A 144,179-nucleotide genomic window follows, 5' to 3' on the forward strand; every position below is an offset into this window, starting at 1 on the left:
ACAGAATCTAAAAAACAAAACAAATGAACAAACAAAGCTAAACTAAATTCATTGATATAGAGAACAGACTATGGTGGTCAGAGGGAAGGGGGGTTGGAAGATGAGAGAAATGGGAGAAAGGGATCTACAGGTACAAATGCCCAGTTATAAAATAAGTAAGTCTTGGGGAGGTAATGTACATTATGGTGACTATAGTTAACAATATCATACTGCACATTTTAAAAGTTGCTAAGACAGTAAATCTTAAAAATTCTTATCACAAGAAAAAATTTTTTTTTGTAACTTTGTATGGGGACAGACGGTAACTAGGCTTATGGTGATGATAGTTCCATAGTGTGTATAAACATTGAGTCCTGTTGTACACTGAAACTAATATAACGTTACATGTCAGTTACACCTTCATTAAAATATTGTTTTAAATGCAGATTTCCACCCCTTACCACCTCTGTGAAAGCAAATGCATTGAGATGAGTGCTAGAAATCTTCGTCTGTAATAAGAAAAGGGCTGAGATAGAAATACACTGTTAAAAGCATATTTCCTGGTTAATTCTGATGCACTTTTCAATAGGAGAACCACTGCTGTAGGGCCTCATAGAGAGTCCAGCATATTGTTTATAATCAATAAACCTTGCAGACATGGAAGACCAGGTGCGTCTGAAGGAGGGGAATGTGTGAGAGACAGGGCAGGGCAGAGGAATGGAAAGGCCCTCCGCAGGACCACGGGCAGCTGCTTCCACTCAAAAGAGGACTGAGGTCCTATGGTGGGGAGGGACAGGGGTACATGGGCCATTGTGAGTCTTCTCTCCAATGCAGACTAGGTGGAACCCTTGACTCAGAGACCTCTTCTGCTGCTTGTCCCCACCTCCCTTCCCTGTTCTTGCTTTCCACAACAGAGCTTTTCCTCAGGGAAGGCTAACCATCCCTTCACCTTTGTGGCTCCTAAGAGCACATGGCCCCCGTGGCTGTAGGCTCAAGCTCTCTTGTCGTCAGCTACACCCTGCTTCCCCAGGCTCCCCCCTGCTCTTTGAAAAAAAGAAAAAATTTATTTCTTCAGACCTCCCCAGACCAGCGGATAAATCAGCCAAAATTTTTAATAGGCGACAGATGAATATATCACAAATTCCAGGTGACAGACTAGTAAGCACGGACCTTCCAAAGCCATGGTTTTCAACCTTGGCTGCATCTTGGAATCGCCTGGGGAGCTTTTTAAAAGAACTGCCTGGTCTCACAGCCAGAGATCCTGAGGTATTGGTCTGGAGTACATCATGAATTTGGGGGATTTAGAGAAGCTTCTCAGGGGATTCTGATGTGCATCAGAGTTAAGAACAACTGCTCCAGCAACATCATCATTTGAGAAATTCTAGAGTCTTCAAGCATTCTGCCAAGTCAGTCCATTAAAGTGTAGTTAGAAGCAAGGGGTCATCAAACCATATCACCCTGGCCCTGGGCCGAATTAAAGGAAGCTCAACAAAACACATGCTCAAGACCCTGCTAAATTGTCTCTAGAAACAGAAGGAGCTAGAGAAAACTGCACTTACTAGGACACGTGCAGGGACAGAATTGCGACAGGTTGGAAGGAATTCTCTGACAGTATAATGATTCAAACCCCAAAAGGCATGCTCTGAAGGGCAAACAACAGTTACCCCACTGTCTTCTAGGAAGAATGGGCTCAGTTGATGATAGGAGGTTTCGTTTCGCTGGTTGGGAATTAAAACTTTGGGGCCAGAAGAAAAAAGGAAAAAAAGAGAAATTGGGGACCAGAGCCAAACCGTTGACACCAGCAGCTGGTGTTCCCAAACCTTCCCACCTGAAGCCCTAAGGCTTTTTCGACATATTGAATAAAATTGTAAAGAAGATCCGTGTGAATGAGGTCCAAGTTATGAAGTCCTCTTGTCTCACTCTTGTACCTGCCTCCCCGTAGAAAACCTCTGGTCCAGGTCCTCGATCTGCAAAGACAGGGTCGTCCAGCCCCGTCTGCCATTTGGTAATGAAGGGGGAAGGTCAAAAGCACTGCTTTATTTGGGGACAACATTTTATTACAGCTACTGTAAAACCTCTAGCCAGTTTAGATTTTTTAAACTGTGCAGTTATAACATATTTTTGCCATGTTTCGTTTTTTTTAAATCTTACTGATGCTGATACTTAAGCATTTTTTAAATTTTAGTTCTTTTTTTTTTTTTTTAGTTAATTCTTAAACTTTCTTAACAGATACAAAATGAAAGCACGGGTTACCTAAGAAGGAGTCTTGAGTGGAAAGAAGCATCTTTTTGGCAAGTAGTCCAATGACAAGGCAGTAAAGAACTAAATTCCCCGGTGGAGGGGCATCAGAGAACTTGTAACTAACTGCCATCTGAAGTCAGACTGGTACCTGGATGCAACCACACAGCTAATGCATTTTCAATTTCATGACCCATGTGTTTGGGCGGCTGCCAAAGGGGTGTCTTATCCTCACATATCATAAACTATTAAGTAACTGAATTTAACAGGCACTTTAAACCAAGCCCTGGAGTAGGTCTTTGGCAGGTGTGGTCTCACGCCTCCAGGAACTTATAATCCTCATGGGGAGAGAAGACATTTTCCTACAGTAAGCAGTTAGGTACAAAACTGTATCTCAACATAGATATTAGAACAGGTACCTGTATTTTAACTCAGTCAGTTCACCTGCAAAATGGAATAATAATACTTACCCACAGGGCTGTTGCTGAGTGAAATAACTCTATGCCATTTGAATAAAATATTTAAGCCCGAGCATACAGTAACAGCTCAAGAAATGTTATTTCTTTTCCATCTATTCATCAAGGGAGGAGAGAACTTAAAGACCACCGAGACTCGTAGCTTCATTTTTTTTTTTTTTTTTAAAGATTTATCTACTTATTGCGGGGGGAGGCAGAGGGAGAGAGAGTTTTAAGCAGACTCGGTGCTAAGCGCTGAGCATGGACCTCAACGCTGGGCTCCATCTCATGACCCTGAGACCAAGACCTGAGCCAAAACCAAGAACTGGGCACTCAATTGACTGAGCCACCCAGGTGCCCCAGTATCTTCGTTTTAAAAGTAAAACTCAGAAAGGTAAAATGAACTGCCCAAAGTCACACAGTTAAAAAGAAGAGGGCTAATAACCAAGGAAACAAAATGTATTTCTCTTCGAATTTCTCAGAAAGCGATTGCCAGGGTTCTTCAAAATTCCACATTGCCCCCTAAAAGGAGTGCCCCAGAGCAATAACCTGGGGTCGTTTAAATGACAAAATACAAGTCCCCCACCTAGGTTTAAAGCCACAGTCATCTGTTTTCAGTTGAGAAAGCTGCTAATGGCTCTTACCATGCCTTTCCCAGTTGAAGCACAGAACCAAAACATTTGCAGCCTGAGGATTCCCTCCCACTGCTTGTAGATCAAACACAAACAGAAGCAGTGGGAGGCCGGGCCATCTCTGACTGAGAGAATCAATATCAATGAAACAGACAAAATCCCAAAATCTCAAAATAATGAAAACAAAGATATCCAAGTAATAAAATCTGCTAGAATCACAAAGACAACACAACTCCGATCTCAGCTGGCTCAAAGAAAGTGTCCATTAACAAGGGATTAACACAAGGGAAGTACACAACCAGTCAATAGGAAATGAAAACATTTCACACAGTCTAGTCGCATTTGAGCCCACCCTAGGATTATGGATGAGGGTGTGTTGAGATGGTGTGGTCCAGACTATAGAAAGACAGTCTCCAGAAACCATCAGCCAGATGCCAACTTAAACACCCCAAACTGGACTGAAAATTTGGGCTGACAAACCAGCAGATAAGGCAAAACACTGATTAACTGCCCTTAATTAGTCTTGTCCATTGCAATTTTCAAACGAAAATTTGAAAGAAAGCCTCCATTAAAAAAAGGGGGGGAGGGCAAAAAAAAAACCCTCAAAAAACCCCCCAAAAACTGTGGAATAAAATTTTATTAGCTTATTATAAAATAAGTAAAATGGCATTCATTCCCATGCCCAGTATGAGGACAACATGGGCCCTTTTCAAAATAAAATATTACAGTTTGGATGAAATAGAAGGCAAATATCAAAATTAAATATAGCTGACCAGTGCGCATAAATTAGTATAATAATTATATTTCTCTAATGGCTGTAACATTCTTAGTTAGCAGCCACGCAGTCCACAGAATGGAATCAAAAGTATGTTATTTGTATTATAAAATTCAAACATTTCTGCAAGGGTTAACATTTAAAATAAAATGAATATTATTTTTTTTTTGCTCATTTTATTTGAGGAAAATGCTCTAACTACATTCACTTGATTAGCATATCTATAACCAGTATATTGATTTCAGATAAAACGGATCTCATGTATTTGTGAATCATTAGCAATTCCAAGAAGGTTGTCAATTTAAAAAACTACCTGGCCCCATGAGCATGCTAAACACTGTAGTCTGAACCTAAAAATGTGAGTTGGACCCCTGGAAACTTGTTACAAAGAAAAGCAACAGAAAGGAACAGAGAAGAGGGAATGGCCAAAGTTTGAATCTTTCATAGATGCTCAACTATAGCAGTTCAAACTATTTTAATAGAAAATGAGCCCAATAATCATCAGTCTCTCATGGCTAAAGGGCCAGAGTTCACACATGACAGATCGGGACATGCCATCGCACATTCATTCTGCAATGGGATAGATTATTTGAAAGTGGGACTGCCTCAAAAAGTCTGACTTGCCCCAAGAGGTTCCCTATGATGGACTCCAGGGTCACTATTCCAGAAGAAAGTCGTAATTACGATGGATTCTCCCATTCCATCCAGAGCTCAACCATCCAGGGTCAGTCTCAGCAGCTGCTATCTGAAAAATCTTTCCTCCACATGTTTTATGTCTACACGTGTAGATATAAGCTCACGGAAATCACTCATCTGTTTCCCAGTTACTAACATATTCCTCATTTCGTCTACTAAGCATCACATGTCTCCCAAGGAGAAAACATTTTTAGCAAAAACGTGAAGTTTAGTCCTCAAAGCTTATTCCTTAAATTCAAAGGATTTTGAGGCAGGTCTTTGGGGCTATTAGAAAAGGCTTAGATAGAAGAGACAAGAGAAGTTTGAAATTGTTTTCTCTATCTAACTGTTGGGAACATCTTTTCATGTAGATGCTCTCTGAACCATTAACACACACACACACACACACACACACACACACACACACATCACTTAGCCAAGTGGCAAGGGTTTTGAAACTGGGTCACCCTAGAATCCAGTCTCGAAGTGACAGACAATATAGTTACTTGCCTAATTATTCTCTCCTAATCCTTGCTTAAAGAATCCCACTTTGGGGGCACCTGGGTGGCTCAGTGGATTAAGCTGCTGCCTTCGGCTCGGGTCATGATCTCAGGGTCCTGGGATTGAGCCCCATATCGGGCTCTCTGCTCGGCAGGGAGCCTGCTTCCTCCTCTCTCTCTGCCTGCCTCTCTGCCTACTTGTGATCTCTGTCTATCAAATAAATAAATAAAATCTTTAAAAAAAAAAAAAAAAGAATCCCACTTTGGGATCTTTATTCAGATAAAAATGCAGTTTCCTGGACTTTGTGCAGATTGAGTAGCTGTGAAACACGTCCCGGCCATGAGATGACTGGATGCGGGTATGAATTCTGGGGAAACTTTTAATTGGGAAAGGTAGCCTCAGCTGGCAGGGTTCTTGTCTCCCTGTCCTTCTTCCTTCTTCCTGCTAGAGTGCCAGCAGCCACATGGCAATGATGAATCCAAGGACAAAAGTCAACACACTGAATGGCAGAGTGGAAATACAAAGAACCTGGGTCCCTGGGAATTTCAGGCCAAGGCAGTGACCCTAGACTGTCTCCCCATGACATCTTGTTGCATGAGCCAAATGAACTCCAACTTGCTCAAGCCACCAGCTGTCAGATACTCTACTATTTGCAGCCAGGGCACCTCTAAATGAGAAACTGGTGTCTCTGGCTTCATCTCCTTACCTGCAAAACAGGGGTGGAACCTTCACCAAGTGTCAAGATTTGCTGTAAAGCCTGGTTGGTAGCTATATAATTCCTAGCCCAATGCTCACAGTAATAATTGGATGCTATCATTATTATTTTTTATTAATAAGATTGAAGTGAGTATTTCTTTTTCTTGGGGAAAACTTAGAGGAGCAGAGTCAAGCTTTCCCTGAGATGAGGACTATCTTCTGGGCAAGGTGCTGAGGTCACGCTGGGTAGAATCCGTTGACTGCACTCAGCTTTATAAGGACCCTTACCTTACTTAATAGGCAGCCTATAAGCAGTCAATATCCAAAGATTGGTCCCTCTGTCCTTAGTTTAGGAGATTTTTCTGGCTTATTGCTAATGCATACTAGCTATTTTTAACACTTGGAGAGCAAACTGTTGCTTGCTTTATAATGAAACCAAATCCCTTGGCTGCATTTCATTCCTAAGCAACAATCACACCAGCAAACTGTAAAATTAGCATCTAATAGCTCATTTCAATGAAAAACCAGAAAAATGTTCTTTGGGCACCACGGGTTTTTGCCTCCAAAGATAGCACTTCTTTTTTATTTCCTGAGTATGTGAAATTGCCCTAATTCTGATTTATTTAGTGTGATATGCATTTGGCTTCCTGTTTCAATTTTGTGGCCAGAATGATCATTGTTGCTCTTTTTTTAAGCCTGTATAAATTAGTTTTATTTGAAGCCTGTTGGTATGTTAGTCCAGCACAATCAATACAAGGGGCTTAAACATAAATCCTGTGTAATGATTTAGAGCATCCTCTGTGATGTACATCCCAGCATCAAGACACTGGACTGCAGCCCTTTCCCAGGCCCTTCCATTGCTTTGCTTCAATTTGGCCTAATAATATCAGCTAAGCAAATTTAGAATGCTGGTCAGTGGTGGTTGAGATTTGGTTAGGGCCAAACCAAACCAAACCCAAACCAAAACACCTGTTTGCTAAGAGGCCCATTTGAGGAGTAATAACCAAAATAAATGGCCAAAATGAGTCTTATGGTCTGTTAAGTAGGAGTTTTTCCATACCACAGAGATTTCAGTCCATTATTCCTAGGTATTTCAAATTTCTCAATTGTCTGGAGGAAGCTCTGTACCAGCTCTCTCCAACAGTAGCATAATGTGAACCACTAATATGAAACATACATGTAATTTAAGTTTTTTATTAGTCACGTTGAAATAAAAGTAAAAAGACCAAAGTAAAATGAATTGCAGTAGTATATTTTACTTAACCCCCATATATATCCAAAGTACTATCATTCCAACATACAATCAATAATAAAAATTAATAAGATATTTTTACATTCTTTCTTTGTATGAAATTCTTAAAAATCTGTGGTGTGTTTTACACTTACAACACATCTCAGTTCAGAACAGCCGCATTTCAGGTATTCAATAGGCACGCGTGGCCAGGGGCTAACATATTCGATAGCTTAATTTTATATTTATCTCACATTTTATATACTGCCTTGACATCCTTGAACCTCATGGGGGCCCCCAAGTCCTAACTGTGAGTTCCCCTGCTTTTGCCACCCACTGGGAAAGGCTCCCTACCCAGCTGGTTTCCCTAGCAGCCAGACCAGCTGTGTTCCACCTGGTCCTCAACCTAATGAGCTTCACGTCTCTGCAAGCCTATGGAATCATTCAAACAAGCCAATCACATCCTCCGCTGGGAAGCGGAAGTCACCTCACCCTCTTGTTACTACAAAGCTAGCCTCCCACTGTCCCTGCTGCTACGAGGATCTGCAAGGCACGTGGTGTCCTCCTCCCCCAGGCTGTGAGTATATGGGACTAATACACTGCGGCCGATCTCCAGTTCTGTCCAGTGTCACGTATTCAGCTCTCCCTGGAACCGTAGGCCAGGGCTTTCTCTCCCACCCATGAGGCGGAGAAGAGGTGAGCAAAAACTACAGCCGGCGTCTATACTTTTTAAGAGAGGTTTCAAGTCAATTTTTCAAAAATATCTGGAGGAATCTGGACTCCTCTCTCAGCTTTTTGACATTTACATTGTCGGAAAAACCTTAGTTGTAACTTTGTAATATGTTTCCTCACTTTTTGGTATTCCACGGTGCTAACGTTTTAGCTCAGCTTTGTAGCTGGTTATGCTTGGTTCTGTATTATTTTGTTGTTTAGCACTTACGCTGAAGGGACCGATGAAATCATCATCATCATTAGACAAGAACATGAATTTCCTTCAGAGATAAACGCCTACTCTGTGGCAAGTAGTTTAGTCTGAAAAGGATGATGAATTCCTGGCAAGCACACTGTCCAGCTCTTCCCCGGCCTGTGGCAAGATCACTAAACCAGCTCTCCAGCTCAGAATCCTCTTGACATTGGAGATGAAATCTTATCGTCACCTCTGGTCTAGAAAGCCTGAGCTATCCTTGAGCATTCAGGATCCCCTGTCTATAAACAGCAATCAATAGGCTGCTTCCCCTTCCCCCAACATACTACTTCCAAAGCATCTTTTGGATATATATCCCTCTTCACGCACATCAGACGCCCTTTCATCCAGGTTTCCAGTGTGTCTAAGGGGAGCCATTAGGTTTGTGTTCCAATGGGGCTCCCTGTCTCCAGGCCTCTACCTTCCCTCCATCCTCCACTGTGCAGCCCAGGTGGTCCAAAACTCAGAGTTCACTCATGACTTTTTGTCTTAAATACCTCCAACTTCTCTTCTTCTACCAGGTAACCCCCAAATCCCTTAACCTGATAATCAAGACTGTTAACAATCAGGACCCAGTCTATCTTTTCATTTTGTTTTTTTAAAGATTCTATTTATTAGAGAGCTAGAGAGAGAGTGAGCATGAGCAGGGGAGGGGCAGAGGAAGAGGGGCAAGCAGGCTCCCTGCTGAGCGGGGAGCCTCACAACGACGACGACGCAAGTGTGGATCCCAGGACCCTGAGATCATGACCTGAGCCGAAGTCAGATGCTTAATCGGCTGAGTCACCCAGGTGCCCCTACCTTTTCTTTTTAACCTTCTGCCACCTTTTCTTAGTTATCCCTATGCCAGATTATTTCCAGAAAAACCCAGGACCTTCATGCTATGAAATCTTTTTTTTTTTTAAGATTTTATTTGTTTATTTGACAGAGAGAGATCACAAGTAGATGGAGAGGCAGGCAGAGAGAGAGGAGGAAGCAGACTCCCTGCTGAGCAGAGAGTCCTATGCGGGTGGGGCTCTATCCCAGGACCCTGAGATCATGACCCGAGCTGAAGGCAGAGGCTCAACCCACTGAGCCACCCAGGTGCCCCCATGCTATGAAATCTTTATGGAAGCTGCTCTCCACTGGGCTTGGACCGTCCCTAATTCCTACCCATTTAAAAAAAAAAAAAAAAAAAAAAGGTAGAGAGAGATTGGATTGAACGTACTAAAGGAAAACCACTCCTTGGAGTGTGGGACACTGCCTCATAGAACACAAGTTCTCCCTCATAAGCCAAGCACAGACTACTCTGTCAGCCATGTTGGACATGAAAGATAGCCCTGAGTCGCCGGCTGCTGCCGACCGATTTATTCTTGTGATTAGCATTATCAGGATAAGTAGCTGTAAAGAAAAAGTGTATCTATAAACACATCATAAAATAAAAATTATATTTCACTTCATTATAGCTCATCAAGGCTCAGCTTTGTGAGGACGGATCCAAGAGCGGAAGAGGGTGGAGAACACTGTCACTGTGTTCATTTGGAAGGAGCCATAAATCCTGGCTCTAGCAAATAGTTCAGGTGGTTAGCCTCCCCGGCCTGTTTTCTCATTTATAGAATGCAGGTAATAAGTTATTCACCTCCTAGAATTTTCAAAGGTTGAGGGGAGAAAAATCTGTATCATGTCCTTACACAAGACATACAAATAGCCCCAGTAGTGGGAATATCACATGCTTATTTTAAATTCTTACATTTATCATAGTAATTAATCTTAGAGGAAAAAAAAGGTCTCTGATTGGAAACACTTCAGTAAAAGCCTGCTGTAGAATAGGGGACCCCCAAGGTTTTTGTTTGTTTGTTTGGAGGGGTTGCTTGGTTTTTGTTTTGTTTTGTTTTTTGTTTTTTTAGATATCACAAGAATATGCTGTTTATACCAACCCTGCTGGTGGTAAGAGCCAGAGGCGAGTGGTATCTTGGTATCTCCAGTTCTTGGCACTGAAGGAAAGCAGCAGGTTCCCCTAGCCTCGGGCAGGTGACTAAACTTTTCTTAGAGTTTCATCCCCCTTATCAGTTATTTACCCACATTTTTCAGCTTGGAGAAATTTCAGATTTTTTCCCCCCAGAATAACTGGTGTTTTAAACAAAAGATGCCGGAGTGTAGGAAGAGGACGCTTGCCAGGGAGGAACGGGGACGCACGGGAGAGAATGTGCCCAAACTAGATTTCTCCCATTCACCACACCTGAGGCCAGTGCCGAGAAATTATCATCTTAACTGACAAAGACGAAGGAACTGAAAATCTATTGAGTATCTACCTCACACAGGTGCTTTGCTGGGTGAATGACAGAATAATAAAAACAACATTAGCTATCTTTTGCCATGCACTATACTAATTGTCTTACATTTTTTTCAGTTTACTCGCATGATGATGTTGTCAGCATTTAGGTAGGTATCTCCATTTTACAGAGGAGGAAATAGAAGCTCAGAGAGGCTAAGTAATTTGTCCAAGGTCACACAGCAAGTTATTTTAATTCCAGCTAGAACTAGACACTGGATCTGCCTGACTCCAGTATATCTGTATGCTCAAGTCCATGTACTAACAGCAGCTCTCAAAAGGCAAAGATCTCCAAGGGAAAGACTACCATTTTCTACTAACGCCCGGCACTAGTAGAACCCCTCACTCATCGTGGGTGCTCAGGTAATGTTTACAGAATAAATAAAAGCAGAGAAAAGACTGGAGCAAAGTAACCATGGAGTGTTTCTATACTGCAAAGAAGCAAGCGCAGGAAATAAGAGAAGGGACACAAGGGTGTCCTTCATAATTCAGAGTGACACCCTGTAACACGGGTGTGCTATTGTTGGTCAGCTACATTTAATGATGCCCATAGTCAGAAAGAAAGTCCGCTGCCGCCACCATCGTTTTGCAAGCCTGGTTGGACTCTTTATACCTGCTGATTTCCATTAGATGCTGTTTAGAAAAATAATTGTGTGACCCTGCCCTGTTGTCATTAAATAGAAATCATTGGTTTGGCTGCTAAAATGGAACACTCGAGGACTGCAGAGAGATCAGCAATTTTTTTTTTTTTTAAAGATGCTTTCAATGGAAGGCAGAAGATACTAGATGGCTTCCCATTGCAATCGTCCACACGTGCAAGGCTCACTCTGCTGGAGGCCCTGGGCAGCCGGAGTCACAGAGCCATCAGTCATGGATTACAGCTGTGAGGGGTGCCTGTGCTTAATCTCATTTTTGAATGAATTAATATTATTAGTTTTGACAAATTAATGGTATTAAATGTGCAAGGTGAGTATGAATTATGTCCATATCCACCTACAACTAAATGTGCCTCGCTCTTGAGTAAGAAAGCTTATTGAATCCATTCAGTGGAATCCCCTCTCCTTTCTGTGTTTGAAAATGCCTTCTTAGAAGACATAAAGAGATGGGCTTATGCACCTATGGACACATGTTTAATGATACAAATCTGGACTTCAGCAGGCTGAAAGGGGCTACATAATTGAGTCAGTCAACAGAGGAAGACAACTTTGTGGTGACTTACTGTACATCCTTCTGAAGGTAATTCTAAGTACACTCCATCTGAGAAAATACTATCTTTTAGAAAAACTCTGAGCCTCCCTGCCCGTCCTTCCACCTTCCAATAAGTCAATCCATGCTAAGGTATACCCATTTCCTTGGTATTAAAAAAGAAAAGGAAAAAAACAGCCATATGTTTCTGCGTATCTTTTTCAGTTTGAAACCATTTTTTCCCCTAACTTAAGTCTAGATGAAATGCTTGCTATTAAGAGTCCTAGGTCAGCAAAACTAAACACGATGTCTGTGGCTGTAGATGCTGATCAATGAGTCCAAATGATTTTCTTAATTGATGCTTTTCATAATTAATTTAAGGAGTCTATAATGTCAGATACTGTGAGCCTGCTCATTTTCTTGACCTGGACATTGTCACAGCAAATGTCACATGTATTCCCGGTATTAAAAACTCAGACTTTGTTCAGATAATAGGCAGAGATTCCTTGATTTCAGGAAAGGTTGATTCCCCCCCACACACACACACACACCAACTATGGTAATCCCATTATCCTTTGTAGTGATTAGTGACCCAGTTCTGGCCATAGAGATGTAAGCAGAATAAAGCTTTTGAACCCCAGTGTCAGACATAATACCTGGTACTCAATAACTAATTATTGCACTAATGAGATATATTCAATCTATATGTTCTCAATGGGTATTTAACAAAAATATTCTTTTTTTTCTTAAAGATTTTATCTATTCATTTGAGAGAACACAAGCAGGAGGTAGAGGCAGAAGCAGAGGGAGAGGGAGAAGCAGCATTCCACTGAGCAGGGAGCCTGACATAGGGCTGGATCCCAGGACCCTGAGATCATGACCTGAGCCGAAGGCAGATGCTTAACCATCTGAGCCACCCAGGTACCCAACAAAGATATTCTGTATACCCATACCTTTAGTTAGTCTTACAGACTTTCTCAGAAAATGTACATATATGTACTCAAGTGACCGTACCATTCCCACCCTGGATTCCTCCTGCATCTTCTCACTTAAAATTTCCACAATTTTCCATTTATTAAAGCCTTTTGCCAACATTCTACAGAAGGGCTGTCCCATAGAAATATAATGCAAACCACACACATAGTTTTAAATTCACTGGTAGCTACATTCGAAAAGTCAAAAGAAACAGATGAAATTAATGTTAATGACTTGTTTAACCCCAAATGTCCAGTATTATTTCAACACAAAATAAGTATAAAAATTATGGAGATATTTTACCTGCTTGTTTTCATTTTAAGCCTTTGTCTCAGTATGTATTTTATACTGTAGCTCATCTCAATTCAGAATGGCTTTCTCTTTCTCAATCTAACTTCTCATCCTACTGACCTGGTTCATTCCACATCATGCTCAATGGATTGAAATGTCCTCTACTCCAATTTATCAAATTTTCATTCATTTTATATCTTTCAATTTGGTAAGTATGTGTTATTTAGTGCCTGCTATAAAGAACAAAATATTTCCTGCCTTTGAGCTGCTTTCATGTCTGGTGAAGGGAGCTCTGCTCCAAGCTCAGGACTCCTTCTTTGCTGTTCCCACTGTATTTTATATGCATCTCCCTTACAGCAATTGTTAGACTTCCTGCACCTAGGGAAGGGCTAAGGAGACAGAAAACAGTGTCTGCTTACAGAAGTGGTTTTGCCTATGTATTAATGATAAGTAGGATTGTATGTCATAGGAGTTTGAATTGGAAGACTTCAGAAAGTGCAATGCTTAACTTTATGTGACAACTTGACTGGGTCAAAGAGTACCCAAATACTTGGTCAGACATTATTGTGGGTGTTCCTGTGAGGGAGTTTTAGATAAGATTAACATTTAAATTGGGAGGTTGAATGAACCAGACTGCTCGCCATAATGTGGGTGGGCCTTGTCTAATCAGTTGAAGGCCTGGATGGAATAAAAGGTGGACCCCTCCTCTGAATAAAGGAATTCATCCTGCCTGAACACTTTTGATGGAGACATCAGCTTTTTTTCTGCTCTCAGACTGAACTAAAACATTAGCTCTTTTTGGGTCTCAAGCCTGAGGACCTTCAGAATGGAGCCACACCATCTGCTCTCTAACTTGCTGACTCACCCTGCAGATGGTGGGACTTGCCAGCCTCCATAATCATGTAAGCCAGCCCTTTATAATAAATTTATGTGTACACACACACACACCCTTCCTTGGTACTTTTCCTCTGGGGAAACATAATACAGAAAGCTTTTTTTTTTTTTTAAAGATTTTATTTAATTTGACAGAGATCACAGGTAGGCAGAGAGAGAGGAAGGGAAGCAGGCTCACGGCTGGGCAGAGAGCCCGATGTGGAACTCGATCCCAGGACCCTGGGATCATGACCTGAGCCGAAGGCAGAGGCTTTAATCCACTGAGCCACCCAGGTGCCCTACAGAAAGCTTTTTATCCAGCCTCTTCATTTTAGAGTTGAATCAACTAAGGACCAGGGAGGTTACTGATGGCTCAAGGTTACACAGGAAGTTGGGAATGGATCAGGACCAGAAATAAGTCCTTGAATTCTTATGTTAGTGCTCTTGCACACTATACAACACTGCACGCGTGTGTGGGTGCACACACATACACACACACACACACCTTTTTAAAAATGAAAATGACCTACTTAAATGATAATTTCGTTTTTGTACCCAACAGGAAAGGATATTTGGAACTCAAGTAAATCATGGTGAGAAGTTCATCAGGGTTACACGGATAGAATTCATTATCAGGGGGTACAAATAAGGTTGGTGGTAAGGAGTTTGAAGAGATGATAGCGATAGCTTTTCAGTAAGGGTGGAAAAGGCTGCCAAGGGTTTTGGCCCTGCCAGCAGATCTGGGTTGATGATTTCATGAATAAGAAAATGTGAGATTTGAGGTTTCTGTTTGGCACATTTTCTTGCTTCAGTGCATTCCAGCCCAGCAGTACCAGAACCTTGAGGAGCTGGGGGTCAAGCTCAGCTGGAGTGAGCTGGAGGTCCCAGAACACAGCTGCTGAGGCAGGCTCTCATTGCCAAGATGCAGTGAGAACAGCAATAACCAATATTTATGGAGTGCAATGGGCTGGGCATTCTCCTAAATCTTCTCTGGAGTTAGCTCATATAATCCAACAGGAACTCTATGAGGAGCCGCTGTCATTATCCCCTTTCTGCACTTGGTGAAACTGAGGTAGGGGGAGGTTGATAAGTGGCGCGTCCGGATCCAGCTCAGGTGTCCAGCTCCAGAGCCTGCACCCTTAACACCACCCTACCCCTCCCATGGAGATGCCTGAGCATTTCCTCTGGAAACTCAAGCAGTCATAAGTTCTATTCAAGTATCTGGGCCGAGAAATCTTCTGACCTCCTAACGCTGCGTCCTGAATGAGGGTGAAGAGATCTGCATTAGTCCTAGCTCTGTCACTAATTAGCCACCTGCCTTTGACAAGTCACACAACCACTTCTAGGCCTCCATTTCCTCATATACAAATTATGTTGCTGGGTGAATTCTGACCATCACATCTAGCTACGAAGTTCTAGGATCCTAACTGCTTTGAGATTATACTTTGAGACAATCATTATACAGATTCTTATTGCAATTTTTTTGGATATACTCAGGAAATACCTGTAATAATATATAGATGACTTGCTAATTTGAGAGTAAAAATCTTCAGAGGGCATATTTCTTATCCTTTGGATGTTATTTTTTTTTAAAGATTTTATTTATTTATTTGACAGACAGAGACCACAAGTAGGCAGAGAGGCAGAGAGAGAGGGGGAAGCAGGCTCCCTGCTGAGCAGAGAGCCTGATGCAGGGCTCAATCCCAGGACCCTGAGATCATGACCTGAGCCGAAGGCAGAGGCTTAACCCACTGAGCCACCCTGGCGCCCTTGGATGTTATTTTAACACCATGCATCTTCTAGTATTTTCAAATGGGATCAGGAAAGAAAAAGGGTTTCTGAAGGAATTTTTTTTTTTTTTAAGGAGACAAGGCTGAGATGTGCATTAAGGTAAATGTTCTAAATATACATGGACATGTCATGAATGGGGAAAAGCACAGCGGTTTCATTCATAGAGTCCCTTGTACGCAGTTTGCATTAGCCATTGTCCAGTGAAAGAGCATGGTCTAGGCAGACTTGAGACAGGGATTCCGGCTCTAGGTCTGGCACCACCAACACCTGTGACTTTGGTTGTCTCCTTGCTTCCCCGACCTCAGAATTCAAAGGGAGCTGTTTCTGTTTAGTTCAACTAATTTCCTTGCGGGTCCAATGGTGAAGACATGGGCAGGGCCTCCCCAGAGGACTCGGTTCTGGGGCCACGCCCCTAGAGCCGACAACCGAAGGCAACTGCACCTAAAAGGAAGTCTCACTCTTGGCATTTCTCACAGGCTCCATCAGATATGGGGTTAAAGCTGGGAATTTCAAAGTTCTATCAAAATAATGCTGAGAAAAGAACAGAAGGATGAGTGCCCGTTTCCTTCTCCCTGGCTCAGAGGATAGGATCCAGTACCTGCCCCATGTATCATACCCAGGAGATAGACGCCAAAGCTCATGTTTTCCTCAGAGTGTAATGCAAGGCTACTGTCTCTGTGACTAGTTACCTTAGAAGCAGGGCTCTCAGAAATAATTCTCAGTTTTCGCTAAATCCTAGCATCGTCCCTATTACACGTGTATTTTGATTCACTTGGCCCTTCGGCGAGGAGGCCACATTAGATTCCATCTGGTTCTTTCCCAGAAGTTCACTTTAATTCAGTTCTGTTCAGTTCCACATAACCCGCCTCTGGATATGCCTCCTGAGGGAGGAGAGGTCTGGCCCCAGCTCTCTCACTCTGTTCTAGACCTGTGATCTTGGACAAACCCCATTCCCTGTGATCTGTTCTAGGCCCTTCCCAGGAATGCTCTATCCCAATTCCTAAGCTAATCTTACCATGTTTTGCTGGCTGGAGAACTAGTCCATTAACTGCTTTATGAAACGACTGGACTGGTGAAGAGACAACCGTTCCTGTCTGTGGCCTCTGTGTGTGTGTGTGTGTGTGTGTGTTTCCCAAAACTTCTTCCAAATTTGAGTTCTGTTATCCTTAAACACCTTTTTGGTTCTTCCCTGGAGACCCCTGAGTGTTATTTTTGTACCAGTATATTTGGTACCATACTTACCAACCCTCAAGCAGGCACTAATCCCCCACAGTGATTAGCCCTAACCAATATTTAAGTGCTTAATTTTTTTCTGGTTCTGTTTGTTTTGCCCATGACTCTAATTCATGGGTAGGTTATTACAATGGCGACCATTTAGATTGCTAGAGACCTTATTTTGGGGAGAGGAAAAACAACAACAACAAAAAACAAACCTAAAGGGTTGTTTATGTTGTCATTATTTTTGTTTTAAAATTCTGCCAGGATTTTCTCCCCACACCTTCCTTCATTCTAGGTATTTTAGGAATAACTAACAGTGAACTTGTCAGTGTAAAACTGCCCTGAGCTATTCTTTAAGTTAATTATCACTTCTTTTGGTTCTGTGAATGGCTGTTCAATGACACTGTCAGCAAGTGGAATGAACCAAATTACTTTAATTATGGAGTAATTGCACAGAGTGATGGTAATTAAATCTTGATCAGTTTAAGTGAGTGAATTAATTGCTTTAACTTGGAATGCACACCACAGCAAGAGGAGTTGTTTTGTAGTTTAATTAACACCATCCACTAAAGTCTTATCGAATCTAAAATGTAGACAATTAATGAGTTTGATATTATTCTCACCTTCACAAGAACTAGGACAGAATACATGCTGAGAAAGGTAGCGTATTAGGGGAATGAAAGAAAACTTAATATCCTTGTCCCTGTATAGATGTATTGGTTGCAATCTCTACTTTGCCTTCTGGAGAAATGTGCAAATAGAAGTATTTCCATATAATTAGCTTCTGGCCCCATTTCATTTCAATATTCCCTGATCTGTGCAACAGTATACATTTCCAAATTTGTTAATGTTTTTCATTTCCACAGCCTGAATTTATCCATCACTTGCTTCCTTTTCGTTTAGGGGAGTCGTGGCCTCGTGAAGGTGTGCTTGGGGTCTTCATAGAATTTGATCATTTATCAGTCATCACTTAGTGGTTTTCTATTTCCATGCTTTCTATTCCCCGGTGCTGGGAAAGGCTTTATGCCCAGATCTACATCAGCGATACTCAGCCTAGACTCTGAATCTGACCTGCAGAACTTTAAAAAATTGCCAACACCCAGACCCCCTCCGGAATTTTGAGGGGGTGGGACCTAGGCATAAGTATGTTTTAAAAGCTCTTCTGGTGAGTCTAATGTGCATCACAGGTTGAGAACTGCTGCTTTAAAAAGTCTACGCATCCCACCCCATTAAGCCCAAGAGAAAGATGGTATTGTCATATATTTCCCTACAGAGACCTTCTGGCTTGTTGGAGTGGTCAGGACCTGGATCCAATCCTCAGACTCTCTCCTTCCATGTCTTAAGAGACAATTCCTCATAAATCTATTACAACCGTACTCTAGAATAAATCAAGCTGATAAGTCCTAGTTTGCAAACTAGAGAAGCAAAGAAGCAAAGATTTATTTGGCAGTCTTGGACATTGTCTTATTAAGCTCCAAATAAGGGAAAGATGTATTGTTCTAAGCCCTAGGACTGTTAATATGTGCACAGTTGGTTTCAGGGTCATTTCTTAAGTGTCAAAGTGTCCTGATGGTTAAATAGAATTAGTTGGGGGGACGGCATTTGTCAGCTCAGCCCTGATTTGAGTTATAAGTATGTTGCCAGAACTTGAATCTGGTCTTCTCTCATTTCAGTGTTCACAGATGTGAGCCTCTACTTTATAGGATCTGGCTCAGAGTTAATCCAAGACAATGGCAACTTGACCCAAGAAAATGTATAGGTTTTTTGGAAGTGTTCACACATGAGTTGACAGGTGAGCTGGATTCTGAAAGTAAGATAGTTTTCTATGGGCAGAAGGAGAAAAGGTCCTAAAAGCCAAGGTGCTAAAAGATACGTGTGTGGGAAACTGCATGTGGTCTTGTTCTGGCTACAGACACACTGTGGAGGGTGGAAGTATGTTAAAGTCAATGGCCCCAAACCATCAATAACTCCTCCTTGGCCAGAAAAGCAACTTTATTTAACTTGTTGTAGCAAGAGAGAACCATCAGCAGAAAGTCCATGGAGCCTCTCAGTAATAGAGATTTGGGAGGGGCTCATGACAGGATGCAGGATCTTGCTTCTAAGGAGCGTCTGAGAAAAGTGCAGTGTTCTGAGAAAGTGTTCCATATGGAGGGCTATTAAGAGCAGGGGCGAGGGGCGCCTGGGTGGCTCAGTGGGTTAAAGCCTCTGCCTTCGGCTCAGGTCATGATCCCAGGGTCCTAGGATCGAGCCCCGCTTCGGGCTCTCTGCTCAGCAGGGAGCCTGCTTCTCCCTCTCTCTCTGCCTGCCTCTCTGCCTGCTTGTGATCTCTGTCTGTCAAATAAATAAGTAAAATCTTAAAAAAAAAAAAAAAAAAGAGCAGGGGCGATCTGGTAATTGGGCGTTTAATCGTTTTATCCAGGGGACAGAAGCATCGCACTGGGACTAGAATCATCCATGGTGAGATCTTCTGTATGAGCTGGGAAAGGGGGATGGTCAGCCATTCTGTGGTCTGTGAGCTCTGTGAGCCAGTTTGTGTTGCGTTGGGCACGTCACGGGCTAGCTGCCAGGGATGCTTTTTCCCTTTCAAGGGTCCAGGCCCTTGACTGTCATTTAAGGAGCTAGGACTAAAATGATGAAGAGTTTTGCAAAGTGGAATGACATAACACAGTTTCTCTTTGGGGGAGACCAAAGGTGGCAAGACTGGATTCAGATGGCCAATAGCAGCAGAGGCAAGAAAATGCCCCAGGAATGGAAATGCAGAGGAAGGGACACTAAGAGATGCCACAGGGCAGAAAGGGGATACTCGTGTGACATAACAATTCAAAAAGAAGTGATGATACCAAGCTACGTGGACAAATCAAGCATGCCTCTTTATCTTCAGTGTTTCACTGGGGAAAACCATGACATTTTAAAGAGTTTCCTTTTCTTTGAAAACAAAAGTCAGTGTTTACTATGTTCTTGCTGGGCGAATACAAATTCTTTGGCATGTGAAACTTGTTACAGCTCTGGTAATGTCACCATAGTAGGCTTTTCTTAGTCAGGATGCTAAGTTCACAATATATTTGTCCTGGTAAAAGTCAGAGCAAATACACCAAACAAAGAGACTGCTGGTCCCAAGGTTTTTTTGGGGTGGGGGGTGGGGGAATGGGAGATGGACTCTATATGTTGGTCTAAGGCCATGAGTCCTGAATCAGCTGCCAAGAGACTGAGCAGCAAAGAGGAAGGACAGGTGGGGAAAACAGGGTCAGATCACCTGGCTCAGACAGTCTCCACCCTCTCCTCATCCTATTCTACCCCAATGGGCAAAAAAGAGTAAACGGACTATTCTGGGAAAACAAGAAATCAGTAGAATGTAGTAGAACTCTGGAGATTAGGAGAACAAGAACAACAAAAAAGAAAATTTTCTTTAGGGTAAGGCAGAAGATTGGCAGCCACTGAACATAAAGGAGAGGAGACCATCTTATTTTTTAGAAACAGAGTGCTAATCGTATTGTTGACCTGCTTTTTTTTAATCCATGAAATCGTCATTTACTGATAAAAAAAAAATAGATGTACAGAGAACACTCAAGTGATAGAATGGAAAATGAACCAAAGGATGAAATCCATCACCGTAAATCATAGAGCATTACAGCTATTAAGGGCCATAAGTTAAAGTGGGAGAAAGGATAGGAAGAGACCCAAAAGTCTTTCCTTTTAGTCTTTTTGTTTGTTTTTTGGGAGAGTGCCACAAGTCACTTAATTTTAATCTGTGACAGAACATTTATATAAATAGCTTTGCACAGAGTGCTTCTTAACATTTACTTCTACTCCATTTAACATAAATGTTTTGAGGAGCAGACATTAGTTTGAAAGCAACATTTCATAAAACTCAGATGTCTTATTTCCCTAGTACTTTTACAAGCCTATCCTGTGGATTAATCTTTTCTAAAACTGGTTTGTTTGTTTGTTTAAAGCCAAATGAAACCCTCAGAAAGTGAGGATTCTATTAGTTCGTGACCTTATGTTTTAGTGGAGAAAAAGTGGCTTTGCAACCCATAAAATGCATTAATGTGGGATAGAAATCTTTATCCTTCTACTTATACTAGGTCCAGTCAACAGGATGGATTAGGCCTTACCTAATCTGTCATTAGTATTAAAACAAACATTTAAAAACATATGTATCCATTACTGGAACATTAGGTATGGGGCTTTATTTCTTGGTATTAAGATATATCCTGACCCCAAAAATATTTAGCAGAAGTCGTGACTGTATGTGAGGTTGGGTTGGGAATACAGATTATGACTTACTTACATCACTTTTTCAAGTAAAGATTGATGGTCACTGAAGAACTGATCAGTGAGGCAGCAGGTTAAGAAGATGGTAACTTGGAGCACCTGGATGGCTCAGTCCATTGAGCACCTGGCTCTTGGTCTCAGCTCAGGTCATGGTCTCATAGGTCTGAGATGGAGCCTATGATGGGCTCTGTGCTCAGTTGGGGGAGTCTTCTTGAAGATTCTCTCCCTCTGCCCCTCCCCCCTCTCTAAAATAAATCTTTAAAAAATAAATCAAAAAATAAAAAGAAGATACCTCATCACATATTTTGTTTCTCTGCCATTGACGGTCCCCCTGCGGTGTTGAAGGACGTCTGCCATGAGCAAACAGCACATCAGTGTTCAGCTCACACAATGAAACTGTGCTGTTGTTAGCAAAAAAGGCAAGTGAAAGTCTTCAAAAACCATAAACAGTTCAATTATCAACAAATTGGAAGTGGCATTACATACCGCTACAGATGTGGTTAATTTAAATTATTTTCTGAAAATATAATTGTACATATTACAAAATGCTATCCAATTGCCCAGGTTTTTCCAACACCTAATTATCACTCGTTTCATTAATGCATTTTATTTTGAGCTCCTGCTATTTGTTTTCATTCTAACAAAACCCATGGGGTATGGAGATGCATAGTATATTGTTCCTGATCTCATGGAACTTAAAATCTACAGGAAGACTCATTAAAGGTTAAATGGTGGCATATTAAAATAACACAAAATCAGTGATCGAAGCCACAATATATTCTCTGCTTGTGACTGGCGGGAATCATTGTAGGCCTGAAGTAGTCAGTTGAAGCTTTATGAGGAAATGGGTATTAACCTGGCTTGTTGAAAGATGGATAAGGGCTACAGAGTGCTAAAAACTCCCAGTTCTTGGGCTAGGGGAGCCTGATTTGTAGTTCTTGCGATTTCCAAAAATACTTCCACTGTGTCTGATTTAAAGCTACTCAGCTAACATCATGGATCATGAAATGGGAGAGAGATGCTCACAACTGGGTCTTGTGAACCTGTGTAATCTGAGTCCAGCACACTGAGCGGGAGAGTTTTAAGTGGTGAAGATTCATTCAGTTCAACAAGTGCTTTGAAGGCAAAGAGAGGACAGTGTGGTTTTAGGTCCTCCTAGAGACAAAAATAGCATTTTGTCTTATCTCTTCCCCCTGTCAATCCCAAATTCAAGCTCAGTCCTAATTATAAATCCATTACCTTTGAAAACTGCATTCAGGACCTTTCCTATTAAAGGTGACAATAGTGATCTGGCACCAGCAGGGCCTTGGAGGTGCTGTCCCCAGGGATGGTGATAGTCTCACCCTGATCTATGTACCCCTTCTTTCTCAGCATCTCTTATGAGCAGGACGCACATTTCCAAGATGATGGGCCCACATAAGAGGCCCAGATTAGAAGCACAGGCTGTGTTTCCAGAACAGATCAAAGTTACATAAAAGCACAGAATTATGAGATTTAAAAATTGGTAGAACTTGGCCGATTTGCTCTCTCTCAGCTATACGTTTGAGGTGTTCAGTAGGGACACCAAGTCCTGATCTCACCGCTCAAGAAATGTTAAAACACCTCTGGTGATTCTGACTTTAATTCACCATGACTGCTAAAACAGGAGCTTTGGAAAAGAAAACAGTAGCAAATCTCCTGTGTGAGATCAGAGCTCTTAGGGGGACATTTTGTGGCAGCTTCCTCGGATATATGCATGTGTCCAAAAAAAATTAACATGACTTAAGTATTTCTAGCACTTTTCAAACTGCGGATGTATGACTAGGAGGAGGGGGAGAAAATGTAATTTGCCCATTCATTCATTCACTCATTCAACTATAAAGAGACAAAAATAGACCTCATTCTCCTTGCTTCAATCCTCGCCTCCTTTCTCTTTCTTTTTCCCTTTTATTTTCTCTCCCCACCTGCTTTTTCTTCCTACCTCCCCTCCCATGAACTTTGATTAATGCACAACCTCCAAGCTTACAAAAACAGCTTTTGGAAGAACTGTTCTGCCAGTTCCTGGGACGAGACTGATCCAGGGATCTCCCGCAAGAGTCATCGAAACCCAGAGCAGTCTCCAGCTATTGACCACACAGCAAATATTGCAGCAATTAGAGATAAAGAAATTGTAACCTGGGCCGGACCACAAGGTCCCACATCCCTCCTTTCTCAGATGGTAAGATGGTAAGATCCCAGACTCCATCGTCTTGGTGAGTTAATGTGTCTTCAGATCCAGATTTGCATCAGCTGAATAAAGCCTTTAACCTCTGTTAGAAAGACTTGAACTATTTCTTTTTCCCTGACACAAGAAATGCTTATGGAGCATTTCCTCTGGCCCCCACACTTACCTCGTTGCTTTAGGAACATCTGTGAAAAGACCCCTGAGCTCATGGGGTCCACATTCCAACTATCCACCAAACCACAGGCTGACTGATTTTGGACATGGGACAGTGGGCTTATGTAGGGGAGTCATAAATATAAAGGCTGAGGGCAGAAGTCTAGGATTCTAGACCCGCTGTCCATTCCTCAAATATTGTTTATGTCCATAATCCCCTCTCTGTTGTCCCATTTTCATTCTAAATTGGATAATGACCTTTTATCGAACATTGCACTTTCCAGAAAAGACCCCCAAAGTACCAGACTCTTAGTATGGTATGAAGTGGGAGACTTAAAATACAAATCTTAATTTATTTGACAGAAGAAATGGAAGTTCAAACGCTTAAGACAAAAAGACTATTGATTTCTCTGAAAGTACATAAGAAGCACCCAGCTCAGTGTTTTGTAAGAATTACTAAGGCAATAAAGGACCACTACCAGGATAGTCTTTTATTGTCTAGAATTCCTCATGTACTGTGATAATAAAAAGTGGACTCACTTTTAGTTGATTTTATTGTTTTTAGACTCTCTTCAGATAGTGCACTGCCATTTTGCCCATACCCTGGGCTGAACCACCCTGATCAGCTCCTACCCTTGGGGACACCACTGTTCTTCCTTCAAACATTTTCTTAGATTCATCTCATCTGGAGAGTCTTTTTTAAAAAATATTTTTATTTTATTTATTTGACAGATAGAGATCACAAGCAGGCAGAGGCAAGCGGCGGGGTGGGGGTGGGAGGAGCAGGTTCCCTGCTGAGCAGAGAGCCCAATGCGGGGCTCGATCCCAGGACCCTGAGACCATGACCTGAGCTGAAGGCAGAGGCTTAACCCACTGAGCCACCCAGGTGCCCCTAGAGAGTCTTTTTGACCCACCTATGTCAAGCTGACTCCTACTATCTGTTTCTTCCCTGACCTCTAGCTGTTACAATCCGTTTCTCTTAATTGGCCCTTATTTAAATGCAGCCTGGAGCGTGTGAATTACTCCTTCCTGCATATCCTGTATCTTCTCAGACTTAACATAATGAGGGCCTGACTGGGTCTGGCACCCATCACCCACCAAATGATAGGTACGCAGTAACATTTTATCAGTTGGTAGCAAAGAGGAGGTGGATGGCTTTGGGCAAACCACCGTCCCCCTAAAGGCCTGGTTCTTCTCATGGTAGGGGAGCACATCAGTGTCCCCACTGGGCCCAGACTGTGCTTCCCCGGGAGACTCAGCTTCGTCTCATGACGCAGTGCAGCCAGCCTACTGGGGACAGAGCTATCAAGCAAGGCTACTGCCCTAGCAGTGACATTCCAGGAAGAAAGGGCAGAAGGCTGCTGAAGGGCAGCTTATGCAGGAGTCAGAAAGAGAAAAGGAAGGTCAGGCAAATCTTCGTGAGACCTTGAGGCCCAAGCAATACTGCCTGGAACCTGGGTAACAGAATGTGTCTCCCGCAGGGCAGGACTCTGCCCAAGTTTGCCATCAGTCCCCGTGAGGTCTCCAGACAATGGCAGGAGCTCTGTGAGAGAGGAACGGGATGGGGAAAGAACGGCAGCGTCGGGGAAAGAGCCGTGGTGACTGGCAAGGGTGCCATCTACTCATTATAAAAACCCTAACTTTCAGGGGCGCCTGGGTGGCTCAATCTGTCAAGCATCTGCCTTTGCCTCAGGTCATGATCCCAGGATTCTGGGATCAAGTCCTGAGCCAGGCTCTCTGCTCCGTGAGGAATCTGCCTCTCCCTCTCCCTCTCCCTCTCTTGCTGTTCTCTCTCAGATAAATAAATGTTTTAAAAAGCCCTAATATTTATTGAAAACCCACCTTTTTGCAAACACTAGGCTAAAGTGCTTTATGTATATTGTTTATTTACTCTTCATAATCCTTTGAGGTCGTTTGATCTCATGGATATGATGTAACAGAACCAGGATTTTGATCAAGAACACACGTGAGGCACCTCCCAGGAAACATCAGACACGCTCGTGGGGTGAGCTCCCCAGGGGCTGAATATTGGGGTGAATTTTTCTGGTGGCTGTTTTATTTATGTGACCCCATTTGATGTCACTGTTGGTGAACCCCCAGAAAATGTAGGCGATGATAATAAAATAATCATACCGGCTGAAGGAGAAGAGAAAGTAGATAACCCCGAATTACAGATAAACAAAGTAGTCTGTGCTCCAATATCTGGAGGGCTGGGCTGGGCTGGGAAGGAGGGCACTGCACTGCCCTGATGTCCCCAGGGCAGATCACTAACTAGGAAAAAACCCATTAGCACTGAAGGCTGCCAGATTGCTGTCCCCACAGGAACTTGGAGAGGAACAAGTCTTGGGGGTACACATGGGAAGGATGTGGGAAGTCTTCCCCTTCCCTCCCCACCACCCTTGGGGGAGGCTAATTAGCCCCTGTCAGTTCCTAGGCCAGAAAGAAGTTACTGCTCCTTACACTGAGACCTGTTTCTCAACCTATGCTGAATGCTGGACCCACCTGGGGGTTTTAAAAATGGCCCCGCTTACTGGCTCAGAGATTATCATCCCCTGGGCTGAGGTGTGGCCTGGATGGGGCAGATCAGGGTTTCCAAAGCTCCCCCAGGTGATTTTTTTTTTTAAGATTTTATTTATCAGATAGAGATCACAAGTAGGCAGAGAGGCAGGCAGAGAGAGAGAGAGGAAGGGAAGCAGGCTCCCTGCTGAGCAGAGAGCCCGACGCGGGGCTTGATCCCAGGACCCTGAGATCATGACCCGAGCCGAAGGCAGAGGCTTTAACCCACTGAGCCACCCAGGCGCCCCTCCCCCAGGTGATTTTAATGTGCAGCTGTCTCAGTTGAAAACCCTCGGGTTAGGGCAAGCCCAGATGAAGCACCTAGTATTTATTGAGCCGCTACTATTCCCGGGCACTGTGCTGGAGGCTTATGTGGGTCCTTTCTGATCCTTAAAATCAGCTTGCAGGTAGATATATGCTCCTCTCATTTTGAGAGGCAGGTAATCTAAGCCTCACAGCTAAATCGAGGTCCCAGAGGCTCTATCCCATCTGCCCTCCCCCAAACCCAATCTTTTCCGGATTGGGTTGTCCTGGCAGGACAGCACCACCATTGCAGACTCTGAGATGTGGAAAGAGACCAGAGATTATCTTCTCAAACACTCTTCACGAGAGATTATAAAGACACGAAGAGAGACCTCGGACACCTCCTCCTCCTGCATCCCATGACTGCCTTTGAGCCTGTGTCCCTTCTCACAGCGGAGCTGCCATCTCCTCTGAAAAACATTTGCCTCTGTTCCGGGTAGTACTTCACCTTTCTTGTTCTGATAGTGGTGCACGCCAGGTGCTAGGGGGGTATCAGAGAGACAGAAGACGCAGTGCCTATCTTCGGGAAATCTTTTGTTGAGTTGAGCAACAACTATTAAATGAAACCAGTGTGGAACAGTAATCTGCGGTAAGGGGGATTATTTGAAAGGCAGAGAACTGCTCTAGCAATGGGTGGTCCTCTGGGGCGCCCGGGGGGCTCAGTCAGGTAAGCAGCTGACTCTTGGTTTCGGCTCAGGTCATGATCTCAGGGGCGAGAATCGAGCCCCAAGTTGGACTCCACCCTGGGCGTGGAGCCTGCTTAAGATCCTCTCTCTCCCTCTCCTTCTGCCCCTACTCCCCAAATAAACAAATAAGTCTTTTAAAAAAAAAAGAAAAGAAAAAGGAAAGGTGTTCCTCAGACCAACAGCACAAACAGCCTACTGGAGCATTTCAGACAGAAATGCAGAGTCTCAGGCCCCCAACCCAGACCTAGTGATTCAGAATCTGCATCTTAAAGAGCCCCCAAGCGACACATTTATATAGTAATGTTTGGAAGCAGTGGCCATGAGCAATATTAGCATTACCTGGGTCCCATGTTGCTGCTTTAGGAACATCTGTTTTATTCCCTTTCTCCTATGAATTTCCCCCCATCACACACACTTTTTTTTTTAAGTGCATGGTTGCAATCTCCCTGCCCTTCTTAAAATACATGAAACCGAGATGAACAGGGAACAGGGATCCTGTTCATAACGAAGTCTTTTGTCAGGTTTCCCTCCATGGCCCCAGGTGCCCTGGCACAGCTGCTCATATTTAGTGATGTTCTGCACCAGCAATTCTAGCATTTGGGAAGTGAAATTCATTTTTTTTCTCTCTCTGGCTTATGAAAGCCTGGGGCAAAGGAGGTAGGGAAAGGAGAGCTCGGAGGAAATCAGTATTGCAAGTATCAGGTGTAGCATCGAGGTCAGCCCATTTTTATCTTAGGGTCCTGGCGTTTTATTGAGGCCTGGCCAATCTATCCCTTTAAATGCAGATGGGAGAATTTCTTTAATAAGGCCACAGACAAAGGTTTGTAGTTCTAAGGGGCTCGACATCTGACTCACACAAGTCCTTATATTGAGTTACACCCTCGACAGGGATTGTGTTCTGCTCTCTGTTTAATTACTCTCGGAAATGATCAGTGAGGTCCTCTCAAGCATGGTCTTTAGGCACTTGTAATATTAATTGTTCTATTTAATAAGCAAACCACAGGCCCATTTAACCTTTCATGGATGTATGATTTTCATCTAGTCAAGTAATAAAGCCAATCACTTTCTTAGGTCCTAGATCTCCTCTTTTACAAACAAACCTGTTCTCCTTGTTTTAGCATTAAGAATAAAGACCTCCCTTTGCTACTGAACGGATTCAAAAACAAAATCTACCCAAAGAGAGGAATGAATTTACGGATATTGGGAAACTTTGGAGTTTCCGGATTACGGGTGACTTTGAAACAAATTGTATTATTCCTGCAAAGTTGCAGAAAGATGCTATATAATGTTTGCATTTGGGAAAATTAATCATGATCTGAAGTCATGGGTCAGAAATATAATTAAACTGATTAGTGTCATAGGATAAAAATAAAAAGCAAGGCCTGTGACAGCTTCCTGCAAAACCCCCCTACCCAGCTCCCCAGAAAGGCTCTTAAAGGAACATTTAAAACACAAGCCTTTGTTCCCTCAATCTATGGTGCTCAGGTCAGGTGGACCCTGCAGCGTGGCTGAAATATTTCAAACAGTCACTCACAAATGTGTCATTTGACCTGCTGTTCTTCCAAAGAGGTATGAAAAATGTGTTTCTTGCTGAGATAACTTGAAATCAAATAAACATAATCTCTTTAATTCTTTCTAAATAGTTCCATATTTTAAGTCTAAGCACAATAGAACACAAAGCTTCTAGCTTTAAAAAAAGTTTATTTTTTTTACGTGTGTGTTGTTGGATATTTTTTTTCCTTCTGGTTTGTGTTAGTTAGATTTTAAGAGTATAATTTACACTTCAAACCAAGCGAATATATTTCCTTCGGTTTGGAGATACATACACAAAAGATGGCAACATTTTTACTTGATTAAATGTATACGTGTGTTTTCACAAGAGTGCTATCTTCAAGCAAAAACAGACATTCTTAGTTATATTAACCATCACTTGTTAAACCAGAGGAAAGTCTAAACCGAGGCTTGCAACAAAACTGAATGATATTTCCTTATGCAAAATTGGTTCTGGTCCATTGTTTTTATTTATATGCAATAATGGCACTCACTCGAGTTTGTAATAATACTGTCATGGCTGAAGGGAGTTTGTTTTAGGTATTATATCTATTATCTGCTTCCTCTCCCTTCTTTAAACAGAATCTCCAAGGCAAAAGTCTGTATGTGGCATGGATTTAAGAAGAAACGAAAAATCAAAAGCTTTCCTAAAACCTTACTGGGTAGGATGCTATTTTAGATTGTTTTAAGATTTTTAATAATTCTTGTTTGTTTGCCCTTGGCATTGAACATTGAATAACACAGAACGTGTCTTATTCTTAGTGGAGAATTATAAGGCTTGGAGTCCTCATATAATGTTCTATTCATTTCCTTTCCTGCCTCCAGGCAAGCCTACCTAACCTTTTGCCCAAACAAGGAGTATTTATCTAGAGCTCCCCGTCCACAGATAAATTGAGCGGTTGGAAGTGTCTACTTTGCGTCACCACCACTAGAGTGTGCTCTAGTGCCATAAGATCCGGAAGGTTTGCTTCAGCTGGTTGGCAAGGTACATGGTCGAAAGGCCTAGAAAAATTCTTTCCATCTAATTGCATAAGTGTCCCTTGAAGTGTCTTGGTAAGACTGGATTATGTTCATGGATTTGATTAAGGTAGAACTGAAGACTTTACCTTCAATATGAACACATGACAGTATTAGGCAGAGTGCATTTTTGGATTTGAATTAGCTCCACTTAGCTCCAGTGGGGTGGCAAGAAATAGTAATTCCCCCTCCAGCCACATGCTCTATCTTCAGGCAATAACACTGTCAATTTACTTATAAAATAGTGTCACTGTGGCCTCAGGGCCTGGATGTACGGTGGGGTGACCTGGGAAGAATGGACTCCTGTGTGTCCCTGTTGCAAGTCCCCGGCAGAAGCCCCTGGCAGCACCTTGGCCGCAGGGGCATGACGAGAGCACAGTCTCCTCGGGTGTCCGCGCTGGAGGCTGCAGGTGCTCCTCCGTGTGCTTCTAGCCCCTGTTAGCAGCAGCTCCTCGGCCTTCAGCACTGTCTTTTGCTTTACTTCTCTCCCCGCCCTGCCACTGGGAAAACCAGATCAGTGAGACTCTCTTCAGGCACTGTGGGCCCTCAGTTCCCAGTGACCCACAGTCCTTCTGCTCTTGGTCCTTTCAGGAACTTCAGACCCAATGTCACCTCCTTCTCCTGGGGTCAGCCACCGTTGCTCCCCCACGGTCTGCAAGGTCCTCGTAGCTGGGGCCGCTTGTCTCCCTGAGACATCTAAGTCTCTCTGCTCAGGCTTCAGGGACCACCAGCTCTGACCAGAAGTAGCCTAAGACCATTCTCGCAGATGTCCCCGGGTCTGCCTGGACAGATGGAGGTTCAGCCCAGGTCCAGCCAGAGGCCACCCTCTAGGGACCACAGCCCAGGGAGCCATGTGAGGGGGCCCAGTGTGCCTGGCTTCCTTTGCCCCCGGATGGGCCTGGATGGATCCCCAGCGCCTGTATGGGACTTCGTGCTTCCCTCTCCGTATGAACCCAGGTTAGGTCAGGAACAGACAGTATCCCAGTGCCCTTTTCAGCATGGCAGTGGTGGCACCTCTCTTCAGCTGAAGGTTTCTCTTGTACAACAGGAACACGAGGGGATAGCTTGGGACGTTTCAGGGACACCTCTTCCCCCTGTGCACAGTAATGTCCACCTAGCTCCTTTCAAAAGCCACTCCAAATAAAAGTGGAATCTAAATAAAAATAGCATCCTTGCTATGTAAGTACAACTTTAAGCCAAGTCACGCGATGGGAGGCCTCTCCAGCTTTCAACCAGAGCCCCATCCATATGGACGTCCAGGAGCCATCTTTCCTCTGATGTGGTTCCTGGGCCGTCAGTCCTGGAAACGCAGGGCAGCCAGTCCCTCCTGGACTCAGCTTCCTGTGGCAAATGAGCATCCTCTGTCCTGCTGCTGACCCCAAGATTCTATCAGGACCAGGAGCCCCCCCAAGAAGCCCCTTTTGGATACTCCACAGGCTTCTAAGAACATTCATGGAGAATTTGCATGTGATACCAAAGCCTCCAAGCCAACCCTGACTCTTCCCTTGCTCGCTTGAAATTCCTTCAGCCTCCGTGTTTGTATGACTTGCAGACAATCTTTGATCAGAAAAAAAACAGCAGAAACCCAGCCACCAACTTCTTGCTTGGGCAGTGGCACAATCTTGTGTATGGGAAGAGCCTGTGCCCTTTCCCCGAAATCTTCAGTGTGTCAGTTGAGTGATCAAGGGAGTTTGCTCCAACTTCCTAGACCTCATTTTCCTTTTTTATAAAGGAGAGGTGCTATGGGAACAAGGCTTAGTGCGGTATACTTCTAACCCCAAAGTGAAAGTCGGCGCTGCAGCCTCAGGCAGAGAATGGGGCAAGCTGAGTGTGTAATTGATCAGCTCATGGGTGCGGCGTTCCTGGATCACATTTGCCAAACTGCCTTTCAGAAGGAAGTCATCTGTTCTTCCTTCTTGGGTTTCTCTTACTTACCGAACAAGCTGTCATTTCAAAGCAATGAAGGTTTGCCAGACTTGAAAAGAGAAAGAGAATTCTGAGAGTGGCACAAAAATAAATATTTTCCTACCACAACATGGCGTTTGCACCACCGATCATGCCATAATATGTTGGCTTTTAAAAACCACTTTGATTATTTAACTGCAATTTATTCAATGTGCCATGGGAGAAGTTGGAGATATAAAAGCAAAAAACCTAAACCAAAACCACAGGGGTTCCAGCTTCTGAGCTTCTCTCATGCCATGTGGGGACAGACCCACACAACTAGGAACTGTAGAAAGACACTGTTAAATACAATCCATTGTGCATAATTATAGTTGCAGCCTATGATGACGAACACCAGCTGATAATCTCAGACCAATACACGTACACTCATATTTGAGAGTGTTTCCCCCTAAAGCATTTTATCCTTGCAGCATCATGGCAGGAATAGAATATTGCAGAAGGGTGTTGGACTATAAAGCCAAGTTCCAGTTCTGCCATCAACCAGCTGCGTGGCTCAGGTGAGACCCTTAACCTTCCAGGTGTCTGCTTCTCTATGAGTCAAATGAGGAGCTGTAACTTTCCATCAGGGAGCCCCAGAGCACGCCGATCAACGGAATCATCTGCGGAGCTCTGAAACGTGCGGCTATCCTGGCTCTACCTGAAACTGTTAATTAGAATCTTTGGGGGTGGGCTCAGGAATCCACACTTTTTTGAAAGTTCTGTCACATGTTTCTGATGATCCACGGGTTTAAGGAATGCCTCGTTAGGATGCTGGCCACATCTGGCCTTTCTTTAACCCGCCTCTTTTCTCACCCTTCTTAAAAAGGTGTCTCTCAGTCTCACCTGGTTTCTGTGAAAAACCTCCCTGCTCTGGGATTTCATGACATACCCCTTTGCATCTGTGGCCTTATTAAGCACACCTCTGCTCCTTCTGTGTCCTCTGTTCCCTCCTCCCCTGGGAGCCCCACACTGCCCTTACTGCTTGGGTTCCTGTCCCCCACAGCTGACTGATCCCCATGGGTGAGGTCACCTATCAGGATGAACCCAGCCCCTCTCTCACCCCCACCCCCACCCCCCACACATCCACACACCCAAGCTCCAGGGCCAACCCTAGCCCAAGACAAAGACACTCCAAATATTAACTCAAGGATTCAGTGTCCAATCAAGGGGTACAGACAAGATCATTTCCCACTGTGGTTAAAGTGGGGGCCCTGCGATGAAATATGGGGGTCTGAACACTTGTTCCACCACTTACTGGTTGTGTGACGTGGGCAAGTTACCTAACCTCTCCATAACCCCCTTTCCTCACCTGTAAAATGGGAATACGAATGGCTTCTAGCTCACAGGTTGCTGGGAACGTAAAATGAGATCATGGATCACAGCTAACGTTTTTTGAGTGTTATGGAGCAGGCAGTGCTGTAAGCATTGTATGTGCATTAGTACATTTCGCTGGTGAAAGGCAGTCTCAAACCTGGGCAGGGAAGCTCAAAATCCACAGTCTCAGCCACTGCTCTATAATTTATGTAATATACTTGCTGAAATGCCTAGCACACGGTAAGAGTTGAATAAATATTTAAAGAAAATCCAGGATCTGGGCTCTTGTTTTGTACACTGTGACTATTCCTTTATCTTATAGTTCAACTTCAGCCAGACTCTGCATTATTTTTTTATCCCAGACGCCATCTTCCCACTTTGTCTACTTACCCAGTGCCCCCAGGACTCGGCCACCTCCTAAGAGCTTCCTTTTTTAAGGAAGCTTGTGTCTTTAACCCCACGTGGTTTCTCTGCTCTTCTGCCATTACTATGAGAAGGACATGACTGTGCTAGCCCAATGGAAGGTGGGAGACCCACAGAAGGGACTTATGTCACATGGGTCCTCCGGGCCAAGGCCATCTTAGACCAGTTAGCAGCCAGCGGGTCCTCAGACCTGTGAGCAAATTCAGCCAAGATCAGCAGTCACCATGCTGACTTGCCCACGGGCTAATATAACCCCTTATTGTTGTATGCCGCTGAGGTTTTGTAGTGTTTTCTTACACAGCCTTACTGAAGCAATAGAGGACTGGTGCATAGTTGTTAAGTGATATCACATGGATGCAGTAATACAGGTAGAATGTGGGGAATCCTACAGGATAAATTATCCAGTTTTTTCTCTTGTCCTGTAGAATTCCCCACATTCTGAAGGGAGAAATGTTATAGATTAAAGGAGACTTAAGAAAGAGATGAGCCAAATGCAATATCTGGATCTTAGATGAACCTCATTCAAATAAATCTGCTATTATAAAATATTTATGAGACAACCAGGGAAATTTAACACTAATAGGATAGTTGATAATATTAAGAAATTATTGTTAAATTTTAGGTGTTACAATGGTAATACAGTTATTTTTTTAAAAGATTTTATTTATTTGACAGAGAGACAGCAAGAGAGGGAACACAAGCAGAGGGAGTGGGAGAGGGAGAAGCAGGCTTCCCACTGAGTGGGGTACCTGATGCGGGGCTCAATCCCAGGACCCTGGGATCATGACCTGAGCCGAAGGCAGACACTTAACAACTGAGCCACCCAGGCGCCCCTATAGTTTTCTTTTTTTTAAAAAAGAAACCATATCTCTGAGAGACACATACTGCAACATTTATGGATGAAATTATGTAATGTCTGGAATTTTCTTTAAAATAATCCAGTGAGGCAAAAAGTAGGGGAGAGTTATTGGTGAAATAAGATTAGCCATATATCGGTAAGTGCTAAAGCTGGGTGAGGGGTACTAGAGATTCATTATACTATTCTCCATAGCTCTGTGCATGTTTGAAAATTTCCATTATAGGGGCACCTGGGTGGCACAATGGTTAGTTGTCTGATTCTTGGTTTTCGCTTGGGTCTTGATCTAGGGTCATGGGATTGAGCCCCATGTCAGGTTCCACACACAGCGTGGAGTCTGTTTGAGATTTGCTCCATCCCTCTCCTGCTGCCCCTCCCACTCATGCTCTTTCTCTCAAATAAATAAGTCAATCTTTAAAAAAAGAAAAAAGAAAATTTCCATTACAAAAAGTAAGGAAAAAAGGAAAGAAAGAAGGGAAGGAGGGAGAGAGAAAGGAAGAGAAGAAAATGAACAAACTGTTAAGGATGAGTGATGAGTCACAAAATAAGATCAGAACTAAAGACCTGTCACCAGTGTCACTTATGGTAGAACCCCAAGCTGAGCTATTAAGACCTAATTCAAAGCTGTGGATCCTTCCATGTTAAAGGGGAAGCAACTATGATACAGTCTTAGATATATATGAGAAAAAACTCACAATAGAATATGCATGCAAACAATAATCTCAAGGTCAATGAGGGTCTAATAGCATCAACAGAGCTAAGAAGTGTCAGAATCTATATCCAAGGACATAAATACAATAGAGAAAGTCTCAGGACATTAAGAAAAAAATAGCAAGCATAAAACAAAAACTGGAAGTTATGAGAAAAAAATCTTATGAAATAGGAGTAGGACAATAAAGAATAAGAATTAGAAATCATGAAGTGAAAAATACAGTTGATTATATGTACTGTTAAAAAATTCATTAGATGAGCTTGCTAGTATAACTGAAGAAATATTTAGTAAATTGGAAGATGGAATTAAGTAAATCTCTCAAAATGTAGCTCAGAGAGATATGAAATGGAGAATATAAAATAGATGTAGAAATAAGGAGAAATCCAATTGGAGTTCCAGAAGAAAAGGAAAGATTTTATAATGAAGAGGCAATCTTTGAAAATATAATTGCTAATAATTTTTCAAAACCTAAAAAAACAAGGGAGTACCAAGAAGAATAAGAAGGCGCTATGTAGAAAGTTCTATGTCCAGCTATATCACAGAAAATTTAAAAATAATAAAGGTGAAGAAAACAAAATCCTAAAACCTGCCAAGGGGGAAAAAAAAGGCAAAACAGGTAAAAGAATGACAATTACATTGATGGATTTCTTGGCAGTAGATGAGACAGGGAAAAAAATAGACTAATAAAAGTGCTGAGGGGAAAACGATAAATCTAAAATTCAATACCCAGCTAAATCATCATTCAAAATCAGGGTGAAACAAAAAAGACAAGCATAGATCTACAGAAATTCAGAAACTACTAAAAGATACATAAAAAAAAAAAGATGAACCCCAAAGGAAATTGCATAATGAAAGAAGAAATAATATCAAAAAAGTGTTGGCAAATCTAAGTATTGCCTGAGAAAGAACTTTATTTTTTTTTTTTTGTGAAAGCACTTTATTTTTTTACAAAGATTTTATTTACTTGTCAGAGAGGGAGAAAGAGAGAGAGAGAGCCAATGCACAAGCAAGGAGCTGATATGGGACTTTATCCAAGGGCTCTGGGATCATGACCTGAGTCACACAGGCATCCTGAAAGCACTTTATTTAAACATAAGTACTATAATGTGTTTGATTACATTTTTCCCTGTCTCCACTACCATTACTCCTTAGGACCGAAGTCAGCTCTCACCTAGATTACAGTTTGGTTACTGATAACCACTTTCCCTGCCTCTAGTCTTACTTGTCTTTCTTCTCCATTCTGTAGCCAAAGTGAACTCTCTATAGTGTAAATCATAAAGCCCTTTGACAATTTCCTAAGAGTTTTAGGAAAGAGGTCTTGGAATTACATGTGTGAGCAGAAAAAATACAACACCAGCTCGAGTTTTGTTTTTGCTGCTCTAGATACTTTTTCCTTCTCCATCCCAGAAAAGAAGTTAGATCTCCGTGTTCACTTGGCTCTGTGTTGGAGAACTGAAAAGAGAGGTTACCAGTAAGAAGACAACTCCAGGTTCAGATTTCAAACTTGTGACATTTGGGCTCATGAGTGTCGGCTTGTCCCAGAGAGGGAGAGGAAGGGCAGAAGAGCTGAGGATTTAAGACACAGAAATAGCCAAATTAGAGGGGTGAGAGAGATTACCAGAGAGAATAGATCAGATTCTCGAAGGTTTCCAAGCAGGTAGAGACCCAGGTTCACTTATTAGCAACACTTGAGACTAAGCACTGATGGAGAATGCCGAAGTCAGGTAAAGGGAACAAGGATGAGGCTACATACACACAGAGATATCTCTTTCATATCCAAGGGGAATATTTCTGCAGACCCAAACTGGGCACTGGTGTTGATGACATCTGCCTTTAAGGGTGAATATGGCCTTGGACAATGGGCACACCAGTAGAGGCCACCATACAGACTAAGCCCAGAGTGTCGTGGCTGTATAAGCCTCAAGACTCTCATATGACCTGGATAAAGTGGAAAGGAGCCTCAATAAGGACTGACAACCAAGTGGGATAGAGACTCAAAATAAATTAAGTTTGATTTATTGAAATAAAGTCAATGTGCCCTTATGGTGTACATTAAAATTCCTCTGCATTCCACTTGGGTTACCATCTCTGCATGACATAGCTCCCATCCCCCACCTCTAACCTATCTAGCCTCCCTCTTCACAGCCTACTTTGTACTCTGCACCCTAGGCCCCTAGATCTGTTTGCCTGAGTACACCATGTCCTCTTCAACTCCAGGTGTTTGCACATGCCCCATTCACTCCTTCCCCCAGGCAGCCCTTACGTGGCAAACTCCAAACTTTTTCTCCACTTCAGGTCTCAGCTTCTTTAAAGCTGCCCATGTGATCCTATAATGTCCTGCATGTCCCCTGTATAGCCCTCATCATACAGGGTTGTAATGGCCAGATTATTTATTGTCTTTCACAATAAGGTCTGTAAACTCTGGGAAGACAGAAATAATGCCTACCATATGTCTAATTGTTTACCAATGCACAAAGCCTGGCACACAGTAGTTAGAATCCCAGTTGATATTTTGGAGGTGAATAATAATAATGATGTTAGTAATATATAATTACTATCAATATAATAAAAATGTTGTTAGAAACATTTGTTGAAGTCTTTACTCTGTGCCAGCCTGGCTGCTGAGCACTTACCCTAGATTATTATTATTTTTTTTTATTCTCATAATACTCCCATTTTATAAATGGGAAAAATAAGGTACAAGAAATTAAGCAACTTGCCCAGCCAGTAAGTGATCATGGTGGGACTGACCTCAGGCAGTCTAACACCAAGCCGGTGGAGTTAACCACTGCCTTCTAGTCCTGAAAGGAGCATGGACCCTGGTAGGCCAGATACCACATGCTCCCAGCCTCCAGCAAGACTACCATTCTGCTGAGAGGCCCATCTCACCGTTCATGACCACTTCTGACAACCCATGCATGCTGCCTGCTCACTCCCTGCCCCCACCTCTACTACTCTTGCAACCTTCCCTCATCTCTACAAACATGTATGCTTGTGTACTACCCTTGTGTCTAGGATGTCGCCTTCTAAGGTGAAAACCTACCGAACCCATCTTCTTTCATGCGCACGGACAAATGAGGAAGTTCTCATTTGTCCCTCAGCACATTTGAATCCAAATGATAATATGTGATGAACGGTGCCTCGACTGACTCCACTCATTTAATCAGCTTATTGCAAATCCTGAGCCCAATCTCGTGATTTGGTCAAATGATGCACTCGACAAGGTGTATTCCTACAAGAAAACAAAGCCCTTTTACCGGGTTTGTGGAAAAAACAAAAAACAAAAAACAAAAACCCACACTAGGAATGGCATTAACTGCCAGGTCTGCCATATTCCTTCTCCTGATGCCTGATTAGAAGTCTCTTGTGTTCTTCATCTTGGCTTATCGTTGGCTTCCCTTGGACTCGCTGTTACTATCCTTCCAAGGTGGGATGCAACTCTCAGCATCCTCACCTTTCCCATCTCGGAGAGACAGGCAGTAGAGACAGGTCTTGGCCGTCATCTAGCAGGATGTAAAGCCAGCCCCAGAATCCATGGGGCTCAGACTCCACAGCCGCCCCCTCCCCCTACTGTACTTAAGTTCTCATCTTTATTGCAGCTCCCATCCTTCAGAGAAAAGCCAGTTTCCTATTGGGCTCCGTTAACTGAGAAGTAAAGGGCTTCTCCCTCACTTGTCCTTTCATTCCTAAGGTCCAAACAGAAGAAAGATGATCCATCTTATCTTACTTAGGCAGACAAATGTAACAAGACACTCTTCCCATGGGTCGTGAAACACTAAGCTGTCTTTTGACTCTCCAAACACCTTGAGCCAATGTTTGCCTTCTTCTAAACACCAGCTACTACTGTACTGCTATTTATCTAATAGGAAAGAAAAGTATCAGCCTCAGAAAATCATTAAAATACTGTCTGACACCTATTTTACACTTTTTTCTCCCTAACTTCCAAGGTTAGATCATCATAAGGAAACTGACAATTTTAAAGGCAACATTCCCACTTCCACTTCCCCACTTTAACATACAGTGTTAACATACAGTGTAATATTAGTTTCAGATGTACAATTTGGCAATTCAACACTTACATACAATACTGTGAGTTCATCACAACAAGCACATGTCCCAATCCCCATTCCCTATTTAACCCAACCCCCACCCCCCACCTCCTCTCTGGTCTCCATCAGTTTGTTCTCTATAGCTCAGAGTCTGATTTACATTTGTCTCTCTCTTTTTTCCCCTATGATCATTTGTTTTGTTTCTTAAATTCCTCGTATGAGTGAAACCATATGGTACTTGTCTTTCTCTGACTGACTTGTTTCACTTAGCATAATACTCTCTAGTTCCATCCACGTCGTTGCAAATGGCAAGATTTCACTCCTTTTTGTGGTTGAGTAATATTCCATTGTTTATATGTACCACCTCTTCTTTATCCAGTCATTAGTTGATGGACATTTGGGGTCTTTCCATCATTTGGCTATTGTAGACAATGTTGCTATAAATGTTGGGGTGCGTGTATCCCTTCAAATTAGTATTTTTGTATCCTTTGGGTCAATACCTAGTAGTGCAATTGCTGGGTTGTAGAGTGCACCAGTTTGCATTCCCACCCACAGTGCAAGAGGGTGCCCCTTTCTCCACAGCCCCACCAAGACCTGTGCTGTTAATTTTCACTGTTCTGACAGGGGTGAAGTGATATCGCATTGCAGTTTCAATTGTATGCGAAATCATGACTTGTATGCATATAAATGAAAATATTTGATTCATTTTATCAACTCTGTTGAATTCATCAACATGTTTCATATCTTTACTTCAGTAATTTTTCTTTAGATGTTGAAAGCCTCAGTGCTGGAACCCGGAAATAAGAAAATATACTAAGCTGAGAGTCAGGTGCTAGATCATTACTCCTGTGATTAGGAGCTTGCAAACCCCGTCACATGGAAGCTCCTTTATCATACTAACTAAATGCCTCTGATGACTTTGGGTATGCTAGTTTGGGCAACCTGACATGCTGTAGAGAAAAAGGGGGAAGAACTTGGAGTTTGCAGAAGCATCTTTGGGAGAGAGGAGGATGAGGAGGAGAGCAAGTAGGAAGCTGAGGTGATGGCTGTTGGTGAAATACTTCTTTCCATTCTACTAGAACCAACTCATTTGGCACAAGTGGATTTCCATGGAAACTGGAGAAAGGGCTGAGTTTGGGCTGATGCAGCATGACAGAAGAGCTAGAGGCAGAGGAGAACATGGTGGCAAGATTTTCCACCCTGAAATATTAGGAAGGGGTTTGGACTTCCACTGACCATGGAATTGGGTGTTTATCCAAGTTAGACAGAGTTCCCAGGGAACAAGGATCTTCCCAGATCACATCTAGGCTGCAAATGAATGCTTTGTTTCTTTCACATATTTTCATTTCTTATATATTAACTTCGAAATGGAAGTAGAAAGGTATAAGTTTTACTTGCCCTATTTTAAAATCACATCCTTGAGTGTTTCTTCCAAATGTTAGATAATAGTAATGATAGCAAATATTTATTGTGGCTCACAATGAGTCAGGTTTTGTTCTTTCTATTATTTTATTTATTATCCAGGCCAAACTTATGAGGATGGCACTATTGTCTTTCTCATTTTTTATTTATTATTTTATTTGTCATTCTCATTTTTTAATCTGAGAACCATAAAAGTTGAGAAACTTGTTGAAATTCACAAGGATAACTACTAGAGCCAGGACTATTCACAAGGATAACTACTAGAGCCATCCTTGCCTCTCGCAAGCTGCTCCCTGAACTATTATGAAAATGTTTAATGTCACATATGTGCTATAATTTCTTTCTAAATTAGCTATGTATTTATACGTCTCTTAAATTTGTTTTGTCATTTAATTCATATCTCCTTAAGTCTGGTTTAGGGAAGGATCTTCCTTAGAGTGGGTGGTTTAGATATAATCTCTTCTGAAAACAATTGGTAAAGTTAGATATCCTCTCTATGACATTTCTACTGCCAATCATCGAATACTATTTGAGTACTTATTATGTAGGTACTATGACAGGCACTGGGATAAATCCACAGTTTTAGTAGTTAATATCCATATTCAATCTGATAGGTACATTTTAATATCATCTTTACGTAAATCTTTTACATCTGAATGTAAAAAACTTCATTATTTGACTCTGAATTAGATCAAAGATTTAAACAACTCTAGTCGTATTATTCAGGTATAAGTCCCCTGGATTTTAGTACCATAATATCTGTTATGAGACTCTTCCATGTGGGGGCCAGATATTTTTCTTAAATGCGTATTGTGTTAATGGTTTGACTTTTCCAGCCATCCTGTGTCAAATGCGTTTTCTTTGGTCAGGAGAAGAACAAAATAATATTTGCCCTGTATATCTTCTTAGTTTTTGTATCAAGGGTCTTATTGGAGGGAATATTAAAGATGGCTATAATTTCTTTCCTATTCTCTCTCTTTTGTTTTTAAGATTTTATTTATTTATTTGACAGGCAAAGATCACAAGTAGGCAGAGAGGCAGGCAGGGGCGGTGGGAAGCAGGATCCCTGCTGAGCAGAGAGCCTGATGTGGGACTCAATCCCAGGACCCTAGGATCATGACCTGAGCTGAAGGCAGAGGTTTTGACCCACTGAGCCACCCAGGCACCCCTCCTATTCTCTTTTATAGGTAGAGCCTAACTTCCCTTTCCTTGAATCTGAGCTTGTCTTAGTAACTTCTCTGACCAATGGAATACAGCAAAAGCAACATTCTGGGTCTTCTAAAGCCAAGACATTAAACTAAACAGAATAAAACAAATACACCTGCAGCTTCCATCCTTGCCTCTCATAATTCTTTAGGGAACTTGGGCAGCAATAAGGTCAAGTATCTCGAGAATGCGATGCTGGAGAAGCCCTATGTGACCACTCAAAGCAAGAGTTTCAGCTAAGCCCAGTATTCCAGCCATCCCCACCCAGGCATCAGACATGTAACGAAGGCAGCTTGGACCTTGCGGACCATCAACCTGCTGAATACCACCCAGTCACACCACACAGAAGAGGAGAAACTTAGAGCTGAGCCCTGTCCATGTTTCTGATTCATGAGATTGTGAAATATAATAAATGGTTTTGTTATATGTCACTAAGTTTTAGGGTAGTTTTCTTTTTGCTTTACTTTTTATTTTTTGTAAAGATTTTATTTATTTATTTGACAGAGACAGACACAGTGAGAGAGGGAACACAAGCAGGGGGAGTGGGAGAGGGAGAACAGGTTTCCCGCTGAGCGGGGAGCCTGATGTGGGGCTTGATCCCAGGACCCTGGGATCATAACCTGAGCCAAAGGCAGATGCTTAATGACTGAGCCACCCAGGCACTCCTACTTTGTTGTCGTTGTTGTTTTTTTAAGATTTATTTATTTATTTGAGAGAGAGAGAGACTGCTTGTACATGGGGGAGAGGGAGAGGATCTCAAGCAGACTCCCTACCACATGTGGAGGCCAGAGGGGAGAAGGGGTTACGATCAATGACCCTGAGATCATGACCTGAGCAGAAACCAAGAGTCAGACGCTGAACCGACTGAGCCACTCAGGTGTCCCTACGGTCATCTTTAACACAAAAGCAAATAACTGGAACGAAGATTTTCAAAATACTTCATAAACAAGTAATTTCTCTAATATGGTTACAATTATATTTGCAAATCAAAGCAGAATGAGTAAATGAGAAAATTTTCAAAATGTAATTCGAACAGGAACAGCACGAGGGCAGGCATGTGTAGGTCTCCTATATTTCAGGCTCTTCATACACATATAAGCTGCAACTCAAAGCAGCTGTGGTTTTGGCCTTTTTTCATTCTCATTTGTTCCCTTACAAATGTTTTCTTACTCTTTATCAAAGTAATACAATGCACATGGCAAAATGTTTAATAGTACATGACAACTTATAATGAAAGCAGTACCCTCAATCCTGCTTCTCCCCTTCCACTAGTCTCCTTTTTCAGAGTCAACCACTTTCAACCTTTTCTGGTTTGGGTCCTTCCCGTGACTACTCCCTCAATAACAGGCCTCCCAAGCTACCTGTTGATTTATCGGTTTAAGACATTATCTCCTGATGAATGAGGAGGATAGACAGACAGACAACATGAGGATGGGGTTCATCACTACGATCCTCCCCTCCGCTTCTAATTTTGAGAGTCGTTAGGGTTCCTTGTCTAATTGTTGCTTTTGTGCCTTTAAATAGTATTCCTTTTTTATGTACTATCTTAGAGTTTTGTTTAAAGAAATTGGTTTATTGAAACTTTGAAGACTGCTGATAGACATCACACTATAAAACCAAGTATTTGTTTTTGCCAAAGGTCTAGAGAAATTTATGTTCAAAAGTAAATTGGTTTCAGGAGTGAGTTTAGTATGCCATTACAGTAGATCACCAGAAGGGATTCCGAAAGGAAATTTACTTTCATGCTGAAATCTATTTTCCTTGAGTATAAAACACTTCCCTATAATCCCTTTTATTACACCGAACTAAAAGATGCAGGGACAATCATGAGTTATCACATGCCAACTCAGGGTAATATTCTGCTTAGCATTCATTACAAAACTGTCCACTAGATAACTGAGCCACAATCTCCCTTCCTTTCCATTTTTTTCATGGTGAGACATATCACATATAGATAGGAGAAGGCGTAAAACATTTATAAATAGTTTAAAGGATAATTATAAAGAAAATACCCAAGTAATCACTGCCCAGGTCAAATACAGAAGCACAGACAGCACAGTAAAGCCCACAGGTACCCCTCCCCATCACAGCCCCCCACCAACCCCCAAGGTAACTACCATTATCCCGACATTGGTGACAATTTTTTGTTTTCTTTATAGCTTAAAACTTTATGGATACATCTCCAAGCCATTTAGCTTAGTGAAACTTGAACTTTAAATAACTAGAATCATTCTATCTCTACTATTTTACAATTGTTTCTTTTGCTTGGTATTTTTTACGAGAGGCATCCATACTTTCCCAAAGTGGTTAACTGCAGTTGGTTCAATTCTTTTTGTTGCATAGCATGTTATTGTATAAATATACTGGGATTTATTCCTCTGGTCCACTATTGAGGGGTGCTTGGGGTTGTTCTTTTTTGAGGCTCTTATGAACAACACTCCTATGAACATTTTTTTGTAACTGTCTCTGGCTTCTCTAAGAATTGCTAGGATCCAGCCTCCACATATCTTTGTCTTTCCTAGAAAAACATGTGCTTTCCAAAGTGGTTGTACCAATTTACACTCCTGCTAGCATTTCCATTGTTCTACACACTTGCTGACATTAAACATGGTTGGACTTTTATTTTTGCTAAGTTGGTAGGTGCATAGTATCCCACAGGGGCTTTATTTTGCATTTCTCTGATGACTAATGAAGTTGAACACATTTTCATATTTTCACTGAAAACTCTAGGTCAAATTATATAGATATCTTATAGATTTTTGATACATGTAGCTAACCTACCCTCTAAAATGTTATACTAAATTACTTCATCACTAACATGTTATAGATTTTAAGTATCTTCAACAATTGGAAAGATCAAAAATGACGTTTGGTATTTATTTCAAATTCTTTTGGTTACTAGTACATTTGAGTGTTTAAAATTATTTTTCTAAGGCCCTGTACAGGGACATTTATGTCTTCTTGTACCGTCCTATTGTAGATGGATTATTGGGTGGTATTCCAGGTATCTGATTTCTAATCTAAAGTCCTGAATCTAAAATTTCACAGGTATTAGTAAGATTAAGACACATCCGACTATTTTACGTGGGGCTTAGTTATAACAATGACTTCTAAATGACAATTTTTAAGGCATATTTTAGTGCATTAATGTCTGTGAAGATGCTGCAAATGTTCAGAAAGAATAAAATAAAGGGGAGAGACTCCTGCTTCCACAAAGGTAGAGTAGACACACTTTTCTCTATTCCTCTTGCTAAGTACAAGTAAACATTATATGTAAGATAAGGATAAGACGACTAAAGGTGGAGAGAAGAAGCCAGACCAGATAGGAGCCTCAGAAGTTGAAGAACAACATGCTAGTGAGTTCCCTGGGTTTTCTTTTTGCCTCATAGATCCTAGATTGGATGCTAGAGAAGCTGACAAGCCAGAGATGCTGATGGGCACAGACCAAAAAAAGCCCCAACGAAAACATGCTCTTTCTGGTCAAAGAACAGGGAAAATGTCAAGACAGATACGTTAAGAAAATAACATCTCGGGCACCTGGGTGGCTCAGTGGGTTAAGCCTCTGCCTTCGGCTCAGGTCATGATCTCAGGGTCCTGGGATCTGAGCCCCGCCCTCTCTGCTCAGCAGGGAGCCTGCTTCCTCCTCTCTCTCTGCCTGCCTCTCTGCCTACTTGTGATCTCTGTCTGTCAAATAAATAAATAAATAAAATAACATCTCTACTAGAGCCAAAAAGCAAAGAAAAAACTGTGGCCCCAGCCCCTACCCAGCAAAGGCTCAGTAGGGACCTAAGCTTCCGTCCTCTCCAGTGTCCCCAATTACCCACCAGGGTGATGTTGGAGAAGGCAGAGGAAGGAGCCAGAACTTTCATCCTGGCTGGGTCGTAGTGGGGCCCCTCATCTCCACGGTATCAGTGGAGACCATGTGGGGAGCCCAGACTTCCACCCCCACCCAGCAGTAATGAGCTGTCCCCCTCTCTCTCTGATAGGATGGTATCAGATGGAGCCTAAAGGAGAGTCAGGATTTTCACCAGAAGCCCCCAAAAAAGGAGGTCACTTCTCTGCCCTGCTTCCTCCTCACTGTGGTGTCAGCAGAAGCCACAGGGGAACAATAATAAGATGCTCCTACTTGCCCCACCCCTACTTCCTCCTCCCCCAACTAAGGGGTATCAGTGGAAGCCTAGTGGAGAGCTGGAATGTCCATGTCTGCCCAGCTGTACCGAACCATTCCTTTAGGTGTCTACAGAGGCTAGGTGCTGGCCAAAGGTGCCAGGAGACTTGGATTTCCTTGGGGACCTAAGAGGGTAATGATCTTTTTTTTCCTTTTGTTTTGCTTTCAAGAGTCCCAGAGTCAAATCTGGTATACCATAGGCCTACACATTCAAGTATTTTCCCTCAATCTGATATTCTATTTCTGATGTTCTTTGGATGAGTCACCTTGGCTTGGCTACATTCTTCAGTTTTTCAATCAAACACTAATCTAGGTGTTTTTTGTGAAGGTATTTTGTAGATGTGATTAAAGTCTGTGACCAGTTGACTTTACGACAGGGAGATTATCCTAAATAATCTGGGTAGACATGATTCAATCAGTTGAAAGGCCTTCAGAGCAGAGCTGAGGATTCCCTGATGAATGAGAAATTCCACCTGTGGATAGCAGCTTCACCGCCCCCCACCCATGCCCAAGACTTCCAGCCTGCCCTTCCTGACAACCTGCCCTAGGGATTTCATACTTGCCTAGCCACAAACACAAGAGACAATTTCTTGCAATAAATTTCATAGCACCCATATATCTCCTTTTGTTCCTCTGGCTGAATCCTAAGTGGTGCTCATATTTTTCTAATTTATAGTATGTATTACAGTAGCTGTCTCCAACCCACTGTGGAATGAACCAGAGCATGTATAATAGGTATATGTTCCTTATATATTTCATTAGTCTCCTCAAGGGTCAAGTTCAATTGTTATGCATTCCATTAATTTCCCACCTAAACTCTAATATTTTTATCCTTCCTCTTGTTTCTTCCTTGGTTCCATCCCCTCAAGCCTCCCGTACATCTTTACTTCATTACTATCTCTCTCCAAATATTCTCTTAGATTACAAAGAACTCATTTCACACTTCAATCCCTATGAACTCCCATACTACTTCTCTCTCTCCCTTCGCCTCCATACTTCCATTTCCTCATTTCCTAGCCACTACTGTCTGGTTTCCATATCTACAACTCTACTGAAACTTACCCCCTGAAATTTCAAGGTTCAAATACTTCCAACTCACCAAATCTAACTACAGCAGCACCTGCTAGTTGCATTCCGATATTCATTCTCCCCTTCCTCCTTGGTAATAGAATCCTGAAAAACCATCTAGCCTCAAAGGTACATTTCTCAACTGCCTTTTCCCCTAGGAGTGGCCTGTTACTCAACTGTAACCAATGAGATGTAGCATTATTATGGAATGGCATTTCCATAACCCTCTTTAAAAGGATGGGACACTCCCATTGCTTCCCATCCTTTCTCTTTCTTTCTCAAATACAGATGAAATGTCTGGAGCATTAGCATCCATCATGGGTCAAGAGATGACCTTCAGGACATAAGTTGAGAAGGATGGGGCAGAGAGATAATAAGGAGCTCAGTTTCTTCCTTAAGGACATGAGAGAGTTGCCAAATCAATGTTGGACTGACTGCTTTCAGACCCACATAAGAAAATAAATGCCTGCATGTTGAAGACACTGTAACGGAGTCTCTGTTACCAGCTGCTAAATGCAATTTCCTAATGGATACACCAGTGGTCTCTCATTGTGCATGTATCCATCCATTACACCAACATTTGTTAAGAACTATTTTGTGCCAGTCGCCATTTTAGGCATGGCATACAGTGCAAATAAGACAGGCAAAGTTGGCCAGGTTTGAAATGTTGTTTAGATATATAAATAGGGAAATTGCAGTGCAGTTATTTTCTTTTAAAAGCAGTTGCTTAAAGGAAAGGATGGCAGTGTGTAGTTTTGGGGATTTATTAGACTACATTTGCTACTTAAAATTTCAATAAAATTATTTTGGGAAAGGATGCAGAAAAAGAAAAGTTAGTCTACAAGTGAGCCCTGGCACACTCCAGTGTTTGGAGGTCTGACAGAAGCAAGGCCGGGGCAGAGAGGTCAGTGGTAGAAAGAGCCAAAGCAGTGTCGTCTCAGGGAAGCCTGGAGGAGATGGTGCTCCAGGTGGGAGCAAAGCATCAGCGCACATCCTGAAAGACAGAGCCAGGCATAGACCGAGAACTGGCCCAACTTCACCCTCAAAGGAGATCAACTTTGAGGCTAACAAAACTTCAGTTTCATGGCCTGTCACTAGCAGGGGCTCCTTCCAATGCCTGTACCTAATTTTGTATCTGCAGTTTCGTATTTTTTTGCTCAGATGATTCTTCAAATTGTATAAACTCAAGCCCCACAAAACCTTGATCTGGCCCTCTTCACGTGCTTCACCCCTCTGTGACAACCTGACCACATAGCCTTCATCGACATCTTTTCTTCCTGAGCTTCTTGGGACACGTTACCCTCTGCCACTGTTCTCTCCTCCACGCCTGCCATTCTGGAAATGAAGATAGGGGCTAATACTTGACCTTAACCTTGTTCTCGATACACTGTGCCTCGGTGAACTTATTCATCCTTCTCATCCCTACAGGAGAACTCCCAAATTCCTACTTCCAACACTGATCTCTCCTACCCATACATGGGCAAAGAATTATGCCCTTTCGAAAATAATTTGCCATGATAAAAATGTATCTTTTTATAAAGCTCAGGAGCAAAAGATGAAATGGACATGCTTGGCTCAGTCAGCATGAATCACTGGCATGCTCTTTCAGGAAAGAAATAGAAAGCAGCCTGTGTTAACACGATGGAAGTCAGTTTTTTATAACCCTAATCTGCAAAGTGACATCCATCACTCGTGCCTTAGGCTCCTGAGCGCTCTGGCCCCCACACAGGGAGAGGATCGCACACATCAACCAATACCCGCAGTCTGGGGATCATTGGGCGCTAATTTAAAAGCTGCCTACCACACGGCCCCTGACCTCCAGGAATCCCTAGTATGGCCGAGAAAGTATTATGTTAAGTACCTGAGAAAGACTAAGATCTTGCCGGTGCAACCGCCTATCTCGGCAGGTGTATGTTATTCTACGGTTGAGACATTGCGTTCCCATCAGAGTACTTGCGACATGTTCTAGATTGTCACTAATCTTCGGTGTATTTGGAGAAGCATTCCGCAGAGGATGCCCTCCTCCTCTCCCACTTCAGAATAATTACTATAATAATGGAAAACGTAAGCTTAAAAATCTTACTAAGTGCCGTGCTGTGTGGTTACTCAACAGTCCCCGTTCTTTCTCGCGTTGCAGCTGTGTACAGAGGATAGTGTCTCCGTTTCACTTGTCATGCTGTGTCAAGGCTCCACCGCAACAGCCCTGTTCATTAAAGCAGGAGACAACTTGAGCAGGATATGAATTACGGGCATTGACCCAGACACTCAAGTTTCTCAACTCATCGGTTGAGTTTTCCTCGTGGCATAAGGAAAAAAATAGACCAACGAGCGTACTTTCATCTCTGTGGAAGCAACTCAGCGATTTAATAATTTGCACATGGGCTCGTCATAAATGGTAGTAAACAGGCGATGGGTGCGACGTACCGGCCTGCTTCGCGTACCGGCCTGCGCGACTCTGGCGCGGTGCGGGCTCGGGCTCCGGACCGCAGCCCCCCTCGTGTAGTTCCACCCCACACCAGAGGGGGCAGAGGCGGGCTCGGCGCACCCCGGTTTGCGACCCCGCTCTGTCTCTGGCAGACCCGACCAAGTCAGTGTGAGGTGGGGGGAGGCCGTACAGTCGGCAGCCCCGGGCCCGGGCTTCCTTTCTTAAAAGAAGGCTCTTGCTCCTGGTGGGCGACTGTAAAACACATTAGAACCCCGTGGGTCCCACCGCGTGGCGCGCTACCCGCGAATCCCCGGCCGGCTCGTGCCACGCGGGCCGTGCCCTCTCCCCGCGCCCGGCGGAGGAAGTGCGGTCCGGGGAGGGAGCCGACGCCCGACCCGGAAGCCGCCGTGCGGGCTGCGCTCGCCTCGCGCTCGGGAAGCCCGGGGCTGGCTGAGTCCTTGGGCCCGCCGCGGCCTCCTTCCCCGGGCCTCACGGGCCCATGGGGCTCCATGGCGACGTCAGGGGCCCGGCCCGGGGGCGGGCAGCCCGGGTGGGGCCGCGGCGCTCTGGGGGCCTCCGCGGCGGCGTGGCTGTGTTCGCCGCGGTGGCCGCAGTGTTTACCCTCACGCTGCCCCCCTCGGTGCCGGGGGGAGACTCGGGTAAAGTATCTCAGGGCCGCCCTCCCGCCCCTCTCCCTGGTGGGTCAGCTCGCGCCCCCCCGCTCCGCCCGCCCGTGCTCCGTGCCGGGTTCTGCGTGCTAGGACCATCTTGTTTTCCATTCCCGTAACTGGTGTCTCTAGTTCTCCGACTTTGAAGAAGGGACTGGCTGGTTTCGCTTGGTGGGACTTAGCGACCTCTGCACCTGGCCAGGTCATTTTTCGGGACCCGAGTTTTTGCCTTCCATTCCCTTTTAGCCCACTGATGTTACTTACTGAGTCCTCATTGCGTTCCAGACAAAAGGGGTCACAGTGGTGGGGACCGAGTATCGTGGGGAGTGTTCTAGGGCGGGTAGAGACAGTACACACACTACTGACCAAACAGCGACGCACCGTCGGAGGGAAGGTGGGATAGACGGGGGCGTGGGGCCGAGTGCCTCCTCCAGAGTGGCCAGTCGGGAAAGGCCTCCCAACGCGGTATTTTAGTGGAAACCTGCATGTTGAAAAGGAACCGGCCACGCCGAGTATTTGAGGGAGAACGCTTAAAAGAGTGGAAGCCGGTTGTGGCTTAAGGCAAGCTGCTTCTGTTAAAAAGAAAAGTGCGGACCACTTAGATCACATCAGCAATTGTTACCTATTTGTTACAGGGTTGGTATACGTTTGGGATGAGGAGCAAGAGCCGGGGTTCGGTTTTGGTTTTGTCTTGCTGGCAGGTTAAGTGCCCATCCGATAATGCCAGTAGTGCTGTAACTTCTCGAGGTGAATCTATAGATTGAAAGAATGGAGTGTACTAGTTATGTCTTGCTTCATAACAAGAGGACCCCAAAGTTAGTGGCTTAAAACAGCAGATGTTTGTTATCTCACCTTTCCTGTGCATCAGGAATCTCGGCGCAGGTTAGCTGGGTGCCTTTCCTCAGGACAGGGTCGTTGTCATGGGTGGGCGGGAGCTGCGGTCTTCCCAGGGCTCATCTTGGGGGAAGATTCAAGCTTCTCACCTCAATCCCGTTCTTTGCCACGTGGGTCCCTTGGGAAGCCGACTGTTGTGAAGAGAAAGAGATGGCACCTTCATCTCACACGTCTGTCATTTCCTGAACTGAGTCGTGGAAGTGATTGATAGACCACTGCCCGGTTTTATTCTTGGCAGTTCATTTGTAAATCCAGCCCACGCTCACGGGGGAGAGGATTATATAGAGAACACCAGGAGTTGGGGGTCACTGGGGGCCATCTTCCCGGGCTGACTTCTAACTGAGGCTTCTTGATGTCCCTTTTATAAATCATTGCCTTTATTCTTTCTTTCAAATCGTACTAAACAAATAGGAAATGTGTTTCATTAGTATAGTTGGGAATGGAGTTACCATGTTTCCAAGACTTACATTAAATAATAGAAATACCTATAGCTGTGAGAGTTCTGACAGTGGAGAGCATTACTTAAAGATTGAGTAGTTCTGTACCTTGAGAGAAAGAAAGAAAAAGAGAGGAAGGAAGAAAACATTGACAGTTGCTTACCGTGGCTCTTCGAGCCTGAAGTTTTGGGTGAGGTGAATAAAAATAATTAACACTTACTGAGCACTTACTATAGGCCAGGCACTATTCCAGGTGCTTTACATGTATTGTTTTAATCCAGTTCTTAACCCTGTGAGGTAGGTATTATCAGTATCTTCCATCCAAAACTGAGGCTAAGTTGTGTCCAGAATCACACAGCTAGAAAGCAGGGGGCAGTCGAGGAAAGAACTCAAGTAGATTGACTTTAGAATATACACTCTCTTAACCTCTGCTCTAAGTTCTTTGTTAAATCTGTCATCCCATATATAGTGTTATTTAAAATCTATGATTGGTGTCTTTATTAATACTGTTATTTTTTCCCAGTAGAATAAAGTTATTTATTTACATTAAGTTACGAGACTCTTTAGGTATTCTGATTTGTTTAGTTTGATGCTAAATAGTGGTTACATCTAATATTTTGGTGTTCTTTGTTGGGAATGATAAACTTTTCCAAGTATTGCCAGTAAAATGTGTATAATGGTATCTTTGATAATCTTGTTTATATGTTGAAGGTACGGTCCTCCTTGAATGTTGTGCTTTTTTATCAATAAACAGAACACATCTCAAAACCAATATAAAGTATGTATTTTTCTTCTTGATGAGTCTTAAATTATGCTCCATAAATCTATCACATTGGGTAGCCTTGCCAAAATTATTTTTTACATTGTTTGATGCACAGCTGGTTTACGGGTGGGAACACTCATGATCCTTTGGAGAAGAGTATAGGCTTCTTGCCTCCACATCATTTGTTATACTTGGGAAAAATAAAGTAGCTTATTTATGTGTTTATGTGTTTGTATATTTTAAGGATACTATCTAACAGACTTGATAGATGAGAAAATAATTATGTAATTAATATTAAAAAAAAAAACTATAACACAGAGGGAGCTGGTTTTTGTAAAGGTTCAGCATCTGCTAACAATTCTGAGCTTGCCACCCATTTGCATCTCAACCTTGAACGTACCTCAGAATTGCCTGGGAAACTTGACCCTCAGTGCCTCAGTGCCAGAGGGTCTTAATATAGGTAGGTTTGGTTAAGGAATCTTCATTTTTAAAAAGAATCCAGGTAATTCTGGTGCAGGTTGTAATAGGACTTAACTTTGAGGAAGCCCTAGGTTAAGAGGTGGGAGTAACAGTATCCAGGAGGCTCTTTTTCCCCTCCTAGTCACATTCTTTTTTCTCTTTATCATACTCAATTTTAAGAATAATGTTTCCCCTTTAGCTTTTTTCAAGGATATATTTATAGACGTTGAACTGTAGCTATCTTCCCTATTTAGATTTTAGTTTAACATTTGATAAGAGGAGGTGATGGAAGTTTGTCACATTCCTGATTTTTATACCTACAGAACTTCGGTAAAGAGTAACAGCATTACGATTTTTTAATGGTAAGAAGTTAGAGAAAGTAGGCTATTTTTCTTAATGTTAAATGCAATTCTAAATACATTTTACATGGAGGAGAATAAATGTTGACTTTGAAAATTTGAACTTAACTGTGTTTCATCATAGCAGCAGAAATGCCAAAAAGCTGATTAAAGCAGTTTGGGACTGAAGACAAGCTAATCCATTCTGGATAAAATGTCTTTGACAGTAGTTACAAAGGGAAGTTAGTTTAAATATTTTGAGACCACAAACTATTTCTTTAAAGAAGTCTATAAGATACCAAAAGTGCCTTTGGTTTCCAAAATGCTCTTGAATATGTCCAGAAAACTTGAGGGTATCCTTGAGTTATCTAACTGACTTAGGTAAGTAGTATCTGTCTTTGGGTGCCCTTATGGGGCTTCCATGACACAAGCAGTCATTCGCCCTAAGATAGGGGTGTCTGAGTAGCAAGGATGACAATCTGATTTGTCTTAACTGTCAAGCTCTGCATGCAGGACTTGAATTAGTTTCTTTGTGGGACCAGAGGAGGGAGAGGTGGTGGTGTCTTCGACAGGCCCCTGAAATGGATAGGATAATATTTTCAACTTAGAAAAGACAGAAATGAAAACAACTAACTAGAATATAAAACAATCTAAATGAGTGCTAAATAGAGAAGTTAGAGCAGGTTCTATGGAGGAGGAAGAAGTGATTAATTCTAGTGGGGGAGGCTAGGGAGGGGTGTGTATAAGGAAAGGTATCACTGAGAAGGTGGCAATTGAACTAGGCTTTGAAGGATTTAGGAGAGAATACTAGGTGAGAAAATGAGTGATAAGAGGTGCAAAAGAACCATTCCAGAGGAACAGTGGGTAATCAGATTTGACTGAAGCAAACATATGTTTCACTGATCTATGCCTTAAAAAGGGACCTTGGAGCCTTTAGAGGGCTAGCATGTTATGCTGAGGAATGTGAACTTCATTTAGGAAGCAGAGAGCAGCCATTGAGAAATTTTGGATTAGTGATACAATCCAACCTGTTTCGGGGAAATGGCATGGCAAGAGGTGATTTCAGTAGGAAGATGAAGTAGAAAGCTGGCCAAAGCTCTTGCTGTCATCCAGGCCAGAGGGTAAAGATCTACATCGTGGCTGGGACCTAGAAATTAAAGAAGCACTGATACCCATCAAAGGGTAAAAATGGACATTAATACATTAACTAATAAATACTAGTAATTCTCATAAGCCCATCAACATTGATTTCTTACATTGTCCTGTACTGCAGTGTACAGGAATGAGTCATAAATAGTCCTTGTGCTCTGGATACTTAAAATATTAACAAATAGACATTGAATTACTGCATTGTAATTTTAGAAATAATCACAGATGGTGAGGAGTTACAAGGACTGTGTAAATAATATAATGATTTAGTGGTGTGCAAAAATATATGGTAGTCAGAGCTTACCAAAATAACCTGGAGCTAATAAGTGCTTGGCAATTATTTAAAGATATCCGACATAATTAATGTAGAGAAGGTATTCAAATGCCAGTTTAGGGCAGAATGGCACATGTTACGGAGTGTCCACGCCTCAGAGGTCTGCACATTTTACATTATCATGAACTTGCATCTTTGTAGACATTTTTATGCTAAATTCCTGAGGACCGCTACAGCATATTACACTAACATTCTATGAGAAGTTTCTATGTTTTTGCAAGTGTGCACAACTTTTAGGAAGGAAAATAAGCACTTTTTAAAAACCAGAATTCACCTATGTTTCCACTGACCAGTTATTAAAGACTATCAAAGATCATTTGTTCAGTAAGACCTAAGGGAGAAAATATCCTTAGACTATTTCATGCTGTTAAATCTCTACAGATTTACAGTTTTATCCAGTCAAATTAATGCAAAACCCCAGCGCAAGCATTTGGATTTTGAAAACTTTGGAGGAGTGTCATTTTCTAATAGTAATTATTGGTTTTACATTATTTTTTCACAGGGGAACTGATCACAGCCGCACATGAGCTTGGAGTAAGTATTAGTTTTATTGTTTAATCAATGCTCTCATTAACAGTTTTAGGAATTAAGAAAGTTTAATTAAGCATGGAGTAAAGTAGATTAATTTATTTTCAAACCCCAGTTTTTAGTAACTTATAAGTACAGTATGTGACAATTTACTTTAAGTTTTAAATCCAATTAAACTAAATTATAAAGCAAAGCCTTTACTATATATACAGTAGCTAGCTTATTATCACCCCAAATTTTGTATAAGCTATGGAGAATAAAATAAATCGGGTTAACAGTTTTAATAAGTTTATTATTTAATAAACTTTATTATGGTTCATGATCCCTTTAGGCAAGACCTTAGGACTGTCAGCATGGTGGTAATCCGATAGCAGTGTGGTCTTTCAACTTTCTAACCAATACGAAATTTCAGAACCTGCTTTTTTTCAATAGCCTTTTAAATGACCCTAATGTACTGTGAACCCAGAGAACAAACTGCTTAAGAACTGACAATGAAATATGTCACCCTTTCTCTAGGTGACACACCATGTGATAGACGCTGCCAAATCCGCTAAAGAAAATATTTATTTGTATTGGCACAAAAGGATTACAATAGGAAACCACTATTCAAACATGTAGTCCTTGCCTCTTAAGTCTTTATACTTGCCTGAGCAAAGGGCTACTTTGCAATTAAAGCCAGTGTGGCTCTTGCGGAGGTGAAAACCTTCTAACTCGCTGATTTTTCCATAGGTTGCCCATCCTCCTGGCTATCCTTTGTTCACGCTGGTGGCTAAACTGGCAATTATACTCTTTCCTTTTGGTTCAGTTGCCTACCGTGTCAATCTCCTGTGTGGCTTCTTTGGAGCAGTAGCCGCGTCATTACTTTTTTTCACCGTTTTCAGGTAAAGTAGTTGATGAGTTAATATTAATCTTGGCTAATTGGAGACGGAGCATTCTGATGGCCTACGTACATACATTAAATGAAACCCCCAAAACAAGACTCTTTCATTGCTTGAATGGTTTTTTCCTAATCACTGCTGTGAATTCACTTTCTTAATTTCCAGTAATTTCATACGTGCTTGACCCCTCAGATGATTACACAGTTGGATGTGCTTCCTGCAATGGAGTCAAGGTGTCACCAGTTCATTATCACAGTTCTAGAGTTAGGCAGAACTAAAAAGGTTGGTCATTTTATGAAAATGCAGATGGGCCACTTTAATTCAACAGTATGAAGTTCCTGTTTTGGTAAATGGTAAATATCATTTAATTACTCACAGTGTTGCTGATGGGCAGCTGCTTACCAGGTCCAGAGCTAATGCCTAATTATATTGTATTCTAAATATGTGCATCTTGTATACTCTTTGGAATGAGGCTGTTAACTAAGGAAATCCGTTTGGGATATGGTTTTGGTAAGGTTTCACTTTGTTCCCTTATAGCTGTTGAGAAAGTATGCAAATTAGATCCCACTTACTTCATTGATGGAAGATTTTCTTAGTTTGGAAGGGTACCTTGCTTTTACAAAAATGGGTCATTAGTTTAGGATGTTGGTAAACTTCCTTGTCTTTGCTGCTCCTGTCTCCTTCATTCTTAACCAGTCTAACCTTGCCTAGGGAGAATACAGTAAAAAATACAAGTTACGCTTTCTGCAAAGGGAGAACCAAATTAAAACACTTTTTCAAAAACTACTACAGTTTTTATTATAAAAACAATTTTTTGTATGCAAATATAATATAATTTGAATAGACAATTTCAAATGCCATTTTTGGAGACTAATGTTTTTATTTGCGTTAGTCATAAAATTGCCCTTTGACTAATAAATTCTTTCTAAATTTCCTTTTTAATTATTTATAAAAGGGTAAAAGTTAACATAATTATAACCCTAAAGCTTACTTTTAAATTTATTTATGGAAAGCTTTCAGATTCAAATGTTGTAACTGTTGATCATTTACTACATTTGTATCTATATTATTTAATTCATCTTTATTTCAGTCTTACAGGTTTTCAGTGATAGCCAGTCTTTCAGTATGAAATGATGAAAATAATATCTCTGCTTGGATTGATTAGTATTATGAATACTTTCTTTTTGTAAGTAATTAGAATAATATTTAGAATTGTTTCTCCTGAATCCTATAATTAATAATCTGTTGTTATTTCTATGGAGAGAAAAGCTGATCTTTAAAAATTTTAAATATATAGGTTGAAATGTAGAACTACTTGTATTGTATTGAATGTATGAATTGATAATTTTCACAAGACATTTAAGACAAAGGCATTTAAAGAAAATTAATACTTGTATTTATTTTGGTAGTTCATCTGTAATTTATTTTTTATTTATTATTTTTTATCTGTATTTTAGAAGATCATTTCTATAACATATATTTAAATGCTATAGGGCTATCAAATGCAAATAAAGTAATTTGTTTTCTGAGAAAACTTTTCCATGCTTTTCAATATATTAATTGGTGATACCATTCCACATGAAAACCACTGTAAAAATCATACATAAAAATCATGATTTTACAGAATCCAAATTGGACAAGAATTTTCTTTTGAGTTGTCTACATTTTAAAATAGCTTTTATTATCCTCCATGATTGTAATGGGTTTTAGATTAGCACACTTAACCTCTGACCCCCTTTTTTTAAATACAGTCTTAATGGTAAATTTGTATATTTGCTGGCATAGGCTTTAAATCAAAACCCCTTAATATGACTAAACTGGATATATGAGTGGTTTAAGAATGTTTGAGTAATATTGTGCTTGGGAAAGTTGCTTTCTTTCAGAAAAGGGATCTCACAATATTATCTCTTACATACATTTTAATATGAAAATACTTCATTATTTTGAGTACAAATAATTGACAAGGTACACGTCCTCTGGGAACAACCCAGTTCAAGTGGCAAATCTGTTTTGTCAAACAATAGACACCCTTCAGGAAAGAGCAAGCCATCTCTATGGTAATAGGACTAACAGTAGCCTATTGATTGAGTGGAAGAAGACATTATACAATGTCAGCTGGCTTGTTACAATTTCATTTGTTGTATGACCTGAACTTAACCTTTAAAACCTTTCTTCTGTGAATATAAACCCAACAGCAGGACACAGTACCTGTGCAGCCATTACAGTGACAGCTTTTTTCCAGTCCAGCGTATAGTAAATGTATTCCTTTACAGGTTGCCTCCTTTATTAGAATTTGTTGAGGAGACATTTTACTACTTTATTCATTGACAGGCCAAATCATCATTCCATTTTGTTGTGAAATATTGGAGGGTTTTGATCCAGGAAACAGTTTGATTCTTTCTCTCCCCCATCACTTCAGAGAACATTACTGTACACGTAGGATTAGCGCTGACTGGTGTGCAGTAAATTAATTCTTTTAACAGGTTTAGGTTTTTTTCAGGTAATTGTTCCCATGGCATTCACTATATTTAGCTCTTGGGGTGGACATAAAGACCTTCTGTACCCTTTAAACAAAGATTGTATTTTAAAAGCAAATTTCTGTTTAAATGTGTTGATGTAAAAAGCTCCATTTTTTTCAGTAAACATGACTTAGATTGAAAGAACAATTTATTCATTGTTTCCAATTACTATGTAATTTTTGCCTTCCTTGCATCTTTCTCTTGCTTTTAAGAGCCATAAGATGTCATTAACACTGCATTTTTTGTCAGTCTTTCCTAATGGTTGACAAGAACTCATGTATATTTGCTTCGCCCTAATGTAGGAAAGCATAGGAGTAAAACAGCACTTTGAAAGCTGTATGTGTCACTGTACTTTATTGAATTAAAAATAGTCAGATTATGGCATTTATTTATATATTGTCTCCTTCAGGGGTATTTTTCAGCATTCACAATGTGAAGGGAGTTTAATACATTTCATTTATATGAAATAGTATTCATTTTATTAACGTGTACATCTGTGTTTTTGAGACTACCTAACACAGGGGTTTGTAGGAACTGGGATTTTTCTCTTTTAAGGCCATTGAAGTAAATGATTTTTTAAGTTTGATGGTACGATACCTTAAGTGTCATTTTGAAATTCACAAATCTTAATAATACGAAATTTTAAAAGTTACAGGTCAGATAAGTCACTGATATGAATGTGATTTAGTGTTGCTTAGTACTTGAATTTCAAACTTATTTTCTAAGCAACCTCAGACTAAGTCCTATATACTTAATAAGGGAGGAACACTGAAATTACTGTCTCGAAACATCAACATGTTTCCATTTCTTGTGCTCTGGTATCACTAAAAGAGAATGGAGTGTGTTGATAGCATTGTATAAAAATTCTTTACCTCAGGGAGGATTTAAATTGCTTATGATCTCAGATGAGGGCATATCTTGTAGCATTTATTTTGGTAGGTCGAGGGCAGGAAATCTATTCTCAATAGGCTTGAGAGTCAGCATATCCTTTCCAAACTATTATGGGCCAAATGGAAGTATGGAAGAATTCATTAACAATGTTTGTTGTGAATCAAAAGTAAAACTATTTTAGTTTTTATAACCCAAATTCAGTGTTTATTTAAATTAAGACAAAGTCACTAACAATTGAATAAACAGTTTTTCAGGTATTTTTTTCTAGAAGGTACTGTTCTAGGAAACTTGCATTAAAAAACTTTCTAACACCGTTAACATTGTACAGGAAGAAATCAGATCTCTTAATGTCCACCAGGTTACCTAGAATATATGAATGTTAATGATAATTGAAGGTATATTGAAACTATGCCTGCTCACTACAAAGAACTGACAACCAATTTCAGTGATATTTCTGGCAGATCATTTTGTGCCAGTATTTTACTTATGGGGTAAGTATGGGGTTTACTTTATTTTTTATAAGTTACATAATTCTAAACATTATGCTGCTGCTAAAAATTAATTCGATTAAACTTTTGGAAGAGGAATACTTGATTCGGAGCGCTGTGTCTGCGATTCTTAGAGCTCCAGCTAAGATTCCATTCAATAAAGAATAGGAAATTAAAATGCCATACCTTAGAGAATGTAGAATCTCCTGCTTAAGGGACATTTGGATTTTCCAGCTCAAAGAGTATTTTAGATTATTGCCATAGAGAATAATGTCAAGCTCTTCCTAATTTCAGAGGTAACTATGCATAAGTAACAAATAGTCACCAAGTTTTTGTAGTTGAAGAAGAATGGAAAGTACTGGAGCATTAATTTCCATTCAGGAGAATATCTGTCTTGATCCCTGGTTAATTGATCACATATTTCTCTCAAACTTGTCTTAAAATTGCATTGACTCAGACTGGTTAAGCATATTAAGAGCTTGGTTCATTTGCATTTTCTTCTAAGTAGAGGGACATATTAGGCTCAAATAGCAGCACTTCATTCTGAAGGGGGGAGAAAAGCAGGGCAAAAACTCTTTTTTAAGACTGTAGAGTCTTTTCTGACAGCTAGTCAGAGTTAGAATTAGTTCAAGGAAATGTTAATAATGCACTGCCTGGCCTAATCCCTTTGATATCACCAGGTATCCTCCTGTTCATGGGTTAATTGCTTTAAAAGCGAAGGCAATATTCTGAGCGGTGGGCCGCTTCACCTTTTCACAGCTGTTACCATTGAGTGACAACTAAATCCCATGTGTAAGATGAGGAAGAGCTCAATCTCCAATTGGGAGAAAATTTATGTAAACCACAATCCCTTCAGAATGTGCGGAAGTCATAGACTTTCTTGATTTACTCTGCTTTTCCCAGAAAGCTCTATTGTTCACTTTCCTAAGTCCCATCAACCCTTTGTAGCAGAATATCACAGCGGCAGCAGATAGCTTGAAATATATAAATGCTATCATAGCTCTGATTAATAGCAGTGCTTATGAGTCAAGTCTGATAACAGTGCAGCTCTCCACTCAATTTCAGATACTGCTAATGGAATCTGTCTTCTCCAATTGTAATATGAGAAGGCCTAATTTGCCATGGAGCTTGGAGCTGTCACCAGTAGGGGATTGTGGGGTCAGATGGGAGCTGCCAGGTTTTTGCCCTGCAGCTTGTATCTCTCACTTTGAATAGAGCAGCCCCCTGCCTGCCAGTTAGCTGATAGGCCGCTGTGGGGTTTATGCCACTATATACAATAGGAAAGGGCTACATAGGCTGACTTTATAATTGTGAAGCTAGCTCATATTTCCACAGCTACTGTGCTGCATAATTTCTAATAAGTGGTTTTAACAAATGTCAGATTATGAAAAGTTTCCTCAATTACAAAAACTTATAAAACATTCAAATGGCTAAATCTGTTTCCTGCCGAGATTTTGCCACCGGAACTAGGCATCAGTCATTACGGCTATAATATTTCTTAAAATTACAAATAAAATTCTAGATCATAACTCACATAGATGGGCTGCCTTGCAGAGCCATAGAAACAGAAAGCAGTCTTAAGGAACTGAAGTACCAGGATCTGCTTCATAACTTTGCCTGATCAGACTACTTAATATTAAGTCTCTGTTTTATTGAGTTGGTTAGTGTTGCTGATGGAAACTGTTCCATAGCCTCATTCTGCTGATTTTAGTTATTTGGATCTTTTAAGTTTACCGCACCTACATTTAGTATCTTAGTGTTTTAAAAAAGTATGCAGCACCTTACAAGTTTTGAGTGAAAAGGGACTTAGTGTGATGACAAGCCAGGGCTGGGGCCTCTGTGAAGAATATGCTGGGATATACTTTTTAACCATTCAAGTTAGATGCTGAACACTGAGTAACACTACCAAGCTTGAGGAACAAGGTTATTTGAGGTCTTCCGTGTTTTTAAACATTTCGAACAAGATATGAAAGTTTGTAATTTGGAAGTTATTTTAAACCAGCCTGTGCTTTCAGAAGAATTGCCTCTCCTTGTATGAGTTATTTGGCATACCATGAGAACTTAGTAAAAAAGTAAAGTGTATGATGGTGAAAAAAGCCCAGTGTTCTTTCTTTTAGATAATCGGGTAGAAGTTGATGAGATAATAAAAAATATTGTTCTAAACCTTTATGATTTATTGGTTAGTGCATAAATCTGAATTTTAATGGGAATTGTGTGATTACATCTTATTTTCAGATGCTATTCATAATCTTACTCCCTCCCCATCAGTTGTGGGGTTTTTTTGTGTGTATGTGTGACTCTACAGTTTTTTCTCCAATTTTATTCAGTGGTTTAAAATCAGGAATAATACTTTGTACTTTGAGTGTACTGGTAGTTGGTATTTATGTAGCTGAAAATTCAGGCCAGAACCTGAACTGAATCTCATGAAATAGAACAAACCTTGGGAGGATTTTATCTGGAGTGAAAGTAAATTTTCATAAAACGTGGGAAAAGGGATTATTTGCAAGTTTATTAAAGGTAGAAGTAAATGTTCTATATCTTTTTAGGTGCAGTGGTGGCAGCTTCCACGATGTTATTTTAATATACCATGCCCTAAATGATTGACTTATGTTAATTAGGTCCAAGCTTTAAAATGAACAGGAAAGTTTAGGTTCTACTGTTTTCTACATGGCCACTGGCTATAATTTGCCCGCAGAGTGCCTGGAACATATTAGATGCTCGTTGTGTTTTTGCCGCCACTAGGTTGAGTGAACTACCGAGGAAAGAGGCTCAGTAGTAGCTAGCTTCCCAGTTTGACCTTTTTCCAGGTACACAGAAGAGATGAATACATGGGTGTTGATTATGTGATTGAGCCAGAAGGTAACATTTATATATTTTCATAAATAAGACCAGAAAGATAAGCACTCAGGAGGATGGGGGTGGTAGATTTGCTGTTCATTGTGTCCTGCTTTACCTTACTTCTCCCCTCTAATCCATTACTTTTTTTTTAGTCATCAGTGTGAGTTGACACTAATAGTCATTTATTTAATGATCAGTCTCGGAGGCTGCATTGTGGCCTGCCTACTCGATCCTACAGCCTTCCAGCAGGAGTTTGCAGTGTAGAAGGAGGGTGGTGTACCCTCCATGTTGGGTCCTTCGCATGCAAGGAACACCGAAGACAAACACATCCATGAATTTTATGAGGCACATCAAATGTGTGTTCTGAAAGAATTTCAGGTTTCTGTTATTTGCCTTTTGATTGAGGGTTAGACAAACATGTGACTATACATGAAAATCAAATACCATGTAGTGGAAAAAAAATATACCTTATCATCAATAGCAAACCTGTGTCAATGGTGTAAAGTGTAACCTCCTGATTTATCCATTGTGTCAACAGATGAAGAGTATTCCATCAGTTGGAAAACTCCTGCACAATCAGTACCTTTCCTAGGAATCTTATCTAGGTTTCATGGATTTCGTGGACCAAAAAGAAGGCAGTTATGTATTAACCATAGAATTCTGAGCTTCACGTTTGTTAGGATGATCTTAATCCTCACCCCATATTCATTAACTCAGTGGAGAATTTTTGTTATTTGTGTTGTCTGGGTGAGATTTTAAAGATTTTATTTATTTATTTGATAGAGATCACAGGTAGGCAGAGAAGCAGGCAGAGAGAGAGGAGGAAGCAGGCTCCCTGCCAAGCAGAGAGCCCGATGCGGGACTCGATCCCAGGACCCCGAGATCATGACCTGAGCCGAAGGCAGAGGCTTAACCCACTGAGCCACCCAGGCGCCCCTGGGTGAGATTTTAAATACTTGACCACCCTTCCCATACAGTCTGTCATACTCTTGGTATATCTCTCCCTATTGAGTAACCACTGCTTTACTAGAATGGGAGCTACATGATGTCAGTGTTAACCCAAGCAAAGAGCAATTAGGAAGATGTATTTACTGCAAAAATACTGGAAAATATATTACGTGTCACATAAGAGTGTTTATTTATATAAAATATACTTCAGTGACTTTTAGGTTATTTGATGTTATGAATCATCTGTATGATTGCTTTACGCCGTTACAATGAGCCCTTAACAGTGTAAAAACTTGATTTTGATTGTTAGTAGTAACACGTAACTCTCTTTTACAATGTAGTGGTTGTGTTATTAAAATTAACACAGTCGGGGCACCTGGGTGGCTCAGTGGGTTAAAGCCTCTGCCTTTGGCTCAGGTCATGATCCCAGGGTCCTGGGATCGAGCCCCATATCAGGCTCGCTGCTCGACAGGGAGCCTGCTTCCTCCTCTCTCTCTCTGCTTGCCTCTCTGCCTACTTGTGATCTCTGCCTCTCAAATAAATAAATAAAATCTTAAAAAAAAATTATCACAGTAATGGTGGTGTAAATATGCAGTCATTTCTTCATATAGCTTCATAAGATGTTATCTTCTAGAAATCAGGTTAGATTCTAAACGTATGTATTTCAGTTGAAGAAATGTCTTTTTTGATCTCCTTCTATGGGGCTTTATGAGAATCAAATTGAGAATGGGAAATACTTTTTCTTATATTGTATCTAATTCATCATAAGTTGTCCTTAAGTTAAAATGGAAAATAGTGGAGACTATTTTACAATTTATTCTTGAGTTCTGATGAGACTTCTTATTTTATTTACAACCTCATTTGACTTTCTCTCCTCTTTCTTTTTTGTTGAAGTCATTTCTTCGATGTCGGTAGAAAAATCTGTATCTTTTAATTTAGGGAGCTCATTTTAAGATGCCACTTTATCATGTTAAATATAGATAATTAAATTCTCTAACTCCTTAGTTGCTTTGTAAAATAATAATAAGCATGTTTATTCAAAAGAATAAAATGAAAATGAAAAGTAGGACTCTTTGATTGCCAACTGAAATCACAATGCTGTTTTTGATTATGTCAGTTTCATCTGGAAAAAAAAATCAGACTGAGTCTATGAGTAGATGACTGTTGTTTTGCCTTATTTTGGTGCTACTTATATTTTTAGCTCATCTGTACATCTGACCTTATGGATGATACCAAACAGCTCATTTTGTGGGTTCAGAACAACAATTTCATTCAAAACCCATGCTTTAGGAATAAAATAACATAAATAAATAAATAAACATGAGGAATAATGTCAGATTGGCTATTCTTTCCATATGCTTTTAAAAGAAAGATTACTTAGGGGGCGTCTGGGTGGCTCAGTGGGTTAGAGCCGCTGCCTTCGGCTCAGGTCATGATCCCAGCATCCTGGGATCGAGCCCCGCATTGGGCTCTCTGCTCAGCAGGGAGCCTGCTTCCTCCCTTCTCTCTCTGCCTGCCTCTCTGCCTACTTGTGATCTGTCTGTCAAATAAATAAATAAAAAATCTTTAAAAAAAATAAAAAAAAAAAGGAAGATTACTTAGCTAGAAATTTAGACTACCAATTCATTTAACAGTATTGCATGCAGTAAAGTATATGAATAATGTTTCCTTCTTTTGACATAATTTAACTCTGCATCTCCTCACCCCCCCCCCAAAATTATAAATATTTGTTACAGCCTCTTCAGGAAAAAAAAAATTGTGGAGCATGTGTTCTCATTAGAATTATTGGCCAAAAGAGGTTATAACTAACTTGTCTAATCATTCACTCTGCAGAGAACACCCTTCCCTGAGAGGGATCCTGTTTGGCCAGTCTCATAAACTAACAAAGGCCCCAGCAGTCAGAATAGACGTTGGATTCATTGGAGGCTCTAGGTATTCTGCGGATTCGTACAAAAATACTTTCTTGAAGATACACATACACAGATAATAAAAGGATTTGTTCAGAATTCTTGTTTGCTTAACAAGTTTAAAAATTAGATTCACCTTCAGCCGTATTCACCAGTGTGATTTTTACAGCATCACTTAGGTAAATCTTCTGCACATTTAATGTCTTCTATCTCAGATTTGCAGTGACTTATTGAATTGGGTGGTTCATTAATATTTGGCTCAGTAAGACATAAGATGAAAAATTTGAGGTGTTCTGTTTGAAATTTCAGAAAAACAGAGAACATAAAGTACTTTATTTACACGTCAGTATGTGAAAGACAATATGTATGAATAACTATAAACCTGTATTTTCTCATTTCCTTTGAAATATTTTATAGACAAGGAATAAAGCAATGTAAAAATTATTTTAAATAAATTATTATTTCTATGCTCTTGTCAAAAGAATATTTAAACACTTGAATTAAAGTACAGGGTGGAGGGGAGCCTGGGTGGCTAAGTTGGTTAAGCCTCCAACTCTTGGCGTCTCAGATCCTGACCTCTGTGGTAAGATTGGGCCCTACCCTCAGGCTTCACAGTCAGCCAGGAGTCTGCTTGAGACTCTCCCTCTCCTTCTACTCCCTCTCCCGTACTCTCTATATCTTAATCTCAAATCTTAAAAAAAAAAAAACGTATGGGGTGGAGAAATTATTATTCCTTAGTTTCTGTAAGATATATCCATATGGACATCACTTTATTTTTTAAAAATCAATGTAACAAAAATTAATGTTATAACAAAATCAAAATGAATCGTTTCCCTCAATTTCATTTGTTACTAAGCCACCACTTTTATAAAGCACAGCACCAATGAAGGATTTGGTTGTTAACATTTATCCCAATACCAGGGGCGCCTGGGTGGCTCAGTGGGTTAAAACCTCTGCTTTCGTCTCGAGTCGTGATCCCAGGGTCCTGGGATCGAGCCCCATATCGGGCTCTCTGCTCAGTGGGGAGCCTGCTTCCTCCTCCTCTTTCTCTGACTGCCTCTCTGCCTACTTGCGATCTCTGTCAAATAAATAAATAAAATCTTTAAAAAAAAAAAAAAACATTTATCCCAATACCAAACCATCGTTTCTTTCAAAATTTTTTTTGCAATTAAAAAAATAAAGAATAAATTCTAAATAATAGCATAAATAACTTTTTTTAAAGATTTTATTTATTTATTTGACAGAGATCACAAGTAGGCAGAGAGGCAGACGGAGAGAGAGAGAGGAGGAAGCAGGCTCCCCACTGAGCAGAGAGCCAGATGTGGGGCTTGATGCAGGACCCTGATATCATGACCTGAGCTGAAGGCAGAGGCTTAACCCACTGAGCCACCCAGTGGAGCACCTCCATAAATAACTTTATAACTTTATAATAAAGTATTATTTGGAAATGCTTGGATATAGGTTGAGATAATTAAAAACTTTAGTTATTTGAAGAGCATTAAAAACTAAAAATAGAGTATGTCTGAAATATATAGGTGGAAAAACATTTAGCTTCCTCAAAATCAAAAGGCTTTGTAGGGACACACACACATAAACATGTGAAGTGAAACGACTGATTTTTAAAATGCACGAATATGCTGAAATGGGTATATCAGTAGTCCAAAAATAATTCTCTTGGCTTTGCCATTCATTATTTAGAGGATTTTAAGTTCCCTAAATCTGATTTCCTTACTATGTTTAGATTAGTTTACAGTTAAAATTTTCTATTCCTTAGGTTTGCAAAGCTTTAGAAATACAGAAAAACCTGTCTATTCAGTATCCATTTAATATATTTAATAGACTCTGGAGAAGGGGAAACACCCTGGTCTTAGTGAAAATACTTTAGGAAAAACTTCTTGTGGGCGGCCAAGTGGCTCAGTCAGTTAAGCATCTGCCTTTGGCTCAGGTCATGATCCCAGAGTCCTGGGATCCAGCCCTGCATTAGTTCCTTGCTCAGCAGGGAGTCTGCCTCTCCCTCCGCCCCTCTCCCTGCTCTAGGGCACGAGTGAACTCCCTCTCTCTCTAGTAAATAAGTAAAACCTTAAAAAAAAAAAAAAAAAAAAAAAACTTCTTGGAAAGGTATGCCTATGCTGAGTTGGAAAGAGTCAGTGGGAATCATCCACATAAAGGCAAAACAGCATTCCTCATCTGCAAAAAAAAAAAAAAAAAAAAAAAAAAATGCAGAGATGGAGGAGAAAGAGCTTGTAAGTACAAGAATTTACAACTCATTTAGTGTTGTTAGAACACAAACTATGAGATGAGTTATGTCAAAAAATGAAGCTGCAGGTAGGCAGATCATAAAAGATCTCTGTTGTAATGAGCTTATAATATGCTGCTTTTTCTTTTTAAGATTTATTTTATGTGTGTGTGAGGGGAAGGAGAGGGGGAGAGAATCTGAAGCAGACTCTGCACTGCGCACAGAGCCCTACACGGGGCTTGATCTCACGACCATAAGATCGTGACCTGAGCTGAAACCAAGAGTCGGAAGCTTAACCAACTGATCACCCTGGTGTCCCTTTGTTATGTTTTATAATCAAAGAGGAGTCCTTATGGGGTTGGAGGCAGAAAAATGCAAGATCAGATATGTTTTAGGTCCTTCACTCTGGTGGCAATGGTGGGCCTAGGGCTGGAGGCAGACCACATACAAAGCTGTTGAATTGGGGTGAGCCTGACAGCTGAGGTAGGGCAGTGATGGTATGCATGGAGAGGAGGATGAGTTTTTAAAATGTTTATGAGGTAAAACTGGCAGGATGTGGTATGTATGATGGGGAGAAGGGGATTGGAGGTTTGACGATGATTCTTAGGTTTCTTATCTTGGGTAACTAAACTAGGTGGATATGACAATCGCTAAGACAATACTGGAACAGGAACCATTTGGAGAAGAGGATGAGAAATTACCTTTGCACATGTTGATACTTAAGGATCCATGGAACACTGAGAGATGGAGTGGCTTTGTGGTGAGGGGTAGAGCAGTCCATTGGAGATGTGTCCCTTTGAGACTTAAGGGGGAGGTAGCGCTAGAGAGAGATTTGGTTATTTCAGTTTGTGGTTGGCAGGTGACATCAGGATAGCTGATAAGGCCACCCAGGTGGAGTATGTAAGAGTGAGAGGAATTGTGTGAGAGTGAAATCTTGGGAACACCAGCTTTAAAGGAGATGTTGGAAGAAGAGGAGCCATTCAGAGAAAACAAAGATGGATGATCCAGAACCCCAGAGGGAACACCTGAGGGACATGGAGCCTGGTTCAGCTCAGTAGAGTGTGCTTGGGGCTGGGATCAATCCAGCAGCGAGGTCCTGAGAGCCTGTTGTATGTGGCAGTTAGGTGGCAGCTGGGTGCTATTTTAATAGAACGCTAGGGTGATTACAGAGCATAGAGGCAACAGATGTGGACAGCAGGAAGCTAATACTGAGCCTCACCATGATCCTGAACTGTCTTCATGAAGTCATCTTTGACTTCAGCTGGTCTTTAGTCATTTATCTCTGTCTTATTAGGGTGAAAGGAAGCAAGCTCAGAGAATGTAATAATATGCCTCGCACAGTACAGTGAGACTGCCTACCTACAGAGTCAGTGAATAAATTGAAGACCTCCGGAGTCTTCAGAAAGTCCTCATGGCTTGGGACATCTGGGTGGCTCAGTTGGTGAACTAACAAAGTCACCTCACTGGCTCAGGTTGTGATCTCAGGGTCTTGGGATCGAGCCCTACTTTGGGCTCCTCGTTCAGCTGGGAGTCTGCTTCTCCCTCTCCCTCTGCCCCTCCCCTCTGCTTATGCTCTCTCTGTCTCTCTCAAATAAATAAATAAAATCTTAAATTAATCTCAAATAAATAAAATCTTAAAAAAAAAAGAAGTCCTCATGCTGACCCCTGCTGATGTCATCCTTTGCTTGTTAGCAGATGAGACTCCGCTCTCAGCTCTCAGCGCGCTGATGTGAGCCCTCACCCCTCCCTGATAGCATGCATAGTGTCATGGCCCTGGGCCATACACCTGTCTTCCTACAAGCACTCACCCTGCAGACTTACTAGTGTATGCTGTACTGCTTGTCTTTGGGACAAATACTTAGTTTTACTAAAAATCTTAGGATTTTGAAAACAGCTTTATTAAACTATTTTCCATCACAGGCAGCCCTCAACAAGTCTTGTTTAACTGAAGCCAGTTCCATCCTTTAACGGTTCCAGTGATATTAAGGGTCAACCCACCTTGTACTACCTGGCCTGACTTTAGCTTTCAGTTCACTCTTCTCCCCGATGCCTCTGCACTTATCTTCCATTTGACTGAGACCTAGAACCCTTTGCTCTTCCTTTTTATTGTCTTCATCAGCCCCCTGCTGCTTTGCATTCTTCCCTATCCAGCCTACGCCCCCTTGCTTATTTCAAACTCCCTTCCCTCTTGTTCTTCTGTCCTAGCTGTGTAGTGAAGCCGCTAACCCTGGCTCTCCCCAGCCTTTCCCGGCCAGCTCTGGCTGCTTCAGACCTTCCACAGCCGTGCTGACAGATCCCGCCCCTCCTTAGCCTCCGCTGAACCATTACTGCTGCCTACAAATCCTTGTAGGTATCCTTCAACTTGCGGAGTTTTTCCGCAACAAGTGTTTTGCGTTTTCCCTGGTTTTCTTAAGTCCCCTACATGGCCCATGAATGTTAATTGATTCTGAATCTTAGCATAAAACAAACTTAAAGGCAGTATGTTAAAATACATATGTTTCAATGGACATTCACAGTTAAGTAAAATTCAATGAAGTTCATACAAGCTTAGCTTATATACAGTAGCCCCACGAAAACTCCACATCGAATAGTAGGATGATGAAGCCTCCAAAATGTTTTCTTTTCTTTTTTTTTTTTTAATTTATTTGACAGGGAGAGAAATCACAAGTAGGCAGAAGTAGGCAGAGAGAGAGGGAGAGGCAGGCTCCCTGCTGAGCAGAGAACCCGATGTGGGGCTCGATCCCAAGACCCCAGGATCATGACCTGAGCTGAAGGCAGAGGCTCAACCCACTGAGCCACCCAGGCGCCCCTCCCAAATGTTTTCTATACTACATATCCTATATATGGATACACACGTTAACTTTGTGTTCTTGGACATACTACTCTCTTCCATTTTTCACAAAGCTGTGACCTCCTCAGCGTTTATTTTCAGAATTTGCTCACACAGTTTCAAGTTGCCTGGAAACCTTAATAGGAACAACAAAGAGGGAAGGTGGTGTTTTAGCCAGGGTTCTTAGGTGCAAGCAATGGACTCTGGCTGTGTTTAGCAGGAAAGAAATGTAGAGAAAGGAAGTTGCGAAGAACTCTACAGTACAGAGGACAATCGAATTTTTAAGCGGGCAGTGGATGTGAATAAACTTCTCCAAGGAAGACCTACAGATAGCCAGTAAACCCTTGAAAAGGTGCTCCATATCACTGGTCACAAACAGTGTGTGTGTGTGTTGTTTTGTTTTTAACCATTTAAGAGTAAGCTGCATAGATGCTATGCTTTGCCCTTAAATGCTTCATGGTATGCTTCTTAAAAACAACACATTTTCTTACATTTCCACAGTGTAGTTCTCAAAATCAGGAAATTATCACTAATACAACATTCTTATCTATGGAGGTGATTCAGATTTTGCCAGTTGTTCCAGTAATACCCTGTTTTGCAGAAGAGAATTCAAGATCATGCCTTTTATTCTGTTGTCATTTCCCTTTAGCCTCTTTTATATAGACTCATGGTCTTTTGCTTTTTGTTTTTGTCTTTCAAGACCTTGACATTTTCTTTGATCTATATTGGCCAGTTATTTTGTAGAATGTTCTTCAGTTGAGTTTGTAGGTTCAGGTAATACATTTTGGCAGGAATACCATAGAAATGATGCTCTGTTCTTTTCTTTGGAATAGATCAGGAAGTATATGAAGTTTGTCCCATTACTGGTCTTTAACTTTGATCATGTGGTTAAGATTGTGTCCGCCAAGTTTGCCCCTGTAGAGTTACCATTTTTCCCTCTGTAATTAATCTATTTACAGGGAGATACCTTTAGACCACATACATATTTCTGTAAAACTTTTACTCACTAATGGTATCCATTATTACCATAATGGCTGCCAAATTCCATCATTTCTTCTACAATTATTAGTTGTTGACTTTCTGTGGACTTTCTCTTCCCCTGTTTATTAATTTATATCACTTTAGATTCATAGATTATTTATTCATTTGGTTATAATCTATTACTGTAATTATTATTGTTCAGATTATCCCTGACTTGACCCATTTAAGCTGGATCCATGTCCTTTTTGTCATGTCCTCTTCTGAACCCTTCCTTACTTTCTGGCACGAGAGATTTCGGATTCATTTTGTACTTGACCTGCCCCAGATCTGGAATCAGCCATTTTTCCAAGGAAGCTAATTTATGTTTTAAGTAGAGGAAGGAATCTTGTATCTTATGCTGACTTTCCAAAGTAGTATTGGCAGGTGAAACATAGAAATTCCTTTAAAAATGTTACTCATCCTTTAAGATTAATTCATTCATTCATGAAGTTTCCTTTCTGTGCTTGGAGTGAAAGACTTCCCATATAAATGAAACTTAATTCCAGTTCACATTTTAAAAACAAAGTTGAAGTTATTATTAAAGGTAACTACATGCTACACATGTTTCAAGATGAGCTAGAAACCTGGGAATTAGAAAGAAATTTGAGGAAAGAGAATAAGTAGAAGGAATCTGAGAAGACGTTCGGTTCATCGGTACACCATGAGCGAAGGTGTGGCGCTGGGAATAGGCATGTCTTATCAGGGAATTTTGAGGAACCTAACTGGGTGATGGAGATAATAATATTGGTGATTAGTGGCTAGGTACTACTTACTGGGAACTTTAACTTTTTTTTCCTGTGATGCTTGATTAAAAGGCATAGAATGACTCCACAACTTTTTATCCGAAACAGTATAGGTTAGTTTAAAAGTGATGATTTAGGGCCATATATTATCATTAACTAGTAGACATGGTAATACTTGCTGAATCATAACACTTGTTATCTATTTGGTAATAGATATTTAATCATTTTAGATTTATGGGGAAATAGGAAGTTGTTTTGCTTTGATATGCTCTATCCACCACATTACTAGTCTCACATCAAATCTTGGAATTGAGATCCAGATTTCTGATAGATTTGATTGATTTGAAATGTCTGGCTCTCACTGGTGTTGGGGTTGATAAATTTATTTCCAAGTGTGGCTTTTGATTCTTTTTGTGCTATTGAAGTTCACGGTCCCATCCCTGTCTTGAAAAAAATACGTCATTTTCAACTTCAGCTATATGTAGAAAAGAAATCACTAGAAACTAAAGACAGCTTTCAAGATCTTAAAATCACCAGATATTGTGACAAAGACATCTTTGCCGTATGCTGGGAGATAAACTTCAGTGCGGGCGTGTGGAAAGTGCCTAGGCCCAGCATTCCACAGGAAGTGAGAATGAGTATTCCTGAGTAGATATTTTGCCATTTCATGAATTCTTACAATTCAGCGTAGTTCCATCTTAACCAGACCATCCTTCTAATTTGTGGGTAACAGGTTTGTTATCTCTCTAGCTACTGTCTCTTCAGGCTTTCTGAACTGGCTGGAATCCTAGAGGTTCCATCTAAGAACTAAACCTCCTTCAGTCCATAGGAGACTGAATGAATTTTGTTCATTTGTTTGTTAATAAGTTAATATATGGACTTCCTAATTAAAATCTGTTGGAAGAAATTATTATACGAAGGCATGTATTAACCATATAACGTGTTGGGATAGTGCTGGACGACTGTCATAATTTCTCCTGCTACAGTTTATAAAAAGGGAAAGAAAGTCGGTTCTTTTTGTTGGGAAAGAAGATTTCATGTTATCTGTATTTGCAGGCTTTCTGGCTCACATGCTGGAGGAATTCTTGCTGCGGGGGTGTTTTCGTTTTCTCGTCTAACATGGCAGTGGTCCATTGCAGCCGAGGTTTTTAGCTTAAACAATCTGTTTGTGGGGCTGCTTATGGCTCTTACTGTACATTTTGAGGAGGCAGCAACTGCAAAAGAAAGAGCAAAGGTAACCTATTTTGATCAAAGTGAAATCACTTTTTGTTTTAATTTTTAGACAGGTGCTGTATTTCTTTTTAACTTTGGGTGCTGTTTATCTGTCCTGATTACCGTCAAGGTAATCTGGGTGCATTGAGAGAGAAAATATTCTGAGTTCTTTCACTGTGAACCATGATAGCCTTTATAAAGCATGGGGCTTTTTTTTTTTCCCCTCTTCTCCCAGAGTTCAGAAGTTTTTTGGAGAATGAGAGGATCGAAATCCCCTCTGATTCCTATGGGAAAGATATGCTTGTGGGTTAATTCCACCATTGTGCATGTGTGCATGCGTGTGTGTGTGTTAGTAAGATGCCAAATTTTATTTAGATTGATCACCTTAAATTATATACCATTATGGTACATCGACTTACTCTCTAATTGCAAAAAAATACCAAATTTATACTTTATTTTTTAACTATCAAATGTATAAACGAAGTAGTTCAGAAGAGGTTCCAGTGAATTATAAGGCAAATACTAATATCAAGATCATTTGGAATGTGAGGGAAACCTGTCTTCTGTTGTACAGTCTGTACAATGTACAGTCTTCATTGTACAGTCTGTACAATGGGAGGTATCAAACCGTCTTAGTAAAGGTGGCCTTTTGTTGTTAAAGAATATATAAACGGAAGAACACCGTGGTTCCCATAGACAGATCTATGCTGCTATTAGAGTTCATTTTTGGTCTAAAGTAAACTTTCTTCTGATTATGAAAATTGCACATGTTCAAAGAGAGCAAAAACAACATCCGTAACCTGGTTTTTAAATTGAAAGTGTTCTATTTTATTTACATAATTTAATAGGAGAAAAAGTAAAATGGAAAGAATGCCCGAGTTTTAGTTATAGACTTTAATAGGAATTACACAATATCCTATTACTGGTAGGACTTACCTAGTTATCACGCAGGACTTTCTAAAACTTACTTTGAAGACAGTCATATCAGGTCAAACTGCAGTGATGTGATGAGAATGGACAATATTATTAAAAAAATAGCAGTGCTAAATATTAGTGTCTGTGGAAGCGAGACTGTGTCTGAAGTTGACTTGAACCTGACCTATGGTACAAATGCTTGGTTCTCATATAAAGAATAACTTTTTACTTTGTGCTTACTTAAGAGTTTTAGGTAAATTTTTAACTTAGATTTTTTTTTTTCCAGATAGCTAAAATTGGTGCTTTCTGCTGTGGCCTTAGCTTATGTAATCAGCATACAATAGTACTCTATATTTTGTGCATAATACCATGGATTCTCTTCCGACTTTTAAAAGAGAAGGTAGGTTTTTGGATGTTTTTAATGAAAATTCATAATATTTTGCTAAGGCATGATATAACATTTATGGCATAAAACGCGGGGCTTTCAATTTTTTTTTTTTTTTAGTTTTATATAAAGTGTAAGTGACCCGAGGCTCTAACAACATTGACTGAAAAAAAAAATAGGATTTACAAAAATTATGCAGTATTGATTGCAGTGACAGCTGGTCTGATTCATAATTTTCTTACTGATTCTGAGCAGCATCTTGATAATAATAGGCTAAAATGAGTGAAAACAAAATAACAGATTTCCTTGATTGTGTTATTGTATGTCCTAAAACAAAGGATAGTATATGAACAAGAGTTTATTCATTTATCCCGCTGTCTGTTGAGGGCCTGATCAATGCCGATCTAGGTGCTAGAGATTGAGCTCTCCCGACAAAACAGACATCATCACTGCTCTCATGAACCAAGTAACAAAATCTCTGGAAAATCACAACCCTGTTTTCTCCTAACAGATTTCTCTAGAATAAAAATGATTTATTATAGTTTTCCTTTTCCCTCAAAGGAAAAATGATTATTGATTGAAATGGTGGTGTAAAGCAATGTAAGAAAATTACTATACCGTGTAAGTCATTGTGAGATGGACTCAAGAAGCAGGGAGCTGAGTTAGACATGAGGTTTTGGAAAGACAGAAGCCCTTTATTCTGTCAGTCTTTCTCCTAGAGGTTAAAACAATCTTAAATACAAAGCCAGTACTGGAGTCATTTTACTTATTATTTCTTTGTATTGTTTGTATTATTAAACCTCAGCTGCATGTATTTGTTTCTCATTTCATTCTTTGCTGCTATAGTCAGAATTACATTAGAAAACACCAGTTTAGTAAAATTATTTTACAGAAATAGGGAAATTATGACAAAACTTTAGGTGATTGTATTTACTGTACTCGAATATATTTTGTTTTTAGCTTCTGGCAACAAAGCATAAAGGATAATATGGAGGTTATAAAATTCTTACTACATGTTAGAAAAAGTGGAAATAACAATTGACAGGGAAGATCAGCTTTTTCTTGGAACTGAGTTCTGTGAAGTCAGTCACGTCCAGCCTTATATGAGGAATACCCAGCAGCATAACAGGTCGTGTCTAACAGTGGTTTTGTAGAATATACAGAAGGTTCTTTATCTGGTCTTTTATTATATAAACCCTTGATTTTAAATAATGGAGATATAACTTAAACAGTGTAATTCAGTGAAGACTTTCCCATAGATTGCAAACCTAAAGGAGCCCAAATTCTTTTTTTCTGGATTGATGGATGGGTAGATGGGGATGCCTTAACATCCTGCTGTGAGTTTTCTTAGCCGGGCTTTTTTTTTTTTTTACTCAGTCTTCATTTCTTTCTCTCCTTTTTTTTCCCAGCTTATTGATATACAGTTGACATATAACATTGTATAAGTTTAAGGTGTACAACATGACGGTTTGATATATGGAGGGATGGTAAAATGATCACCACAGTGAGGTTAGTTAACACATCTACTGCCTCACATAGGTACGCTTATGTGTATTGAGAACTTCTAAGATCTACTCTCTTAGCATCTTTCAAATATCTGGTACAGTACGATAGTCCCCATACTGTACATTACATTCCCCAGAACTTATTCATGTTATAACTGGAAGTTTGCAGACTTTGACCACCTTTTACCGTGCCTCTAGTGATCACCAATCGGCTCTCGGTTTCTGGGAGTTCTGTTTTTTTCAGTTCTACTGTAGGTAAGGTCATACAGTATTTGTCTTTCTCTATCTGACTCATTTCATTTAGCATAATACCCTCAAGTTTTATCCATGTTGTTGCAAATGGCAGGATTTTCTTTTTGTGTCTGAATAATACTCCATAGTGTGTGTGTGTGTGTGTGTGTGTGTGTGTGTGTGTTTTCTATGTCTTCTCTTAGGAGTTTGATGGTTTCAGGTCTTACAATCAAGTCTAATCCATTTTGAGTTAATTTTTGTATGTGGTGTAAGACAATGGTCCATTTTCATTCTTTTGCATGGGACTGTCCAGTTTTTCTAACACCATTTTTTGTTTTCCACTTGAATATTTTTGCCTCTTTGCCATAAATTAATTAACCGTATATGCATGGGTTTATTTCTGGGCTCTTATGTTCCAGTGATTTATGTATCCATTTTAATGCCAATATCATACTGTTTTGAATACTGTAGCTTTGTAGGATAGTTTGAAATCAGGAAGCATGGTGCCTGCAGCTTTGTTGTTCTTTTTTAAAATCGCTTGGACTATTTGGGATCTTTTGTAGTTTCATACAAATGGATTGTTTGTTCTATCTCTAAGATGACTGTGGAATTTTGTTAGAGATTGCATTGAATCTATAGTTTGCTTTGGCTGTTTTAACAATACTAATTCTAATAATCCATGAGTGTGGAATATTTTTCCATTTATTTATATCTTATTCAATTTCTGTAATCAGGTCTTATAGCTTTCAGTGTACAGGTCTTTCACTTCCTTGGTTAAATTTATTTATAGCTATTTTGTTCTTTCTGATGTACTTATAAACAGAATTGGTTTAATTTCTGTCTGATAGTTCATTGTTAGTGTGTAAAAAAGGCAACAGCGCCTGGGTGGCTCAGTGGGTTAAAGCCTCTGCCTTCGGCTCAGGTCATGATCTCAGGGTCCTGGGATTGAGCCCCGCATCGGGCTCTCTGCTGAGTGGAGAGCCTGCTTCCTCCTTTCTCTCTCTGCCTGCCTCTCTGCCTACTTGTGATCTCTGTCAAATAAATAAATAAAATCTAAAAAGAAAAAAGCAACAGATTTTTTTTTTTTAATATTGATTTTGTACCCAACAACTTTACTGGATTCAATTAGTCGTTCAAACAGTTTTTTGGTGGAATCTTTAGGGTTTTCATTATGTAAAATCATGTCATTTACAAATAGTGAAAATTTCACTTCTTCCTTTCCAGTTGTATGCTTTTTACATTTTTTTCTGCTCTGGCTAGGACTTCCAATACAATGTTGAGTGAGTGGGCATCCTTGTCTTATTCCTGATCTTAGAGGAAAGCAGCTTTTAGCTTCTCACTGTTGAGTATGATGTTAGCTGTGGGCTTGTCATATATGGCCTTTCAATGGCCATATACCTACTTTGTGGAGAGTTTTTATCATAAAAGAATTTTGTAAATTTATTTGCATTTATTGAGATGATGATATGATTTTTATCTTTCATTCTGTTAATGTGTATCATGTTGATTGATTTGCTGATGTTGAACCACCTTGCATCCCTGGAATTAACTCCACTTAATCATGGTGTATAGTCCTTTTAATGTATTGATGTATTGTCAAATTTGTTTACTAATATTTTTTTAGGATTTTTTGAGGATTTTTGTATTTATGTTCATCAAGGATATGAAGGATATGGCCTGTAATTTATGTTTGTATTTATGTTCATCAAGGATATCAAGGATATGGCCTGTAATTTTTTAAAATTTTTTATTTATTATTTTTTTATTTTTTATTATTTATTATTTATTTATTTTTGGGTGTCCTTTTCTGGTTTTGATATCAGGGTAACAGTGGCTTCATAAAACATATCTGAAGCATTCCCTATTCTTCAGTTTCTTGGAAGAGTATAAGGAAGACGTATATTAAATCTTTAAATGTTTGGTAGAGTTCACCAGAGAGGCGTCTGGTCTGGTAATTTTGTTGGGAGTTTTTAAGTTACTGATTCTGTCTCCTTACTAGTAATCAATCTATTCAGATTTTTCTATTTCTTCATGATCCAGTCTTGGAAGATTATATGTTTTTAGGAATTGGTCTGTTTCTTCCAGATTGTTCAGTTTGTTGGTGTGTAATTATTCACATGTTCACAGTAGTCTCTTATGATCCTTTGGCTTTCTTTGGTATCAATTGTAACTTCTCCTCTTTAATTTCTGATTTTATTTATTTGAGCCCTCTCTCTTTTTTTCTTAGTCTAGCTGGAGGTTTGTCAATTTTGTTAATTTTTTCAAAGAATCAGCTCTTAGTTTCATTGGCCTTTCCATAGTCTTTTAAGTCTCTACTTCACTTCTTTTCACTCTGATCTTTATTATTTCCTTTTTTCTACTGATTTGGGGCTCTGTCTGTTCATATTTTTTTAGTTCCTTTAGGTGTAAATTAGATTGTTAATTTGAGATTTTTCTTTTTAACTGTCTCTATGAACTTGCCTCTTAGAACTGGTTTTGCTGTATCCCATTGATTTGGTGTGTTGTATTTATTTTCTTTTTCTTATTTTTTTTGGTGTGTTGTATTTCCATTTTCATTTGTCTCAAGGTATTTTTTTAATTTCTTTATCAATGTCTTCATTGATCCATTGGTTGTTCAATAGTATCTTGTTTCATCTTCACATATTTGTGATTTTTTCCTGTTTGACAAAAGAAGCTTGATATGATTTCAGTCTTTAATTTACTAAGACATGTTTTGTGGCCTAACGTATGATCTGTCCTGGAGAATGTTCCATGTGCACCTGAGAAGAAAGAAGAAAGTGTATTCTGCTGCTTTTGGATAGAATGTTTATAGATATATAGATATATGTATCTATATATATCTCCATTATTCCATCTAATTTATTGTTTAAGGTTGATGTTTCCTTATTATTTTCTGTCTGGCTGATCTATCCATTGATAAAAGTGAGGTATTAAAGTCCCCTAGTATTATTTTTATTCCTGTCATTTTCTTCCTTTAGGTCTGTTTGTATTAGCTTTATGCATTTAGGTGTTTCTCCATTCGGTACATAAATATTGATAAATGTTATATCTTTTGCTGGATTGACCTCTTTATCATTATGTAATACTTGTCTTTGTTATTATAGTCTTCTTTTAAAATCTATTTTGTCTGATGTCACAATAGTTAGCCATGCTTTCTTTTGGTTTCCATTTGCTTGAAACATCTTTCCATCCTTCATTTTCAGTCCGTGTATGTACTTACATCTGAAGTGAGTCTCTTACAGGCAGCAGATATATGGGTCTTGTTTCTTTATCAGTTCAGCCACTTTCTGCCTTTTGATTAGAGAATTTAGCTTATTTATATTTAAAGAAATTGATGGCCATGTATTTATTGCCATTTTATTGACTCTTTTAATCTGTTTTATAATTCCTCACTGTTCCTTTCTTCTCTTGATTTCTTACCTTGCAGTTTGATTACTTTCTGTAGTGTTACACTTAGAGTCCTTTCTCATTATCTTTTGTCCATCTACTATGGGTTTTGCTTTGTGGTTACCATAAGGCTCATATATAATGGTCTGTATATATATATAACAAGCTATTTTAAGTTGATAACAAGTTATGTTTGAATGCATTCTAAAACTATATTTTTATTCCTCTTTCCCTGTGATTTATTGATGTCATACTTTACATCTTTTTATTTTGTGTATCCCTAAACTAATTACTATATCTGTAGTTATTTTTACTACTTTTATCTTTTAACCTTCATACTAGCTTTCTTTCTTCTCTCTTTTTTTTTTTTTAAGATTTATTTATTTGTGTGTGTGAGAGAGAGAGAGAGAGAGAGAGAGAAGTGGAGGGTCAGAGGGAGAAGCAAACTCCCTGCTGAGCAGGGAGCCTGATGCGGGACTCTATCCTGGGACTCCAAGATCATGACCTGAGCCAAAGGCAGTCGCTTAATCAACTGAGCCACCCAGATGCCCCACCTTCATACTAGCTTTATAAGTGATTAAACCACAACTATATGTTTACCTTTACCAGGGATATTTTCAAAATGTTTTTCTTTTTATAATTAATGGCCTTTCCTTTTAGCTTAAAAATTCCTTTAACCTTTCTTATAAGGCTAGTTTAGTGTCAGTGAACTCCTTTAGTTTTTGTTTATCTGGAAAGCTCATTATCTCTCTGAGTGATATCTTTGCCAGGTAGAGTATTCTTGTTTGGAAGTTTTTTCCTTTCAGCACTTTGTATATAATTATGCCATTCTCTTCTGACCTGCAGAGTTTCTGCTGGTAGCCTTATGGGGATTTCCTTTTATGTAACAAGTTGTTTTTTCTCTTGTTTTTATCCTTAACTTTTGACATTTTAATTATGTATCTTGGAGTGGGTCTCTTTGGGTTCATCTTGTTTGGAATTCTGGGCTTCTTGGATCTGGTTTTCTGTTTCCTTACCCAGGTAAGGGAAGTTTTTGGCAATCGTTTCTTCAAATAAGCTTTCTGCCACATTCTCTCTTCTATTTCTGGAACTTCTATAATACACGATATTCTGCTTGATATTGTCCTGTAAATTTCTCAAGCTGTCTTCAGTTTTTAATTTTTTTCCTTTCTGTTGCTTGGTTTGGATGAGTGTCATTGCCCTGTGTTTTAGCTCATTTGATTCTGTCTGCTTCATTTAGTCTGCTGTTGAACTCCTCTAGTGTATTTTTCAGTTCAGTTATTGTATTCTTCAGTTCTGTGACTTCTGTTTGGTACTGTCTTATATTTTCTCTGTCTTCATTGAAGTTCTTGCCATGTTCATCCATTCTTCTCTCAAGTGTGGTGAGCATCTTTCTGACCATTACTTTTAACTCTTTGTCAGGCAATTTGCTTATCTCAGTTTCATTAAGATTTTTTCCCAGGGTTTTATCTTGTTCTTTTGTTTGAAATAAACTCCTCTGTCTCTTCATTTTGCTTGATTCTCTGTGGTTGTTCCTGGGTATTAGGCAAAATAGCTGTCTCTCCCAGTCTTGCAGGAGTGGCCCCATGTAGGAGGTGAACCTCACTGTTTAACTTTGCTCTAGCTCTTGGCTGTCTCTCAAACCTTTATGATTGTTTAAGCAGCCTGAGTTTCTCTTAGTAGGTTCCAGTTCTTCTGTCAAGACCTGTGAGGGTTCCAGAAGGAGGGATTTCAGTCAGCACCTAGTTTCAGGCTGATTGGAAACTAGCCCCTCAGTCAGCATTTTTAAGGTATGCAAATATATGTAATCATGGGAGACTGCAGTCATAGACCCTGCTAGCTTCCAGACCAGGTGATCTGGAGGGTCTCCCCTTAGGGACTGTTGCAAATTCAGGGTTCCCGAGGAATGTTTGAGCTTCTTTCTGAAAAGTGCCAGCAGGCTGTGGTGAGGCTAGCTGAGAGCTCAAAGATGGTATCCTTCAGCCTGTGTTCACTGAGAGCACTTCTGTAGCCCTTCCATGTGTGGTAAACCTGAAACCTACCCTCAGGCTGAAGTTTTTTCATAGGGAAACCAGAGGTGGTTTTAGTCTGTTGTCAGTACAGTCCCTTGGGGATGGTAGTCTGCCAAGAACTGTCTATCCAGTTGTTGTAGACCCATAGGACCCAAAAATGCAATTCCCCTTGGCCACCAGATCCAGACACTTCAGGGGTATCTCCCGTGTAGGCTGTGCACCCTGGCTGACTTTGGTGGAACCCTGGTGGAGTGGTATGTGAGGTCGGGCATTTGCGTGGCTGGATTTGCAGAGCTGTGATGGAGTGGCACACAGGAGTGGACACACTCACTGGCACTAGCAAGATAGAGGAAGAACGCCAGAAATGGCACCCTCCAGCGTCTCTGTCCCCAGAGAGAGTTCTACCAGGCTTCTGCCCTTACAGCAGACATTTTAAGATTAGCAAATGAATCCTCTTCACTTATGGTCTAGCACTTTCCAGACTGCTGCTTCTGTACCAGGTTCCGTGGCGAGTGAGTCTGTCTGTGAGTCCTTAAGAGCAGAGTCCCTGTCCCCTACAGCGCTATAATTTTCCTGAACATTTGACCTGTTAGCTTTCAAAACCAGACATTTGGTGGGGGATCATCTCTCTGGTGCAGGACCCAAAGGTTGGGGTGCCTTATTTGGGGCCATAAACCCCTTGCTCCTCAGGGAGAAGTCCTGTATTTACAAGACCCCCTCCTGACTGTTGATTGCAGCACTGGGGTGGGGTTTCCGTGAGACCATGTCTCTGCTTCTTCCACACATGTTCATGTGGCCCTTTTATTCTTGGTTGTGGAGGCCCTTGTTCAGATAGTTTCCACGTCTTTGTAGATTTGTTGTGTCTGTGGGAGGGAGTTCAGAATCTTTCTACCCTGCCATCTTGAATTCTTGATGACAATAGGTTCACAATGTGCTTTGACATAGGAAGTGTCACGCCTCCAGCTTCAGTCCTCTTTTGCAAGATTAGTTTGGCTATTTGGGGTCTTTTTTGCTCCCATACAAATTTTAGGATTTGGTTTTCTGTTTCTGTTAGAAATGCCACTGGAGGCTTGATAGGGGTTTCACTGAATCTATAGATGGCTTTGTGTAATATGGACATTTAAAAATATTAATTCTTCCAGTTTGTGAATAAGGGGTATCTTTCCATTTATTTGTATCTTCGTCATTTTCTTTCATTAGTGCCTTGTAGTTTTCAGTGTACGGATTTTTCACCTCCTTGGTTAAATTTATTGTTATGTATTTTATTGTTTTTGATGTTATTGTAAATGAGATCATTTTCTTTTTTTTTTCAGAGTTTATAGTTATATTGTTAGTGTGTAGAAACATGACTAATTTTGGCATTAATTTTGTATCCTATAACTTTACTGAATTCATTTATTAATCTAACAGGTTTTTGGTAGAGTCTAGGATTTCCTCTATATAAGAGCATGTCATCTGCATATAGAGACAGTTTTACTTCTTCTTTTCTAATTTGGATGCCTTTTATTTCTTTTTCTTGCCTGGAATACTCTGACTAGGATTTCCAGGACTGTGTTGAACAGGAGTTGGTAAGAGCGGGCATCCTTGTCTTATTCCTGATCTTGGGAGGAAAGTTTTCAGTCTTTCACCATTAAGTATGATAGCTATGGACTTGTCACATGTGGACTTTATTATGTTAAAGTATGCCCCAGATCAAGTAAATCAGAATTAGTTGAGGGTGGGATCAGCTCCCGGCTCAGCTCTACAGATGGACAGGGGGGCTTGGCTAGGGTCTCTGCTTGGGCACAGCTGCAAGCAGGAACACCGTCCTCCAGATCTGAGCACTGGTTGCCGAAAGCCCTGCTCGCCTTCTGTCCTCATGATCCCCAGTGGTTGAGCCCAGCAGACTCCCTCCCACCATGGTCGTCAAGAGGTGAGAACCGAATGAGCCTCTTGGGAAGTGTCCTGCTGTGCTGGGGGCACTGGATGTCTGCCTTGGACTCTCCTTTGCCACTAGAAAAACTGTTACCCCCGGGGAGTGCTGTTAGTGCCGAGGTGGGCTGGTGTGGGGGAGGAGTGATGCCGTGATGTCTTGTCTGTAGATAGTCACTAGCTGGTCTTTCTGTGAGGAAGACTGAAGTCAGGAATGATCTGTGTTGCCGTCCTGATGTCCTTACTCCTAGACAGGCTTCTGACATCAGAGCAGGTGCATTCAGATAATAGAGAGGTGCAATTGGCTGACTGACAAGAACTTAAAAAGTAAATGGAAAGAAGAGCCATGTGCTTTGTATCAAACATGGAAGACTCAGAGTGGACAAGTTAGGAGGCTGGTCTGAGGGCCTGTTTATTTTGTGCTTAGGTCAGCAGCTGATGAATGATGAAATGTGGGCAGGTATGACTCTTCAAAGGACATTTCATGTTTGCTAGTTAAATAGCAGAGGCTAAAAAATAAGGCCTACCAATGAAGTGACAGGGTTGGATCTCACTGGTCAGATGACTTGAGGCAGAGTGAGAAGTCCTGAGTCAGGGGGCACCTGGGTGGTTCAGTGGGTTAAGCCTCTGCCTTCAGCTCAGGTCTTGGTTTCAGGGTCCTGGGATCGAGCCCCTCATCGGGCTCTCTGCTCGGCGGGAGCCTGCTTCCCCCTCTCTCTCTGCCTACTTGTGATCTCTCTCTGTCAAATAAATAAATAAAATCTTTAGGGGCACCTGGGTGGCTCAGATAGTTAAGCATCTGCCTTCAGCTCAGGTCATGATCCTAGGGTCCTGGGACTGAGCCCCACATCGGGCTCCTTGTTCAGCAGGGAGCCTGCTTCTGCCTCTCCCACTCCCCCTGCCTGTGTTCCCTCTCTCACTGTGTCTCTCTCTGTCAAATAAATAAAATCTTTAAAAAAGAGAGAGAGAGAAAAAGGAAGTCCTGAGTCAGTTGGTTGCACCCCTGGCTACTCAGATGATCTGGGGACCTTTTAAAAAGTGTGTGTATGTGTGTACATAGATGTATATGCATGTATACATACATATATCTTTATATGTATGTATATTATGCTGACCCCACTCCAGAATAATTCTCATTTAACTGGTCTGGGGTGAGGCCCAGACACTGATATTTTTAAAAAGCTCTGCAGGTGATTCTCATGTAAGTACAGCTCGGACTCAGAGCCACTCTCCTTCAGTCTCTGAAAAAACTCTCGTGTAATCGTCTCTCTGTTGATTTCTCGCACAAAAGGAAAATTCTCCGGCAGGTGCATCATGCCACTCTAAATCATACTTTAGAACATGCAGAGAATGTCAAAATATGAACATTTGCTTTTTTTAAAACTACTTTTAAGAAGAGCAAAGGCATATTGCTCTATTAGTTATTTCTTATACTCCCTTCATGCCATTATTTTTATGCATCTCATTACCCCTTTAGAAATAGCAAATGAAATCAGTCCTATAGTAAAAATACTCCATTTTCAATGAAGAGAGTTTATTTGAAAATGCTAATATAAGTCAACTGCTTGTTCTCTTTCAGGTGAATGTGAACCTTGGTTCTTATAGTCATATGAATTTTCCCTTGTATACATATGAACTTTCCCTTTTTTATAAAGGAAAAGTTGGCAGTTTCCAGTTATGATATTTGTAAGAGATTCCCTTTCCCTATTACTAAAGCCACCACTATTTGAATCTTTTAGTATGCCAGAATTTTTGTGGCTGTAATCTTTGTAAGACTCTGTCAGTATTGTCCTTTGTTTTAGAAGAATGCAGATGAGGGGGTGTCTGCGTGGCTCAGTCGGTTAAGTGTCCAGCTCTTGATTTCAGCTTAGATCATGATCTAAGGGTCATGTGATCAAGCCCCGTTTAGGGCTCTGCACTCAGCGGGTAGTCTGCTTGTCCCTCTCCCTCTTCCCCTCCCCCTCCCTCTCTTTCTCTCTCTAAAATAAATAATTAATCTTAAAACACATACGCAGATGAGAGATACATTCTCGTATGAGGCAACATTGTTACACACAACAAATTTCCGTTGGTACTCCTTCTTGTATGTACACTGAGGAAAAAGAGCATTTGGATGAACTGGGAGGTTATATAAAAGCTAGCTTCATTTGTGACAAATATTTCCATGAAATATCCAAAACCCTTGCAGAAAGAATCATACCGTCAGTGTGTAATCATAATAGAGAATATAGTTGAAGTCTGCTTCTGGTGACGGTGAGGAAGGGAGTTGTATTGGAACAATATTTTGGGTATGTTCAAAATCAGCCAAACAATCGTTTGCAAGCATGTTATCCCAGACTTATAATGCTGCATGTATGACATGGTTTTAAATGTAAATATGATACTCCGGAGTCTTCCCTAATATTATTTGCTTCACTTTGATTTCCCCTGCCATGCAAAGGAGTTCAGGCTGACGCAATTTTCTAGTAATCCACAGCACTCAGAAGGTTTAACATAGTATTCTGTGGTGACTTAATAGAAATTGAGAGATCAGCTCTGAGTAAACATTTTGATGTTTTCCTTGATGTGTTCTTGAAGTTCCAGGGTGAATGGACTAAAAATAAACATTGTTATATGATATGCTTTGCTGCAGGAACTCTCCCTGGGCTCTCTGTTGAAGTTCAGTCTCTACTTCTCTGCTGGTTTATTGCCTTACGTCTACCTTCCTATCTCATCCTACCTCAATCAAGCTCGTTGGACCTGGGGAGACCAGACGACGTTGCTAGGATTTTTGACGCATTTTCTCAGGGAAGAATATGGAACATTCAGTCTGGTAAATTTATATTTAAAGCCCTTTTAAGGAAGTAAGTGATGAAGTTTCAGTGTTCTGCCTGGGCCTTGACTGAAGGAAGACAATGCCTATCAATGACAGTACAGAATTTTCATTTCCGTTATTTGTGTAACAAACTTGCTCCTTGGAATGTGGCCTTTAGCCTACATTAGGAAAAACTTGGAATTGCTTAACCTGACATCATAATGTTGTATGTCCTGAATATGTTTTTCAGGATAACAAACATTAAAAAGACTGTGCTGCCAGCATTTGAAGCATTTCATTCTTCTTAGCATTGGGTACCATTTTGGTCCCTTGGTCTGTAATTTTAAATATTTGGAAAAGATTAGAAGGAAAAAGAAAAAACTCTCGAAATTTTTAATGTACCTTGACCAAAACACTTTCTTTTTTCATATTTGACAAATAGTGTTCATGATAGTATTTAGTGTAATACCTGTGTATAAATACTTTATAAGATATAATTTCACTAGAAGTGTTTTTTAAAAGTTCCAAAGGCCTTGCTTTCCCTGAAACATAAATTAGGGAAAAAACACTGTGCTCAGAGTAAAGGTTATCTGAAAAATAAAAGGACAAACACTATATATATATATATATATTTTTTTTTTTTTACTTTAATGAAAACATTGGATCTTTCTCTCATGGTTTGTGCTTTTTGTCTTAGGCAAGAAGGCAGATCTCCGAAGACTACATATTATATGACACCACTGATAAAAAATTCTAAACCAGGCAAAACAATCTATTGCTCAAGGATACATAGGGAAGAAGTAGAATTATGTATTTTTAGGAAGTGTAGAGTAATTAACATGAAATTCAAGGTAATAGTTATCACTAGGGGGTGAGAATGCTTTGTGAGATACTTCATGGTGTTCATGCAGTTCTGGTTCTTAAATGAATGGTGGCTCTATAGATTTCTAAAAACTCTATCCCTGGGACACCTGGGTGGCTCAGTCGGTAAAGCTGCTGCCTTAGGCTGAGGTCATGATCCCAGAGTCCTGGGATCGAGTCAGCCCCAGTCCTGGGGCTCCTTGCTCAGCGGGGAGCCTGCTTCTTTCTCTCTGCCTTGTGCCACTCTGCTTGCTGTGCTCGATCGCTCACTCTCTCTGACAAATAAATAAATATAAATAAATAAAATCTTTAAAAAACCCTCTTTATCCCTTAAATATACATTATATGTGTTGTTTGTATGGAGGAGATATTTCATAATAAAATAACTTAATGAAAGGATAATTATTAATTACTTTTTGACTTAGAGAGTCTGATACTTTAAATTTATACTCTGGCTTACTTATATTGGTTATTCCATTACAATATTGCTTGAGGGCCATTCCAGATTTGAAACCTGTATAATTCACACATAATTGTGAAATTACAGACTAACATGTGATAATGAGCTCTAATCAAAGTGCCTTAAAGACACTCTGTAACAAAAGTGTCAAGTCAGTTAATTCATCAGTGTGTTAAATCGTTCCTACTGGAATGATAGTTTGACTGATTTTTAGCCCGTCATTATTTCTGCAGTTCTTCCTCAAGGATGTGTGCGTTTAGTTTCCAGTGACTTCTCTTCAAAAACTCAGCAAGGCTCTGAAGCAAAGACTGAATGAAGAGAGATGTTGCGTTGTCTACTTGGAACATGTGTATTCTTTTTTTTTTTTTTTTAAGATTTTATTTATTTATTTGACAGACAGAGATCACAAGTAGGCAGAGAGGCAGGCAGAGAGAGAGAGAGGAGGAAGCAGGCTCCCTGCCAAGCAGAGAGCCCGATGCGGGGCTCGACCCCAGGACTGTGGGATCATGACCCGAACCGAAGGCAGAGGCTTTAACCCACTGAGCCACCCAGGCACCCCATGAAACTTGTATATTCTAAATCCAGATAGTTAAAATGCAATAGCTTAACACAGCTGCAGCTGAAGGCTTACACAAATAAACTTCTCTTTTATGTTTAGGCCAAATCGGAAACAGGATCCAGTATGTCTAAAATTTTGCTGTGAGTATGAAATATTTGAAACTGGTTTTAAGTGAATTCTCTGTTAGTTCCTAGACGAAGTGATGTGGGGGGCTTCTAGGCTTGTCTTTTGTGAAGCAGTGCGTCTGAGGAGTCGCTCTCGCGGGTACGGTCACTAGTTGTGTAGACTGTCAAACGTTCTAGCATTTCCTTCCATAAAAGAAAACTGAGAATGAGCGAGAAATACAACAGTTAGTAGTAGACTGTCAACACTAGAATGTTTCCACTTCCACGTGGATATGAAATGACCCAGTGCACTGTTGCTTTACACATAATTTATCCTTTGTTCAACCTAAAAAATATCCAAACCAATCCTGTATTATTTTTATAATATTTTCAATATAAAATTATGGAAGAGTAGTCTTCTATTCCACTAAAGTGGTCTCCTAACTGATTATTAACTTGTGATTCTCAGAACTATTGGAAAACCATTTTTAAAATATGGGGAGAAACAATGAATTTTGGAACACTGAAAAAAATTTAAGAAGAATCATAAAAAAAAAATATGGGGAGAATATTTCAACCTTGTATGTGAGGCAATTCAAAGGTTCTCACAGTTTCCCTCTTGTTAACTTGCTAGCTTGTTTGCTTCCTTCCATCTGTCCTCCTTTCCTTTTTAAATGTCCCTTTCCCCTGCTCCCAAAATGTGATACATAATAGAAAGTTTATTATTATTATTTCATTATAGAAAGTTTAGAAAACCCAGGTAAGCAAAGGTAAGAAAATTAAAATTACTATAATTCCAACGTATGGAGATAACCACTGTTGTTAACCCATTAACATTTTTGTCTGTATCCTTTCAATATTTTTTATATTTTTATTTTTAAAAATGAGATCATAATGTGCACACTGTTTTATTAGCCCACTCATTTTCATTTTTTACTGTATCTTGAAAATATTTTCCTGCCACCAGTTATTTTTATATAACCTTTTGTTGGTTCTCACAACTGACTTTAAATATATTTTTTTTAATGTCCGACTGAAACCTTTATGGCTCCTTTTCCTTTTTGATTGGCAAAGGTAGCAAGAAGCTCAGTTACAAAGACAGCTTCGCCAGCGTCTGTGGGCTTTTATGGTATTCTGCTTTGCTGCAGGCCCGAAGACTCACTGCCTATTCTTTTCAGCCTACCTTGTAGGGTTGTGATCTCATTTGAGATTGGCAGTATATTTTGCCTTAATAAATCCCACATGAACTCCAGAGAACTCTCAAGAGTACTGCTAGACTATCCATCCAACTTTTATTAGTCGCACATAAAACTCATCTATTGGGGGCCAGAAAAGCCTCCTTTGTATTGAAGAAATAGCAGTTAGGTGATATGCCTAGAAAAAAGACTTGACAAAAGTGATGACCACTCACACTATTTGTTCGAACACTATTTGTTCGAACCAAATCAGAATGTAGATTGGAGGCATAATCCTAGCACTCTCTGACTGAGTGAGAGAATGTCTAGTCTTTAATTGTTTCAGGTAGACAGGAGAGTTGAGAAAAGCAACTCATAATTAACTTACTAGAAAATCCTTCAAAATGATGGGACCTAATCATCTCTCCTTTTCCAGTCAAGCAAATTAAATTCTTTCCCCATGCATATCTCTAAATTGCAATCCTGTACAAGGAAATTATGGAATCTAACCCTAGGCAGTGACCATGTTTTAGAGCTTACATTTAAGCAACAGATCTCCAAGAATTAATTTTGAGACTGACTTCATTCCTTTTGAAGAATGGTTTGAAATGGGCCTCATGCTGGAATCAATTTTTCAAGTGTGTTTGAAAATGAGTAAGAATATCTTCTCATAGTAGATGAGTCTCCATTAGTAAAATACACATTGTGTGGTTTCCATAATTATGGCATCACATTTTCTCCAGTAAAATTGCCAGCAGGGAGAAGAAAGTTCTTTGAGATGGTGTATAGAGTCATTATTTTTTTAAAAATTGGAGACTGCTAGAGCTATTTCAGAACTCAGATAACACTTGGGAAACGCTTATTAGTTAATGGAAGAATTTAGTTTAATTATAGGAAAAAAATACATTTCTCATGGCTTAAACATTTTTGACCCAAATAATACAGAAAAGAAGGAAGCTTTTTTTTTTTTTTTTTTTTTTTTTTTTTGAGGAAGAGAGAGCTCATGCCTGCACACAGTGGGGAGGATGGGCAGAGGGAGAGGGAGAGAGAGAATCTCAAGCAGGCTGTATTCCCAGCATGGAGCCTGAGGCAGGGCACGATCTCACAATCCTGAGATCATGACCTGAGCCGGAATCAGGAGTTGGACACTTAACTGACTGAACTACCCAGGTGCCCCTAGACAACAAGGAAGGCTTTTAAGGAAGAAGAATGATTGGAGATCATCTCTCTTGTCTTTTTTTTTAATGACCGGATCTTCAGAAAATTATTTGCATTAATTTTGTTTTCTTTCTTTCTTTTCATTTTCTTTATTTTTTCTTTCTTTCTTTCTTTATTTTAGAGGAGGAGAGGTGGTGGGATGGAGGGGCAGAGAGAGAGGGAGAGTGAGAATCCCAAGCAAGCTCAATCTATGACCCTGATATCATGACCTGAGCCAAAATCAAGAGATGAATGCTCGACTAGCTAAGCCACCCAGGCACCCCGCATTAATTTTCTTTTCACTTGCTAAATCACAGGAGGCTGTGTCTACACTGTTGACAGAAGTTCAAAAATCCATTTCACATGACTTCTTACCAAACCAATTGGAGATCCAGATTGGTTTATTATTATTATTATTATATTGGTTTCTTATTATATTATTATAATTGGTATATTATTATTATATTGGTTTATTACTATTATTATTCTACTATATTATCAATACAGCATACCAGTATTACAAATACAGAAGAATTACTTGCTCTGATCCTATCCCAAATATTAAAAATTGGTAACCAAATATTATAATTAGAAAACATCTTAGAACCATTTAACTCTTTCTTATGGTACTTCTTCTCCCAAATTTGAAAGAAGACAAAATAATTTAACATCTGCCTCCAGCCCTCAAAACTATTCAGTGCAAACAAACAAACAAAAAAACAAAAAAACTACTCAGTGCATAATCAGATGTATTTTACAAAGAATGTTGTATTTAGAACCAACCAACTTCATTTTCTACCCATAATAAATTAGATTGTCTTTTACAGTTCTCAAGTAACAAGTATGAGGAGCCAACTCTCACTCAACATTCAAGCCCTTGCAGTTTGGGCAAATGTATGTTTAGCAAGAAAGTAAGTAATATAATTTATTTTCCTGTTCTTTTTCCCATATTCATTAATTCAATTCATATTTCAATATGCCCTTGAAGAACATTGCCAATATTATTTTACATTCCAAATAAATGACTCCAATAATTTCTGTTAAAGCAAATAGATATTGCCTTCTTCCTGTTTTTTTTTTTTTCTGGTAATAAATTAATGATTTTGGAAGATTGAGCAGTAGATTACAATCTAAGTAACCAAGTCATTTGATATCTTACACTTCTGGTTTGATCCCGTACTGTGCCCATAGCTACTCATTATTGGTATTGCAAAAGAAGTAAACAACTATTTGAATTCCTCTGAAGAAGAAAGTAACCTCTGATGATAAAAGAAAACCTAAAAAATAACAGCACTCTTAACCTCCATTATTTTTGTCCATTTACTTTCTAACCTGAGTGCTTTATGTAAATTTGTATATGTACACACATCTATAGTTCTGTTTCCTTAACACTTAACATTATATTGTGAGCATTTGCCCTTATGGTAAAAAGACTTAAGGTCATTTAAATGTCTGTATAAAATTCCCTTCTCTGACCTAGGAGAATTAACTTAAGTGTTTTTCTATTTGGGAATCTTCAGATTGCTTCCCCTTCTAATATAAGTAATGTTAAAGCATTTTTATAGTTTAATCTTTATCCACATTTCTGGTTTTGCCTAAAGATTTATGCCCACATGTCAAATTACTGTGTCAATGAGTATGATTTTTTTTTTAAAGATTTTATTTATTTGAGAAAGGGCACAAGCGGGAGAGGGGGGAGGAACAAAGGAAGAGAGAGAAGCAGACTCCTCGCTTAGCGGGGAACCCGATGCAGGGCTCGATCCCAGGACCCTGAGATCATGACCTGAGCTGAAGGCAGAGGCTTAACCAGCTGAGCCACCCAGGTGCCCCAACTGTGATTATTTTTAAGGCTCTTGATACATGTTATCAGATTAATTTTTCTCAAGGATTATACTCATACGTGCTCATTTGGTTGCATCTGTTGCATCCAATACTGAGATTTGCTGTTTTAAAATCATTATTATTTTGAGGCATGAAATTATTCTTTTGTTTTGCGTATGTTTAATTACATCTTTTTAAATTAACATGTGATATGTTATTTGTTTCAGGGGTACAGATCTGTTTAATTACATTTTAAATTTAACAAGATTGATCATTTGCATTTCTTCTCTGAACTTGAACTTTGTATGTCTTGCTGCACAGTTCCAAGTGAAGTCTGTAATATGTAGTACAGTATATAGTTGGTTCCTATATTTCAGTTACTTATTCCAGCTCAGATTTTTTTAAACTGAGATCTTTCTTTGTCCCCAGTTAAGTATGGAAACTTTTATAGCTCTAATTTTTTCCTGTAGTTTAAAACTATGTAATATTTTTGATACTCATGCACATAAATAATTTTGGACATATTTAATTTTTTTATAGGGACAGACAAAATCCATCATTGGTATGGCTTTTTACTGGAATGTTTGGCATTTATTCATTGTTCTTTGCTTGGAGAGCGAACTTAGATATATCAAAACCACTTTTCATGGGTGTGGTAAGTTTTACTTAGATATATCCTTTGTCCAGAAAGTTGGTGGAGAGTGTATAAATTTATCTTTATGAATATTGTAGAAGAGCAGCTGATCTCAGAAACAGCTAATTTTTATAGATCGAAAGTCAAATTCTTGAACCAAATAAGACTGAGTCCTTTTTTTAGGGAGAAAAAATGTAGCAATTAGTTAACACAATAGTTAGGTAGAAAAATAAAGGTAATGTAGTTTTAAGTTAGTTATTTTATGTGTGTGCTTGCAGATATAAGTACTCCTGAAGATCTTCTGGAATTAAAAAACAAGACAAAACAAAACAAAAAACAGCAAAGAAAGAAAGGTTGTAGCTGGGGGCTCTTAAGCACACACTCCAATGGTTTTTACCTCAGCGGTCTCAGTGCTGTGCAAAAGAGCCACCACGTTTCTGTTTTCCCCTGGCTGCCATTTCTGAGATTGGAGTAATTCTCCTCTTTGTAGTAGAAACTATGAATGGAGACAGCTCCTTTTCAGTGATTCAAGCCAACTCTTTTCTATGTGTGTGTTCAAGAGGCCTCGTAAATAATACCCTCCTTGATCATCTGAGTTCTGAGTCAGTTGAGAAACGAGATAAACTCGGACAACTACAATGGGCGAATCCCCTTTATACTAGGAACGCTGAGATGAGAGAAGGTAGTTTCTATCTGTGAGCAGGGGGCTTCCTCTTACTGCATTCCAGAATGGACAGACTTAGTCCCCCCCACCCTACTGCCCCGCCCTGTCACAGGCACCCCTCACCTGCCCAGGGGGGGCCACACGGACAGAGTCTGTCCTGAACACGTGTATCCTGTGGGCAGATCACTTCCCAGAGGAAGAGTGGGGGGGTAAAGGGCAGGGCCATGCAGGCCCACTCCCAGCTGGCAGACTCCCCTTCAGCTCAGTGCCTACAGTCTCACAGGGAGAAGCGAGGGCTCTCCTACTAGGAGCGCTTCCCCACTTGGGAGGAGACCTCAGGAGTAAAGCAAAAAAGAGCCTTTCTCCATCTCCTCCACTTCTCAAGTGCCAGGACTTCAGGGTGTACGCCATGGAATTGAAACAAATATGTGGATCCAAAAAAGGGAGCTTCCTGTGTCCAACTGGAAAGGAGAAATGCTTGAAAATTGGAAAATAAAGTGACAAGGAGTTGCACTGGGGGAGTCTGCGAACAAGACCTGAGTGACCGCGGGCATAAGCAGCTCGGGGTACATAGTATCTTTGTTAAACCCACAATACCTGACCGATTGCCGTAACCAGTCAGCCGGATGTCCTGTCTGCATGTCTCTGACAGGTGGAGAGGTTCTGGATGCAGAGCAACGCCGTGGTGGCTGTCCTCGCGGGCCTGGGTTTGGCGGCGCTGGCTTCCGAGAGTAACCGAGTACTGAACGTCAGGGGGCTTCAGTGTCTGGAGTGGCTTTCAGCAGCTCTTTTTATAATTTACCAAATATATTCTAATTTCAGGTAACACGTGCTTATTTTTATGGAAGGAGCACTCAAGCAAGAGACATATAGATATTTAGAGTCTTGGGCTTTATTTCCATTTAACCTCCCCTGGTTTTCAGAGTGAGGCAGCTGAGTCTAAAGGCAGTGCTTCTTAAACTTTTGAACAGAATCTCAGCAAGCATGCTGTGTGGTTTCAGGGCATTGCAAACAAGGGCTTGGGTGGGTCATGTAAACTAGTCATACATTTTCCTCTAAGAAACCCTAGAGATACTTGGTAGGATCTGGAGGATATAATAAAAGTCCATGATCTAAAATACCACTTAGATGGAGAGCAAAGACGTTTGGGCCTTCTTTATGTCCTAAAATAACTCCCTTTTATGCTTTGAAGATTTCATCTTTTGAGTAACACCCCAGTCCTTATCTAGTTCACTCTGTAGGAGTGAATGTTAATTATTTTGAAATAAAGTTCTAAAAGTTTCTTAGCTCTTAGGCATTCAGAGATAGATATATAGAGAGAGATAGATATATCTCTCTATATATTCAAAATCTGTTGAATAACATTGCCAGTGAAAATCTCAGTCTGGTATAAAACATGTCCAAATTTTAGATCAAAGTTCATTCATTTCCAGCAGTATTTGAGTAAACATTAGAACAGTGGAAAACGCCACTGGAGTTTCATTGTAGTGAGATTTGATTGGTATTTTATTTATTTATTTATTTATTTATTTATTTATTAAGATTTTATTTATTTATTTGACAGAGATAACAAGTAGGCAGAGAGGCAGGCAGAGAGAGAGGAGGAAGCAGGCTCCCCACTGAGCAGAGATCCCGATTCAGGGCTCCATCCCAGGACCCTGGGGTCATGACCTGAGCCGAAGGCAGAAGCTTTAACCCACTGAGCCACCCAGGTGCCCCTTGATTGGTATTTTAAAAGGTTCAGTTTCCCCCTCCTTTTTTTTTTTTTTTTAAAGATTTATTTGTTTATTTATTTGAGGGAGAGAGAGCGAGAGCACAAGCAGGAGGAGGGGCAGAGGGAAAAGGAGAGAAATTCCAAGCAGACTCTGCTCTCAATGGGGAACCTGATGCAGGGGCTTGATCTCATACCCTGAGATCATGACCTGAGCAGAAACCAAGATTCAGATACTTAACCTACTGAGCCACCTAGGCGCTTGAATTTCCCCCTTTCAATTTAACTTTAAAAACTGATGTTCTTTATAATACCAGGGTAGAGCCAGTGTTAGGGCGCCTGTGTCACCAGGAGGTCTGGTAGAGAGGGGATGCGTGTCCTGGATACAACTCCATAGCTTGCTCAACAAGGGCTTACAAAGCCCGCTGTGTTTCCCAAGTTTGTTTTGTCCCAGTCTTTTCTTGACTTGGGTCTTGAGGGCAACCCAGGTTCAACACCAGGGCTACTAGCACAGGCTAGGCAGTTTTATTTTGTTTTAATTCTTGCATTTGTCCCAGGGGTATGGAATAGACAGCAACTTTGCTAGGGGGCAAAATGGGAACCATCACCCTGCAAAGTAGGGAATCACAGCGGAGCGGTTGCATCAACTACAAAGGCAAGGGTGAATATTTTGTTTCTAGCAGTGTTCATTTGCTACGTGATGCTAGCCCAGTGATTTAACTTTAGGCTGTGTTTTTTAGAACTATTACATGTGACAGACCTGATAATAACAGGAAGGATAATGCTTGTTCCATTTTTTTATGCTTTTGCTCTCTGGTAGTCTTTTTCTTTTTTCATGGGAAGCCCACAGAATTCACGCCAGTTCTCTTTGAAGTTACAAAGTCCACTCTTTCATTGAAAGGAGTTATACTGCTGTTGTTGGTGTAGCAAAAAATGCCTGGAGAACAGTAAACAATTCAACCAACTCTTCCTTCCCTTCCTTCTCATTGGACTTTTTCCCAAATGAATTTTCTGTCTAGAAGGGAGAGAGGACCACAGGGAGCCTGTGGCTTGGGGAAGTGATGGAAAAGATCAAGTTTGCATGCAAGAGAGTTAAACCAATGCTACACAAAGTTATGCTGGAAACTGCCAGATTTCCTTTTGCATTTCTGAAAATTTCTTTGGTCTAACTGGAATTGACTTGAAATTACTTAATTCCAAGTGAAATCAGAAGCCTTACTTCTTTTTAGTGAAATTAGATGTCTTTTTAGGGGAAAAAAGGACTTATTCTTGAGTACTAACCAATTCCCTTTTTATAGACATGATTATAAATTCCAGAAGTAAAGCAGTACACTAATCTTTATTTAGTTGCACAATTAGTTCCTTCTCTTTTTCTTTCAGATGATAGCATTCTTTTTTCAAATATATGCATCTTCTTAGAAGATACAAATTAGACTACTTTGAAACACTACATGTAGAATGTGTGATGGGAAAGGAATGTAGCATGAAATAAACCCACTCTTGTTAAAACTGTAGCAGTATGTTGCTATTTTAATGTTTCATTATCCTTTTATTTAGCATTTGTGACCAAAGGACCAACTACGTGGTTGATAAATTTGCAAAGAACCTTCTAGCCTCTATGCCTCGTGACGCAATTATCTTACTCCGAGGAGATTTGCCAGGGAATTCTCTCCGTTACATGCATTATTGTGAGGGACTGAGACCAGATATTTCACTAGTGGATCAGGAAGTAAGTATATAAAGAATATACTTAGAATATAGTAACAGTAATCACTTTAAAACAAGTATTTTTTAAACCAATTTTTAATGGTAGATGGGTATAGTTTTCACAATTACTCTTAGGTAGAATATATATCATGTTCTTTTGTTTACTTTAACTAATAGGATAAGCCATATGAATTGCTTCCTTCTCATCTAAACTGAATGTTTTAAGAATTGATTTTTTTTGTGTTAGAATCAAATAATAATTAGGTCTCTAGTTCACATGACAAACCATGAAAGTACTGTATTGTAAATTTATTTTTATTTTTTTCCATTTTATTTTATTTTATTTCTTTTCAGTGTTCCAGCATTCATTGTTTATGCACCACACCCAGTGCTCCATGCAATACGTGCCCTCCATAATACCCACCACCAGGCTCACCCAGCCCCCCACCCCTATCCCTCCAAAACCCTCAGTTTGTCTCTCAGAGTCCACAGTCTCTCTTGGTTCATCTCCCCCTCCGATTTACCCCAATTCACTTCTCTTCTTCTCCCAATGTTCTCTGTGTTATTCCTTATGCTCCACAAGTAAGTGAAACCATATGATAATTGACTCTCTCTGCTTGACTTATTTCTCCTCCAGTCCTGTCCATGTTGATAGAAGAGTTGGGTATTCATCCTTTCTGATGGAGGCATAATATTCCATTGTATATATGGATCATATCTTTTTTATCCATTCATCTGCTGAAGGGTATCTTGGTTCTTTCCACAGTAAATTTATTTTTAAATAGTTCTTTGATTGGGATGACTGGGTGGCTCAGTTGTTGGGTGTCTGCCTTTGGCTCGGGTCATGATCCCAGGGTCCTGAGATCAAGCCCCGCCTCCCTCTCCCACTCCCCTTGCTTGTGTTCCCTCTCTAGCTGTCTCTCTCTTTGTCAAATAAATAAATAAAATTTTAAAAAAAAATAGTTCTTTGACATTCAGCCAACCCAGCCATTCAAATTAACACTGCCTACTGGTCCCAAGATTAAAATACATTAGGTTGAATATAAAATAAGTTACACTGCAGGGATGCCTGGGTGGCTCAGTGGGTTAAGCCACTGCCTTCAGCTCAGGTCATGATCCCAGGGTCCTGGGATCAAGTCCCGCATGGGCTTCTTGCTTGGCAGGGAGTCTGCTTCTCTCTCTGCCTCTGCCTGCCTCTCTGCCTGCTTGTGTGCTCTCTCTCTCTCTCCTTCTCTCTGACAAATAAATAAATTAAATATTTTAAAAAATAAAAAAAAATAAGTTATACTGCAGATGAGTAAACATTTCACTCAAAATAGAAATTATTAACCACAATTCTGCTATAGGATTTGTGTGTAAACTTTTGGCCTTATAACAAAAATATGTTTGGAGAGGACTTGTGAAGATTTCCAGTTCTATTAGAACAGTCTTCTGGAACTGAAGAAATGTATTTAAGCTTTATATAAGATTTATAATTTAAACTGTAAATACCTAAAAGGGAACAAATCTATCTCTGGTGTTTTTAGACCAGTCATCAGGGAAAGAGAAATTCCTTATCTTGATACTAATCTTAATACTATGATTAGTTTGATTGAGCAAATTATTAGGCACAATATTTAATAAATTTTACTGAATGAATGAATAATTTGAACTTTTTGAAGAAAACTATATAAACAGGTTTGCAAATATAGGGAAATTTGCACATTACACATTTTTATAAGCAGTTTGCATTTATATCATCTACACAAGTTGATTACTTTGATCTTCAGTGTAGATTCTGACAAAAGCTAGGCTGTTAGTTCATAATATGGTATCCCACCATGATTTTAAGTACTTAAAATCAGGATGGCAGCAACCATCGTTGAGAAGCATGGATTTCAAAGTTAATTAGACCTAAATTCAAGTCCTCATTCTGTCACTTCCAGGATGTGTGACACGGGGCTAATGATTTTTTTCCTCTCAGAGCTTCTGTTTCCTGATCTATAAAATGGAAATGATCATCATATAAGTTAGGATGCTTTTGAATGCAAGAAACAAAATACCTGAGAGTAGCTTAAACTATGGAGTTTTTAATCTCACATAAGAAGTGGTCTGAAGATAGGAGGTTTTAGGATGAATAATATAAGCAGTTCAGTGAGGTCAGCGTTCTGGGGCCACTTTTCTCCATCCATCTTGAACCGATGAGTGCCCGGTTCCAAACATCACGTCCTAAAATGGAGCAAAGTGCCTCTCCCCTACTCTCCCCTCCACTCCTTTCCTCTCCCTCTCTATCCTTCTCTCTCTCTCCCCGCACCTTCCTCTCTCTCTGCTGAGAGTAACATGTGCCCCAGAAGCCCCTAGCAGACCTTCTCTCGGGTCCCCCTAACCTGTAGTGGGTCATATGCCCATTCCTAAACTACTTTCTAGCAGAGGAGAAAGGCTAGACCCAAGCATTTAGCTTCGCTGGATAACCTGATCCAAGTCAGGATTGTGTGAGGGAGAAGAGGGTTTTAGCTGTTGAGTGGGCAATCAGCAGTGTCTAATGTAATTATTCTCACACAATAAGGTTGCCTTGAGAATTATATGAGAACTATTGAGGTCAAAGCGTGTAGAAGGTATAGAATTAATGTTAGTATCCCCAAGAACTGAAACTGTTGGGTAATAAAATCTAATTCAATAAATATATTTTGAGGGGCACCTGGGTGGCTCAGTGGGTTAAGCCTCTGCCTTCGGCTCGGGTCATGATCTCAGGGATCCCTGGGATCGAGCCCTGCATTGGGCTCTCTGCTCAGCAGGGAGCCTGCTTCCCCCCACTCTCTCTCTGCCTGTCTCTCTGCCTGCTTGTGATCTCTGTCAAATAAATAAATAAAATCTTTAAAAAATAAAATAAAATAAATGTGTTTTGAGTTTTTATAAAATATACCTAGATTAAAAGTAATCTGTCATTTCTAGTTAACTTACTTGTATAAAGCAAGTAAAACATAAAGGTAGTTGTTCAAAAGAGGATATCTAAACTATAACAAAGGTTTGAAAGTGTAAATAGGAGTCTTTTCTTTAAAAAAAGTAAATCTGTACATATAAAAGTATAGATAAGTATAGAATTAAGAGAAAGTGATTTTTCCTGATATCAATGATTTATTTCAATCAAAAGAACATGTGGAGGGTCACCTGGGCAGCTCAGTCGGTTAAGCGTCTGCCTTTGGCTCAGGTCATGATCCCAGGGTTCTGGGATGGAGCCCTGCATCGGGCTCCGTGCTCAGCGGGAAGCCTGACTCTCCCTCTCCCACTCCCCTTGCTTGTGTTCCCTCTCTCACTGTATCTCTCTCTGTCAAATAAATAAATAAAATATTTTTAAAAAGAACATGTGATGATATGTAGTTAATTTGGATGTACTAGTAAAGTCACATAATTTAGCCAAAAGGGGTTTTGTCTTTGAGGTCTAGATGATCATGCATTGAGCTTCTCAAGGGCAGGGATTTTATCTTCTTCACTGTAGGTGAGCAATACTTGTTTCTTGAGTACATGCATGAACGAAAGAATAATGACACATCTCTGTATCTCTGGTCTGGTCACCTTAAACATTTCATTTCAGCAAACAGAATTTGAGAACCAGGCCTCGTGCTAGGTGCAGAGACACAGAGCTGAAGACATAGTCCCTTCCCTCTAGAAGCTCACAGGTGAGCGAGGAATAGGGTCAGACCTGTGACAGAGGTAGGTGCAAAGTGCTGTAGGAGCAATCATTCTGCTGTGGAACCTGGGGGTGGGGCGTGCATCACAGAGGAAGTGGTACTTGAGCTTGGCCTGAAAGTTGGGTACACATCCTCTAGCTAGGAGAACGGGGTAAGATCATTCTGGGTAGTCCGATAGATGCATGGGGGTGAGATCAAACCGGGTGCTTATGTTACCAATAATAGTCACAGCTTAAGAAATGAAATCCAAGGTTTAAGTCATTAGAGAAGTCAGTGCCACATATGTGAATTGTGATATTAATGTTTAATGAGTATATCTGTATCTTCGAACTTTTCCATTATACTTTATAAACTTGATTCTTTTTTAGCAAGTATATAAAAAATATGACATCATTTGTTATTTTTCTGATAGATGATGACTTATGAGTGGTATTTACCCAAGATGGCGAAGCATTTACCAGGTGTCAACTTTCCTGGAGACCGGTGGAATCCTGTGGAAGGAGTATTACCTAGTGGAATGGTCACGTTTAATCTTTATCATTTTCTTGAAATAAATAAACAGTAAGCATTCTTTTCATATAATAGCTTTTCTAAAATCTTAAGCTTTTCTAAAATTGTTTATGTAGCAGCTGTGCCTCATCCAAAAGACCAATTTTCTACACCTATTTTCCTGTCACCGGTGAGATTAGCTTTGTAATTAAATTGAATATCTGTGCATAAATGAGGCCAGGCAGAAATAAATGTTATTGTTCTGGGTAAAGGAAAAATAAAGACAGATTAACAAGAATAGCAAATAAGATCTTAGTACAATTCAGAGAAATTGGAGATGTGCCTGTCTACTTGAAATCATTGCAGGTGGATTGCAAGCAATTATAGCTTCCCCTGATCAACACTGTGGCCCCCTTTTAAGTGTAAAGCAAATGTTTTCCAGGAATAATCACTATATAAAAATAGCCTAAGGATTTTTTTTTATAAAGGATAAGGCATTTTTGTAAATAAGAAAAACACCTACAGTTATGCTGGCTGAGATAACATGAGAATTGTGAATTCTATACTTAAGAATATAAAATTATTCATAGTTAAGGTCGCGAATGAATAACTCCTTCAGTGGTACAGTGTTGAACATTTTTCCTATCCACAAAGTGCTTGGGATTGTCCAGGGTGTGAAGAAAACTTGTTGGGTAGTATCTGTTCTCTTATCAAGGGAACTTGAGAAATTCTCTCTAAATTCCCAAGTTAAATTATCCCTAAGAATATGATATGTGATGTTCAGAGCCTGAGTTTACTGTGGCTCATGAAGCAGTAAGTAATCGGTATCAATGTGTTATGAGAGTAACATTTAATTGTTCTATTTTGGAATGAAATACCAAGAGCCATTAACATCCATAAAGAGGAATTTTTTGGGATGAATTTTATTTAATGTAACCCCACAAACTTTTATTGAATCTGCTATGTTCCAGCGCATGTTAGGCCTTGGCAGTAAAGTGAGATGAGTTCCAGATTCAGAGAGACCACAGTCTAGTTGCATCTATACATGGGGGCATGTAACTCTCTGTAATATAATGGGATACGCTCTACACGGCCAGGTTTTGTGTTTACTGAATGGGTGATTTAACTGGGAGATGGGTAAAGAAGCAATTAATTCTGCCTGGTGGCATTCCTTCCGCATTTACTTAATAAGCACTGAGTGGCCAAGATGCCCCAACAACTGTACAAGCTACGGACGCTTGGGCACGGCCCCAGCTCTTGGGGTCTTTCAGGGAGAGTTTCGGGCCATGCATGACGTCTGAAGCAGATAAATTACACTCTCATCTGGGAAGCATGGTAGTGTTGGTATGGACAAAATGTTGGGGACTTAAAGACAAGCTAGGAGTTTGCCAAGCAGGCGGGAGAAGGCTGTTCAAGGGAAGTGCTTGTGTGAAGTCCTGGAAAGGGCTGGCTGAGCTCTAGGGAAACTGGGGGTGGCCCAGTAAGTGTGGAGCACAGGGCTTAGACGGCTAGGTGAAGGCATGAGTGCAGAGGGAGGGTGGGGCCCAGATGGTCAAGGGCATTATCCCATAGCCATGGATGAGGCCTGGCCTCATTTTGGAAATGCTGTATGCTCCTTGGAAACTCTAAAAAATACAGACAGATAAGTGTAAAGAGCAGTAACTTCTGTCTTTAAGACAGATGTCATAGTCTTAACATCTTGGTAAACTTTTTGGAATTCGATTCAGTTTTACCACCAATTATGTGCTCACACAAACACGTACCATTCTCACATAGTCATACTGTACTAGCTGGGATCATATTTAGTTACCTGTTCAGTTTCTTTTCACCTGGTATCATGTCAGACACATTTCCCCATGTACTCTGAAAAATGCCTTTATTACTGTCATTTCTTGACTGTTTAATATTCTTACATAGATGCAGAATGACTTAACAAATACTCTGTTTTTGGACACTTTTGTTTTTCTCGACTTTGGCTATTATAATATAACGTGGTGATGATTTTTCTGGGCCATCAATTTTTGTTAATATTTTTGACTAACCAGGGCCTCATGATTAGTGTTGCTTATTGGTAACATTTTAAAATAAAATTTTTACTTTAAAAAGTAGCATTGTTCATTATAGAATAAGAAATTATTTTTTAGGGGCGCCTGGGTGGCTCAGTTGGCTGGGCAGCTGCCTTCGGCTCAGGTCGTGATCCTGGAGTCCCAGGATTAGGTTCCACATCGAGCTCCCATCTCCATGGGGAGTCTGCTTCTTCCCTCTGACCTTCTCCTCTCTCATGCTCTCTCTCACTGTCTCTCTCTCAAATAAATGAATAAAATCTTTAAGAAAAAAATTGTTTTTTAAACTAGAAAAAATGGTTCTATCACTCAGAAATACAAATAAATCAAAAATGCATATTTTCTACAAAGTTGAAAGCATAATGCAGAAGAATCCTTTTTTAAATAAATATCATAAAACCATTTTTAATGCTTTTTACACACTCTGTGAATATTTTTAGTAGGTACATGTACCATATTTTAATAATAGGGGAATGGAACTATTAGTAGATATTTAACATGGCCTAATTTTTAACTATGGTAAAATTATAGACTATATTAAATGACTGTGTATCGTTTTTCTTTGGAGGGGGTGGAAGTTCAAATTTTTAGGATAGATTCTCAGAAGTGAAATTACTAAGTCAGAGGACGTGAACAATTGAGAGGCACTTGATAGAGACTTTTTCCCCCAAGCATTGAGCCATCAGTATCATATGAAAGCTCTCTAAATGGGTACTTTTTGCAAGGAAGGAAGCTAATATTAACAATTACTATTTTATTTTATTTTTACATGCAGTAAAAATTTTTTTTTGATGTAGAGTTCTATGAATTTCAACACATGTGTACACTTGTGTAAACTCCCACAACAATCAGGATACAGAACAGAGCCATGACCTCAGAAATTCCCTTGTGCTGCTCCTGTGTGGTCACACTGTCCCCAAGGCCTTCACCCCCACCACCATTGGCCTGTTCTCCATTACTGTCATTATACCTTTTCCAGAAAGTCATGTAATGGATTCATGAAGTATGTAACCTTTGAACGCTGGCATTTCACACTTAGCATAATGCCTTTGACATCCATCCAAATTGTGTGTACCGATAGTCTGTTCTTTGTCATTGCTGAGTAGTGTTCCACTGTAGAAGTATACCACAGTGTCTTTATCCATTCACTTGTTGAAAGGCATTTGGGCTGTTTGTAGTTTGGGGATAGAGCTGCTATAAACATTCATGGACAGGTTTGTATGTGAACGTGGATGGGATTATTGGATTGTTTAACTATTGAGTTTTAAGAGTTCTTTATGTATTCTAGGTATAAATCCTTTATCAAATAATATGATTTATATAGTTTGTAGCTTGACTTTTTATTCTCTTCGAGGTGTCTTTTGCAGATAAAAGTTTTTTATTTCAAAGAAATCCAATTATCATTTTTTTCTTTTATAGATTATACTTTTCTCTTTTTTTGGATTATGCTTTTTGGTGTCACATCTAAGAACTCGTTGCCTAGTGCTGGGTCACAAAGATTTTCTCATGTTTTCTTCTAGGAGTTTAATAGTTTTATTTTACATTTCAGATCAATGATCTACTTTGAGTTACTTTTCATAAGGGGGACAGGGGGATTGAGACAGGGTTCTTGGGGGTTTTATATTGTTACTTCTTTTCAGCATATAAATGTCAGATTGTCCTCGTATTTGCTGAAAATGCCATTGAATGGCATTTACATCTTCTCTGTTTTTACAAAAAAAGAATTCTTCTGGGTTTTTTTTTGGTTTTAATTTTTTTTTTCAAGACTTTATTTATTTATTTGACAGAGATCCCAAGTAGGCAGGCAGGCAGAGAGAGAGGAGGAAGCAGGCTCCCTGCTGAGCAGAGAGCCCGATGCAGGACTTGATCCCAGGACCCTGGGACCATGACCCGAGCCGAAAGCAGAGGCTTTAACCCACTGAGCCACCCAGGTTCCCTTTTTGGTTTTAATTTGATTAGTGTTTTCATAGTATATTTTTTTATCCTTTTGTTTTTAACTACCTATATCATATTTGAAGTGGGGTTCTTGTAGATAGCATTTATTCAGGTCTTGTTTTATTTATCCATTCTGACAATGTCTATCATTTCATTGGGGCATTTAGACATTTGCCTTTAGTGCAAATATTGACATATTTAGATGTCTGTCTACTATTTTATGATTTGCTCTCAGTTCTCTCTGGTTTTTAGTCTACTGCTTCCCCTTTCCTGCCTTATTTTTGGAAAATTTGATTTTTTTAGTACTCTATTTTAAATTATTTTTTGAGATTTTTAGTGTGTCTTTTGGTAGATTTTTTTTTAGCAGTTGATCTTGGGAATCACTGAACTGAATATGTACTGAACTCTTCAGTCTACTCAGGATTAATATTTTGCTACTTCAAGTGGAATATAGAAAATTTATTGCCATTTAAGTCCCTTTAACCTCCCCACTTTTGGTTGTGTTGTCATGTACCTTATATCAGACCCGTGATAATTTTTGTTTTCAACTGTCATATGTACATATTCAAATTTAAGAGAAAAAATAGTCCAAGATATTTATGCAGATATTTACCAGATATGTTGCCTTTCTTTTGATTCTGATTGTCCAGTTGCCCTTTTGTATCATTTCTCTTTCATCAGAAGATATTCCTGTAGTGTTTCTTTTAGGGCAAGATGGTTAGCAGTGAATTCTCTTAGTTTTCCTTTATCTGAAAATGTCTTTACTTCTTCCTCATTTTTGAAGAATTCTGGATATGAAGTTCTGAGTTGTTAGTGAGGGGGGGGGTTGGTCCCCCCCCCCCACCAGCACTTCAGAAATGTTATTTTGCATTCTTTTGACCTACATAGTTTCTATTTGAGAAACCCACAGTCATTCAAATTGTTGTTCTCTGTGTAATGTGTTGTTTTTCTCTGGCTGCTTTGAAGATTATTTGTCTTCAGTTTTTAGTGGTTTGATTATGGTCTATTGGCATGGATTTGAGTCTAATCTGTTTGGGGCTCACTGAGCTTCTTAAATCTGTAAGAGGGTGTCTTTCACAAAATTTGAGAGCTTTTTAGACATTATTTCTTTACTTTTTATGCTTTACATTTTTTCTCTTTTCCATCTGGGATTCTGATGACATGAACATCAGACCACAGATACTTGAGACTGTACATTTTTTTGTTAGTCTTATTGCACTTGGTTTAAATTGTATTATTTCTCTTGATCTGTCTTCAGGTGCCCTAACTGCCAGTTCTCACTTTCTCTCTCTTTTTCTCTCTCTCTTTCTTATCCTCTCTCTCTTTCTCTCCAGACAACATTAAGCCCATCTGGTGAATTTTTAATTTACATCATTGTATTTTTCACATCTGTAATTTCCATTTGGTTCCATTTCATATCTTCTGTTTCTTTGTTGAGATTTTCTGTTTTTCCATTCATTTCAAGAGTACTTGCCTTTACTTGTTGGTGCATGCTCATAGCAGATGTTTTAAAGGCTTTGTCTGACAATTCTAATATCCGTGTCATCTTGGAAATGACATCTATTGATTGCATTTTCCAATGTGAGTTGAGATTTTCCTGGTTCTTTGTATGCTAAATAATTATGGGTTGTATCCTAGACATTTTGAATATTTGGGCCTTATTTAAATCCTAAAGAGAATGTTGATTTTGTTTGTTTAGCAGGCCGTCAGGTAAATCTCAGGCTGCAAGTTCTGACCTGCCTTCTGAGGCCTATAGTTCCAGTGTTGGTTCTGTTTTCAATGCATTTGCAGGGCTACCTAAATCAGTCCCTGTGTGTGCTGCCCATTACCCAGTCTGGGACCTGGGTAGCCATCTGTCCAGTGGCTCATTTCTCAAAGTCTGTTAACAGTCAGATCCACACATACTGAGCTCAGAGATAAGCCAGGAGTTCATACACAACTTTATGGGATTGCTGTCTTGACCTCCCTCCTTTCTGTCTTCACCCTGGCCCTTCCCCCACCGTGGAGCCTTCTTTCCAGTTCTCTGGGCAGAAAACTGGGGCTTTAATTTCCCTCTTCTGCCATGCACTTTCTGTGACTATCTATGTCTGGGACCAGGCTGCCAGAGGACACAGGGAGGTAAAGAGCAGTGAGGGTTTGCTCCTAGCTCTTGCAACCACAGCTCCTCTGATTAGAGAGACATGTTCCTTTCCCTCTAAATTTTGGGAACCAGAAAGCGAAAGATGGCAAACTCACCACAGGTTTGGCGGAACTTAGAATTCTGGTGTCTCCAAGTCCTCCAATTCTACACAGTCTGTCCAGGAAGTCTGGTGCGCAGTGGGAGAGACAGGGGAGAGTGTGCTTACTCCAAGTCTTCCCCAGAACCAGAACGCTTCTCATGTTCGAACACTGTATTTTGTATCAGTTACCTCATTTAACCTTAAATAGCTCTGAAAGGGTTATACCCATTTCACAGATGAGGAGACTAGACACATGTAGTGAAGTAATGTTCTCCAAATCATAGGGGTCATAAATGGTGGGGAAAAGCCTTAAAATCTATGCCAAAAGTATCTCATTTCAAAGTTCATGAAGTTTTTCCACTTTCAAGTACTTTCTTCTAATATGCTCCCCCGCCCCTCACCATACTTAGTAATAGCTACTCAGGCATACACCATGAATTGGGATAGAGCTATTCAGTTATAGTGAGTTTGAACCAAGCTTATTTAAACCATTTCTATTCCTGATTTTTGCAGGATTCAAAGCTCCTCATACTTTATTCAGTTTAACTAATTTTATTCAGCAAATATTGTGAATTAGCTAAGCATTGTGCTATGTGTGACTCAGAGTTAATTTAGAGATAGAGAGCCTATCCTCAGGTGCTTCTAGGCTACTCGGGGAGATTTGTGAATGCAAACAATAAGTACAATACAGTAATGATAAAAGAGACGAAAAAGAAAGGGCAGTGGGAATTGAGGAAGGAGACATCTAAGTAGGGATATAAATGCAGCTGTATATTTCCACCTGTAAAATGAAAAAAAAAAAGGTGTCACCACAGAAATGGACACTAACAATGTTTGTCCCCACGTGATTTCTTACAATGTTATGAACAGATCAGTTTTATCATTTATGTGTGTTAACTTACCCCCAGCTCCCCCAGATAGCTTTTTTACACTAATGTAAATTCTAAACAGCCCATATGGGAAAGATTTAAATAAACCAGAATGTTTACACATGGTTTTAACAACGGTTTAAGGAGTCAAAAATGACCCTTCGTAAATTATATTTATTAACATTTAGAACTTTGAGTTAAAATATATATATATTTTTCTGTTTTCAATAGAAAAAAAACATTTGTTTGCATAGGAATTCATGAAGGTGACCCAACCTGGAAAAAGAACTATTCATTGTGGCCTTGGGGCTCTTGTGACAAATTAGTTCCTTCAGAGATTGTATTCAACCCTGAGGAGTGGATTAAACTTACAAGAAATATCTATAACTGGACCGAAGAATATGGAAGGTATGAATGGCAGCTGTGTTTTTCATCAGATCATAGCAGTTTTGTGTGCTTAAAAAACCTACTAAATATTGAGATACCCATGCATATTTTTTATTTTTTTAAATTAGTTCTTAATATTGTTATTTGCTGCCCGTGTGAATCCTAATAGAGAACATGTATTTCTTGTCCTCTTGTTTAAAGAACAGTAGGGAGGTTGGAGGGTAAGGGGGGCTGTGGTTGAGTGGGCTCCCCGACAGTCTGGGACACAGCATCTTCCACTTCCAGCTCTCATGACGCCATATTGTCTGTCATCCTCTGTCTCGTGAGAGTTTGCACAATGCATGAACTTTATTTGTCATTCTTTAAGAACGGCATATAATTTCTCTCTGGGGGAGACTGGCCCTTGATGAGTAACTTGTTCTTCACAGTTGTTCGTCATTAGCCTTATTATGTTTTTTGGGGGATGATCAGTCTTCCTGTAAGCATCTCTGCAGAGCTGACTCTCTCCCATGGAAATTGAGTCACCATGGATAGGAATGTGCCTCCCTTGCATATTTTTAAGTTATGAATTATTTAAAGATTTGATAACTATTGCTTATAATTCAGGAACAGGCAAGATGATTTGAAAAATGCTACAAAGGGGTTTTGGATCCATTTATGAGCAATCAGACCACATTGCACCAACTGGAGATGGATAAGTAGGTCTCTATCAAAGCACTCAGTGACCATCGTGAGAAAAAGTTAGAAAAAAATCTGTTCTGGGGCACCTGGCTGGCTCAGTCATTGGAGCGTATGACTCTTGATCCCAAGGTTGTGAATTTGAGCCCCATGTTGGATATGGAACTCACTTTAAAAAAAAAGAAAGAATATAACCTTTTCCTGCAAACAGCTGGCCAAAGTACAAGTACCCAACACCACTTGTTAAGTCCATTCCATCAAAAAAGACACATAATAAGAAAGTTTAATTAAGAGAAAGAAAAACTCAGCAGATGGTTTAGCAAGTGTCCAGTGAGCAGCATCCTGGCTCCAGCAATGATGGTAGCAAAGCCAGGAGTCCCTTCTCTCAGGCTTATCGCCCTGCTTCTCAGCTCTTTGGTTCTTGGCTGCGTCCATAGAGCGACCCAGGCCTCGCCCCGTCCCTGTTGCCCAGCTAGCACTTCTTAAGGAACAGCTGGCTCTTCCATGCCTCCAGCCTCTTCCCACTAATCCTTAGTCTGCTCCCATGGGGCTCTGGGGCTCATTATGCAGATTAAGAACACATTTACCAAACTTTCAAATTCCTAGCGATCAGACTTTTTTAGGAGAAGTTTATTATTTCCATCCCTATCAGTACTTCAAGATCCAACCTATTTTATTTGCCCTGTGAGATTATAAAACAAAGATTACATGTCCGTAGCAATAAATGTAGCCAGCAGAAAAATGTCACTGTTTTCTTGTAACTGCAGGTTTGATCCATCTTCTTGGGAATCTGTGGCCAACGAAGAGATGTGGCAAGCAAGGTGACTAACCCACACTTACGTGTTTGCAGTCTGTTTGGGATTCAGTGGTGCTAACAAAATAGCATTTGTGAGCATTTTGTTTGAGGCATGGTGCTGATCGCTGTACGTTCATAATCTCATTTTGCCCTCATAACAACCTATAAAGAGGTTGCTATTATCCCCGTTTTACAAAAGGACAAACTGGAGGTTTTACAAAACAGAGGTTACTTGTCCAGAGCCAAATCGCTACATGTGATAGAGTCTCGAACTCTCCTCTGCCTGACTCAGGAACTCTGGGCAGCTCCGAGGCTCTCCTGCCTCAGCTAAACCAAAGTGTAATTGATTGAGGGGAAGTTGATAAGGCCCTGAATCCATGGGTAATGTGCTAATTATTTAAGCACTGACCCAGTACTTCCTAGAGGCCAGACACCATGCTGGGTTTGGAAGCTACACCTATGAATACAACACGGTTCCGACCCTCAAGGAGCTCACAGACCAGTGGAGCAGACGGACTTGTTGAGTGCTGATATGCTGTTGTTCCTGCATGGAGCCCTTCACAGGGATGTTCTGGATGCGGCTGGTTCCTGTCGTTATTTTAAATATTCAGAATACCAGGGTGCCTGGGTGGTGCAGTCGATTAGGCATCTGACTCGTGGTTTCAGCTGGGGTGGTGATCTCAGGGTGGTGGGATCGAGTCCCAGGTGGGGTTCCACCCTCAGTAGGGAATCTGGCTCTCTCCCTCTCTCTCTTCCCCTCCCCACCACTATCTCTCTCTCAGATAAGTAAATCTTTTAAGAAATAAATAAAATACTCAAGATATCTAACACTCACAGACTTTGACCTAAATACAATATTAAAGTCCTCGGGGTGCCTGGGTGGCTCAGTGGTTAAGCCTCTGCCTTTGGCTCAGGTCATGGTCTCAGGGTCCTGGGATTGAGCCCCGCATCGGGCTCCCTGCTCAGCAGGGAGCCTATTCCCTCTCTCTCTCTGCCTACCTCTCTGCCTACTTGTGATCTCTGTCTGTCAAATAAATAAATAAAATCTTTTTTAAAAAGAATTTTTTTAAATATATTTAAAAAAGTAAAGTCCTCAGTGGCATACCAACAGGGATATCAAGTACATGGGAAGCATTCCTTCAGCAAAGGAAGGGGGCCCTGTCTGAGCCAGAGTCTGTGCTTTGCACTGAGGATTGAGTTATGATATAAAGGATTTACATAAGTTTAAAGAGGTTTTTTAAAAAAAAAAGTCAAGAAATGGAGCTTCAAAATAGCAATTACAAAAATAGCCATACTGCCGTTTAGGCAGCAGTGTTTTTGGAAAAAGTTGGAAGACAGTCTCTTTGCAAGTGATCAGCCTAGTTATAGGGACAAACACTTGCTTTGAAGAACTGATCAAAGATGCACCGTACGTTTGCACAATGCTTCACTATGACTGAAGGTAGGGAAGCTGGGGAGGAAATCACATAAAAGAAGAAAGCAGGTCATGATCCAGGCAGGTATTGACTTAATGGGTTTGCCAAAGACAGTTTGGATGAGACACATGGTCCGAGAGTCTGACTGCCTTTGAAGAACGAATCACACATGGCATGAGCCATTGCAATGGGCACTTCAGGGCCATGCTGACGAACTCAGTGCCCCTGTGCCCCTCTTCCCAGCTGCTCTCCCATGACATTGATGTACATCTGGTGGAGAACCGATGCATAATCATGATGAAGAATTTAAGCTTTTTCCTCAAAGCTTTGGCAAGCAGGTTGAATGTCGCGTGTTGGCAGCGGGGAAAGAAGTTGTTGTTGGTTCTGAGTAAACTTCTGTGACTATGAGAGAGGAAAAAGTGTTCAGTAAAGGGTTTTTGTATATTCTCTATCAGTGGGAAGTCAGACAGATGTAGCTTTAAATGTGAAACTTGACAACATGGTTCCTCTTCCTCCCCAAACCTTGACTCCCAGGATGAAAACACCGTTCTTCATCTTTAACCTGGCAGAAACTGCGAACATACCTTCAAGTGTGAAGGCTCAACTCTACACCCACGCATATAACGTATGTTACACTTTTATATCCCTAAATGTATTTGGTGGGAAGGTGGTGGTGATTGGAATGGAGAGTTTTTAGTAAAGTTTTTACTTTGTCATGTCTAGTTGTATTTGATTTGTAAAGCGGTATAAATGGAAAACTACTCGTGTATCACAAATAATGTCTAGAGTAAATGGTGCAGTTGGCCGATGATACCCCATCCCCAAAGATGTCCGTGTCTTCATCTCCACAACCTGTGAATGGATAGACGGGCTTACATGACCGAGGGGACTTTGTACATGTGGTTAAAGGTCTTGTGGTGAGAAGATGATCCTGGGTCATCCAGGTGGACACAGTGTAATCACGTGGCCCTTCTAAGAAGGAGGCGAGAAGGTCTGAGGCAGAGAAGGAGAGGTGATAATACAAGCGGAGGGTGGACGGAAAGATTCGAAGGCACTGGGTGGCTGGCCTGGAAGGTGGAGGAAGGAGCCACAAGTCGGGGAGGGCAGGTAGCCTCTGGAAGCTGCAAGGGCAAAGAAATATATTCTAGAGCTTCGAGAAAGAACACAGCCCTGCTGGTTTTGGAGAAAAAATAAATAAATAAATAAACAACAACTTAATTTTATGTATTTTAACCGCCAGAAGTGGAAGATAATACACACGTGTTGTTTTAAGCCACTGTGTTGGTGGTGATTTGTTACAACAGCAACAGGAAACACATAGGAAGCAATTGGAAAAGGACCCAGCCCCCACCAGACAAGTTCTGACGGGTGGCCCTCCATGCAAGCGTCCTGCCCCTCACTGCACTTGAAGCAATAGGTCCGTGACTGGTTGGGACGTCGTGAGAAAGATAAAGATCTTGGAGACTGGCTCTGTCCTGGGACTGTGGCCCCAGGAGGGCAAACCATCAAGAGTGGGGGGTCCTTACTGGTGGGGAACAGGAGGACAGAACTTGCCGTTCCCCAGTCTTAACGAGTCCCTGCTTTTCTGCGATTCATAGCCCTGGGCTCTTGAGACGCCTTCAGAGACTGTCTCGGAGCCTGCTGTCTAGCAAACAGATGTCCTGGCAAGGGCCAGTGAGACCCGAGCCCTGGAGCCATGTGTGTGAGCAGCCGAGGTGTCTGTGCTACCTCCAGGCTGCTGTGAGGCTGCCCACCCAGCACCAGTTCGGTGCTCGGTCCAAATCACACGGTGTCCCGTCAGCATGACTCGTTTGACTCCTAAATGTTGTGATCATGGGCTCATTGTTTATTTGTGTCCTCATTTACTCACAGAGCTTTTCTTGAGCGCCTCGCCTGTACCCAGTATTGTGGCAAAGATAACCAAGCATTGTCCCTGCTACCCAAGAGATAGCAGCCTACAGAGGGAGACAAAAGATAGAGTCCTCAGTTACATTCAGTCTTGCAAGGGACATGCAGGGTTTACAGAGGAGCTGTGGGGACAGCAAGCTGTACATGCGTCCCCCGTCCTGGAGAGGCGCTGGTGAGGAAGGGAGGGGAGCCTTCAGAGGAGACGTCCCTGGAGTGTCACCTTGAAAAGGTCAGAAGGGGCTGGCCAGACACACGGAGGGTCAGAGTAGTGAGAGGGTGGGTGAGGGAGGACAGTCCACAGGGACAGAGGCAGAACCCTCCGAGGCACCACTCAGGGACAGCAAGGGATGGATTACAGGAGACGACAAGCTGGAGTTCCATCTGGCAACAGCGAGGTCCAGGTTCAAGGCCAGCTCCACCATTAATTGCCAACTGTAAGCTCACCTTTCCAGGCCTCGATTTCTTCTAAAAATAGAAGTGGGCTTTAAGCTCACGTGTTCTTCTCATGTCATATCCTGTTCATCTCTAATACCCTGTGATTGTGTGAAAAACAAGCAGTATTTAGTGAGGAGAAATCTGAGACTTACTGTTATTTCATATTCTTATCATTGACCCATCCCATGGTTAGTGGCCAGGCCATTACTGAAGCTAATTCACAGATATATTGTCCCTTTGGGCCTGTAAACTTTACTCTTTTCAGTGGACACAAATCGGTAGGTCTCTTCTGTGTATATGTCTCCAGATGTGTGACCTTGTTTGCAAGCCAAATAAGGTCAAATACGTGATGGGTCCACACAAAACCGCCTCCTGGCACTGGTTGTTCAAGAACATTCTTACTAGGTATAGGACATTTTTGTTGTTTTTTATAGTATTCCACTCAGTAGCTTATACAGAACTTTAAGTTTGGGGGACCTAAAGTTCAGGAATAGTGGGGGAGCAGGGAATAGCCCTGTTATCTTTAGGAATACATTTGAGAAATGAGTGTCCCCAGTAAATAGAATAGAGTCTGCCAAGACAAACGTCACAGTAACCCATAGAGGAGGAAATATAATTCCACGTGATGAGAAGTGACCAGCTTCTTAAGATACAGCACAGTGGCCTAATGCACCACCCCAAATAAGTCGATGGTGTGTCAGTAACAGTGTTCTAGAAATGGGCAGTATGCTTGTTCCATAGCTAGAGAATACATAACGGGGAACACATGACTGAGCCTCTTGTTCTCTTGAGCCATTGGAACAGTGCTCACTGAAGGGCTGGCCTCTGTTTTGAACTCCAGAACCTTGGTAGGACTTTGAGCACTTGGAAGGTAAAGAACGTGCACAGTTCTGAGCATGTGCTCTGTGCCGGGCAGCGTGCCGTGCGCCTCACACGCGTCCCTCCCTCTTCGAAGGGACACTTGGGAAGAGAAGCAACAGTAGAGTCAACAGACCATGAGGAAACATAGAGAAACACTGGCTATCTGACCAAGAGAATGGAAGAGCGGGAGGCTAGCTTCATAGCTATGATGTCCATGCAAGCTCAGGTGACTGTTTCCTTTGTTCTGGAGGGAAAGAAGCGAAGGGGGAAACTGCTTTAAAAGCCAGCTTAAAGACTAAAGCTTATTAAATACCAAAATGACACATCGAACATGAATTCTGAGATTTTTCCTGTGGATGTGATTTAAAAGTAGGTTAGGTGGGGATGCATTTATCTGCCCTGGAGTGGAAGTTGGGGCAATAGCTAGTATATTGGTCCCTTTCCACTGAATGACGTGATGGATACAGTTCTAATGGCAGAAGTCGCTGTCCCTGGAGAAAGCATCATTCCTTGTTCCTTGTTCTGTGTGTTCACCGCATCTGTGGCCGACTTCATGTTCCTGCAGATCCGACTCCAACTTGCCAATCTCCCAGAAGGCTGTGGAATTTCCACATAAGCAAGTCTAGTATTCCAATGCGCAGATTTGGGTCTACTTTATTTGTTAAATTTTAATGTTTCTCCCTGGAAAACTCAGTATCAAAGGCTCAAACTCTGTCCAAATTCATATGATCTCTGATGTTGCAAAACAAAATTCCTGATTTCTGTGGGCAAAATTTTAACTGTCGAAATTGTAATTATAGGATGCCCTGAAGATTTTTGGTATCTCACTCTAAGGATGTCTCTTAAATTGTCCTACGCCCAGCCTATTCAATGATGGATTTGTTGGAGCTGGTTTATTGTTGCCATTGTTACTACTGTTGTTTCTAATGAGAGAGAAATTTACGTGAAAAGGAGGGTCAAAATTTAAATTCCTTCCAGTTCTTTTTCTATGCAGTTTTCTAAAGAAAGCTATTTTTTTTTCCTCCAACAGCTAAATTTAGAGTTTCAACCTTTCTGCCTGTTGAGTAAATAGCTTTCCATGAATTAGAGCTAAATCCCTTTCCCAGAACATCTTTCTGGAGGAAGAGCATTTTGTCCTGACACAGTGTGTCTTAGGTTCCCTCTGCAACATCCGAAAAACCCCAGAAGCAGTTTCAGATGAAGCACATTTGCCTCCTGCCACCGTAATAATTACAGTCACATCCTTGCATTTTCTGCATGGCCTAGCAATGATTCGATTTTTACTATAGGCTGCTTGGATTTTTCCTCTTGTATGATTAATTCCTCTGTGTTTTGTGTTTTGAAAAAAAGTCAAGGAATAACAATGGCATACCAACATCTTTGCTGTTTTTCAGCTTTATAAGGAGATTGTCTCTTTACAAAAGGAACACCCAGTGAATTGGCACAAGAACTATGCCATCGCCTGTGAGCGGATGTTACGTCTTCAGGAAAGAGGTGTAGACCCCGAAGTCTTGTTATCGGAAACCATCAGACACTTCCGTCTCTACACCCAGAAAGCACGGAATGATCCACAGCTGCCTGATCTTTTCGTTGCTCTAAAGCACCTAAGAAAAGAACTGCAAAGTCTGAGAAATAGGAAAAATGTCTAAGGCAGCAGGATGTGAAAAAGCTGCTCATCGTTCAGCTTCCAGAATTCCAAAGTCCAAAAGTTTTTCCTCTAAGAAAAAAAACTAAAAAAATTTTTTAAAAATTGAAGACAGTCATCTCCCAGATCGGGTACAACAGTACTGTTTAGTGGGGTGTTTGAATGATTGTGATGTGCTATGTATGCAAATTCTGTGTATCCCGTGTCAATTAGCATTTCAGTGAGAATCTTCCTGAAAACTTCCTACTTCCTCAGTCTCTTGCTTAATGACTTTGCTTGATTAGATGCTAGAAGAGAATGGGCTATTTTCACTTACTTTAAATATCGATTGTGAGTCTTTTATTGGGATCAGTTTTGAAAATTGCTTATTGCTTATTGGGATCAGTTTTGAAGATTAAATTCATAAAATAGTAATACCAGACCAAAGACATTTTTTGTTTCCCAAGGGCGATTTTTTTTTTCTTTAAAAGAGCTAACTTTGCTCTGCTTCAAGTTAAAAATCCTTTTTTTTTTTTTTTCTGAGTAGCTATGGCTGTTACATAATCTCACACTTCAAGCTAAACACCAACCCAGTGAACATTCTAAAAAAAGTTGGGAGTTTTATTGTCTTTGACAATTCTCTGAAATGATTAAAAAATAAAGCTAATTTGTTTGCTTTCTTTCAGTTGCATAGAGTGGCAAATAAAAAGGATTTTGTATTTCCTTAGTTAATTTTATATTTATGTTTTACTTCTGTTTGGGCTCGTAAATCCGGGCCCAATAATTAGTAGGCTCCTGCTGCCAAAATGCAAAAAAAAAAAAAAAAAAAAGGGGAGAGAAAAAAGGCGGGGATGGGGGGCGGGGGATGGGGAAGTGGTTCAATAAATTCATTTCTGTTACAAGCATCTTTTATACATATTACTAAAGAGAACATAGTAAGAAATGCAAATAATAGTTCTTTATTTTATTATGACAGTTAATTAATAGCAACCTGTTTTAATGAATAAAGTCACTCCGAGTCCTTCAGCATTTCCTAAGTAGAGGCCAGAATCTGTGGGGATTCTTTTCCCCCCAATTGTATAGCTCCTAGACTCCAAGCGCTATATAGGCCCCTGTATAGAAATGCTCACTAATGAAGAGGGAGGGCTAGAAGCTTGTCTGCATTCAAAGATCACTGGTGAGTCATTCAGCAAGAAAAGGCCCCTTACCAGGAATAGTCACAGTTCCGTGGCATTGTACTAGCAAAAGGGTCTGATCAAAGGTCTCCCGTGGAGCTTGCATGGTTCCCTTTCATACTACGACCATAATTAAAACCACTAATTCTCTTTTAAAATGCTGCAGGATGCCATGTAGGCATCTGTCTGGAGTGTCCTTTGTGATGTCATAAGCTGTTAAGGACCAGTGCCGAGGGCTTTTGAGTGAAATGCCAGTCATGAAGGTGCTTCAAGACAAGGGTGCCTCTCAAAGCTTGACAGGGCCTTGACTGCACAATTCGAGCTGAATTTGCCCCTTGTCAGCTGCCAGTAAATAAATCTCAAAGGGGGAAAAGCTGAAGTTTCATTACCTGATCCATGGGGCTTTGTTGGTTTTGGCATCACACGGGGGAAGCTCTTGCCCCTCCATTCTCTGGATTTGAAGATGTCCATTGGAGCCTGCAGTGCCTGGACAGGGTTCAGAGCGGAACCTTTTGAAGAGTGTCAATAGTTGTAACAGTTCAGCTGTTAGGAAGACAAATAAATGGAGGAGCTCATTAATCCGCTTTTGGCTCTCGGTGCCTTTTGCCCTTTTATCACAGCCTTATTAGGCTCCTACTCATCTTGAACCAGAAAAAAATGAATTGGAGTTGTTGAGTACTAATTGGCAAAGACTTTTCATCATGGGCCAAGAACTTTCACTGACTTGAAAGTAACTTCTCCACAGGGAAGGACCAAAAACCTGGTTTACCTTAAAACAAAAACCTGTTGGATGCGGCGTGGTGTAAAAATGGACGCAAGCCCTGAGAAATCATCTAAGTTTATCCGTTTGAAAGAAATCGTGTGCGATTCGGATTTCCACTTTTCTTCAAGAGGAAAAGTACGATCAAATTCAAATGAACTTTCCCTGGCCAGGCGTTGTTTTTCTCGGTTCAGGAAAGAGATGGCGGGCACCGGTGAGGCGAGGGAGTATCTGATGATCCGTGGGCATCTGTCCACACGTGGTATCGGAAGGACCTCACGGAAAGCCCTGTTGGTGGCCTTAAGGATGGCAAATGGCGGCCTCTTTCTGAGGATATCTGCCTAGTACATTTGTGTCTCTGCAGAGGCGCTCCGTACATCCATCTGTATGGACTTCCGGTTCTGACTATGGTCACACGGTGCATAGATTGTTCTGTCCGGTATTTTGTGTGGCAGTGGCTTTGGACCGCTCTCTCTTGAAGAAAGCAATGATATCTATGTGATGGCCCGAAGTAGATAGGGTCATAGTTACTTAAATTGCTAAAAACCCTCAGTACCTGCAAAAAACAGCAAGCTGAGCTGAGACTTGGGCACGTTGGGCTTGTTCCCAGATCAACTCTTCTGAAGCATTCTCTCCCTTTTCTCGTGTGTGGTTAAACAAGTTGCTTTCTTTTTCTTGCTCTTCCTTTTCCTTGGCTGGTGCACAAGCACCACAAAACCTGACAGAAGGGGTCTCCTTTAGTCTAACCCCCCAACATGGAAGAGCTCGCGAAGGAGGTGACTTCTCATGCAGGATTTGGCCAGGATTCTCCTAGCAATGTCCCCGGAGTGCCACGGGTTGGTTGGCAGGACGACAGGAACCCCACAAGGCCAACTTCTGCCTGGACTTTGGCCTGAGAGGCCTTCATTTGCCATTCTTAAGGCCATCAGTAGGCAATCTTGCTTTCTGTGGGAGCCAGCAAAATCGCCTGCCTCTCCCGGCGCTGCGGTGCCCTCCTGCCCAGCCCCGAGGCTGGCGCCCAGCCGAGGACATGCAGGGCAGGACACAGCGGCTCCATGCCCTCTAACCCCCCTACCTCCAGCCCCATGCCCACTGATGAGAGCTGGGCTCCATTCTTACTGTTGAATCCTCTTTTCTTTGTGTTTTTCAGAGGCCCCATTTTTTTAAAAAAATGCTTTTGTCCTATGACCCATAATAAAACCAAAATGGAAGGGCATCAATTTCTAGTGTACTTTCTTGAAATCGTCTAATAGACATTGTGAAGTGTTATCTCTGTCCATCTTCCTAGTATTTTCTAATGATAGAACCATTGTTTCCTTAGCCTTTATGATATCTAAACAAAGCCCGTTTTGATTGAGTGTTACAGTGATTTTTTGACACCCAGCTGGTTTCTTTTAGTCATCAGGCTAGGACATATGAAGACTGGTTTTTAAATTTATATTTTAAAAGTTAAACAATGGGAATCCTTAATCACAGTTCCCATCAGTATCCCTTGGAATTCAGAAATGTTAATACTTTTAGTATTCAGAAAGAAGAGTTGAAGAAAAAAAATGGATCCTGTTACAGCAAATCCTTTTACTCTGTTTTAATGCTGGTATATTTTGTAAATGCACCAACATAGAGTATTACTTGTCTTCTCAGTGGCTCCAAGTCCTGTGGTTAGGTGAAGAAAAGAAATTGCAGCCCAGGAAAAGATTCACACTGCTTTATTCATCCTCCTATTTTGTTGTGGATGCAGAATCATTCTAGAGCTTATACTCACAAACAAATAAGGAACGTTTCCAGGGATTCTGGGAACATCTAAAGGCCAAGATCTTGGCACAGCGTTACCGAGCAAACAGGGAGCTACAGCTTTAGCAGCGATCATGTTCGATGAAGACGTCATTGTCAGTACCCTCGAAAGGTCTGTTTGATTTGGATCAGCATAGGACAGTGCAAAAAAAGCCTCAGGAATAACACAATGTGCTTACCTGGATATAGGAAAGCAAACTAATAGGAATATATCTTGAGAAAGGGATTTTTCTGAAAAAAATTCTGATTTGCTCTTCAACACTGTAATGTACATCTGGTGGAAAGGGTATATATGGAAAAGTTAGCTTAAGTCATAATGCAAAAAGAAAAAAGTTGGGGGTGGAGAGGTGGGTAGAGGTTCCCAAACTATAGATAATAATAAAAAATAAAAAATAATTGCAGAAGACCACAGTTATTGACCTATAAATGGAAATTTCTGGATCTTTTCCTCAGATCCCAGCTGTTACTGGTTGGGGTTAATTTTCAGTGACATAGGTATTGTGGTGATTTCAGAAAAGTCGAGTTGATAAGGTAGAGAAACTTGCAAGATGCGGATCAAACACAAAGGCAGATAACTGGCCCGAGTTTCCATCCCAGGGATGGAGCTTCTGCAGCTCCCCAGTAGTCTTGCCTCGTCCATAATTGCCATTAGGTGAGGAGGATGTTAAATAACATTCTAATGAAAGGTAAATAGAAATCCAAATCTGAGATTTAACCTTCTCATAACTTCAGTTGTTATAAATCTGTATAAGTAATACCAGGGGACAGAAATACAATAGGTGGAGTATAATCTCTATATATTCTAGATTACAAACTGATAAATGGACATTATGTCCTGTTTTTGAAAATATGCACACCACAATCATCATCTATGTAGAAGTGTTACCTAAAAAGAGGTAATTTTGTAATGGAACCTTTTAAAGAAGATATTTTGAGATTTCCCTCATCTCAGTGAAATAATTCCAGGATGGTGGAACCATTGGAAATACCCTTCCTACCTGTGGTTGTTGCTTGTTATGGGAAAGTGCAAGCCATTGAACCCAGAAGAGAACACTGTTTGGGAAGTGAGACCCAGTTTTCTCATCGTGGGCTAATGGTGGGATGGGACCTACATGGGTCACCTGGTACCTAGATCCTTGAGTATTGTTCGAGACCCAAGAAATCCCAGGGATACCCTGGCATGCCAAGATGTGAACTCAAAAACTGCAACAGAGGGCCGTCTGGGATCTGAGGACAGGGTAAAAGATGCAAAGACTAGAATCTTTTTGCAGTATCGCCCCTCAAAATAGATTCCAGAAGTGGAAGGAAAACATCATATAACTCTACCTTTTATTAACAGTGCTTTTAAAAGTTACTATACAAAAGCAAGGCCTCTTTTAAAATACTCGAGCAAGGACGCCTGGGTGGCTGGCTTAGTTGGTTAATCAGCTCAGGTCATGAATTGGGGGTGGAGGGATTGAGCCCCGCATCAGGCTCCCTGCTCAGTGGGGAGTCTGCTTGTCCCTCTGACTCTCCTTGTGCTCTCTCGCCCTCTCTCAAATAAATAAATAAATAAACTCTTTTAAAAAAATACTCTTAGCAAAAGCTACAGAAACTTTAAAAGGGGTTGTTTATAAATGGAAGATGATTCATTTATCAAAACACCAGGGTTCCTGTGACTGAAGAGTTAAAAGACAGTCTAACAGGTGAGAGGAAGTTTCAAAAAGTTTTGTTTATAAAAGAATGAAAACCCGAAGTTCAACTATGCAGCACTTAAAATGCGAAAGTTCACTGATGGAAAGCACTTGTACTTAGCAGTTATTTTTAGTACTGCATCATAATTTGTTTGCTACAATTAGAATACATTCCTCCAATATTCCTTCCGCTGTGTATCTACCTAGTGTTTATGTTTTTCTTTCAGTGATCAGAATTTTTTTTTTAAGATTTTTTAAAATTTATTTACTTGAGAGGGAGGGAGCAGGAGACAGAGAGCACAGAGGGAGAGGGAGAAGCAGACTCCCCATTGAGCAGGCTGCCCCACACTATAGGGAAGTCCATGGATCCCAGGTCTCCAGGATCACTACCTGAGCCGAAGGCAGACACTTACCCCACTGAGCCACCCAGGTGGCCCTCAGTGACTAGAATTCTACCCCGTCACCTGTATTCCCCTTGAGGCCATTCCTCAGCATACAGGGCTGTGCCTGGTTATGGTGTTTGTCAGCCTGGGTCATGGCGTCAATTTAGTGGAAATTGGGACCATCTTTTTCTTAATGAAATAGAATAAAAATATGATGATGCATCCAAGGTAACAGGGGTCCGTGTTCTCTCATGAAACTTTTAGTTTCATTCCTTACATATGGGTGTGTGGTTACATGTGTAATAGATGTATCAGGCTATGTATTGAGAGAGAGTGTGTATGTGTGTGTGTGTGTGTGTGTGTGTGTAAAAAGCACTTGCATATACATATATACATGTATGTGAACTAGTTCATAATATAAAATGTATTTGTTATTGTGGTTCACAGAAAAGAATACCTTGGAAAGCCACTGGCTGAGGGGGATTTATCCAACTTTGTTGGACGTGATTGCCAAAAAGTTAGTAAGGGATCATCTAGTATAACCAGCACGGCAAATTCAATTTTGTGAATGAGGAAACGGGCCTGCACTCAGTAAGCGACTTGATTGACTTCACACAGCCACGTTGTAGCAGAGCTGGGACCAGAGCATGAACTATTTGGCTCAGTAAATGTGATTTCCATCACAGCTAAAGTGTCCACTTTGTGTCACGTTAAAGATCCCAAATAATGCGGCCATATGAAAATGATGATAGACTTTTCTAGACGTTAATGGTATCTAAAACTGAGAACTATGTTGTAGGATATTATTTAAAAGCCATACACTGACCTGCTTTCTTCCCCTTCTCCAAACCTCTGGGATATAATTTCTTATTTTTTTTCCCTTCCCTTTTAGACAGAGCCTGTGTCCTTAGCCTTTGGCAGAGAATTTCCTACCCATTCTGGGTTTAGGAACGTATATCCAAATTAAAACTCTGTAAGTTTGATGAGAAAAAGTCATCTTGAAATCTTGGAGCTTGTTAGCATAGATTATATTCCAGCTGAATCAACTACTGGACGCTCCATTCGAAAAATGTTGCACTAATTTATATATTCCGTAACCCTTTGGAGTGGGGCTCATAACATAATAGTATTCCTGTGTTTTGCAGAAGGAAATATATCCCAGCTCCGCTGGAATGTTCACTGAGTTGGGGATTCGACTTCTGTTCCCAGAAACCAAGGCCATCTAGAGCTAGTGTTCATGATCATTCTGTTTGCTTCAGCCACTCTATTAAATTTTTCTTAAGTGTCCAAAAAGGCAGATTCCTCTTCAGAGACCTAAATGTCTGGTTTCCTAGTTGTGAACGTTACCAATCCAGTGTTTAGGATCCACATTTGGCTCTTGAGTCATATGTGTGATTTGTAAAAAATATAGAACAGTGGTAATACCAATAATATGATGGTTGTTGATAAAGCAACTAATTCCATTTAGTAGCCATTGAATGGCTTCCGTGATCTGAAATCCCCCTAAATGTCCTATGTTTCCTGGCAGAGTTGAAAGTAGTTTGGCCCTTCATCTTTGGGAAGCAAATACATCTGATGTAACCCTTGAGATGAAGACCACACGAGCCACACTGCAGAACTCTGGGCTAAAGGTAAAGGAGACCTATTTCGCAGGGTTAGCATTTATGTGACAGTACTTTTCTCCTCCTCCACATTCCCCGTGGACAGTCAGTTGATCTCAGGTCCTGAACCTGTTGACTGTTACGAGCCAATAACAAGGGGATGTGTGAACAAAGCAGAATGTGTGAACCTACGGAAGAATCAAGCAAAACTAGAACCTGGTTTTAAAGCGATTTCTTGAAATTTTAGTAAGATGGAAATCCCATGTTCCCTTTTTATTATAGTGCAGGACTGTTAGAGGATTAAAGAAATAGCCTAACAAAAACCTTCGTCTCATCCCTGAAAGTGCCCATCACAGAGCGCAGTCTCCCGCAGGAACTCACCACGGCCCCCCACGAAGGTCAGGGCCCCTCCTGTGCAGATTGCCTGGGTGGACAAGAACACGCAAGGATGTCTGCCTGCCGGGCTCATTTTGTCCCTACAAGAGCAAAGAGCAGGAACTTAGTCCTTCCCAACTCTTCCATTCACTCTCCCAGGTTCCAGGCTGTTCCAGAAAGCACGGGCCTTTTTTGCATTGCACTAGAAGCGCTATATAGTATCATGATTGGAGTTAGACTCCCAGCTCTGCCATTACTAGCTGGATGACGTGGAGCAAGTGTCTCTGTGCCCTGATTTCCTTTTCTGTAGAAGGGAGATAGGAGAGATTCCCTGAGGATACATCGGTAAGGAGGAAGGGGTTGCTCTGTATAAAGTACTCATGGGCTTTATACCAGCTGCTCACAGGGCCAGCTGTTTCCATGAACACGCCAGTAAAACCAGCTCCCATCCATTTTATACACCGGAGTAAAACAAGTCTAAAGAGCCCCCTGCTGCCTGTTGCCTTGCCTCTCTCTTCTGTATTTTAAAAAGGCCTCCCTTTTTATCTGGAAAACTTAAATAGTTCAATTTAGATGATAAATGATTAATTATTAATTGAATGATAAGTAACTTATTTACTTAACTTATATGGAAAACTGGCAGTTATAAGAGAGTAACCAAGAAGCACTGAGCAGACGAAGAATCGAAAGCCGTCCCATTCATAAGGAAAGCATCCCAGCGCACACACAAGGACAAGCCATCCCATGTGACCCCAGTACTGTGACGGAGGTCCTTCCCTCTTCCTGTTGGCTTCCCCAAAGCATGGTCCACCTGGAAGGAAGCTTCAACATCACTACCATTTGCCTTCTCTCCTCAGACTTAGATTTTGCCATCTCTACATTGGATCTGGATCTGATTCTACCTTCCCCCAAACAGCCTGGATTCTGTTGGTCCTGGAAACCTCTCCTATTCTCCGGAATAGTCTCCTTGACACAGATTCCCAGAGCACTTAGAGGACTGGCACGGGGCAGAAGGCTTGGAGTCATGAACTCGGGACCACTGCTGGGCTTTCGAAACCACGCTTGGGACAGAGTCATGGGTGTCCCGGTGGGGATAAGTGGGGTGCCTGTCAGTATGTTCTGCAGATGAGTACTGCACCCACTCACCTATTTTTTTTCTTCATTTATTTCATCAAAATCTTTTCTGAGTCCCTACAATGTGCCAGGCCTGGGTACTGAGTTTTTGGAGGGAGAGGGGGAACTAGACAGACAAGGGCCTGTCCCCTGTGGAGCTTCTGTCTATAAAAGGGGAGAAAGCCAAAATACAAACCTTACAGATCTGCCCAAGGGCCCTTTTTCACCACCGCTGCTACTCGCTCATCCCACCGAGGGTAACCCGCCTGTGTCTTCACTGTTACAAATGCTGATGGGAAACTTTACCACCACTCCCTCATACAAATGAACAAGCTCCCGCGCAGGCAGAGGTGTGCCTCTTATTCTCCGATTATCTACAGCCCTGCTGGGCCCACAGAGGGCTGCACTGGACCCACTGCCATGTGGTCCTCCTCTGCCCACACCCCCCTCTTCCCCACCATCATCCACGATCCTCTGCCTTCCCTGGCCACCCCTTGTCCTGCAGAGCTCAGTGGCACCAGATTAAAAGAAAAGCACGAGTGCTGGGGTGACTGGCTGAGTCGGTAGTGTGCAACTCTTGATTTCAGGGTTATGAGTTTGAGCCCCATGTAGGGTGTCTATACTTCAAAACAAAACAAAACAAAATCCACAGTGCTGTCTGCCAATAGCAAAGAAATGTTCTCACTTCTCCCTTGGTCACCCATAGTAAGAGAGAAAGGAGGAGGCAGGTGTGAGAAACCCATCACGTGCTCTTAGGCTCTACTTACCTCCCCTGAGACCCAGCACTCTGGTTCCAGAGGCGGACTGGTTCATTCAGGCCTTCCACACATGCCCTCGCTTTACTCCATTGCAGGAGAGGACCAGGTCCCACTTCTACAGAGCGGTGAGAAGAAATCAGCACTTCTGTAATATTCTTGCCCAAAATGTATAACCTCACCTTCCTTGTGAGAAAACATCACACAAACCCAAACAGAGGGACACTTCACCAGTACTCTTCAAAAGTACTCTTCAAAAGGTCATGAAAGGCAAGGAAAGACAGAGAATGTCCTAGATTAAAGGAGACCAAGGAGACAGGACAACTAAGTGCAATATGGGATCCTGGCTCGGCTTCAAAACAGAAGAATGGTATCAGTGGGAACACTGGTGAAATTCGAATTAAAGTCTGTAGTATAGTCAACACCACTGTATTAAGAGTTTCTTGGTTTGGGGGCACCTGGGTGGCTCAGTGGGTTAAAGCCTCTGCCTTCGGCTCAGGTCATAATCCCAGTGTCCTGGGATCGAGCCCCACATCGGGCTCTCTGCTCTGCAGGGAGCCTGCTTCCTCCTCTCTCTCTCTCTGCCTGCCTCTCTGCCTACTTGTGATCTCTGTCTGTCAAATAAATAAATAAAATCTTTAAAAAAAAAAAAGTTTCTTGGTTTGGATCATTGTACTGTCATGGAAAATCCTGAATTAGGGAAAGTTCAGTGAAGGGTATTCAAGAGCTCCCGGAACTATTTTTGCAACTTTTCTGTAATTCTAAAATTATTTCAAAATAAAACTTTTTTTTTTTAAACTACTTTAATGGCAAAGTACTCCTCTTCCCTTTTGCTCCTTGTCATTCTGTGTTGCCTGTTTTAAGCCTCAAGATGAATAGTAGTTACAACAGTGGTCTTTACCACTTGGGCACACCACTGATCAAGAGACAAGTTCCTTAAGGCCAGAGGCCACAGGCCTGCTGCCAGCCCTGCCATCAGGGTAGGTGGCCCTCGTTGGCCCTGGACCTGAGCTTCCCTCCTAGCGGCCACCCACTGGGAACTGGGTGAAGACTGGGCATCTCAGGGAGCCTTTGGCTATGTTTCCAGCATCTTAGGGAGATTCAGCAGGGGTCTGTGGGATTAAGTTCCCTGCAAGCCACTGGACTCACACCCAGTTTAAAGACAGCAGGATCTAGTCTCAGATTATTCCTGTGGCCCCGGTTTCTCTCTTCAGGCAGTCACTACAGGAGAAGAGGGAGTGAAGGAGAAGCCCCCTTAATACCCTAATTCTTCCCGAAGATGATTCAGGTTTTTGTAGCTTCATTAGCATTTGCAGATAGAAATACATTTTAAGTGGCATTATGCTAAGTAATTATTCTTACAGGATGTGAAATTAAACACATTTTACTCAGCATGAAATTATTCCTGCCACGTACTGAGTTTGGTGACAGCTTGAGAGTTTGGACAGAGGGTTGCAAGAAGGGGAGAAGCAATCTACGTATTAAAAAAGAAATCCACCCCAAAATATTCCACAAAGGTAAGTCCTTGTAGCGAAATAATTTTGGCTGGATGGAATATTAAACCTGCTACTATAAATTTCACGCCTTGCATTCCTAAAGCAGATGCAGTGTGATGATGCCAAAAATTAATTGGAAATAATGCGACTTGCCTTGTGTACTCTATCCAGTAGAGGGCATAGCAGATAAGCGTTGTGTGCGTTGGTGACTTAGCGACTGATAAGGCTTGTTTGTAATTGCTTCTGTAAAGATATGTAGCAACATGCTTGGATGCTTATTTACATTTAGGAATGTGGTTCAGAATAGGAGGTTTAGATTTATAACTTTGTTTTTGTCTGTCAATACATGGGAGACTTTTGGTCGTTGCGAGCATTATATTTACCAATGGGCAATGTTAAATTGCTGGATTTAATTGTTACAGTACAGTGAATTATTCTATTATTTCTTACTTTTTTTTATCCTAAGGAAAACTCAAACTTTCCAGGCTTTAGGGCAGGATAAAATGGCTCTGAGCATGTCAGCGTCTCAAGAGCACATTATTTTCTTATTGGATTGTATTAACTTTACAGATGGAAATTTGAAGGAGAATTAGAAGGCTTAGGGATGGGAAATTTGGAGAAGAAAAGAATAATGTCTTAAGATTTCTGGAGGGGTTAACTGGTAAGTCATTTTGAAAGCTGCTGATGCTAATTCTCATAGCAAGAGACATAGCGGACCCTAAAATTATCAGGAACGAGGCACAGAATCGCTAAGAAGGAAGAGAATCTTGTGTCACACTCAGAATTGCCAAAGGATTATTCAGGTTTCCTCTTCTCTTCCCCCTTGTTCTCACTACCTGTTATAACTGGCACAGATTTTTCTTGGGTAAACTAATGGGGCAACGTTCCACGATGGGGGCAGAGGTGTTCGGCAGCCACTCTTAGTTTAAAACCCAAGCAGCCTTCTGCCTCACGTGCACATACTGCGACCCGAAAGCACAACGACATGACATATGTAAACAAACTCTCGCCACAAGCACCTTACCCTGCAGATGAAGGGAAAGCCGTGGGAATGAAGCGCAGCATCACGGAAGCTGACACAACACGGCGCTAACCGGAAGGGCGTGGACTCACCTCCTGCAAGCGGATCAGCGATCTCCGGATGGGTGGCCAAGAGCGGGCAAGTGCCCACGGGCGTGATCTGACCCATCCACGTCCTGGTTGCCCCCCACCGCAAACTCTTCTCCCTCTGGAGCTCTTCCCCACCATTTTGGAGGTTTCCACACCCCCACCCCACCCCCACCACCCCCAGAGCAGAGGCGCTCCACGGGGAAAATGGGCTGAGGAAGAAACCCACTGGAGAGCGGGTCCCTGGAGGGGAACCAGGAGCATGGGCTTAAGGGTGGCGGGAATTTTGTACCTTGAGCAAGTATTGCCTAATCTTAAAATTGTAGCGAAGTGGAACCAACATCTACAGATATGGAGAGACTTGCCCATTCCTAGACCTGTGCTTGTTGTCAGCCTCTCCCCCTACTTGGGATCTACTTTCTCCTTCTTGTGCTTTTCATATAGGAATACTGGCCCCTTCTCCCACGCCTGTGCTCTACCGCAGATCTTGTCATCATGTCTCCCTTGAAACTTTGGTGTGTCGTTTATATCACAAGGTTTCTTTGCAAATGGAGTCCCCTATGTGTGTGCGTGCGTACGTGTGTGTGTGTGTGTGTGTGTGTGTGTGTCTTGTGCGAAAAGATGGTGACACTGAAGGATTCCTGCAGGAGAGGAGGAAAGGACAGAGAGACAACGGGGAGATAAGAGGGAGAGGCCATTGGTCATTAGAAAGGTTGTGGCAGAAGAATTAAACCTGCAGGCTCATCAATTTATGGTTGAGTTTTAGGACAAGTTCAAGTTAATGTGAAGGTTAGTGTCTCCAGAGCTCTCTGCCTCCCATCTATGCCTCAAAATCCTATTGGTGGTGCTGTCACAAAAAGTCCTAAGCACACCCCAAATGTCAAGAGCCCTAATTTGGCTCCTCTGTAGCTGCAGCTGCCAATAAAAGACCTAAATCTTGCCTTTCAGATAGCTGCTTCTCCTGCCTTGAGATCTTTCTAATCAGAAACTATATTTAATATTGCAAATAAGTACTTCCATGGTATATGAGTCAGGTCCTGTTGCAAAGGACAGTATCCATACCAGCTAGGGAGGCAAGAAAGGGACCATTGCAAGGCACTAAATGGCTCTCAGGATTGCAGGGAGGTCTGAAGAGACAGGCTCATTAACCTTCCAGAATGACCTCAGCACTGCTCTGTAACACCTGACCACCATCAGAGCTAAATACAGCCTTCTACAACCAGGAAGCTCTGTCAAAATTGGAAGCGACTGCTCCTGCCTTCAAATCCAGAACCTCAGCATCACTGTCATCCTCGGGACACCACCGTGATCAGGAGGTCCCTGCACCTGCTCCAACCAGAGCCACCCAAGGGCCCACTGGAATCCCTGCCAGCAAATCGCCGGCCCACCACACTCACAAAGCTAGTGATCAGACACAGGGAAACTGAATCTACATGACTGCGCTTGCCAGCAAAATGAACAGAAATGAGAGCTATGTCTTGGTCCTGCCTTACAAATCCCATGGAGTGCATCTGAGTGGGCTGAGCCATGCTCACATCTGAAACTCCAGCTGCAAGGGCATCTGGGAAATGCAGTTTTCATTGCCCAGGCTCTACAGTACAGAAAGCCTTCTAGAAGGTAGTGGAGTAAATGTGGAACATTAACACAGTGTATTTGCTATACTCCAAACGATTACAGAGAGGAAAACGTGCTTTTTTAAAAAGGAAGTTTATTTATAAACTATACACAAGAACAAGTAGTTTTTTTAAACAAAAAAAAATGTGCATTCAGAAATTTACAGGTACTGAGTCAACACAGAAAGGGCAGGGGGAGGGCGGGTATTACTTTATTTCCTCTGTCGTAGCAGTAGAAGAATTAGCAAAGATCAGTGTGTTGTGTCTCTTCTCTGATCAGGACCTGGTTAGAACACAGCAGAAGGACAAGAGGCAAGTGATTTTACTTACTAATGACATGGAAGCTGGTGGGAACTTTCTTGCTGTGAAGACTAGAAGTGAGAAAACGAACAAGTACATCATTTATGGAATGGGGAAAGATACAAAGCGGTCATGGCCATTTGTAGGAACTCGGTGTGCATGCATGAGCAATGAATCGACATGCTTCCAGAAAGGACAGAGAGCCTGCCCACAGGAAAGCGACACAAAACAGAAATGGGAGCCCCTTCTACTTTCCATTGTCACTCGAGAAGCCATGTTAGGACAACATGGATGTGAGCGGAAGTCCATCCTTGGGACATTGCTGGAAGGCAGTGTGGGCAGTGCCCCTCACGTGTCAGAACTGGGACGGTGCTACAGGAAAAGAACAGCTTAAGGAATTTCTGGGAACCGAAGTCAAATGACCAAGAGACTACAGTACCTACACTGTCCCAAGCCTTCAGAAGCTAGAGGGCCACTTAGAAAGAAAAGCATAACCTACAACCGAATAAAAGAGACCAAGGATTGCAGAAGAGACAGGAGGTAGACGGGAGCAGCAGGACACAGCAGAGATTATCCTGGGGTGGGGGGAACCTCAGAAAGCTTCATGCAATTTAAGATGGACAGTTACAGGTCTGACTGAGAACCAGGGCATGAGCAGGCAGTAGTGTCCCGACGGCCACACAGAGTGGGGTTCCCTGATGTCACCAGTGCAATGGTGTTGTGCCTGGAGGGGAAGCAGGATCAACTGTTCTAAAGCTCTGAGGTAGGGCGCCTGGGTGGCGCAGTCAGTTAAGTATCTGCCTTCAGCTCCAGTCATGATGTTACGGAGTCCACTTCTCTCTCTACCCCTCCCCCTGTTCCCTCTCCCCCTACCCCAATAAATAAATAAAATCTTTAGGGAAAAAAAGCTCTGAGTTACTTATGACCTTCAGCGTAGACATGGACTGTATTTAACAGGTGTACTTTTTTTGTTTTGGGGTTTTTTTTGAGCACCCGCTATATGTCAAATAATATGAAAAACAAAGGTATGGTCCATTAAGGGGTTTATAGTTTTAGAGGGCCATGGGTCGGCAGAGAAGCAATTACATTACAACACGGTAACTGCTCTAGTAAGGGAAGCATAGAGGATTATGCAGAACCCATAGCCAGACTCAAAGTGGGAGGCTGTCCTGGGGAGCAGGCCAGTCTGAGAGGGAAGAGGGGAGAGGGGCCTGGGAGGAGAGCTAGCAGGTGGAGGAGGGGACGGCTCGTGCAGCAGGAGCGAGAGAGTATTGCCTGAAGAGGAAAGAGCAAGTGCAGAGCCTTGGAGGAAAAAGGGAGAATGGTACCTTTAAGGATCCGAAAAGAATTCTGGCTGGTTGAGAGGTGGAATTGGAAGTGGAAGAGGCAAGAAAGGAAGCTGGGAGGCAGTGTGATGGACCGGCTCATACGGGGTCTTAGGAGCCACAATCAAGAGTTTGGATTATATCTCGAGGGCAAAGGGACTCTCTGGGAAGTTGCAGACAGCGGTGGGATGCTTTGTGAGTTTGGTGACAGCAGTGGAGGGACTAGTCTGGGAGCAGAGCTAGGGCGTGCAGAAGAGAAGCCCATGGGAGGTGGCTGCCATCAAGCAGGGGTACCGGCCTGATGCAGCTGGGTGGCTGCGGGCATGAAGGAAATGGGCCTGTCCTGAGACCCGCAAGCCCCCCCAGCCACCCCCATGCACGTGGTCTCTCACCCTCAACACAAACCAGCTTGCTTCTCTCCTCTCAACTCCTGTCCCCTTCCCTTACCTCTTAGCTATCTCCTATGTTTTTGAGAAAACAGAAGCCATTAGAAAGGGTTTCTCTCTCCCTCACCATCAGTCCCACTGACTTCTGTGCCCTTCTTCCCCTTTTGTCCTCCGGAGACCTCATCCCATCTCACACCAACGCCATGCTGACCTGAAATTCTGTGCTGGCCGCCTTCTCAAGGACTCCTGTCCTGTGGGCCTCCACTGCATCACTGGTGTCTCATTCCCTCTCTTTCCCTGTCTCTTTCCCTTTCTCCTCTTTCTGTGATCCAGCTCTGCCTTTCTCTCCAAGCTCCTTCTTCTGGGTCCTTTCACGTTTCAGCCTCCCTGGCTTCAACTGTTCCAAGCCCCTTCCTCCCTGAGGGCCTGTGTGAAGACCGCTCCACCTGCCTGCAAAAGATCTTGCCATTTGCACCAGGTTGAATAGTGGCTCCCAAATAATCAGGTTCACCCAGAACCTCAGAATGTGACTGTCTTTGGAAGTAGGATCCTTGTAAATGTAATTAAGATGAGGCCATACTGGATTCAGGGGGGGTTCTACATCCAGTGACAGGGATCCTTTTTTTTTTTTTAAGATTTTATTTATTTATTTGACAGAGATCGCAAGTAGGCAGAGAGGCAGGCGTGGGGGGTGGGGGTGGGAGGCTCCCTGCTGAGCAGAGAGCCTGACGCCGGGCTCGGTCCCAGGACCCTGGGATCATGACCTGAGCCAAAGGCAGAGGCTTAACCCACTGAGCCACCCAGGCACCCGACAAGGGTACTTACAAGAAGAGGAGTGAACACACAAAGGTATGGACCCAGAGCAAAGGCGGCCATGTGATGATGGAGGCAGACATTGGAGCAGTGTGTCTCCAAGCCGAGGAGCCAAGGAGTGCCTCACAGCTAGGAGGAGGCAAGGGAAGATTCTTCCCAAGCTCGTTCAGAGGGAGCATGGCTCTGCCGACCTCTTGATTTCTGACTTCCAGCCTCCAGAACTCTAAGAACAAAATTCTCTCGTCTTTAGGCACCCCACATGTGGTCACTTGGTATGGCAGCCCTAGGAAATGAAGACCTCATTGTCACGAGACCCAGCCCTTCTCAGCCCTGTGTCTTCCTCCGGAGGGCCTCCCTGGCCACCTTATTGAAGATTTCTCTCATGTTTTCTTCTTTGTTGAAACTAGTTCATTTTCTTTATAGCCCTTATCATGAGAGGAAATCATTTTTTTGTTTTTATTGTCTCTTTCCCACGCTAAGCACCGAGAGGGCAGGGATTGTGTCTGTTCACCTCGCTGATACTGGTCTGAAACCTGGTAGGTGTTCAGTAGTATTTGGTGAATGGGGGAAATAATGAATGCAAGGACGAATGAGGTATTCAGATGCTAGAATGGACAGGACTCGTGACTGGCTAGATGTGAGGGAAAGGGGCAGGGATTCTGGGTTTTGGCTGGAGTCAGGAATCTGGGTGCCCTTCATTGCATCACAGAACATGGGAGGAAGAACAAGTTTGGGAAAAGGTAATGAGTTCAATTTTGAGTCTGAAGTGCCTACAAAGTACTCAAAAGCAGAACCCAATTAATTGGTATCCCTATTTCTGTCTGCCCACCACCCCTCCCCTCACCCATCCCCGTCTATTTGTAATACAACAGCCAGCATGAGCTTTTATTTACTTATTTATTTTTTAAGATTTTACTTATTTGGGGCGCCTGGGTGGCTCAGTGGGTTAAGCCTCTGCCTCTGGCTCAGGTCATGATCTCAGGGTCCTGGGATCGAGCCCCGCATCGGGCTCTCTGCTCAGCAGGGAGCCTGCTTCCCCCTCTCTCTCTCTGCCTGCCTCTCCGCCTACTTGTGATTTCTGTCTGTCAAATAAATAAAATCTTAAAAAAAAAAAAAAGATTTTACTTATTTATTTGAGAGAGAGAGAGAGAGAGAGCACGAGTGAGGAGTAGAGGTAGAGGGACAGGGAGAAATAGACTTCCCGCTGAGCCGGGAACCTGATCCCGGAACCCTGGGGACCATGACCTGAGCCGAAGGCAGACATTTAACCAACTGAGCCACCCAGGCGCCCCTAGGGTGAGCCTTTAAAAACCTGCACGGATGACATCCCTCCTCTGCTCACCACTTTCCATCAGTTCTAACATACTATTTGTCTTTCTTGTTTATTTCTTGTCTGACTTCCCCTGCTCTAGTAAAATAGATGCTCCGTGAGGGCAGGGCTGTTCATCTGTTTCGTTCACTACTCTATATCCAGCATCTACAACAGTGTCTGGCAGCCAGGAGTCCTCAAGAAAAAGTTTGTTGAAAGAACGCATGAGATTCCATGAGGAGTCCAGATTTATGAGTCTGGCCCTCAGGAGTGAGTTCTGGGCTGAAGGGGAGGGTTGGAGGCCATGGGCGAATAGGTGATACATGAAGCCTCCAGAGTGCATGTGATCTCCCACGGGCAGGGTGGAGAGTGGGAGAAAAAGAGGACCCAGGACAGAGCCCCAAGGAACATGAAAGAAGGGCGGAGAAACTAGCGCCCTGCAAGGAGACGAGGAGGGAGCAGCCCATGAGGCATCACACGACTGAGGGGAGAGAGCTGGGCGGGGAGAAAGTGGGCCAGAGTCAAGTGTGGCAGAGAGGAAGCAGTCCAAGATAGGTGGCTTTAGGAGTCGGGAGAGGCAACCCTCCGATTTCAGGGCAGAGGGATGAGGCAGGGAAGTTGAGCAGCCGGGATGGACCACTTTCCAGGAAATCAGACTGAGGAGGAGAAACAGGCAGATTCCTGGAGGAGGGCTAGGGGTCAACAGGGAGGTTTTAATGTCACGATTGGAGAGAGCAGAGCTGGCTTGAGTGCTGATGAGGAGGCAGCCAAGAGAAACGTGTGCACACCGCTGAGAGACTGAGGCGCCTGACACAGCAGGGAGAACAGGTAGAGAGAGGCACTTGTTCTTCTGTGCAGGAGGGGCCACAGGAAAATGGGCAGCAGCTTACGACAGCAAGGATTTGTTTCTTGCTTATGCATCTGCGATTAGGTTGGAGTTCGGCTGATCTCCAAATTGGATACAGCTGGCTTCGGTTCCAGGCTGTTCAAAGTACCTCTCATTTTTCTGGGACCAACATGAGAGCATGTTCCTCTCACTGGAATGGCCGAAGCCAACAGAGAAAGTCCAACCACACAAGCGCGTCTCCAGCCTTTGCTGACATCCTGTATGCTAACATCCCACGGGTGAAAGGAAGTCACTTGGCCAAACTCAACGTCAAGAGGTGGGGGAGCTACACTCTGCCCTTGCGGCAAGGCTGTGAGTGGGTGGGAGTGGGTGAAGAATGAAGGCAAAGATGTAGCCTACCGGAGGCGCTAGCGTCGCCATTTTTATTACCACCACCCCATTGGGACTGCCTGTGGTACATCGCTATAGCTCCCAACCAGCCTCTGAGAGATCCTGCAAGACACCAGGCTCGGCCTTCTCACATGGCACGGTCACAATGTCCCTCCTCTTTCCAAATCCTGCCTGTAAGAGAAAGCCCAAAGTCCTCTGCCAGGTATCCAAGGCCTCCAAACCCAGCTCTTAAAGGGCCTTCCCATCTCTAGGATGGGCTCCCCACTCTGGCGTCTAATTCTACTCCCCTACCCCCCAACCCCTTCTCAACGGCTTCATCACTTTCCTCACATTCCCTCCTCCGCGGTGAGGCTTCCATGATTTCACCCCAAACCAGTCTCCTGAACTCCTATAATTAAATGGCAGTTGAGTTTGTGGTCCCCTTTTAAAATGTAATTATATAGGACCTTAAACATAGTGACTTGAATTAGGAATACCTTTTGTTTATATATTTACTGGGCAAACTTTTGTTTCTCTCAGAGGCCACCTGTTAACCAACTAACAGGGTTGGCCCCACATGGCTGGCCACTGAGTGGAAACCTGGCAGTTTTGCCCCTGAGGGGTTTCCAGCTGAGGACTAGAAACAGGTGGGTCAACAGGGCAACCACAGCATAATAAATGCTGCCCAGGGGGTGAGCCTGGGCCGTCATGGAAGTCCACGGGAGAGCGCCATAACGGATTTAGGGGAAATGGAAGGCTTTCTAGAGAACCTCGAGAGCCGAATGATAAGGGGCTAACCAAGCCTAACAAGGGTAAGGTGTCCTGGGTGGGGAGAGCAGCACGGGCAAAGGCAAGGGGATTGAAAGCATGTGGTGTGTCTGGGCAATAAGTAGGTCTGTGTGCCTTGTAAGTGGGCGTGGGGGCTGAGTCACAGGGAGATGGGGTGGCATGGTAGGTTGAGGCCATCTGCTGAAGGCTCTTGTGTGCCGCCCTCAGGAGTTGCAACTTTGTAGGGGAGGTGAGGACGGCTTGAGGCCAGAGAAACAGATGTGGAGGGAGTGGAAGAGCCTCCCCTTGACAGTTGTGCTCAGGGTCACTGGAGCTAGGATTTAGCTCCCCACATGACAACCAGGTGCCAAAGTATAGTGAGAGCCCTGTGCCATTACATGGCCTGCTTCCCCCATTAGAATGCCTCAGCCCAGACCTGAATGTGGGTCTTGGAGATGACGGAGCAGTTTCCCATTCGCAGACAGCCCCTGGATTCCCTGTCGGAACCATCTCCCAGTGGACCAAATAGTGACTCCCCAGCTGCTGCAGGCCCTCTTCACCCCTGCCCCCGCTAGCCAGGGAGTGGAGTAGCCTCCAAGGCCCTGTTAACTTAGAACTGACCTCCACTTTAACCGTGATTTGGAGGGGCTCTTCTCTATGAACTGAAGTTGGCTTTCTTGTACACTGATCATGGATTTGCTTCCTGGAGCACATTAGGTGAATCCACGGCTCCTCTTCTAATAGCACTTTCCATAGTTTATCAAACACAAGGCCTCCCTCAGTCTTCTCCAGGTTAGACACAACTAATCTCTTCACACACACACACACTGCCCCCCTCTCAAAAAATTGGTCTCCACAGGTTCATACTGCCCATCGTGGTCACTTCTGGGGCCACGGGCTTAAAGGTGAATTTTCCTCCGGAAAGGTGTCTTCCAGAAATGAGTCCAAAGCCATAGGTACGAGCTGAGCAGCCACAGAAGCTAGGTGAGGGTGAATAGGCCCCTCCCTTTGCTGACACTGCTTCAGATCAGCAACCCTCAGCTGGACTCACAAGCCATGAGCATTACCACTATTTAATTTTTATTTAAATAACAGAGAGCCAGGGGTGCCTGGGTGGCTCAGTGGGTTAAGCTGCTGCCTTCAACTCAGGTCATGATCTCAGGGTCCTGGGATGGAGCCCCACATAGGGCTCTCTGCTCCTCAGGGAGCCTGCTTCCCCTCTCCCTCTGCTCTGCCTCTCTGCCTGCTTGTAATCTCTCTCTGTCAAATAAATAAGTAAAATCTTAATAAATAAATAAATAAATAAATAACAGAGAGCCAGTTTCCATTCCAAACATAATGGACTTATTTTATAGCACCCTTTTGGAGTTTCCTGATTTACAAAACTGGGAGGTATCTTGGCATCAAATAAAGAAAATTCATGAGTTTCAGAGTCGAATAGAATTGGGTTTGAATCCAGACTCTGGCACCTATCATCTTTGTGACCTTAGGCAAGTGATGACCTCCAATGAACCTCAGTTTTCTCATCTCTAAAATTGCAATATTGATATCTAGTCCCCAGGACTGTGTGGACATTAAATTATATAATACATAACAGGTGCTTAGTAAATGTTAGCCTCCTTCCCTTGAGCCATGCTACTCACTGAGCCTTTGCTTCTTCGAGGACAGCTCTGAGACACAGGGAATGCGCCCTGCCCTCGGCAGGAGGAGCCTTGGATTCTGGTCCCGACTCCTTCATAATAGCATGAGAGCTATGAATTCTGTTTGACACAGTCCTTATGGCTAATGTGCACATCAGCTACAGTGCAGGTGGAAGTGTCTTTGAAAAGATAAGCACTTAATAAATATTAGAAAATAAAATATTATTTATTTTTATTTGGCCAGTAGATATTTAAAGTGCATCTGTTGAGGGCCAGACACTATACTAGGCAGAGAGGATGCCGTAGTGTGAAATTTCACAATGCCCTCCTCCACCACACTGAGGTTTTGAGGAGACCGTGTCCAGTGCCTCTATTTATTCATGGGGTTGGAGAATCTCTTCAGTCCTTCACTTTACAGACAGACCCTACTAGATTTAGCTCAGGTTTTTGGGCAGACCCATCTCCAGTCTGAAATGAACTCCCTACCAGGCTACTTTCTGGGCCATATGTGATGAAGCCACAAGCAAATGTTAGGAATTCTGTTCTTCTAAAGACCTGAGTTTGTATAGCACCTCCACCATCTTTAAGCAACCTTACCTACATTCCTGAATTTCCCTGAGCCTCAACTTGCTACCCTGTAGAATGGGCACACTACTCACATAGAACTGCACACATGGGTAAAATACCAAGGTGCACAATTGCTGAATTGTATGGCAAGACTTTGTTTAGCTTTGTAAGAAACTGCCAAACTGTGTTCCAAAGTGGCTGTACCATTTTGCATTCCCACCAGTAATGAACAAGAGTTCCTGTTGCTCCACATCCTTGCCAGCATTTTATGTTGTCAGTGGTTAGCCACTCTAATAGGTGTGTTAGTGGTAGCTCATTTTAATTTGTAATTCTCTGTTGGTATATGATGTTGATCATCTTTTCATATGTTTATTTGCCTTTTGTACACCTTCTTTGGTGAGGTGTCTGTTCAGAACTTTTGCCCATTTTTTAGTCAAGTTGTATGGTTTTTTTGTTGTTGTTGAGTTTTAAGAGCTCTTTATATAGTTTGGGTACAAGTCCTTGCAAATTTCTCCCAGTCTGCAGCTTGACTTCTCATTCTCTTAACAATGTCTTTGGCAGAGTAGAAGTTTTTAATTTCAATAAAGTTTAACTTAGCAATTTTTTCTTTCATAGTCATGCTTTTGGTATTGTATCTAAAAAGTCATCACCCAATCCAAGGTCACCTCGATTTTCTCCTGTGTTATCTTCTACAAGTTTCACAGTTTTGCATTTTACACTTAGGACAATAATCTATTTTGAGTTAATTTTTGTGAATGGTGTAAAGTGTCTAGATTCATTTTTTTTGCATGTAGATATCCATTTGTTCCTGCATCATTTATTGAAAAGACTATCTTTTCTCTAGTAAATTGCTTCTGCTCTTTGTCAAAGAAGAATTGATAATATTTGTATGAATCTATTTCTGTGGGTCCATTCTGTTCCATTGATCTATTTGCCTCATCTTTTGCCAATACCATATTGTCTCAATTTACTATAGCTTTATGGTAAATTTAGAAGTCAAGTAGTACCAGTCCTCCAACTTCATTCTTCAATATTGTGTTGGCTTTTCTGGGTCTTTTGCTTTTCATATAAACTGTATAATCAGTTTGTTAATATTCACAAATTAACTTGCTGGGATTTTGATTGGAATTGCATTAAGTCTATAGATAAGGTTGGGAAGAACTGACAGCTTAACAATATTGAGTCTTCCTATCCATGAGCATGGACTGTCTCTCCATTGATTTAGATCTTATTTGATTTCTTTTATTGGAGTTGTTTTAGTTCCCTTCTTCTAGATCTTGTGCATATTTATTAAATGTATACCTAAATATTTCATTTTTTGTGCTAATGCAAAGATTGTTTACATTATACTATACTAGATAGGAAGTGAAATCAGTTGCTAAGGAGGGGAATGGTATTGTACATTTATTTTTAACAAGATTATTCTGCTAACAGCATGGAAGAGAGATCAATTTGAGTAAACTTGGAGATAGGAAGACCACTTTGGAGGTCTTTTTTTTTTTTTTTTAACATGTACAAGTAGAATAAAGACCTAAACTGAGGCAGTGGCAGAAGGTATGGGAAATGGTTAGTCTAGCTCAAGAAATAAGACAAATAGTAAGGATCTTCTTTTTTGGAGGAAGCCAAGCAGACAGACCTTCCAACAGTCTTGATCACTATTCACCTAATCATGATAACCCAGGGAAGGGACACTGAAAGACCAAATTGGCAGTGTTAGCTGTCTACCTCAACATCCATTTATCCCCTGCCTCTTTTCCTGCCTAACACAATACTAATTTTGCTCAAGTACCCTCCTTTCCCACCTTACCACGTACTACAGGGGAAGACTACTCTAACCCAAACATGAGGGGTGGCGTAATTGGTCAAAGGGTGACCTCACTCACATCACCAGGACTGGACCAGGAATGGGCCTGGGGGCCAGTTCTGGCCAATGAGACAAAAGAGAGAGTCTGCTGAACGGGGTGGGTACAGAGGTTAAAAAACATTTCCTCCATCCTAAGTGAAAGCCACAGGAAGAAATAGTCTCTTGATTTGCTCTGAAGGTTGTCCTATCTTTGTGGCTCCCAAAATTTCAAGAGCCATATTGCTCTCAGGCGGAAGATGGAGCCAACAGTGACGATGGTATAGTGTAGAGAGAGCGTCATTGAGCTGCTGACTCAAGGAAACCACATCTCTTCATTGTTTTAGGCAATTTGAGGTGGGATTTCTGGACATCTGAAAGTACCCATCTGTTAAAACTGCCCTTATTCAGCAACTAAGCTGAAGGAAGCTTGCCTGCTATCCACCCATCGCTCTGAGGATACTAAGTTTTTTCTTAGTATCTGACAGTAAGAGTTTGCCTGCTTGTTTTCTGCTGTATCCCCCCCATCTGAACCTGACTTAAGAAATATCTAATGAGTTAATGAGTGAATGAAATACTTCAGCCAAACTTGAGACATTTGTCTGACTACTCCTCATTTCCCACTTTGTTTCCTCCCATCAGGATTTACCATTATTGAATTGTGAGTGATGTAAGTACGCACTTGACAATTGCCAAAGATTATAGTAAGAAATAGCTATATCAGAGTTGCCTCTACATTTGCTATATAGAAAGATTGTTAAACACACTGTATGATGCTTTTGGAGTTCCTATACAAAGTCCCCTCAGATAAACTTAATGCCAGGAAAAAAACCATAACTTTCTTGGAGAATTGTTCTGCTTCTTTCCAATAGGTTGTATGGACTATCTAACTGGGTATCCTTTTTTGCCCTGGCTGCCAGGAAGCTCAGTACCTAATCTGAAGCTAAATCACAGTGACTCTATTACACCTGACAGTCAATGCTTGCTTCTTTCTCCTTTCTATGGCTTTGCTTTTCTAATTTTAGTTGAATGACCTTATTGTGTTTGCCTTTATTGTAAGTTGCTACAAATCCTTTTCAGAGAGAGGTGTGTATTAAAAAAAAAAATTAACAGCTCAATTCTGAAAAGCCATGCAGAGCCTGAGTTGGCACCACTTGCTCTTTGTAATAGCCTGGGAGGGCCCCCAAAGTAGCCTGGTGCTTTATCTTTACAAACACATGTCAGCCAGAGCAGCGGTGCTCACCAGAGATCTCGGGAGACAAGGGCAAAAATCACCCGTCATTTTCTACTGAATGGGTGTCTGGAGGACCATTCAGGCTCCTAGTGGCTGGATTTGGTGGGGCGGATTAACGTGGAGAGCCCTTGGAAAACCAGCATCCACCCTGCCCGCCCTGCCTATTGTTCCAGAGGTGAGTCGCTCTGTCTGATTTGGAAGATGGAATCTCTCTGGGCCCTGGCCCCCAGCCCCTCTGGCTTAGTACACTCAGGGTCCTGTGTGCCCTCTTCCCCACCTCTGGGCCACCAGCCTCTCCAGCCAGCCCTCCCTGCCAACTGGCAGAGGGTGCTCTTGGATAGCAGATCTGACTCCCTCCCTAGGAAGGAGCTCCCTGGACTTTCCTGATCGGCTGGGCTGCCTCCACCAGCTGGGGGCCCCGAAACCTTCACTTGGGCAAATTGCTGGTTTTTTTTTCCAAAACCTAGCCTAGGCCTTGCCCTCAAACCACGGCTGAACCGGCCTCACTCCCCTTTGAGCTTGTGTGCCTCTCTCTGCACCCCGGTTTCCCCTGCAGGTAGAACAGAACGAGGCTGTTGATGGGGGACATAATTTGGTTTGCGGATAGCATATGTTGGTGGGGGCGAGAGAAAGAGAGCGAGCGCGCATGTGCGGAGACACACCGCCCTCTCAGAGCTCTGCAATAATAGATTTCATGATTTAATTGGAAATTTAGTAAATCTGCTAAAACATTTAGTGGTTTAAATTTTTCCTGTTCTGCAGAGAAACAAAGGCTTCTGGTTTACCCTGTGTCTTTCAACAACTTTAATTTCATTTGTAAATTACGGATGGAAGTAGCATTTCCACTCGATTGCATACTGGGCATTAAGAAGACAAAAACCTTCATTGTTTTCAGCCCTTGGGATTTTTTTTTCAGACATTAAGCTGTAGGTGGCATTCTTTATACTTGACATCAGAGCACTTTTGTCAGGCGTTTAGCTGACAGGATTTACTGCCAGCCCATCCTAGGTGTGTGAAGCAGAGAAAACAAGAAAATATTTCGTTCAGGTGGGCAGAGAGAGGAGCACAGAGGCCCGTCAGCCCGATTGGGTAACCGCTGCTTTTCAAACTGCGTAATTAAAGATATTTAGAGTTCTTCGAAGGGAACTAATTAGTAGAGAAAGGCTGTTTTGTTTACAGTCTTTATCATCAACATAATCAAAAGCCAGCCTAGACACTGGTGGCAAATTGGACTGAATTCTCCCAAGCCAAGGGCACCTCATGCCGAGCTTGCTTTCAGAGGTTTGCTCCATCTGTGCCTTAACTTGCCGTTGGGCAGAGGGGAAAGGCGGGCGGGGGGAGGGGTGCTGGGGTGGGGGAGTGGAGTGATGCACTGTGGAGGGGTAGAAGAGAGGTGTTCAGGAGGGTCAGAACCTCCGTGGGTGGTGTGGAGTTCCCATCACTGGTACCCACCTGTGTTTATCAGTCTTTAGATTCCCCTGTCCCGATGGCTTGTCCATGGGTGACTGTGTTTTCCGGCACAGACCGCTGCACCTGGGAAGCCCTAAAGAAACCCTCCAGTAATGGGTCACAGTGGATATTACCATCCTGGCCTGGTGGCATCAGACATAACCTGGAGTGCTTTGAAATAAATGCAGTTGTCTGGGTCCCACTCTGACCCACTGAACCAGAACCTTCTGGGATGGGACTCAGGAATCTACGTTATTAACTCACTAGGTACTTCTGTTATTTGGCAAGGTTTGATATGCAGAACGATTGGTCTAGACCCCCAGGAGACCTTATTAGTCAAAGGGCTGGGCAGGAAATGGGGTAAAGGGCAGGGGTACCCAGGAAGATTACACTGGGCCAGACGAGGCTCGTCACAGGGTATTAGACCCATGGCCTCCGAGCAAAGACTGAAGCTGCAGCAGGGAAGCAGTGAGAGTCTTTGCGAAGCACAAATCAACCCTCACCTCGAATGATCATCCGAGCAACCCAGCCTCAGCAATAGGGACCATTCCCCAAGCCGAGAGAGACTGCCGGGCAGCTGCCGCCCTATTGTTCCCCGTCCCTCCAAAATCCCATTTCATGGTGCCAGGGCGTGTTTGAAAGGACCAGCAGCCTGAAGGGAGGGGCTGCATTGGTCAAACCATTGTCCAGCTTGTGAGAAGCAGGTCTCACTAGGACCTGGGTGTTATAGGCCCAGTTTCATCTGATGGCGTTGGTGCCAATATTCCAGACCCTGTCTTGCCTGAGCTTGACAAGAGCTCAGAGACGGCTTCCTCGGCTGTCCCAAACTGTGTTTTGACTTGGCCGCCTCTGCAATCCACGCATACCATTAAATCTGGGTCTCCCAGAACCTCTAGTCCTAGCCCTTTACTT

At 41.5% G+C, this 144,179-nt stretch overlaps 1 protein-coding gene across 2 annotated transcripts; it reads left to right on the forward strand.

The window, feature by feature from the left end:
- Positions 1 to 49,558: 49,558 nt before the first annotated feature.
- TMEM260 (transmembrane protein 260) lies at positions 49,559 to 117,475 on the forward strand. 2 transcript variants are annotated; one of them, XM_080807621.1, is made up of 16 exons: positions 49,559 to 49,777; positions 54,663 to 54,694; positions 55,418 to 55,569; positions 73,043 to 73,220; positions 74,400 to 74,513; positions 86,177 to 86,356; positions 88,318 to 88,358; positions 91,522 to 91,605; positions 93,056 to 93,170; positions 94,466 to 94,635; positions 97,082 to 97,253; positions 101,312 to 101,460; positions 108,706 to 108,882; positions 110,307 to 110,360; positions 112,285 to 112,375; positions 116,349 to 117,475. In XM_080807621.1, the coding sequence occupies exons 1-16, from the start codon at positions 49,618 to 49,620 to the stop codon at positions 116,601 to 116,603; spliced, it is 2,124 nt and encodes a 707-aa protein (XP_080663747.1). In that variant the 5' UTR covers positions 49,559 to 49,617; the 3' UTR covers positions 116,604 to 117,475. The 2 variants fall into 2 exon arrangements, with proteins under 2 accessions (XP_080663747.1, XP_080663748.1); XM_080807622.1 differs by lacking the exon at positions 91,522 to 91,605.
- Positions 117,476 to 144,179: the final 26,704 nt, after the last annotated feature.

Source organism: Martes martes (assembly GCF_963455335.1).
Source record: "Martes martes genome assembly, chromosome: 7".
Taxonomy (NCBI): Eukaryota; Metazoa; Chordata; class Mammalia; order Carnivora; family Mustelidae; genus Martes; species Martes martes.

What these genes read in the sequence shown, in the direction of transcription:
- TMEM260 (XM_080807621.1), top strand. Translation starts at nt 49,618, where the DNA reads ATGGGGCTCCATGGCGACGTCAGGGGCCCGGCCCGGGGGCGGGCAGCC. An exon ending in AATATGGAACATTCAGTCTG is followed by an intron (nt 86,357 to 88,317) that starts GTAAATTTATAT and finishes TTTTATGTTTAG; the next exon opens with GCCAAATCGGAAACAGGATC. An exon ending in TTTCACTAGTGGATCAGGAA is followed by an intron (nt 97,254 to 101,311) that starts GTAAGTATATAA and finishes TTTTTCTGATAG; the next exon opens with ATGATGACTTATGAGTGGTA.